Consider the following 144035-nt stretch of genomic DNA (forward strand, 5'->3'; position numbering starts at 1 on the left):
GAAAGGTTGTAAAATGGAGTTTCTATGCCACATCTCCCTCTACTGAAAAAATAAGCAGCTGCAGTCTCTCCTTTTCCTTTTGGAAGGGACAAAGAATCTACAAGCTTTCAGCAGATCACAGATGAAGAAGACAGTGGTGGAGAAGGAACAATAGAAGAACCAGACCAAAAAGCAGTGAGAAGAAAAGGTACACAGAAATGCCCCTAACTCATAATAGATGGAACAAAGAAGAAGCAAAGCAAAGAAGCAGCAGAGAGAAAAACAAGTCCTTGACATGATCATACATGTAGTTTAAAGGTAAAGGTTCCCCTTGTACATATGTGCTAGTTGTTCCCAACTCTAGGGGACGGTGCTCACCTCCATTTCAAAGCTGAAGAGCCAGCACTGTCTGATGACGTCTCTGTGGTCATGTGACCACAGAATATACCACGCCTTCGACTAAACGCCAAAGGCTCACAGAACGCTGTTATTTTCCCACCAAAGGTGGTTCCTATTTTTCTACTTGCATTTTTATGTGCTTTCGAACTGCTAGGCTTGCAGAAATTGGGACAAGTAATGGGAGCTCACTCCATTACATGGTGCTAGGGATTCTAACTGCCAAACTGCTGACCTTTCTGATCGACAAGCTCGGTGTCTTAGCCCCCGAGCTACCATGTTCCAACATTTAATATAGAGAGGTGGAAATTCAGTGGTGATAAATACAATGTTCGGTAGACAGAAGAGGAACATTGAAGATTTGGGCTATGAAGGAGAGCTATCGGGGCTATTTGTGAGTATATATGTGTCATAGTGTGCTGTTAAGCTCACAAAACACTTTTATAACCAAGGTATTGTTTTTTTGTTTTAAAATGTAGGGCATGAAGCATCATTTTGGAATCAACATGGCCTCCAAAACCAATTAAAAAAAACTGAAGTTGGGGAAATATGAGTTTTTAATTCCCTATTTTTACATCAAGTTGAGTAATCTAGTGCTATTGATTGTATGACATTGGTGAAAACAAATTAGAAAATGTATATTTAATAAGTCCTATGTTTAATCCTTAACTCTCAAATTCTAATTAGGGATAACATAGAAATATATTTGCTTCACAGATAAACATAAATGTATCCAAGTTTGCATTTTTAACTAATAATGTGCATCTGAACTTTGCCATGTATCTTGTCAAGATATATATTAAAGAAAATCTTTTTAGAAAATATGTATATTCATGAAAATAACCAATAATTGATGTATTTCATTAAATTCATGAAAACATGTTTGAAAATTTTTTATATTAGACAAAATTGTAGACCAAAATACCACATTTTTTCTTTTGTCTTGTAAGATGCCTAGAAATTTCTCTATGTGAAATCATAGTGTGTTTCCCTGAGTTGTCAGCCTCCTCATCTTCTTCCTTCTGGCTGGCCTTACCTCTTTCCAGAATGGAATCAGACTTAGGAAATCATGCTTCTTGTGGTAGGAGTGTGTTCTTGTCTGCTTACAGAGGCAATGTTGAGAACCTGTCATAATGTGGTGAGAGTGTTTTTAAACTAGAGATGTATTTTGCTTTTCAGGGGTGGCAATTGACACAGAAAAACAAGACAATGGAAGTCTTTATGCTTTGTCACTATTTAGAGTGAAACTGCTTATAACAGGTATTTACAACAGATATATACCACACAATCCTGTTATTCAACCAATGTCAGGTTTCCCCTAAGTCTTCCTCCCAGGAAATAACAACCACACTAACAAACATTTGGAACAAATTTTATATTTTATGGTTAACCACCTTGAATGTCGTACAGTTGGAAAGTTAGTTTGAAGTCTAATAATAAAGGATGAGAGAATGAGGAATAAATAAATGATAGCTCAGCTGTGGTTCCTTTTTGAAAGAGAAGTACAGAAGCTACATTTTCTTATGTAGAATAATGCCTTTCATTCCTAAAGGCATTTAAATAAAGAGTTATTAAATCGGCAGATTATTTTAAACTTAGCAGAAATCAAACACCAGCTATGCAAATTGCACAAAGAAAATATACTTGATTTGATCTGAATTATTTAAACATGTATACTTTGAAAATAAACCAAAGCTAACAAATTATGAATGCACCAAATATACCTTGCAGATCAGCTGGATCTTAAACTCAGTAGCATGGTTACCTAATACCTTTTATTTCTGCATAACCTACAAAATACACATGGGGAAGAAGAATGTCAAAATTGTGGTTATTCTTGGCTATGGGCATTATCTTTCCTTTGAAAAAGAAAATAGAACATTCTAAAAATGCTTTTAGCTCACTTTCAAGGTTCATTTGGCCTCACTGAATTGGAACAAATTGTTGAGGGTACATTCCTTTGTTGGTGAGCTATTACTTCACCTTCCATTATAATTAAAAACTAACTGAAGTGCCTTGCTCATGTATCATTATACTTTAGAGGGTTTTGTACTGATAACTGTTGCTTAGAAGTAGCTATAAAAACTTGAGAGCATGCTCTAAAGTATTTTATTTCGACTTTCAATTACCAGAGAAAAATATTTCATATGAGAGAAGACATAGACCTTCTGAACAGAATGGCATCTCTGGGAATATAGGACTGAATGTTTAAGTCCTCTATATTATGAAGTCACTTTGGGGACATAGAGTTCATATTGGCCCAGGCATGATGGCTGGTTGGTGGCATTATAATATAACATTTTTTTGGAGTATAAGATGCTCTGAAGTATAAGACACACCTAGCTTTTGGGGAGGAAAACAAGTGGAAAAAATCTGCCTCTTTTCCTCCTTGCAACAAACAGCAAATAATACAGCTAATATACACTGTTTGTGGTGTTACATTTCAGACTACACTTGTACATATGTTGTTAAATTGATGTGGCTTTCTGGAAGTATAGTTATTCTCTGCTATTTAAAAGAAGATACTGGGCCTCTTCAGATGAAGCATTTATTTTAAAAAGCTTCTTCATTTTGTTAAGTTGTCTAGAACATTAAAGTAGTCTTTAAAAACTAAGTCTAATAATTTGAACATTATATAAGCATTTAGAGGTTTTGACTTACCTCCTTGCAGCAAACAGCCTGATTAGCACAAGGAAAAAAAATCTCCCTCTGCCTCCCAGCAATTTGCCTCATGCAGCAAACAGCAAGTTTCACTTTCAATTTCAGCAGGGGCCTCCCGATCATCAGCTGTTTCAGGCTGCAGGGATTGCCAAAGCCTATTTGTTGGCTCTGCAAGCCCATTTTCTCAGTTTGCTGCAAGGAGGTAAATTGCTGGGAGGTAGAGGCCAAAGGGTGGGGGCCAGCAGATGGGTGGGGCTACATTCAGTGTATAACACACACCCAAATTTTCACCCTCTTTTATAGGGGATAAAGGTGCATCTTATACTTAAAAAAATATGGTCACTGGGTTAATCTTTGTTCTAGAAGGAAGTTGGATAAGACTAAAGTTCTCATGCTTAATCAAAGCTTCACAAATCATTCCTGCACTTTCCCTCCTTTTCCACAGCCAATCCCAGTTTAGAAGAACACTGAAGCAATGCCTATGGTAGTGGTACATTCCTTTATTAGCAATTATATTTTCTGTCTTTTAGCCAGAGAGACAGTTTCTATGCCAGATGGGCCAAAGCTAGGTGGTTTGATCCCAAAGTCTATGGCGTCATCCAGGTCACAGCTGTCCCAAAGGTGCCTTTTCAAGAGGCAACTGGACTTTCTGTTTTTTCTTTGAAGACATTTTGCTTCTCATTCAACAAGTGATTATGTTAGAATTGGCCCAACTAACAACTAATTTTTCCATTTTTTTCTTCACAGAATCAAATCCCTTTGGTATAAGTGTTGTAAGTGCTAATGTCCTGATCTAGAGAAACTGTTGTATAAACCTCACAGAAAAAGAGAGCGGACAAGAGTGACATTATCCAAACAGATTTGTTTATTTATATGTTTATTTAGATTTAGGGGCTGTCTGATTTCAAAATAATTCTGTATAATTTTCAGGGCTTAGTGCACATCCTGCAAAACTGGAAGCTAAACTTTAAACAGATTTTTTAAAATGTCACTGGAGATTAAACTAGAGAAAACATCAGTCCTGCTGCAGAAATTTTTACCACTAACGCATTTTTGTCACTTTTCATTTCTGTCATCATATTTACTCTGTGAATTTCAGTGTAATTATTCAGCAATCTGAAATATGCATATTTCTTTATCAACAAAATATTTGGACTAATTAATCTCTCACTTTCTTTCTGTCTTTCCATGTGTGCATGTGTATATGTGTGTGTATCTTAGCCACAAGATTTTACAGCTAATGTTACATGGAGCTGACAAGACAAATACCATTAAAAATTGTGCAGAAGAAAGCTATGCTAATGAGCAGAGAACAGCAACTCATTTATGGCAGCTCTGTCAGACAATGAATTGAATAAGCTGAGCCTAACTTTTAAAAAAATAACATAATATAATATGTAACATAATATGGAGAAAATAATAATTCACTGGAAAACTTGAATGAACAGCATAGGCTGACAAATACAAAAGGAAAAAACTTGCAAAAAAAGACCATTCTTTGTATTAAAACCTATTATGAATAGATGACACATTTAAATCACAAAAACAAAACAGCATGAACAGAAGCCATTAATTGCAAAGTACTGTAATGGAGAATGGCTAGAGAAATGCTAGATGGTTCAGGTACATTCCTACCAACCTGTGACAACTTATATCTGTGATAATTAAGTTTGAGGCCAAAGTGATGTTCTATCAGCAACTGCAACTTGTCAAGCGATATGTAAGCCATATGATGGAAATTTCAAGCCATTGTGTAAAGAATAATTGTATAAAGTGGGAAGAAGCAGAGTGTGAATTTTTGAAAAGATGGAAAAATCCCTCAACTTTAATTCTACCTTTCACATGACCTTAGCAGGGGGGAAAAACAAAGCACCACATAAAATATATTGTAAATAGTTCTACAATTGTACATGGTATCTGAAAATGGAAGGAACCTCTGCTCTTAAGGAATTGTATTTCACTTATAGTCCCTGTTTCATTCTCTCTTTTTTTGGTAAGGAAAACATCTGGCTTCTAAAAGTCTGAAATTCTATCATTATAAAAACTGTTTATCAAGCTATCTCAGGGAGGCCAATTAGTCATTTTTAAGTCATCCATTTTTGGGGATTATTTTTCGAATTACTAGGAAATAAAAGAACCCATTTCCATTCCATTAACTATAAAATGGAGCTGATAAATGAGGCTTATTGCAAAACATTGATGTTGGGAAATATATTGTTAATACACTTTTGACCAGGTATTTAGAAGGGCTCTAGGGAAATACAGGAAACCAGAACAATTTGTCACATTGAAATGACTCATTATCAGGGAAGATATTTTGCATGTACAAGACCAAATTAAGCAAATAGATTCAGGTTCCATATGTTTTGGATTATATTTAAGAATAATTGATATGTGCTATATAATTTATGAGCCTGCAAGATGTTGCTGAACATTGCTTCCAGCCATCAGAAAAAAAATTACAGAAGAGTTTGTCCTTAAAGATGAAGGATAATTGGATCCAGGTCTTTGTACATGCAACCTTATAGTCCAAACATAGAACAAATTCAGACAGTAATTTTCCAAGACTACATGAACTGTTTTGTAAAACAATCAGACATATTAATTTTTCACCGAAGAGTAACATTTGCATTCTTCTTTAACTAAATGCATCAGAAAATGTCATATTAGCTAGAATTTATGTTAAAGTAGATAACCAGGAACTATTACATTTGTCAGGTAGGACAGTGATTTCAGAAATAAATTTTATTCTCTGCACACATTAGCCTGTATGTAATATGTTATACACCATAGCATTTGACAATTCTTTTCCTAATGGAAAAGAAATGATGGTGCCTACTCTTTTTTAGAAACTCATAAAATTGATGGCATATTTTTATTTCAGTACTTGTGACACAGAAGTATCCTCCATCATTGAGTGAAAGACACAACTCTTTCTACCTCTATCTCTAAATAACACTACATGTATGTCTGGATGATGTTAAAGTACAGTCCCATTATAGGTACCAATAGCCATACTGATTAATACCTATCAATATTAATACCTACTGTATCAGAGATGGGATTCAGTAACAGGTAGATTGTCTCTCCCTAACTTGGCCAATTATAACTGTTTTAAATGTGCCATCAGACTTCTGGACATTAACAAAGTAACCAGATGTCCAAATAATTTTACATTTACTATTAAATCATGCCAGAAAAAATTAATTAATAAGTCTTCTAGATTATTTATTTTATGCTATAAAATCTGTGCCCTACTGTATGGGTAAATGTCATCTCACCACAAATTATAATAATTTTTAAAATAATTGCAAATGTAATTAAAAATAAAATAGATAACAATAAAATAATAATAGACATAGACTACTTTAAAGTTTGCTAATTAGATAAAAAGCAAGATGAATCCTCCATACTCTGGGAAATTGAAAGATCCGAATTTTATTTAAGGTTTCAGAACATTGAAGAGGAGAAAGGAGAGAATTTAGCAGAGAAGATTGCAGAAATCCTCCCAAGGGTCACAGAAAGGAATAAGGAACATGCTTTAGGTGGAATGGATGAGACATTTAGAATACATACAAGATGTGCAACAAGAAATAACTTGCCCAGAGAGGTACACGTAAGATTTATTTTAAAAACTCTAAAAAATGAAATACTGCAAGCAACAAGAAGTACTAGAATCAAATGCAAGTCTAGAGAGATAGTGGTAAATTCCAAGGAAGGTTAGAGAAATAAGAAAAGAATACCACTTCCTGACCAAGAGTCTGATTAAGAAAGGGGTGAGTTTTAGATGGCTGGTTCCAGAAGGAATTTTGGTAAACTGGCAAGAACAAAGGGACAGATTAGATACACTAGAGAAAGCAGAATTATTTTATGAGCAACATGTAGTAGCACAGGAAGGAATGTTGGTAAGAGAAGAGGGAGGACGGAGAAAGAACAGGAAGAGAAAGCGCTAAGAGAAGGAGCAAGGGCCAAAGAGACAAAGGAACAGAGGGAATTGAGAGCAATTAGATCAACTAAACCTATAAACCAATGATATGGAGGAAGAAATAAAAGTAATCTCAATTAATATAAATGGACTAAACTCAGCAATAAAATGAAGAACATTCAATAAACTAGAGAAACTGAAATTAGACATTATATGCTTACAGGAAGTACATATTAGAAAGAAACACAGAAAACTTTTGGAACAGGTAAAACTAGGTAATTTATACACAACTCTGGCTGACCAAAGTAAAAAGGGAATAAAATTATACATTAGAAAGACAATCCAATCAAATATAATTTTTGAAGATGGGGAGGAGAGAATATTGATGGTGGAGATAATGATGAATCTGAGAAAGTTATTATTAGTGGCAATATACGCCCCAAATGATAAACAAGATGATTTTTTGGGGAAATTACATAAAAAGATAATAGAATATGAATATGAAGATATATGTATACTAGGAGACTTTGATGCAATTGTAAATAGTGGAATAGACTATATATCCCCAAAGATGAACAAGAAGCCATAGACATAGGCATAAGCACATGGGTTAATCATAATCCAATAATAATGACTTGGAAGGGACAGAGGAAAAAGGGGAGATGGACTTTAAACTTAAGAATATTAAATGAAAAAAGTTTCTAGCAATATATGGACTTATTTCTTCCAGGAAAATAGAAAGGAAGACACTTCATTACAGTATGCATGGTACACCTATAAAGCATATATCAGAGGTCTCACAATGACATACTTAGGGAAAAAGAATAGGCAGAATAGATAAACTCAAAAGAAGTTGGACTTAGAAAAGAAAAGTTTGGAGATGGAGCTTCAGAGAAATCCACAAAATAAAAAAGTTAAAAATATGTTGGAACTGCAAAGGCGTAAAGTGAACCTGATAGAAAATGAAGATTTGGCAAACAAAATAAAATCAGCAAAACAAAACTTTTTTGAAAATTCAAATAAACCAGGACATTGGCTGGCCTACAAGTTGAAAAAGGAAAGAGAAAAAAACTGATAAACCAACTGGTGGATAAAGAAGGGAATTTACAACATTCAAATGGAGAAAAGAAAAACATAATTAAGAACTACTATAACAAGCTGTATCAACATGAGAGGATACCAGAAGGGAAAATAAGACAATTTTTAAAACCAGAAAACCAGAATAACTAAGTTACTAGAAAAATTTAAGAAGGCACTAGAAGAAAGATTTACAATGATGGGGGTAATAGGAAGCATTAAAAGGCAAAAGAAAGAGAAAACACCAGAACCAGATGGATTACTGGCAGATCCAATAGAGTCAGGGCCAAAACTAATTAAAGTAGTAGAAGAATATGGAGAAGTAGCGGGCTTGAAGATCAATAAAGATAAAACAAAAATTTTGGTGAAAAATGTGACAGAAAAACAGAAAAGAGAGTTGATGGGGAAACTGGAAATATTTGGGTATTTCAATTGGCATCAAGGTGTGTAACACTAAAGGAGGATAACTATTATAAGGTGAGAAAACAAATAGAAATAGATTTGGAAAGATGGAAAAACCTACAATTATCATTGATGGGAAGTATAGCAGTAGTAAAGATGAATATATTACCCAGATTGCTATACCTATTTCAAATAATACCGATAAAATTGGAGAAAAAAAATCTTTGAAAGTAGGAACAAAATAGTGGGGAAATATATATGGCAGTGGAAAAAAGTAAGAATTAACATTAAAATGTTGCAAGATGCAAGAATTTTAGATGGATTTGGATTACCAAATTGGGAATTGTATTATCAAGCAGCGGGATTAGCTTGGATGAAAGAATGGATTCTACTGAGTAATACAAATTATTGACATTGGAAGGTCACAATTTGCAAATAGGTTGGCACGCCTTTTTGTGCTATGGTAAAAGTAAGGTGCATGGCTATTTTCAAAGACATTATGTAAGGAATGGATTGTTAACAATATGGGAAAGAGTGACACTTTTATTTAGAAATATCAATGTGATTTTCAACAATAGAAGCAGTAACATATCCAAATATTAGTAGTATGAAAATATCATTAGATATAAAGATATTTTAACAGAAAGAAGGAATTAAAACAAAAACAGGAATTAGAAAAACAATAGATTGATATAGGATGTTTTTCACAATTGCAAATACAAGCAAGATATGAAAAAGATAAAAGAGAATCCGGTTTTAACTTAGGAACTTCGGAGCTGAATAAAATATGGGAACGGAAGAAAAAATAACTAAGAAACTAGATATAAATAATTAGCTTAGAAGAAGAAGTAGTTAAAGATACAATGTTAACTTGGGCAAAGAATTGAGATAGAAAAGTGGCAACAACTTTGGAAAAGGAACTATAAATTAACCATGTCAACGGCCTATAAAGAAAATTTATACAAAATGTTTTATAGATGGCACACGACACCTGGAAAATTAGCAAAGATGTCTAAAGACAAATCAGCGAATTGTTGGAAGTGTCAACAAGCAATAGGCTCCTACTATCATATGTGGTGTACATGTGCTGAAGCAAGGGAATATTGGACTAAGATAAGAGTATGGTTAAAGAAAATGTTATAACAAGAAATAGAATTTAGAACAGAGATATTCTTATTAGGTATTATCACAGAGAAATTCAAGAAAGAGGATACCTATTTGATTATACACGTAACTACAGCAGCAAGAATTGTATTTGCCCAAAATTGGAAATCAAATAAACTACCAACAGATGAAGAGATAATAAAAAGATATTAGATTGTGCAGAGATGAATAGGTTGACAATGAAAATAAAGGATAAGAGGAATCAGGGTACTTCAAGACATGGGGAAGATTCTATGATTGGCTAGAGAAAGGAAACTAGAAAAGAAAATAGGGAGAATATATAAAACACAGACGGGGTACTATTAAATGGAAAGGGGGGGGGACAGAAAAGAAAATATTAAATATATAACTATACAGCCAAAAGCAAGATATAAAGGGGAGGAAAATATAGCTAGGATAGATTAGCAAAGGCAAGGGAATAAGAAATAATATCAAATTATATTTGGGTCTGCAGAAATACCATCCCAAGGAAATATAAACTGAGACCAGAAAGAAACACCTACAATAATAGAAAAGAAAGAGGAGAAAGGAGGAGAACATGGAGGGTAGGAAGATGGAGGAAAGAAGAAAGAGGCAAGGAGAGGAGGATGGAAGGGAGAGGAAGAGAAGGAGAGAGGGTAGGAAGGGGAAGAGGAAGAGGAGGAGCGGGAGAAAGGCAAGGGAAGAAGAAAGGGGAAGGAGAGGAAAAGGAAGAAAGTAGAGAAGGGAGGGAGGGAGAAAAGAAAGAAAAATGCGGTGGTGTTACAACAAGAAGAAGGGATGGTAAATAAAGCAACGCCAATTGTATATTATAACCTATTAAATGAAATAATAAATGTATAAGAATGATAAATGTATAGAAGAATAACAACAATGTGAATGTATACTTAAAATGTTATGTAAGAGAATAAAAAATAAAAAAAATTCTGGAAAAAAAGTTTGCTACTTAGAGATGATTAATCTAATTAGATAATTAAATAAAAAGCAAGAGGACAGAGATCACTCGAAGGAAGGATGCATCATCATTTGGGTTTTGCAATTGAAATCACTCTTTCATCCAATACTACTGTAGTTGAGCTAGTTTCAGGGGAATTCTAAGGTGGACAACAAAAAGTAAGCAAAGTTCATAGTCTCATATGAAAACAATGCTTCAGAGAAGCCGATCCCAGGATAAAGCATATAGCTTACAAAGTTGAAATCCAGCAGTTTGAACTGAGTCTACAAATAAACTCATAATCCATCAACTTGACATAAAATTGGCAGAAGATCATCATCCTGCTAGCCATCAATGGCATTCTGACCTATTGATGACTTCAGACTATTTTCAGCCTTCCACTTTATTTACATAATCTACCTAGCAGCTTCCTAAAATGTGAATAGCTACGGTCTAAGCTGATTTATCCATGAAAGAAACTTGAAACTTGGTGAAATGGAGAATGTTTAATATTAACTAATCTGAACCAAAAATAGATCCAGAAGAACAGACTTATAAGATCAAATCCTAATGACAATGCAATTTCTTGATATCCAATCTAATGTGCTCTATGCCAATCTAATGCATACATCTGGTTTTCTTGCACAAAGGTATTCCTAGATAGTTCATAGTTGTTTGGCTTGCATCATGAGTTGTTCTATTGAATAGTTTACCCCTGGCTGCTATAGTGTGATGGAGGCATTCAAGAAATTCTCCTTCTCCAGCCCCAGTTAACAGAGCAATAGTCCATCTTGTGTTGTAACTAAAAAGGGTTGCAGGGATATTTATAACAGGAAAAAATACTCTTCTATGCTCCAGATTGTGTAGTGCAATACTTTTCAATATGTTAAGAACTGATATAGCTGTTGGATATACTAAGATGATTTAATTCATAGTTCCTTAGATACACACAAGTTAACCCTGCATTCCCCAGCTTTCCATTAACTTATGCATCACGTTTCATAAATAAACAGATTTCCTGCAAATAAGGCTTTAAACTAGTTACTGAACAATTCAGTCTTCTACATTTATTGTAATTTTTTGAATATTTGAAAAGGATATTAATATATATATTAAAATACTGCAAATTTGAAGATCCCAAACTCTTGCCTAATAGCTATGTAAAGTTTATGATCAATGGTAAAGAAATTAAAGCAAAATGTAGACAGAATGTATTCAGATACTCTTGATCTACTGCAGCTGCATTTTTTTTCCACCTCTTGAAAAAAGAAACAAAGCTTTGTAGCTGTCAACTTTACAGGCCAATTTTTCTCACTGATGGAATATAAAGTAGTATATTTATTTATGAAGCTAAGAGGAATGGTTTTAATTAAAATAAAACATTTCATCTATCTTAGATCCAAATAGACTTTCTGATGACAACATCACTTTGAATTTGATTTGGATTGCTGGAGCAAAACCATAAGAATGAATTACTGTTATGTTCCTGGCTAGCATACCCAAATAATGATTTAAGATGCCTAACTTTCTTTCTTTGAGTAGTTTTTGCCCGATTTAAAAAAAATGATATTCCATGTGAAAGACAAACAAAGTAGTTTTCAAAGCATGACACCTGTCTGCCATTTTTACAATTTATCATCTGACATTATTCATGTTTCCTCATATGTACTGTAGATTTCACAATATTAAAAAAAACTTAATTCCAAATGAAAGTGCACAGGATTGCACTATAGCAATAGCAATAGCAATAGCAATAGCAGTTAGACTTATATACCGCTTCATAGGGCTTTCAGCCCTCTCTAAGCGGTTTACAGAGTCAGCATATTGCCCTCAACAATCCGGGTCCTCATTTTACCCACCTCGGAAGGATGGAAGGCTGAGTCAACCCTGAGCCGGTGAGATTTGAACAGCCGAACTGCAGAACTGCAATCAGCTGAAGTAGCCTGCAGTGCTGCATTTAACTACTGCGCCACCTCGGCTCACTAAAACTGAGCAAGCTTGAGAATTTTCCCAAACTCTTCATTAGGCTAGACATTATGCAGAAAGTTGGCTGGGTGACCAAATCTGTTTGGTCTTAGTTTTTAACATTGAGTGTAAAGGAAATGGCAAATTTAATTAATGAGGCCATAGCACATAAGGTTCAGATTTCACATTCCACCTAAGACCCCAGGACAAAGAAATTCAGAATGAGCAAATCAGGAGTAGTGGTGGGCTTTCAAAATTGAGCTCATAAATGGTTTTCCCAGTTCTAGACACATCTCTAGCTGAGCTTTTCACATTCCATTTTAAGACTGTGCTTTGGCTGCATTATCAAGGTGTCATCCCAAGCCCACTTTAACAACTTCCATCTGGATTTCAGACTTTAGAGCTGAGAAAATATCCCGTAGACCAAACGACATATGTTTACATTTACTGTCACATTACTCCAAATAAACATTTCAAAACCAGTCACAACTGAAACTGTAATGCATGAGTGGAGAGTACTTTTATAGTTCCAATAAAAGTTGCCAGCTCTGATTTTCTCACAAATGCACTGTTTCATCAGCATCAACTGAAGCATCTTTCCTAGGGCAAATGGCAATCGGCAATTTTCATGAAAACTGGAGCAGGAAAATAATGATCATGTCTGCAATTGCTGCCACAATTCCTATTACTTTTGCGCTTGTAATTAGAAAATGATGGACAAAATAGATACTGATCACAGTACTACTTTTTTCCTAAGTTTCCTCATATTCTATATCTACCTATAATAATTGGATTTTGGATTCAGCCTAAGTTCAATAGTTACAGTTTATGTCATAGTTCCTATCTTGCATACAGCCACATGGACCTTTTCTAGGCAGTTTTAGAGCAAGAAATATCAACAAGCTGTCTTGTGTTGTTGACACTACTCTACATCCAAAAATGCAAAGGATCTGCAAATTCTAGTAATGAAAGCCAAGAATCATTTTCATTAAGGAAAAGGGGGCTTCAGTTTTAATACAAACTGGGAACAACACATGCAATTAACCTTAGAACTGAAAATGAAGATATTGGAAGCCTTGGAGGATGGGGCTTCGAACAGATTGTCATGAAGGAAAGAGTTGACACCAAATTGATGACATATAATCAGTCAAAGGCAACATTGTGGAATATTAAACTATTACTGGCTTAATGGCTGTTTACCTACTGTTTACCTACTATACTTAAGGCTACCTTAAATATCAGTTGCTAGAGTACAAAAGTGGAAGAAAGATACTCCCACATGTTTAGACATGTCTACTGAACTATACTTAACTAGCTAATGGATAAAACAAATGTTGGATTAGAAACCTTGGTTTGATCCAGAAAAAAAATTCTTATGTTCTTACTGAAGTTTCAGTGAGTTAATAGATAAAATAGATTGTTTCATATATTGGTGCAAAAATATGTATTACTGTTAAATCAATAGTTCTTATTTTTTGTTGATGATTTGTTTACAAAGAAGAAAATCATGTAGCCCATACATATTCATTCTCCCTCCCTTCCTTCCCCCCTCTTTCTCTGCAGTATTGTATTGTTTCCTGGTAACTGCCTGGATTAGTCCATGCAATTTTCTTGGCAAGGATTTTGAAGTGGTTTGCCATTGTCTTTTTCACAGGGTAAGAGAGAGGACTGGTACAAAGTCATCCAGATGGCCTTGGATCTAAGGCAGGACTACAACCCACATCTCTAAATTACTAATCTGATAGGTTAGCTATACGCCAAGATGACTGTCACCATCTTCTAATATACTATGGACATAGAGAGAGAGATCGTTCTAGATATATGAAAATAGATATGGATGTAGATGTGGGTGTGGGTATACATACGGATATTGGTATAGATGTGGAGAGAGAGTCAGTAAACTGTATTATTTCTGTTCCTAGTGCATTCAATATGACAACTCTGTAACTATTTCCTCAGCTCATCTAAAAGAATAATTCCCCTGTTCAGGGAGGGGGGGAACAAAATATTTCACGTAAGATTACATTTCTCTTTCCATGTCAGCAGCGATAAGCAAAGCCAAATACGCTGAACAGAGAAATGATCCTTCAAAGTGGAAAGAAAAGATTCTTGACATTTTAACAATAACAAGTTGTTAATACAATTCACTCTGCTTGAGCACAGTTACAGTGCACTCAATGGAAGTGCAGCATATATTTTGTGTTTTGCTTTGCATTAAATATATATCTGTCATATCAAATCCAAGGCTAGTGATAGCACACTCTGTGAATCTATGTTTCTTGCAAAGAAGAATTAATTCAAAACATCCCTTTCACAAATGACAAGCTTCAGATGAAATAAATGAATGTTACATGCAGGAACATTAAAGTATGAATCTAACCATTTGGGAATAAGTTATAAAACTACTAGAACCAACCACTGCATTCAGGATGGTCATAAAAGTAAGTGCGACCCAGTGGTGGGTTTCTGCTGGTTCGCACCGGCTCAGGAGAACTGGATGGTGAAATTTACTGATCCGGTGATAGGAGGTTTGACCGGTGGATCCAGGAGTAACTTCCGGAATGCCTGCTCCAGCCCTGTCACTCGCTCGCTCACCCCCACCTGTCCAGAAGCCATTCCATCGCTCACTCCCCCCACCCATCCACACTATCCTATCTATTTCGGTGTCAAGTCCCATACCTGGGAATGGAGGTGGTGAATGGAGAAGCATGGAGAGGTCCAGCGGCACAATCCACCAGACAGCAGTGGCAAGCTCAGGAGTTTTCCCCTGGATTCCTCTCTGTCCTGCGTCCTCTGATCTCCCAAAGTTCTTTTCCCAGCATGTGATCGCTTTCTACTGGATTCCTCCCTGTCCTGCCTTCTCTGATCTCCCTAATTTCGGCCCTTAATCCTCCAGTTGTCTATTTTTGGGAGGTTTTCCCCTCTCTTCCCCCCCTTCACTTTTTTTGCCACATGGCTTGGGGGGGGGGTTGTCATGTGACTGAGTGTGCATGAGTGATGTCAAGTTGGCCATACCCGCCCACATGACTGCCAAGCCATGCCCACAAAATAGGTGACACCCACAGAATAGGTTCTAAAAAAAATTGAAACCCACCACTGATGTGACCTGAAAAGGGCAGGACTTCTTAGATCCTTCCCCTGCAAACATCCCTGGCAACATCCCAGGGCTTAAAACCATTATTTTCATTGCTCAAAAGAGTATTTTCACTAGTGTTTTAAATATGAAATTTTACTAGGTTTCTTATAAAGCATAGCAACTTCACAAGAATCTCTCTTGATGCAAAGGGTATCTTATTTTACCAGGGAAGGGAGTATTTACAAGGAAATTCATGAATTAGCCATATGGCTGGCAATTGTAAGGTATTGCTTTTTGATACTAAAATTAGCAAATCTTTGTGCTTTTAATGGGGTGGGATATTTCATTTTCCTAAACTTTATTAGCAACAGGTATTTGTCTATCATACATGAAGTCTTATCAAATTGCCCTATTGCTAAGAGCTAAGCATTGCTTCCTACAGAAGAAACAGACTTCAGGAACACAACAAGAACAAAATTATGACACAGAGAAGCTGCTTCAGTGAGTGTACCTCATTATAACTTTAAAGGTACTTGCTTTTACTATGTTAAAGCAATCATCCAACACAAAATAAAACTTCTAGTTGAGCAAATCTCTCAAATTTTAAATTCTGTGTCAAACAATGGCCCATGTGGAAATGTTTCTCGCATTGATTGGGAGGAGATGGGATTGTACCTTCATTAGAGACTCTATGCATGCCCTTTTTTTTTCTTCCTACAAAGACAGAATTTAACAAAATAGATTTTGGCAAATACAAACTCTTTGTGCCATTAAAAATAATTCAAAGTTTGAAGATCCATTGGTAACTTGAATGAAAGGTCCATAAGTTACTGGGAATGAAGGTAAATATACGTGTCCCAGACAGAGGTGGTTGCTCCCGGTTCAGCCTTGATCAGGTGAACCAGTAGTGGCGGCGGTCGGAGGCTACATGCATGCATGAGCACGAGCAAACCCGTAGCCCCAGGATTTGCTACCCACCTCTTGTCCCAGGATAATATTGCAGGATCCAATCTGAGTTGGTCATTGGACCAGAAGTTTTGTCTTATGATTTTTCAGACTCATGATGGAGCCCAATTTCAGGAAACTTCTCTCTAGCCTTCAGAGAAATTCCCTGAAGATGGGCTCCAGCACAAGTTGTGTGGACATCAACTTTCAGAATGCCCCAGCCAGCATGGTTGGGGTATTCTGGGAGTTGAAGTCCACAGGTCTTAACATTGCTAAGATTGGACACCCATGCTATTGACAATAGACATATGCTACACTGGACTTGACTGGTGTGAACAAATTGCGAATATCTCAGTTACTCAGCTTTCCATAATTTCTTCACTCCAGGGCTAGATGTACCCCATGGCACATCTATAAAGTTGTTTCTTCACAGAGAAGTTCAGATTCTACACATAATGTTTGGTGCCCAAAAAATCTAGTTGGCTGACTTATAAAATCTGAAGAAAAAACACAGCTTCAGTAATACAACTTAGGTACTAATTTTTATCACCTAAAGGAAATTAATTTTTCGTATACCATTTTGAAACAACAAAGGGCAGCTTTGTGTTATGCCCTTCATTGCTTCATTAATTTCTTACTTTATTATTAATGCAAAAGGCAGCTTTCTGGCAAAATATTCTTTGCTTATCAACAAGTCAAGCTGCGTGTTTGGCTGTCAAAACCAAGAGAAAATGTGTCTCAGTGTACTGAAGAAAGTGGGTTTTTTTAAAAAAAAAATATCAATCCTTTAGAAGGCTTTTCCTCTGAGATATTTCCCTCCTCCTTGACTTTTAGGGGAAACATTTTCTCCATTCTTCTTGCTGAAGTAATAGAAAGGCTACTCTTAAAAGCTGCAGTGCAAAGAAATATTAAGACAAGAAGTCTCTATTTTTCTCCTGTAGCAATATTGCTTGGAATTGGAAAATGTACTGGAGAAGCTCTTGACATCATGGGATTTGCAGAAAATGCATATAGCAGGGGTGAAATGGTAACGATTTGGACCGGTTCACCCAAACCAATAGTAAAAAATGCTACCGGTTCTGGTGAACTGTATTTCCGACAATCATCTGTGACACTGGATTTATATTCGCTAAAATCATCAGATTTCCTGCTTTCTAGACAATCTAAATCCCGTGGCACAGTGGATTCTGCACCCCTCGCTGTACTATTTAGCTTTGCAGACTCGGAAGGCTTCAAAATGTTCATTTTTTAGTGCTGCGTGGCTGCGCCTCAGGTGCTCATGCGCATACACTCACCAAACTCGTAGCAGACAACAGAGGATTTCACTACTGGTATATAGGTAGTCCTTGAGTTATAACAGTTCATTCAGTGACCATTCAAAGTTACAACAGAACTGGGGAAAATGACTTATTACCATTTTTTCACACTTACCATTGCAGCACCCCCATGGTCATGTGATCAGATGCTTGGCAACTGACTCATATTTATGATGGTTGCAGTGACTTTCTTTTGTGACCTTCTGACAAGCAAAGTCAATGGGGAAGCCAGTTTCACTTAACAACCAGGTTACTAACTTAACTACAGTGATTCACTTAACAACTCTGGCAAAAAAGGTCATAAAATGGGGCAAATTCCACTTAATAAAGGTCTCACACAGCAACAAATATTTTGGGCTAAATTGTGGTGGTAAGTCAAGGATTACCTGTACTATTTCTCTCTCTCTCTCTCTCTCTCTCTCTCTCTCTCTCTCTCTCTCTCTCTCTCTCTCTCTCTTTTTTTTTAGTTAATTACATAAGCCAAACATCCTATTGGTATTGTTTAATTGTGCACGTGTGAGTGTTTGTAATCTCAAGGAGAGATAATACATTTTAAACCTCTGTATCCAATCTGTCTGTCTAGAAAAGCATTCTTTCAGAAGGAAGTAATCCATTTGCAATTATTTTGAAAATATAATTAAAAATAACAGATGCCAAGTGTGAGTAAAGTAATCCTTAATTAAATTATTTTCCAAGAGACTTTGCTGCGAGCATGCCCTGTCTGGAATATTTAGGGGGTGCCATTTGTCACTCCACCTCAGGCAGCAAAATGTGTCGATTCAACACGGTTTCAACAGTATTTGTAATTAGAATCCTCTGGTGCCTTTGTTCACTTGAATTAGTGCAATGTTACTGTAAATGGGCTAAGCCTTTGTCTTCCATTGGAAAAGATCCCATGCTATAATTCTCTGAAATCCAAGTTCTGTAAACAGGCTGCAAGCAGGGCACTATATATGTACATATGAGGACATCTGTGTTACATTTATTGCCAGGAAATCCCTTTTTCTTCCCTCTTAGAATAGCATCGAGTGACCCAGGGAATGGAAGAGAATGTGCTACGAGACAGATGCATTTTGCAGCCTTCCAATCTGCAAGAATATATATACGGCTTTAATACAGCCGACATTTGTAAGGTCTTAAAAAGTCATAGCCTGCCCTTACTCAGAAAACATCTGTAAAGCCAGCTGTGTGTGGACAATGCCAAAGAGAAAAACAAGATCGTAAATCCTGTTTTTAAAACCAGGATGACAGGCACAAAAGCTGCTGAGTGGTCCTTTTCTGCCTGTGAGATAAACACAAAGCCTCTCTTGGATGAATGGATAATAGACTTTTAATGAAAATATTGCTGGAAACAGCGGAAGGTACATATTTCATCCTACTGCTGCCTACAAATGAAGAGGTAACCTTGTCTCAAGATGAGCAAGTTTGTGCTAAGGCAGGCAGATTATTGCTATCCCTTTTCTAAGAATTCTCAAAAGCTTTGATGAAAACTGATAGCACACATTGTCTTGTAAATGTATACAATAAATGTTTTGGAGGCTTTTTTAATTCAACTTTTCTCCTGACAGTCGTCTTTTTTAAAAAAAAAAAAACATGTCTATTCAGAAAGAACCTATCAGTTCTTGAACAAAAAATGCACTTTTGTGAAGTGCCTCAGTCTGCGATGTACATGAAATGTTAACTCTTGCTATGTATTAGAAACAAAATAAAGAACATTTAAACATCTCCACAACTGTTCTTAACTAAGAATCTGAGTACACAACTACACAGAATGTTAACAGGAACTGAGGGTTGCAGACTTGAGGAAGAAACGTTAATTCCTCTCCTTTGCTCTACAGCAGGGTGTCACACTCGATTTCATTGAGGACCACATCAGGATTGTGTTTGACCTTGGGGGGACTAGGGGTGCAGGGGGCATGGCCAGCTTCAGATCACTGGTGTCGGGGGCACCTATGGTTGCCTGAGTGCTCTGCCAGTGAAAAAGGCTCCCAATCTCCGTTTTCAGCTGGGTGACCTCCTGCAACCCTCTGCCAACAAAAACCTGACCTCTGCCAGCGATTAGGAGGGTTGCAACCATGACCCTCCCAACCTCCGTTTTCACTGGCAGTGGGTTGCAGGAGGCTGCCCCAGCCAAAAACAGAAATCAGGAGCCCGTTTTTGCTGGCAGAGGATTGCAGGGGCCAGTCCTTTACTGTTTCTAGAGCAGCCCTGCAGGCCAGATCTAAGTACCCTGTGGTACTTAGGCCGCGGGTCTTCAGTTTGACACCCCTTCTCTACAGTATGAGCTTGATCTTTGAAACAGGTGCATTGTTATGCATTGAGGTTAAAAGCCAATACAGGCAGTCCTCACCTAGGAACAGTTCATTTAGTGGCCATTCAAAATTACCACATCAATGAAAAAGGTGTGGAGCTGACCCGCTTTGAAAATCAGTTTTGAAACATTTTTGAAACACCCAATGCATTTCTGTGCAATCCTAGTAAACACCACTAGTAACCAAAGGCTAGAGCCCAAACTAACAATGAATAAACATGTCATCTTTCTAATATTATTAGGGAATTAAGCCTTGGCAGCTTACGCAAAAACTGTTAGCAGGAAATTCCTAGCTGAAAACACATCCAATCACACCATAATGTGGTATTGTGCATTGATTTTAAAGAACTGAAAATGCATTAAGAGGAAATGATACGGAATAATATTTACAACACATAGAATAAATCCATAAAATTACTGCCTTGCTAAGGCTGATCTCTGGCTGCAACTTTGCCTGCTAATGGAAAAATGTCAGTTAACTGCAGTAATGGAAATGTTTGTACAGTAGTCAAGCTTTTCAGTGTGAGTTCTTAGTGCTAATAGCTTCAACTGTGCTCTTTTACATGACCTTGAAATAAGATGTGTTTGAATAGTGATAGCAGCCTATATGCAGAATCTGACTGCTGTTTGTGAGTCTCTGAAACGAATGTTGAAAGAGAGAGATGTTATCAGTTCCTTCACAAACAGGGCAACATGCAACCCCTCTACACTGCCTTTAGTTCTCTAAATATACAAGAATTGTTTCCCTTTCATTCTTCTTGATTTTGAGTTTGATTAAATAAAGAGTTTAATTAAAAACAAATCAACTGAAAAATATAATTTTTTAAAAAAAACATTGCCCCTTTTTATGACCTAATGTTCAAAAATACATAGTCTTTGAGTCTTTTGTTAGGGGTTTTGTTGTTCAGTTACTAAGTCATATTTTCATGATCCCATGGACCATAGTACACTAGGCCACTCCGTACTCACTGTCTCCAAGAGTTTGCCCAAATTCATGTTCATTGTGTCTGTTGTGGCCCACCAGTGCCAGTGGAGCTGGTGGCAGACTCAGACAGTGAGGAGGTTGAGGAGGAACAAAAAACAGTCCTGGAGTCTGAGGAAGGCTCTGATGAGTGTTTTGCATCAGAGGCAGAGATGGGGCCAGGGCCGTCTGACAGTTATCAGCTGCCTACAGAGTCAGACATCAGTGGGGCAGAAGAATAACTGGAGACTGTTCCTGATGTGCGCATGTGCAGAGCTGCCAGAAGAAGAGAACAGCCAAGGAACAAGAGTCAACTCAGGAGTAAAGCCACAGGTGGATGGTGAATGGCCGCTCCCATAGGGAATAAATAGGAGCAAAAGGGGAATGGAGTCTGCAGGAGACAATTAGTTCAATTCATTAGAGTGAAGATCTGTTCTTGACTTCTTGCCAATATTGTTTGCTACAGAGTGGTGTTTGGAAGATATCGGCCTGGCAGCTCTCTAAGCTTGATAAAGGCCTGTTGTTCTGAAATCTCTTGAAAGACTGTTGGCCGAAACTTTGCTGGAGAGGAATTCACTTTAAACTAAATAAAAGGGGTTTTATTAGAATAAGGAGTCTTTTAGTGCTTTTGGGAAGCTTTTGGAAAGCCTAGGTCAGAACAGGTGCATAATATGGTACCCAAAACTAGATTTTATAGATGATGCTTCACCTAGCAGAATATAAAGCAATGCTGACTTGTCTTCCAAAAATATCTCTGTTAATACAACCTAGGATTTCATTGATAGTGGAGAAGGTTTTGCACACACAATGTGAACACTATATGTACCTTAAAAAAGAATGCTTCCTTTGAGTTTGCAGGGAAGAAACCACATTAGTGCTAATATGAAGCCCTTACTAATGGAGCAAGGGAGAAAAAAAAATCTGTAGCATCCATTTGGTTAAAGCTGCCAGCCTCCACTTCTACTAAACACCCTCCCTCATGCTTTAGCATTTTATTGAGAAATATGCACAGAGTAGCAGGGAATGTGTAGTGTCCATGATCAAGCTAGACTCAAGGGACTCTTTATGTTTAATAGGACATAGAACTAAATGTAATCTCTTTCCTTTTTGTTATTGATTGATAGCAGTTATATATTGTAATTTCACTGAAACCTGATCTCCACGAACCTGTCTCTAAATGGAATCCACACAAAAGGCAGCAATATGAAAAACAGAAAGATAATTCAAATCTTCATTGAGCTATGATGCTCTATAGATGAGGTGTGGGGTTGTTTTTACAAAGTTGTTAGCATTATGTCTCACAAGGTTGCACTGATAATAAAATAGCACAGGAGAAAAACTACTGCAATATCATTGTTAAAAATATTTTTTTAAAGCTGACCGGCATCAAATGGTTATCTCCCCAGCCTGTAAAATATGAGCTCAGTTAAATCGGACCAAGGCTTAGCTAGTAAACATGTTCAAAGCTTCAAAGGGATCATTCAGTTGGAACAAGTTACAGTAGAATTTTTTGTGTGTGTGAATTTAATCTTCAGAAACATTTGAGGCATTAAACTGAATCAGGGGCCTTCAGGTTACTTTGGAAAGAGTCGAAGGCAATTTAGATATGTGACCAATTTATGGACTTGCAGAGTCTTAAATGCTATTACATGAGTAAATGAGAAAATCTGAGAATGGTGAGCTGAGGGTTGTGATGTAGTCTCTGATCATCGCATGAATATCTGGATGATACGCTTTACCATTTCCACAAACTATCCTATTAGAACAGCTGATAAATATTAGTCTGAATAAAAAAAATCCATTTGCACAGGTTTACCCTAAAGGAGGGAAGAGGGACAGACAGACAGACAGACAGACAGACAGACAGACAGACAGACAGACAGACAGACAGACAGATTATAGTACTCTTTTTAAATCTAATTCCTCCATTTTTTCCTATCCATATTTTACATCATCCTTTCTTCATAAAGTAATGTGACCTACTCAATAGTCTTATTAGTCTCTGTACTCTGTTTTCTGGCAGATCTCCAGTTTTCCAGCAAGAGTGGCTGGGTGAATGTTGGAAATGGTTGTGGGGTTGGAAAGCACTAGGGCTGGAAGCTGGTCTGGGTTATGTTTAGTATGCTTGTATAATGCTTGTTTGTTCTGTTTATGGCTAACCTTTAGTTGTTTTATCTGTTCAATGTGCTACAGCTTTGTTTTTCATTTGTATGCTAGCCAGAGTCACTGCTGGTTGGGTGGTCTTCTAAATTGTAAATAAATACATTATACATTATTATAACTTGTTCAGGATAATGTCTTCTAAAAGTCCTATTTTTATTTTTATCCTATTGTGCTAACAAACAAAAAATGGAAACAGCTATTTCTGTTTTAATGTACTTTGTAACCCATGATTCAAACTTTTGGGGGGAATAAAATTGTAGATTCAGACAAATTTGTTTCCTTCAAACCTCATATCTGCAACTGAAATCCAATCATGCCGCTTTCAAGTCTCAAACCAGATCTGGATTTTGATTGATTTGCAGACCACTATTAACTTGGCAGAACATGAGTTAAATAGTATTTCCCAGTTGTCTTCCTGGAAACTGCTGTTACAAAATCCACACCAGTCAGATGCATTTGCACAAATCTTCAATGTTATTCAGGTTAGGTACTCTATTTTAAACACAACACTTTTTGTTCATTTTGTCATTAGAAGAAAAGAGTGAGGTGATGGAACAATAATACACTGGTGATAACAGTAAAGTTTTTCTTCAGTGGAAACTTTTTTGTAAGACTGAGAGTTCCAGAGAGGCCTTTATGAAGCAATGGAAGAGGAGATATCTAGGTGATCGTTGAATGTAGTTTTCCTCACTGTGTAGGATGGATGGAGCAATGTATGAGTGGTAAAAAATATATTGTTCTGGGGAGGCGCCAACGTCGTGATGATACGGACATGCGGTCTCGATGCTCCAAGATCGCAGCTGATACTTTTGCTTCTGAGGGGTCCAATTGGACCTAAACTATCCCGCAGAGATGATGAACAGGAAGAATACGTCTTGCTGATCTCAGGGACATCACAAAGTCCCTGATCGATGCAAGAGAAGTTCTTCAAGCTGGCGACAAAAAATCCAGCCAAGGATGATGAAGTCAGGTCAGCTCCAAAATGGAAGGATACGGAAAGAGTAAGTGTTTCCAGCTGGTGAAGTTTTAAAACTTTACCGTTTTAAAAAGAGACTGCCTATAAAAACTTAAAATTAATTTAAATTGGAGAACAGAAGAAATAAGCAGCGGAATTAAATTTGAAATGGTTTTGGACAATGGGTTATCTTACTTTTTAAATGCTATCTTCATGGATGGAATTTATGCAAGCCTTTTAAAACGAATGGATTAAATTTTCTTCTATTTTTTTTTCTTTTATTATTCTCTATAACCTATGGATTAAAATTCTCCTCTTTCATTACTGTGGATGTTTTCCTAACCCATTCAAGAACTGGATTTTTTAAAAAATTGAAATACAAAAAAGATACAAAAAGAAACAAGGAAAATTGCAACAATAACACTGCTAGAGGCTGGAAGGTTTGTGTATTGGAAACGAAACACTCTTATTTCTCTCGCTGATTATTCTGGCTTGGCACTCCAAGGTCTCACTGTTTGTTTATAGAGAGTGATAAGAAGGAAAGCATACAGATGTCCCTTTGAAGTATATCTTTAACCAGAGAAAAGTGAAAATAAAACATTATTGTGGATCTATGCTTAATTTTATTAACCTTCCAAGCTAGAGCAGCTGTTTTTGTTAGCTGGAGATAATGGCACAATTTCAACGGCAGAAAGAAACCTTAAGTCTGCAAAAGGTATTTTCAGAAATACAGAAATTATCAAATACATATGAGAGGATAGAGAAGAAGCTGGAAGACTTAGAGAATCCAACAGCAAAATATGATGAAGAAGTTGAGGATATTTATCAAGTGGAAAACGTGGTGGTTAAAACCCAAAAAATTGAAGTGGAAAATGAATATAAAGAAACTAAATTTACTGATATTTATGGTGATTGGTTTGTCTCTGAAAATGGAAAGAGTGAAATACTGAAAGAGGAACTAAATGGAGGGGAAATCTACCCCAGATGGCAAGATACAGAAGAAGAAAAAACAAAAGAATTTATGGATTTAAAGAGAGAAATTTTATTAGCAATATCATTGATAACACTACTGACAATCAAAGATAAGCTGATTAAGGAAACAGAAGAAGGGCATTGAAATTACATGAGAGATTTTATAATCAAGGAGTTGCTAAGAGGAGTCCATACAAAGTTGATCAAGGAGATGATTAGAGGACTGACACCACAATGGCAGAAGATATGAGACTGTTTTGCTACTGGAAAGATACAGGTTGATAGATGGAAGAGTATAATTTAAAACTAGTTAAAATTAGTGAAATTTAGTGACAATAGATATAGTTAAATAAATAATTGATAATGTTACAAATGTATACAATGTATAGTGTATACGAGCCAAGGATAAGAGCCAAGGTGGCGCAGTGGTTAAATGCAGCACTGCAGGCTACTGCTAGATCAGCAGGTCAGCGGTTCAAATCTCACCGGCTCAGGGTTGACTCAGCCTTCCATCCTTCCGAGGTGGGTAAAATGAGGACCCAGATTGTTGGGGGCAATATGCTGACTCTCTGTAAACCGCTTAGAGAGGCCTGAAAGGCCTATGAAGCGGTATATAAGTCTACTGCTATTGCTATTGCTATAGTGCCATGATGAGTAATAATTGGATATGAATATTGAATGGTACCCATCAAAGGAAGATTAGAAATCCCTTTGGATTATATATAAAGGTTAATAAAAAAGAACTAAGTTAGATATAGTTAAAAGTCTTGATTATTAGGGGGAAAATGTTATGACACAGCAGGGATGTGCAGGCAGGGGAGGCAGGGGAGGCAGGGCCTCACCACTGTCATCATGAAAAGAAAAAAATGTAAAAGGAAAAAGGCTGAGGTAGTTCCTGCCAGAATCACAGTGGATGACTCTGCTTAGTGCTTAACTGTTTGAAAAAGCCTCTAAAAAAGTGCCCTCTACAGGAGGAGGCGGGAGAACCATGTGCCTCATTTAGTCTATCTTTATGATCACTCGAGCAGAGTTGAGCAAGGGTTAAAAGCCAAAAAAATCCTTATGTACATGAGGCACATGGTTCTCTCACCTCCTCCTGTAGAGGGCACTTTTTTAAAAGGCTTTTTTAAACAGTTAAGCAGAGTCATCCATTGGAGACTCTGGCAGCAGCTAGCCCAGCCTGACCTCAGCAGCTCTTGCCTTTTTCCTTTCACATTTTTACATTTTCATCATGGCAGACAAGAGCAGAGTTGAAATCCTCTGTGAAACAGCTGGAAAAGGTATGTGGGTTGGAGGAATTCAAAATTAATGTAATTTGTAAGTAATTGTATTATTTTAAGTAGTGTGTGTGTGTGTGTGTGTTAGTTACCTGCCTCTGCTGGTGTGTGGGCTGGCACTTTTTTTTATTTTTTGGCAACCCAAAACTGTTAAAGTGAGAAGGCTGATCATTTAGCAGGCATGTTTATAATCATTTTCCGTTTTCTGTCTAAGGGGAACCACTTTAAGTGTGGGGTGTCTTCATTAATGTAATCTGCCCCTTTCTCCTTCTGATACTGTTTTGTAGGAGAGGGGAGAAAGATGGGTTCTCCCTTGGTGTGGTAGAGCCCTTCTGAAAGCCCCAGAGCTGTGTCCGACATAGAGGCGTCCCACACAGACACAGCAGCGGGGCTTTGGCAGGGCTTTGGCAAGGCTTTTGGTGGAGGGCGAGGTGGCGGAGCACGGTGACGGCAAGAAGCAGTCAGAAAGTGAAGGTCCAAAAGCCCCAGCGCTGTGTCCGCCATAGATAGGGGAGGCCTCTATAGCAATAGCAATAGCAGTTAGACTTATATACCGCTTCATAGGGCTTTCAGCCCTCTCTAAGCGGTTTACAGAGTCAGCATATTGCCCCCACAGTCTGGGTCCTCATTTTACCCACCTCGGAAGGATGGAAGGCTGAGTCAACCTTGAGCCAGTGAGATTTGAACCGCCGAACGGCAGCTAACAGTCAGCTGAAGTGGCTACAGTACTGCACTCTAACCACTGTGCCACCTCGGCTCTATGTCGGACACAGCGGCGGGGCATCCGAATGCCCTGCCACTGTGTCAGACATAGGGGCACTTTTGCCTGCTTGCCTCACCAGCCATAAACCTCACCGCACATCACTGTGACACAGGATATAGTTAAATAAAGGAGGTATAAGGATAACAACGCATATATAGATATGGGTATAACATAAGGAAACTGGATGTAAATTTTAAACAGTGATTTGGAAAGAAGGATTAGAAAATTTTGTTATTAAATATTATGGATGATTAGCTAGAATAGGACATAAGGATTCAGTGTTAATAGAGCATTTTAGAAATAGTAAATGAAAGGCCAGTATGTGATTATGTATTAAATCTTGGTATATTTTATGATGAAGGACATTTAAACAATTATAGTCAAATAAAAATGGAGATATGATGATGGTAACATGTATAAATATCTGAGTTAAAATACTTGAGTTAATATGAATTATGTTTGTTGACTGTGGAAGAGATGCATGAAAGTCTTTTTGTAACCAACTGATACACTTTCTACAGCATGTAAAGAAGGATATGTTGTGTTTGCTTTGAAAATTTAAAATAAAAAAATTATTAAAAAAAATATATTGTTCTGTTTTTAGGATGTGAAAATCCTGATCCAGATAATTGCTAAAGCATTTGTAGCAGGGGTGAAATAAATAGGTAAAGGTAAAGGTCCCCCTCACACATATGTGCTAGTCTTTCCTGACTCCATTTCAAAGCCAAAGATCCAGTGCTGTCCAAAGACATTTCCGTCAACATGTGGCCGACATGATTAACGCCAAAAGCACATGAAACGCTGTTACCTTTCCACAAAGGTGGTTCCTATTTTTTCTACTTTCGTTTTAATATGCTTTTGAACTGCTAGGTGGGCAGAAGCTGGGACCAGTAATGGGAGTCACTCCTTTATGCAGTGGTAGGGTATATGAACCACCGAACTGCCAACCTTTCTGATCGATAAGGTCAGAGTCTTAGCCACTGAGATACCGTGTCCCTGTATGTTTCCTTTAAAAATAGCATTATTTTTATTATATTTATAGTAACAGTGGATTCCTACCCCCTCACTGTTCTCTTACCTTTGCAGACGCGCTCTGCGCTTGCACGGATGGTCCTGCACATGCATGGAGGTGGCATGTACAAGCAAAGCAATCAAATGCGTGAATATGCATGCACGCCCCACACTCACATTGCTACCGAACCAATAGCAAAGGTAAGTGGATTTCAACCCTGATTTGTAGTATTCTAAAAGTGGATTTCACAATCCTTCCTATATCTTTTATTTGTGCAAGACTCTCAAAAGTCAACCAATGCGTGTATTATAAGCTTGGCCAAAATCAAGTATTTACACTCTCAGCAGATGATATCATTTTTTTTGTCCTTCATATGGCTCATAGATCAATCAATTTGCATGGCAGCCTTGCATATAATTATTCAACCTTCTGCCTGATCCTTTTTTAAGTAATGTATAATGTTTTAAATAAGTAGAAGAAACATTTATAGTTCAATAGAATTGCATTTTACATATCTTCCCACAAGTATACATGCATTCCAAGCAGTATTTTGAAGTGATTCATTCCATTCCAAAAATTTGTTCTCCTTTTTAGCAGGCTAAATCCTCCTGTAAACTGAGTAAAGAGATCTTCTTCTATTACTACTTCCCTGAACACTAAACATAATCTGTGCTTCACAGATGTGATAGATAAGGTGGACATTGAGCAACCCCGTTGCACCGCATGCATAAGGTGACCAGATTTTCAGATTGGTAAAGAGGGACACCTTTGACCGGGGGAGGGGGGGGCTTGATTAAAAATTTTATATGGAGCAACAAAAATTTTCATACAACGCAAAAATAGTATTGTAATATTTTTTTTATTTCAGCATAACTACAATTTACAAATATAAATTGTAACTGTTGCCAAACATCAAAATTTTGATCACGTGACCATGAGGATGCTGCAATGGTCACTAAGTGTGAAAATGGTCACTAAGTGTGAAAAATGGTCATCAGTCACTTTTTTCAATGCCATTGTAACTTTGGTCACTATACCATATATTTGTCTAAGACAATTTTAAAAAAGGATTCTATCCAAAATAAATTGAAGTGAAACCATTTTTAAAAATTCTATGCACAATACTTTGACATATATTGTGCATAGAATTTTTTAAAATAGTTTTACTTCAATTTATTCTGTGTGGATTCTTTTTTTAAATTGTCTTAGACTATTTTAAAAAAGATTCTATCCAAAATACAAAATACCAGCTGCAGTTATTCACTTAAGAACTGTGGCAAGAAAGGTGATATAATGGGCTTAGTGACCAAAGTTACAATGGCATTTTAAAAAGTGACTGATGACCATTTTTAACACTTAGCGACCATTTTCACACTTAGCGACCGTTGCAGCATCCTCATGGTCACACGATCAAAATTTTGATGTTTGGCAACAGATTCATATTTATGATGGTTTCAGTGTCCTGGGATAATATAATCACCTTTTGACAAAGTCAAATGGGGAAACCAGATTCACTTATGTTACTAACGTATCAGCTGCAGTTATTCACTTAAGAACTGTGGCAAGAAAGGTGGTATAATGGGCTTAGTGACCAAAGTTACAATGGCATTTAAAAAAGTGACTGATGACCATTTTTAACACTTAGCGACCATTTTCACACTTAGTGACCATTGCAGCATCCTCATGGTCACACGATCAAAATTTTGATGTTTGGCAACAGATTCGTATTTATGATGGTTTCAGTGTCCTGGGGTAATATAATCACCTTTTGACAAAGTCAAATGGGGAAACCAGATTCACTTATGTTACTAACTTATCAGCTGCAGTTATTCACTTAAGAACTGTGGCAAGAAAGGTGGTATAATGGGCTTAGTGACCAAAGTTACAATAGCATTTAAAAAAGTGACTGATGACCATTTTTAACACTTAGTGACCATTTTCACACTTAGCGACCGTTGCAGAATCCTCATGGTCACACAATCAAAATTTTAATGTTTGGCAACAGATTCGTATTTATGATGGTTTCAGTGTCCTGGGGTCATATAATCACCTATTGACAAAGTCAAATGGGGAAACCAGATTTACTTATGTTACTAATGTATCAGCTGCAGTTATTCACTTAAGAACTGTGGCAAGAAAGGTAGTATAATGGGCTTAGTGACCAAAATTACAATGGTATTGAAAAAAGTGACTGATGACCATTTTTCACACTTAGTGACCATTTTCACACTTAGCGACCGTTGCAGCATCCTCATGGTCACGTGATCAAAATTTTGATGTTTGGCAACAGTTACAATTTATATTTGTAAATTGTAGTTATGTTGAAATAAAAAAAATATTACAATACTATTTTTGCATTGTATGAAAATTTTTGTTGCTCCGTATAAAATTTTTAATCAAGTCCCCACCCCCAGTCAAAGGTGTCCCTCTTTACTGAAAATCTGGTCACCTTGCTTTTTAGGATGCTGTCTAGATTTGCCATAGCCTTCCTCCCCAGGAGCAAGCATCTTTTAATTTCTTGGAATTGGGTATGTCTAGTTTAATGAAAAGAAGGACCGAGGTATTGTATTGTGGTTGCTGCAATTAATATACTTAATAACTCCATTTTTATTCTTTATTTTTTAATAATAATTTTTATAATAGTTGCTCCTGTTTTTGTAATTACTGTTTTATATTACTATTTTAGTGGATTGTTGTCACCCCTGAGAGTCATTTCTATTGAGATGTACACATTTGAACAATAAATGTATTTATTTTCATATTTAAGGAAAGGCATCATCTATAAACTAAGCAAAGGTGTAGCTTCCAAGATGTGGCCTTGAGATCTTGACGTTGGTGGGAATCTACTCAGAGATTAATTGAGGAAAGCTTAATAACAGGGAGTTCTTAACTTAAATCCACACAGAATAAAACTATTTTAATAAATCCTATGCACAATAAATAAAATATTATTTTAAAATACATTAAAAAAGAAAAGAAAAAACCCCACTTACCAGTAGGCAGACACTCCAAGTCAATCCATAATGATGTAGATGTTTATACGAAGAACTGAGCAAATTAAAATGGTTAAATAGTCCCAGGGAAATATTTTTCAAAGAAAAAAGAAGAGCACCATTTTCCCACATGAGCAGACCTCCAAACTCTGTGCCCCTCCCCTCCGGAAAATTCAGGAAGTAACAGTCTTTCCCTCTCTAGCCAGGTGTTTCCTGCAGCTCTATGGTAATGGGTCATTTTTTCTTATAAAAGTGAGTAAAAAGGGCCATGGGGGGGGGTCCGTTTTCTTGCTTTAAAGTTTTAATATCTTCAATGAAAGTACTGAGACAAAGAGAGAAGTTAGTTAGACAGGGTGTCTTTTGTCTTGCCCCGGTTAGGATTTCTTGCCCCGGTTAAGATTTCTTAATCAAATCCACTGGGCTTTCAACATGATGCCAGAAAAAAATCGGGACTTTTTTAAAATGTGGAGGGACAAGGGACAAATTGTTATAAAGCGTGATTGTCACACTGAAATCGGGGCGTCTGATCACCTTACCCATGCATAACCAGTCTAGAGAATAATAGGGTGGGGCCTGATATGAACTGAATCCCAGACAGTGGTGGGATTCAAATTTTTTTACTACTGGTTCTGTGGGCATGGCTTGGTGGGTGTGGCAGGGGAAGGATACTATAAAATCTGCAGTCCCACCCCACTCTATGGGAAGGCTACTTGAAAATCCCCATTCCCTCCCAATCAGCTGGGACTCAGGAGGCAGAGACTAGGGTAGGGGCAGTCAGAGGTAGTATTTATACAGGTTCTCCGAACTACTCAAAATTTCCGCTACCGGTTCTCCAGAACTGGTCAAAACTTGCTGAATACCACCTCTGATCCCAAAGTGGCTTGACTTGCTGTTCTGCTCAGGGACACAGGTGTAACAAGGGACAAGAGTTGTCAGGGAGAGTGGGCTGGAAATAACAGCAGATATTTCCAAAACTGCTAGCTACCAAATCACAGAAAGAACAGTACTGTACAGTCTAGGATTTGGCTGGTGATTGCAGACACTTTAGGTAAGAAATTTCAGGGACTTTTCTCTAGAACACGGTATTTTCTTTTCAAAATCGCCTTAAGTGCTGAAGGCAATGGATGTTCTTATTCAGAACAAAGATTTATTTTCAAAAACTGCTTAAACACCAAAGGCAAGGTCTTTTCTCACACGGAACAAAGTATTATTTTCAAGCCCTGCTTAAGTGCTGAGAGCAAGAATTGTTCTAAGAACAGTTTTATTTTCAAAATCTGCTTATTGATCCAGTCCAGGATTTCCTTAGAGTTGTGCTTCCAAAATCTGTGACACATAAAAAGGCAGTTTGAAGCAGGGATCCTCGTTTCATCCTAATGTTTTTGACCTCAGTTCCCATCACCTTCAGTGAGCAAGGCCAGTGATAAGGAGATGGAGGAACTGAAGCCTAAAACAGTTGGAACGAATCATGTTGTTTAGCCGTATTTTAGATACTGAGCCTTTAATACTATTACATCATGACTTGAATAGGCATTCCAATAGAAAATAATATGAGTTTTAGTTCAATTTTTAACACTGGCTACTTATTCTTGCAGTTTTTCTGAAGCACAAAATCCTATAAGTCTATTCTTTGAGATAGAAAAATCATGTTTTATATTAATCCAAAAATGAATTACAAAATGAATCCTTGGCATTATCAGCAGAAATGTCTTTTTTATCTGCTCACAGGACTTGCCTGTTATCCTATTTATTTTAAGACAGTTGTTATAGTTAAATCTTGTCACTTTTAGTGACTGCTGTGCCAAAAAAATCTTTTGTTTTTTAACCTTTTTGTTTGAAACGTAGTAAGGAAAATCACTTATTTGTATTGCTTAACATCCCCAATGGTCATTAGTTCTTATTATGCTCTTCCTAAGTCCTTCTTCATCCTTTATAAAATGACATTCTTGAGCTCAAAAATGTTATAAGCCCCAGATGATTTGTTTTTAGCTTGAGCCTGGGAGAAAAAGATAAGGGGACAAAACTATAATCTGAAACAACTGGTTTTATTGACTTGCCACTTTTCCTTCTCTACCTCAGTGTGTGGGTGGGTGTGCGCCCACGCACATGCACACATATATGGGTTAATCAATCAACTAACCATCACAATGGTAAAAAACGATTACATATATTGGTGCTTAAAATATGTACACGTTTCTCAAATAAAAGCAAATGAATAAACAGTAAACAAGTGTTGTACCTATCTCATGCCATATTCTAATGACAAAAAATCTATACATTCTAGAACTAATCATGTTATTGAAAAAAATAGAATCTTTCTTCATGTACATTACTAGTTTATTCTAGAACAAAGAACCTATGCCCATGGGTTTTATATGTTCTTGTTTAAAAGAACTAGAAGTTTTAATTCCATTCAAAGTGTTTGCATAAGACCTTAAAATTTCAGTAAGAAGATAAAACTAGCTATACAAAATAGGAAGATGAAATTAAATAAGACAAGGTCATGTCAGAACTTGAAAATAAAATAAAATTTGACTTCTTTACGGGTAATAAGAATAATAAATCATAACCTATTTAGAATAGCTAAAGCTTTAATAAAATGTCTCCCAGTGTTCTTAGCTGTCTAGATAATAGATGACAGTAGCCACACATTAACAAATATTTTAATTCTGAAGCAGTAATGACAAAAGAAAAACATTTTTGTTCTAAAAAGGCAGCACTATACAACATAAACATGCAGCCAATTCTCCCTGAGTCATAAACCTATATATATTTGTTTGCTTGTTTATTTGTATCCCACCCTTATATAGACAATATTTGAGGCATATATATACTATTTTGATATAGTGAGAGGAAACAATCACAATTATGTTCAATTTTACAATATTAATGAGAGTAGTGAGGTCTACGAATGTGGGGAATGTCCCATATTTGTTCTGGGATAAGCCTGAGGACATCCCACAACAGTAGTAGCCATCAAGAAGCAATACTCAATACAACTGCAATCTGATCATTGTAGAGAGTACCAAGATAAATGTGAACAGCTCTTAGCTAAGAGCCTGTATTTCTTTGTTCTCACAGGAGTTTGCTGGATATATTTGGGGAAGCCATGATCATTTTTTGATTTTCAGACACGACCCTCAATCTGAGGTGACCTCCCCATCACAAGACCCTCACTTGATATGACCTTCACCTGGTCCATCAGAAGACCCTTCACAAGATCCTCACCTGACACAACCCTCAATCTGAGGTGACCTCCCCATCACAAGACCCTCACTTGATATGACCCTCACCTGGTCTATCAGAAGACCCTTCACAAGATCCTCACCTGACACAACCCTCAATCTGAGGTGACCTCCCCATCACAAGACCCTCACTTGATATGACCCTCACCTGGTCTATCAGAAGACCCATCACAAGATCATCACCTGACATGACCCTCAATCTGAGGTGACCTCCCCATCACAAGACCCTCACTTGATATGACCCTCACCTGGTCCATCAGAAGACCCATCACAAGATCATCACCTGACATGACCCTCAATCTGAGTTGACCTCCCCATCACAAGACCCTCACTTGATATGGCCCTCACCGCGTCCATCACAAGACCCATCACAAGATCCTCACTTGACATAACCAGTTCCACCACAAAACCACGTTCGATTAAAGCGCGCTTGACGAAACCGCATAGCTGACATCATCAACAGGGCGACAACAGCGCGGAGACAGAAGCACGCTGTAAAAGCTAAACCTAAAATTAACCCCTAAACCTAAACCTAACCCCCCTAAACCTAATCCTAAACCTAACCCCAAACCTAACCCTTAACCTAACCCTAAACCTAACCCTAAACCTAACCCTTAACCTAACCCTAAACCTAATCCTAACCCTTAACCTAACCCTAACCCTAACCCTTAACCTAACCCTAAACCTAACCCTAACCCTAAACCTAACCCTAAACCTAACCCTAAACCTAACCCTAAACCTAACCCTTACCTTAAGTTGAATCGGCTTGCTTTCAAAGCGCTATTTAAAGGACCCTTCTTTCTCCGCGCTTGCTGTTGTCGCCTGTTGATGACATCAGCGACGCAGTTTAATCGGGTGCGACTTAGTCGAGCGTGGTTTTGTCATGCCACGGACATAACCCACATCTGATGTGACCTCTCCATCACAAGACCTACTGACCACACCATGCCCTTACAAGCAGAAGATCACCAGCACTGGCATCCCTTAAACTCTGCTAAAGATGTTACCTTGCCTGTTAACAAAACATTTGCAAACCAAAGCAGAAGCTCAGAGAATCAACTTCCACCCTCTTCCTCCACCTGAGCTACAGGGATTCGCTCCATCGCAAAGGATTGAGAGACTCTGAGGAATCCAAGACAACAGGAGGCCCATCTCCTTGAAGTTCTTCTTACTCATCACAGCCAACGGAGGATTCCAGCAATATGTCCACAACTCGGTTGACCCTCTTGGAGGCCAAGTGACATACGGCCTTGAGGGTGAGGTCTTTCGTTGCTGGGTGGGTAATATTCGGGAGACGGTGGTAGATCTCCTTCAAGATCATGGGTATCTATGGCAAAAGAGAGATTGGAGGATGAGATTCAGTGTTGGTCTCCATTGGAGATGCAGTAGGGACGATAACTCCCACTCATTGGGGGAAATAAATTGGCCCCCACAATGTCAACGTTTGCCCTACATATTTTAAAAACTCAATTTTTTTAAAAAAAACCTCCTGATTTGTCCAGCTGCCTGTGATATTTTATTTATTGGTTTATTTTAGGAGATTTATATTGCCGCCTATTCACACATGACGACTCAAGGTGGCTGACAAAGCCATAAAAACACCTGGAGCCTTCACCACTGCCACATTGGCTCACCAAATGTTATTTTTCATGAAAGAAATATGTCTCCTTTGTTTTGCCCTTACCTTCTTCTGGGAGGTTTGGATAACTTTCTCAACAGCCCTAAGATCACTCAGTGGCCTCCCATCCAGCCTTAGCCGCCTTAAAACCAGCAGAAGTGTCATCACTGAGCCAACAAGGTCTCAGCCATTCTCATCTTTGTTTTCTACAAAATCTCCTACATCCCTTTTGCTCCAAACCCTGCAATGTCCTTACTTCCTCCATATCCATGCCACACTCCACTAGGATGGCATTGAGGAGCAGCCCCACAGACTGAGACATGTTCTTGTCCATGTGTGTCAAAGCCTCCAGGGTTTCCAAGATCAGCTGCATTAGCTGCAATGGGCTGAGATGCTCCCCAAAGGCCTATCGGAGAGAAGGAAAGGAGACCATGCACAGATGCATTAGAGCTTTGACGCCCTTCTCTTGAGACTTTGACCCAGATTGGGGGACAGCACACCATGTAGAGATGCAGCCTTATTCCATGTCCTCCATCAGGTGGGATTCGGATGGGGGTCAAAGAAGCCAACATGGCATCTGCCCTTTCTTCCTCCTAGGCATTGGGGGGAGGGGTACCCAAAGCCCAACCTTGGGGGATGCCATCCCCACTGTGAGATTGACTCCTTTGAGGCTCTCCAGGTCAGGAGGAGGAGCAAAAGGAAGCCAGGCCAAAGGCTGATCCAAAACATACCTTCGCCATTTTGGAGATGTTGTTGTGGAAGATCCCAGAGCCCGAAACAAAGAAATCCTCCCTCTGCCAATGTACAATGTTGCCCTTTTTGTGCTTCTGTTTCTTGTCCATTTCTTTTGCTTGGGAGAGAGGGGAAAAAACCACAAGGTCAGATTTTTGCCTTCGGAACCTGGGAACTTCCTTTGTCTGACGTCCAGTTTAGTCATTGCAAGAGAAGAGAAGATCTGGAGTTCAGGGTTGACCTGAGGGGTCCCTGGTGCTCTCTGACATAGGGGGTTTCCTTGCAGGTGTTTCATTGCCCAACTAGGGAACGTCATCAGGGGGGATGACCATCAATACTTATGGAAGCACAGAGAAATGATCACTCCTTCAGGTACTGATGATGTTACCTAGTTGGGTCAGGAAAGTCAAGAAGAAAACCACCAAGCTCAGAGAGCACCAAGGGCCCCACAGTCGTTCTCCTCCTCTTCCTCCTGCTCCCTTTTCCCTCTCGCTTTCCTACTTTCTCGTTACCTCCTCCTCCTTTCCCTCTCGTCTTCCTCCCCCAGTCTCTCCTCCTCCTCCCCCTCATCATCTTCCTCTCCCTCGCTTCCTCTCTCTTCACTCCCTTCTCATCTCCTCCTCCACTTGCTGCTTCTCTTCATCCTCCTTCTCCTCCCTGTCTTCCTTTCTCCCTCTCCTTGCTCCCTGCCCCTCTCTTCATCGTTCCTTCTCTCTCTCTCTCTCTTCTTCTTCCTCCTCCTCCTCCTCCTCCTCCTCCTCCTCCTCCTTTCTAACTGACTCACTCAACGTGAAAATAGCCTTCTTAAAAGGACCCCTGGCCCTGAATAATGCCAATATCAACTGCCAATTCCAGGCATCTCTGCTAAGCCCAACGACCCAATGTTTCTTGGCTAAGCCACAGACTGTGCCACCCAATTCTCTCCTGGGCAGGGAGCATCCCTGGTCTTCTTGCAGCAAATCAACCCTTGGAGTCCAAAGTTCTCACCCATTTTGCTCATGAGGAGGTGGTACAGGTGGTAGGCAGCCTCTGTGGACGTCTGGCCAACTTCTGGGCTGGTGTCGCCAAAGTGCAGGGCCAGCAAAGCCAACAGCTGTCCCAGCAAAGAAAAGTCAGCTGTGGTCTAAAGAAAGGAAGGGAAAAGGAGGGGAAAGAGGAGAAGGGGAGGGGGCTCATGCAGCTTTCAGCTGGCTGAAATCAGGGAATAAGAACCATGGAACCACAGAATCTTAGATACACAGAATGTTAGAATCATAGAATTATCAAATATTTGAATCTTAGAATCTTTGAATCATTGAGTCATAGAATGTTTGAGTCTTAAAATTTTAAATTGATAGAATCTCAGAATTGTAATAATCTTAAAATTATAATTATATAATCTTTGAATAATAGAATATTTGAATCATCAAATCTTTGATTCTTCAAATCATATAATCATACCATCACAGAATCTTAAAATCATAATCTTTGAATCCTCAAATCTTAGAATCTTTGAATCACAGAACCTGAGAATTACAGGATCTTTGAATCGCAGAATCTTTGAATCACAGAATCTGAGAATTACAGAATCTCAGAATCTTTGAATCACAGAACCTGAGAATCTCAGAATCTTTGAATCAGAGAACCTGAGAATTACAGAATCTCAGAATCTTTGAATCACGGAACCTGAGAATTACAGAACCTCAGAATCTTTGAATCACAGAACCTGAGAATTTCAGAATCTCAGAATTTTTGAATCACAGAACCGGAGAATTACAGAATCTCAGAATCTTTGAATCACAGAACCTGAGAATTACAGACTCTCAGTATCACAGCATGACAGAATCACAGTTGCTGGAAGGGACTGTGGAGGTCTTCTCCTCCAACCCTATGCTCAAGCAGGACTCCTTGTATCCTCCTGGTCACATCCCAATGGTGCTTTTCCCAAAAGGCAGCTGGACTTTCTTGGGGGTTTTCCTTTCTTTGAAAACATTTTGCTTCTCATCCCAAAGGGAGACTTACGTCAAAATTGATGTTGTCCAAAACGAACTTAAGGACATGCTTGGCGCTCTTGAGGGCTCTCTCTCTCTTTTGTGGCTCTTGGGACAGTCGATCCAGGGGTTTGTGTGCTACCAGGGGAAATGAAGGAGAAGGAGAAAAGGAGGAATGGGTCATTCCCAGTTGGAAGAGCCACAGACTCCACATGGAAACAGAAGGGCCAAATCCAGCCTGAACATCTGGCTGACCAGGCGACCCACCCCAAGAAAGGATCTCTCTTTACCGTCAGGATCTCCTGCAGGGCACCCAAATTGGGAGCCTCAGACAGCAATCCAGTCAGCATGTTGTTGCAGGCGCTGGCTCTCTGCTGATAGAAATCCTTTAAAAAGGAGAAAATGTCAGAAGGAAGGAGGGGCGTCAAGGAAGGAACGGCTCCTGAAAGAATCACTTTGGTTGTTAAGTTGGTCACATGGTTGTTAAGTGAATCTAGCTTCCCTTTTACTAGTCAGAAGGTCACAGAAAGGGGGGTCATGTGACCCTAGAATACTCCGACCGTCATAAATCTGATTCAGTTGCTAAGCATGTGAATTCTGAGGATTATCTGAGACTACCTAGGAATCATAGCTAGTCCCTGCAGACCAGTGACATGCGGTGAGGTTTATGGCTGGTGAGGCAAGCGGGCAAAAGCCGCCCTATGTCTGCCGCCCTATGTCTTCCAGCAGTGGGGCTTCAGCAGGGCTTTCGGTGCTGTGACCGCCACAGCTGCGGGGATTTGGCAGGATGCGTCCCACTCTATGGCAGACACAGCGGCAGGGCTTTAAAGCCACGGCGCTGTCTCCGCCATAGAGGAAAAACTTCCTTAGACCAATGGAAGACTTTAAAAGCAGAGAAGACCTATAGAAAGCTTCAAAGAATCAATGCTGGATGGAACCAAAGCCACCCTGCCACCCCGGCACTAGAGGCAAAAGCCACTCAGCCGCTATGTCCAAAAGCCCTGCCAGCCGCTATGTCCCACATAAAAAATAAAGTGCCAGCCTGGGCGCCAGCAGAGGCGGGTACAACACACACACACACACACTACTTACAATAATACAATTACTTACAAATACATTAATTTTGAATTCTTTCCCTTTCCTCTGACCCACATCCTTTTCCAGCTATTTCACAATCACAGAGGATTTCAACTCTGCTCTTGCCTGCCATGATGAAGATTTAAAAATGTAAAAAGAAAAAGGCAAGAACTGCTGAGGTCAGGCTGGGTTAGTTGCTGCCAGAGCCTCCAATGGATGAGTCTGCTTAACTCTTTAAAAAAAGCCTCTAAAAAAGTGCCCTCTACAGGAGGAGGCGAGAGAACCACGTGCCTCATCTACATAAGGAATTTTTCAGCTTTTAACCCTTGCTTAACTCTGCTCGAGTGATCATAAAGATAGACTAAATGAGGCATGTGGTTCTCTCACCTCCTCCTGTAGAGGGCACTTTTTAAGAGGCTTTTTTAAACAGTTAAGCACTAAGCAGAGTCATCCACTGTGACTCTGGCAGCAACTACCTCAGCCTTTTTCCTTTTTTTTTCTTTTCATGATGACAGTGGTGAGGTCCTGCCTCCTCTGACTGCATGTCACCTTTGCAGACCATGGTTTCTCTGCCCCACCATGTCCCTTCTTTTGTTGGAGGGCAAAGAGAGGAGATGGGAATTGGTCTTGAGAAGATCCTTCAACCAGAAGAAAAAAGAGAAGTAGAGGAAGAGGGAAAAGATGGGGAGGAAAAACGCCTGGAGATGTTTAGGGCTTCAAAATAGGGACTCCTGGGATCCAGAAACGTACAACGAGAAGGGGAAGCAGACTTTCAAGACCAAAGAGGAAGGGACAACCCAAGGGGATCTTTGGCTCGAGGGATGGATCCAGGGCTGTTAAGGAGATCAGGAATCCTGTTCACTGCATCCTTGTTTCCAGGTGGATCCCCTACTGCTTTGCTCCATCTGGACTGCTCACCTGAGAGTGAGATGATGGGGGTTGGCTATCTGTTTTCATTGTGGACACTTTGATAGCTGGCAACGAAAACACCTTCTGGATGCTTTGGTTGACCACTTCAGACCTCACCTTGGAGTTCAAGGAGGGCTTCATATGGCTGATGAAAGACAAGAAAAGAGGGAGGTGTGAGGAGATCCTAGACTCAGGGGGCTAAAAGGGATCTTGGAGGTTTTCTACTCCAACCCTTGCTTGATGGTCCTTAAACCATTTCAGTCATATGGTTGTCCTCTCTTTTCATGAAAACCTTGAGTAATGGGGAGCCCACAACTTTTGGAGGAAAACCCTTCCACTTATTGATTGTTCTCAGTGGAAGGGTATGTCTTCTGGATATCTCCCTCCCTCCCTCTCTCTCCCTCTCTCTCTCTCACTCACTCACTCACTCTTTCTCTCACTCTCTTACTCCATCCATCTATTCATCCATCCATCTATCCACCCACCCACCACAGCCCTGATGTGTCCCTCAATGAAATGGAGTTTGACACACACACACACACACACACACACACACACACACACACACACACACAGATGTTCTAGAGCACTGGGACTTGGCATGGAAATCCCATCACTTGGTCCAACTCCAAGTTCCTCCCCAGCTGGTGGGAAGATGAGTGTGGTGCAGGTACTTACCTCATGCAGGTGATGGTGGTGATGGCTTGATGGAGAATTATGATGGACAGGGGTCTCGCGGGCTCATCTTCAATGACTTCCTGAAAGGTGAATGAAAAACATGTAAGGAAGCTCCTGAGATGTGGCCACCATCCGGATGGCACTATTCCCATCTCTAGGCCTTTTCTGGTTGACACAGGAAGTCCTCAACTTACAACTGCTCACTTAGCCACCATAAAGTTATGATGGATCTCTCCAGGATCCCTCTTAGAACCAAGGAGAAATTTCCCGACAGAACAATTAATCAGTGGAACAACTTTCCTCCAGAAGTTGTAAATGCTCCAACACTGGAAGTTTTAAGGAAGAGATTGGATAGCCATTTGTCTGAAGTGGTGTAGGGTTTCCTGGCTGGACTAGAGGACCTCCAAGGTCTCTTCCAACTTTGTTCTTCTAATTCTAACACTTATGACCCAGATTTGAAGTCCTGAGAGACTCTTCTTCCTCAGGGATCAGAGGATCATATTTTGGTCGCTTGGCAACCGGCCTGCATTGATGGCAGTTTGCAGTGTCTCCTGACCATGGTTTAAGTCAGGGATGGGTAACTAGGGCCTCACTACGACCTGTGAACTTCAACTCCCAGAATCCCTGAGGGCCGGAGAATTCTGGGAGTTGAATCCACCGCTCTTAAAGTTATACAATTCCGCCCTCTGCCATTCTGGACATTGGCTCTGTAGTTTCTTCTAGAAAGTCTCAATGCCTTTTTTCTTCTTTCTTCCCCTAATTTCCCATTTCTATTTGTCATTCTACTTTATATATTAAATATCTGTCTATCTATCTGTCTCTCCTTCTCTCTCTCTCACTATCCATCCATCCATCCATCCATCCATCCATCCATATCTATCTATCTATCTATCTATCTATCTATCTATCTATCTATCTATCTATCTATCTATCTATCTATCTATCTATCTACCCACCCATCTATCTATCTATCATCATAGGCAGGGGGTTGGACTAAAAGACCTCCAAGGTCCCTTCCAACTCTACTATTGTATTGTATTGTATTGTATCTATTTTTTTGTCTGTCTGTCTCTCTCGGGATATAAAAATAAACACCAATAAAAAAACAATGGGGAAGCCTGTTTCATGAAACAACTGTGTGACTAATTTAACGGCAGTGATTCAGCTAACAACGGTGGAAAGAGAAGTCATACAATGGGGCAGAATTCACTTAACAGCCATCCCACTTTGCAACAGAATCATTTGGGGCCCAATTGATTGGAATTCAATACAGTTCAAATTCTCTTTCAAACCTAAATGCGCTCAGAAGCACCTGCCCCGCCTCTCCCCACTTACAATGACCTTGATGACCAATTCCTGTTTCTCAGGTAGATGGAGGTCTTGCCTCCTGTTGAAGGCAGCCACTTTGGTGATCATGATGATGGACCTCATGAAGGCTTTCTTCAGGCCTGCGTCCTGGGAAACCCAAGTGGGAAGAGGGTGAGGTGAGAATACACCAGGAGGAAGAGAGTGCATCTATTTATTTCAATCTTTATGTAGCTGACCGTCTTTCCTTGAACTCTGGGGGTCTCCCAATCAAAATACCCCTTGGACATTCTAGGTTCTAGTCCCACCTTAGGCATGAGAGGCAGCTGAGAGACTTTGGGCCAATCACCAAGAGATGGAGAGTTCTAGTCCTGCCTTAGGCATGAGAGGCAGCTGAAAGACTTTGAGCCAAATCACCAAGAGATGGAGAGTTCTAGTCCTGCCTTAGGCATGAGAGGCAGCTGAGAGACTTTGGGTGAATCACCAAGAGATGGAGAGTTCTAGTCCCGCCTTAGGCATGAGAAGCAGCTGAGAGACTTTGGGCCAATCACCAAGAGATGGAGAGTTCTAGTCCCACCTTAGGCATGAGAGGCAGCTGAGAGACTTTGGGCCAATCACCAAGACATGGAGAGTTCTAGTCCCGCCTTAGGCATGAGAGGCAGCTGAGAGACTTTGGGCCAATCACCAAGACATGGAGAGTTCTAGTCCTGCCTTAGGCATGAGAGGCAGCTGAGAGACTTTGGGCCAATCACCAAGACATGGAGAGTTCTAGTCCTGCCTTAGGCATGAGAGGCAGCTGAGAGACTTTGGGCCAATCACCAAGACATGGAGAGTTCTAGTCCCGCCTTAGGCATGAGAGGCAGCTGAGAGACTTTGGGCCAATCACCAAGAGATGGAGAGTTCTAGTCCCGCCTTAGGCATGAGAGGCAGCTGAGAGACTTTGGGCCAATCACCAAGAGATGGAGAGTTCTAGTCCCGCCTTAGGCATGAGAGGCAGCTGAGAGACTTTGGGCCAATCACCAAGACATGGAGAGTTCTAGTCCCACCTTAGGCATGAGAGGCAGCTGAGAGACTTTGGGCCAATCACCAAGACATGGAGAGTTCTAGTCCTGCCTTAGGCATGAGAGGCAGCTGAGAGACTTTGGACCAATCACCAAGAGATGGAGAGTTCTAGTCCTGCCTTAGGCAGGAGAGGCAGCTGAAAGACTTTGAGCCAAATCACCAAGAGATGGAGAGTTCTAGTCCTGCCTTAGGCATGAGAGGCAGCTGAGAGACTTTGGGTGAATCACCAAGAGATGGAGAGTTCTAGTCCCGCCTTAGGCATGAGAAGCAGCTGAGAGACTTTGGGCCAATCACCAAGAGATGGAGAGTTCTAGTCCCGCCTTAGGCATGAGAAGCAGCTGAGAGACTTTGGGCCAATCACCAGGAGACTGTGAGTTCTAGTCCCGCCTTCAGCATGAGAGCCAGCTGGGTGAGTCCACATCTGGCCCAGTTCTTCTCTCTCAATCCAACACACATCACAGGGTTGTTGTGGTTATGTGAAAAGGAAGAAAGAGGATAATGCGCTGCCTTGAGTGTAATGAATGTGATATGACCATAGATAAAGAAACCCCTAGCATTTCATCATCTCCAGGGCAATTGGAACAAGAAGCAGATCTGAATGGGAGGCATAACTAGGGGCTGGAGGTCACATGTTGAACCCAGATTCTCCGCAGCAACCTCTAAGACCTGCAGTCAGGTTGTCCTTGTTCACCAAAAGGGGATATTTGTAGCTCAGGGTTGAACTGTGGAGCCCTTGGTGCTCCCTGAGCTTGGTTGGTTTTTACAGACATTTCTTATATTTTTCCACCAGCAACTGAAATCCAGATAAGCCGAGATTAACCCCAGACAAACAAGGCAGCAGTAAACAACACATCAAGGAACTAGCAAAAGGAAAGCAACAGTCCTGCCAGCACTGACACGAGGGTAGAAACCAGCCTACCTTGTTTATGGTGGAGTACTGGATGAGAATTTCAGACACGATGGACTGGATGAAAACACCCAGGTCTTCAGGGGAGGCTCCCTGGGCTGCTTGTCCATAGCAGAGGATTGATGTTGTCCTAATCCTTCTGTCAGACAGATATTGTGAGTCCTGCCAGGACAAAAACGAGGGGGTCAAACTCTTTTCCCAAGCACCAGAAGACAAGACAAGAAGTCATGGATGGAAACAGATGGAGATTCTTAGTCATCCAGGTCATGGTCCCTTCTAGAATTGATGAAATGACCTAGTTGGGTCACGAAAGGTCTACATTTCTTGCAACCAAGCTCAGAGAACACCAAGGACCCCACAGTCTTCTTCTTCCTCCTCCTCCTCCTCCCCCCAAAAAAACTCCACAGTTCTCCTTCCCCCCTCCCTCCTCCTCCTCCCACTCCTCCCTCTCCTCCTCCTCTCCTATTCCCTTCTCCTCCCTTCCCCTCCCCTCTTCAAAACCTGTTCCCTTCTAAAACTGATGAAATGATCTAGTTGGGTCGCGAAAAGTGTACATTTCTTGTAACCAAGCTCAGAGAGCACCAAGGACCCCACAAAGTTGGAGGTCTCAGCCCCCACAGGCAGCCCACTCCCACTCACCTCTCTTTCTGTCTCGTCTGCAATTGAGATTGCCAGAAGCTTCTTGAGGTGATCTTTCACAAGGTCCTTCTGCTTGGTATTCCTCAATTTTAAGCCATAATATTTGTACAGATTTATCTGAAGGTTGGAAAAAGAGTTTGTGATTCTAAGGGAGCTCCACCCATTATCCAGGACAAGGAAGCACAGGACAAAGGATGATCAGAAAAGGAACAAGTGTGGTCAAGCACAGAGCCATTTCCAACTAAGCATGGCTTACTCGCCATGGCCCACTCAACAGAGAACAAGAGTTATACTAATAGCAGTGTTCCAATATCTCAGGGGTGGCCCCAAAGAAAAGGGAGTCAACCTATTCTCCAAGGGATCAGAAGTCAGGACAAGAAGCAATGGATGGAAACCTATCAAAGAGAGAACCAATCTAGAACTAAGTAGAAACTTCTTAGTGGAAGATCTTAGTAGAAGATCTCCGATGTCCCTTCCAACTCTCTTTATTATGTTATTCTGTGACTAATCAAGGAGAACTAAGGAGGAACTTCCTAACAATGAGGACAATTAACCACTGGAACAGTTTGCCTCCAGAAGTTGTGGGTGCTTCTTCACTAGAGATTTTTAAGAAGAGATTGGACAACCATTTGCCTGAAATGGAAAAGGGTTTTCTGCTTGAGCAAGGGGTTGGACTAGAAGATCTCTGAGGCCTCCTTCCAAGTCTGTAAATCTAATATTCATTTGTCTGTCTAATATCGAAGAAATGTGGAAATAAGCATCAAATAAAGGATGCCAAAGGAGAGAGAAAATGAAACGACAAACATTAAAATGATTTTTAACATTGGCTGAAGGAGCCGATTCCGTGACGAGACGACGCGCGATCTCAAAGCTCTGAGATTTCACTCGACACTTTTATTGCTGGGGGGGGGGGTCCAACTGACCTAAATCATCCTGAAGAGATGGTGAACAGGAAGATTACATCTTGCTGATCTCAGGGAAATAGCAAATCTCCGAGAAAAGCAAGGGGAAAGTCTTCGGTTGGCAATAAAAATTCCAGTCTATCAAGGCTGACAAAGTCAGGGCAATATGGAGGAGAAGTGTTAAGCTGGTAAGAAACTTTTATTGTTTTTTAAAAAACGGACTGCCTATAAAATTTTAAAACTAACTTAAATCAAAGAATAGAAGAACTTAGTGGTGATTTTGATTTTTGAATTGGTTCTGGACAGTGGTTATCTTACTTTCTAAATGTTATTTACATGGATTGATTCTAAGTAAACCTTTTCAAATGGATGGATTACTCTAACATTTCTTCTGACTGTCAGCTACAAATTGGCTGTTTACATCTCGACACTTTTATTGCTTGGCTGTTCTGGCTTAAGATCTGATAAGAGTGTACAGCTGTCCCTTTGTAGTTTGTTTTTACTTGTGAGTGTTTCAATCTTGCTGAGCTTCCAAGAAAAAATACAACTGCGTATAAACGATACTTCAAGCGATACTTTTAGCTTTGAAGAGGGTGTTTAATACAGAGGAAAGGATTGAGAGAAAATTGGACTATTTGGTGCATTTGGCAACAAAATGTGATGAAAAAACTGAGGATGTTCATCAAATACAAAATAAGAAGATGGAAATTCAAAAAATTGAAATGCAAGAGTTTGAACCTGTTGATATTCGTGGCAATTGGTTTATTTCTGAGGGAGGAAAGAATGGAATATTCGAAGAGAAATTAAATGGAGAGAAAACTTATTTCAAAGGACAGGACATAGAAGGAGAAGAAAGCTTTAAAGAACTTATGGACTATGAAATACTATTTGCAAAATATTTGATAACACTGCTGAGAATTAAAGATAAGCTGACAAAGGAAACAGAAGGAGGGCGTCAACATTATATGAGAGATACTACAAACAAGAACGTCAAAGAGGACTTCGTACAGACTTGTTTAAAAAAAGTTTGGAGAATTGGATCCACAAATGGCAGTAGATATAAGATTGTTTTGTTATTGGAGAGATACAGGTTGATAGAAGGAAGAGTATAATTCAAAATTTGCTAAACTTAGTTAAATCCAGTGATAATAGGTACAGTTAAATAAAAATTGATAATGATAGTAATGTATACAATGTTGAGCTATGATAAGTAATAATTGGATATGAGAAGGGAAGGTTAGAAATATTTTTGGACTATATATAAAGATTATTAATAACAATAATAAAAAACAAAATTAGACACAGTCAAGTTTTAACTAATAGGGGGAAAATGTTATGATATAGGATATAGTTAAATAAAGAAAGGATAATGATAATAAATTATATACATGGAGGATTAGAAAATTTTGGTATTAAATATTATGGATGTTTAGCTAAAACAGGATATGAGAATTTAATGTTAATGGAGGATTTTACAAATAAGTAAATGAAATGCCAGCATGTGTTTATGTATTAAATCTTGGTATATTTTAGGATGAAGGACGTTTAAATAACTATAGTCAAATAAAAGTGGAGGCATGATGATGGTAACATAATAAATATTTGAGTTAAGATATTTGAATTAATATGAATTATATTTGATGATGGTGGAAGAGATGCACAAAAGCCTTTTGTAACCAGCTGATACACTTTCTACAGTATGTAAAGAAGGAGGAGTTGTAAGTTTGTTTTGAAAATAAAATTAAAAAAATTTCAAAAAAATGATTTTTAACATTATTGGAAAGAATGAAATTGTTAAATTAACCCGTGGCTAGTCGGCCATGACTTGTAGGCAGTGGGGAGTTGGCCACAGCAAGTTGTCCTCTTCTGACCTTTGTCTAAGACAACTGCTATCCTTAAAGGGGAAAAGCTCAGCATATTTTACCTTGTCTTTAGACAAGAAGTGGGAAGGGCTTTGTTGTATTGAAGGTTTCTTGCTGATGGGCTGCAATCCACTCATTTCCCCCCACGGGGACTTTGTGGTCTGTAGGAATCTGCTGGGACAACAACAACAACAACAACAACAACAACAACAAAGAAGTTGTGAGGAAGTGAAGGAGCAGAGGAAGGAAGAGGTTTTTCTGTGTTTCCAAGGGGAGGGTTGGTCTCCCTTCTGCCTCAGGGTGCATTGGATCATTGATTCAACTTTTCTAGCTGGGACAGACACAAAGCACCTAAGAAGGACCATCCGGATTGCATCAGCTGGAGCCGAGAGAGCTTTTGAGAGGAACAGAAGGAAAAGCTCTGCCACAAATGGTGAGATGAAGAGCCTGGATTTTCTTCCTCTGTCTGGAATGGCCAGGACAAAAACCTGTCTCCAGAGGCTGGTAGTCCTTGATTTATTGTTGGGATCTGTCTGCCACAGTAGCCGAATCAGAGGGGGGGGAGGAGGCAGTGTGGGAGTCAGTGTCAGCATTGAAGCAACCTAGGAGCTCCAAGGGGGAAGAAGGAATGGAGCTGGCAGAGAGAGAGAGTGACAGGTGTGGAGCCTGGGCTCCAGCCCCCAGATGGAGACTCAACCGCCTCCAGGTCTGGAGGTGGCTGATGAGGAAGAGGAGGAATAGCTGGGCCCAGTGCCTGATGCATGGAAGCCCAGAAGGCAGAGGAGAGGAGAGCAGTGGAAATTTATGGGATGGAAGAGGCACCGCTGCTAGCAAAGCCCCACCCTAGCTCTGGGGGATAAGGGGGGGCGCGGAGATGAATAGGTGTGGCAGACATGTATGCATTTAAGTCAAAATAAAGCAAATTCAAGCAGCAACATCAAGGTCATCTCCAGGAGGACCTACAGTGTCCAGAGGGAGGGACTTCTACAAACTGCAAAATTGCTTAGTTGGGGAATGTGACTGATGACCCACCTTGAGGGAGGGGAAAACAGGATCAGAGCTAATGCGCAAAAAGTGAGGTCAGATTTGGTTTCACTTGGATGGGGCAGATATGAATCTCCTAATAAACAACTGGATTTCATTCAAAGGTTTGGTTGAGGCCCAGGATTTACTTAGGGCAGTGGTTCTCAACCTGTGGGTCAGGACCCTTTGACCCTTTCACAGGGGTCGCCTAAGACCATCGGAAAACACATATTTTCAATGGTCTTAGGAACCGAGACACCAATTTTATGGTTGGGGGTCACCACAACATGAGGAACTGTGTTAAAGGGTCGTGGCATTGGGAAGGTAGAGAACCACTGAATTAGGACATCAGTTGGAACCCTGACATAGGGAACATTGTCAGTACTACAAGGGAGTACAAGGTTTTCAGAGTGGAGGAGAAGAAGGGGAGGAAGGGGAGGAAGGGGAGGAAGGGGAGGAGGAAGGAGTGAGGGGGAGGAAAGAAGAGGGAGGGGGATGATGATGAGGTCTATGGGGTCCTTGATGGTCTCTGAGCTTGGTTGTTTTCTTGCAGACATTTCATGGCCCAACTATAGAACATCATCAGTGCTAGAATGGAGTGAAGTTTGCTCTCTGTTTATACACAATAGCTTGCCCTGAAAAATCAGGGAGCAAACATCACACTCACCAGCACTGATGATGTAGTTGGGTCATGAAATGTGTGCAACTAAAGAACCAAGTCCAGGGAGAACCAACGGCCCCATCTTCTTCTTCCTATCATATTCCCACAGGTGCAGGGTCCAGTTTTTGGATCATCGAGGGCCACTTTGCTCCGTCACCTGCATCGCCTGGGAGAAGGCCTGCAACTTCCATATCTTTGTTGATGACCTCTTGCCATCCCTGTTTTGGATGCCCATAAGGTCACCAGTCATTGACTTCCAGTTGGTAGGCAGTCTTGGCCACGGTGGAAGGTGCTGCTCTCAGGATGTGTCCTTATCAGCGGAGTCGGACTTCTCTCATCTTCTCTGTAATTGGTGCCACACCAAAATGTGGTTAAATGGTGTCATGTGTGATGTGGTCGCGAGGAGGTAATTGGCAGGAGGCGGTCTCTCAAGTATCTAGATCCACTACCATGAAGGGCTTTATGGGTGGTAAGTAGCACCTTGAAGCGCACCCAGAGATCGACAGGTAGCCAGCGCAGCTCGTGGAGGATAGGTGTTATGTGGGTGTACCGAGGTGCACCCACGATCGCTTGCGCGGCTGCATTCTGGACTTGCTGAAGTCGCCGGATGCTCCTCAAGGGCAGCCCCATGTAGAGCACGTTGCAGTATTCCAGCCTAGAGGTCACAAGGGCACGAGTGACTGTTGTGAGAGCCTCCCGGTTCAGGTAGGGTCGCAACTGGTGCACCAGGCGAATCTGTGCAAATGCCCCCCTGGTCACAGCTGATAAGTGGTGGTCGAAGGTCAGCTGTGGGTCCAGGAGGACTCTCAGATTGCGAACCCTGTCTCAGGGGTATAATGTCTGACCCCCCAGCCTGAGAGATGGGACACTAGCCAAGTTAGTGGGAGGGAAACACAACAGCCACTCGGTCTTATCCGGGTTGAGCACAAGCTTGTTAGCCCTCATCCAGTCCCTAACAGCTTCAAGGCCCCGGTTCATCACATCCACCGCTTCATTGAGTTGGCACGGGGCGGACAGATACAGCTGGGTATCATCCGCATATTGATGGTATGTTATCCCGTGCCACCAAATGATCTCGCCCAGCGGTTTCATGTAAATGTTGAAAAGTAGGGGGGATAAGACCGAACCCTGCGGCACTCCATATGTTAGGGGCCTAGGGGTCGATCTCTGCTCTCCAACTAACACCGACTGCAACCTGTCCGAGAGGTAAGAGGAGAACCACTGCAAAACAGTGCCTCCCACCCCCACCTCCCGCAGTCGTCGCAGAAGGATACCATGGTCGATGGTATCGAAAGCCGCTGAGAGGTCAAGGAGAACCAGGATGGAGGCGTGGCCTCCATCTCTGGCTCTCCAGAGATCATCGGTCAATGCGACCAAAGCGGTTTCTGTGCTGTAACCAGGCCTGAAGCCGGATTGGAAGGGGTCGAGATAGTCCATAAGTCGCCTGGGGCGGAACCACCTGGTCTCCGAAAGTCAAGCCTCAGTAGGCAGTGGTCTGACCATGACAGGGGTATGATCTCATTACCCCTCAGACCAAGATCACAAGTCCACTGCTCCGAGAGGAATATGAGGTCGAGCGTGTGACCCGCTGAGTGAGTTGGGCCCCGAATTACTTGGGTTAAGCCCATGGCTGTCATGGAAGCCATGAACTCCTGTGCCCCATCAGAGTGTTCACCGAGCGAAGGCAAATTGAAATCCCCCAGGACCATAAGCCTGGGGAACTCAATTGCTAGCTCGGCTACCGACTCGAGGAGCGAGGGGAGGGCTGCTGCAATGCTGTTGGGAGGCAGGTACGTTAACAGCAAGCCCACTTGACCCTTGAGGTCCAACTTCACCAGTAGGGACTCACACCCGACAAGCTCCGGAGCAGGGATCCTACGAGGTGCTAGAGACTCTCGGATAACAATAGCCACACCCCCACCCCTTCCCTGAGCTCTCGGCTGATGAAGCACCTGAAATCCTTCTGGGCACATCTCCACGAGGGGGACTCCTCCCTCCGGGCCCAGCCAGGTTTCAGTAATACATGCCAGGTCTGCCCTCTCGTCTAAAATTAAGTCCCGGACGAGGGGAGCCTTGTGAACTACAGACCTGGCATTTAGCGACAACAGCCTGAGGCCAGGGTCCTGATTACTCGCACCATCTGGCCTCGGAGTGGGACTCGTAGGGCCGGAAGGAGGGATCTCTGTGACGTAGCGAGCCCTCCTTCCCCGGTAATGGCCAGCCCTAAAGTCCCCGCCATATCTGCCCCTCCCCGTTACGACCATGATGCTCCGGCCCACTCCTGTGTCCGTGGTCCCCCCAACCACCCCAGTGACCCCCGCATTCCCCGGCAGGTCCTCTGAATCAAGCACACTATCAAGCATACTCATTCACTCACCCAGGCAGTGCCTACGTCGTAGTTAAAAACACAGAATACAACAATAATGGTAATAAAAAGTGGGATCATTCACTCAATTGCATACATATCACAAACATATCCCATACAAAGCAAGAGAAAAGAAGGAGAGAAAGAAAGAAAGAAAGATAGGTTGCGCAGCTGTTAGGATGCGAGTTCAGGCAAAGCCAAATGGCTCTCAGTGTTCAAGATGGTTAGAATAATTAGCGTCCAGTTATGGTCCAAAGAAGGTATACAGGGGAGTAACCCGTGTCCCCCTCTTCTACAGATCTGAAAGGGTCCAAAGAGTTTGGAGCAATTGAGGGAGCCAGGGGGCCTTCTTCCACAGGTGCTATCCCAGATAGAGCCCCAAGGGTAATGGCGGGTGATGATGGTGATAATGTTCAAAGCCAGGTGGGGGTGTGTGCCAGCGGGTCTAAAAATCCAGAGGCCGCGGCTAGAGGAGGCAAGATGTTGAAATGCCACAGTAGGGAAGCGCTAAATGGCAGGTGGAAAACACAAGGGGAGACCCCACCGCAACGAGGACGCCTGGGAGCCATTTCCGATCTCGCACATGCGCCAAATAGTCTTGACAAATGGCCTACAGAAAGGTTCAATTTTCAGCAACTCACACGGAAAAGCCTCGGCACTCCTGCCAGCCACGGCATTCTCAGGTGGCTATGATAGTTGTCAGTTGGCTATGATAGTTGTAGCAATCAAGTGAGGGGACCCCCCTCCTGGCAGCTGGGCTATAGTGGTCTTTCAGGCGCTGTTCACAGCAATCACGACGCTCCCAGCTGGTCTAGAGTCCCAGCGAACAAATAACATCTCAGGCAAAGTCTCCCAGTCAGCTGAGCCACATTAGTTCTCACAATGCCGGCTACAGCGTCTTCAGCATCTTTAGCACCTTTAAGCAAAGTTCAAAGAATAATACCACCTCACACCCGCCCCAATCTGTCACATAACACATCAGTGAGGTCTCACCAACACATCCAGGCTGCACTCATCCTTGCTCGCACCGTGTCATTTATGTCCCCTTTTGTTGTGGGGCACCAGTGGAACTGGCAGCAGAGTCGGACAGTGAGGAGATTGTGGAAAAACATGGGCCAGTCCTGGGGACTGAAGGAAGTTCACTGAAGCATTGGAGGTAGAGAAGGAGCTAGACAGCAGTGTGGCAGAGGAACAGCTGGAACCTTTTCCCAGTGTGTGCATGCACAGAGATGCCAGAAGACAAGAACTACTAAAAAAAACAGGGTGAACTTGGGAGTAAAGCCACATCTTGGAGGTGATTGGCAAATATTTTCATGTGTAATTTTCTATAAAATTCATCTTGGTTGTCATTAGGAGCATAAATTGCTACTAAAAGTATTTTCTTATTATTGCCCATAATTTCCACCATCAAAATTCTTCCATCATCATCTGTGTAGATTTGTTCTGCTGGGATTGTATCTTTGCTATACAAAACCACTCCTCTTTTCTTACATCTTGGCAACACAGTAAATATTTTCCCTAATTTTGGCTGCATCAGTATTTGTTCATGTTGCTTTTTAATATGTACTTCTTGTAGGCAGATTTTGTCCAATTTTAATTTCTGTAATTTATGAAATGTTTTCCTTCTTTTAATAGCCAAATTAAGTCCATTTATATTAATTGTAATCAATTTTTTCTTTTCCATATTTATATGGAAAAGTCTCCGTCTGATGAGCCAAGGTGGCGCAGTGGTTAAATGCAGCACTGCAGGCTACTGCTAGATCAGCAGTTCAGCGGTTCAAATCTCACCGGCTCAGGGTTGACTCAGCCTTCCATCCTTCCGAGGTGGGTAAAATGAGGATTGTTGGGGGCAATATGCTGACTCTCTGTAAACCGCTTAGAGAGGGCTGAAAGCCCTATGAAGCGGTATATAAGTCTACTGCTATTGCTATTGCTATACTTTATAAGAAGGATTTACTGCTCTAGTAGATCTCGGTTCTTGTTGTTCTCTAAGGTCAATGCTGCCTACCGCACCTTCTTCTTTCTGTACTCCTCTTGGAGTACAATTAGTGGTTTTTCTTTTCCTGTCTCCTCATCTTTCCCTCTCAAATGTTCTGCATAGAATAGTTCTGCTCTCACAGTTGAATCTATTCTGTATCTTTGTCCTTGCCATACAAACATGAGACCTTCTGATATCAGCCATCTATAATTAACAACTTTTTAAAGTAAAATTTTAGTCACAAATTGGTATTCTCTTCTTTTCTTTCACTCTTCTTGGTACTTGTTTCAAAACCGCAATCTCCTTATTTTTAATTCCAGTCTTTTGTCTCTTGCCTTCTCTAATATTTGTGTATTAATTGCTTTTTTAGTAAATCTTATATGAACTTCTCTTGGGAGATTGTTTCTCACTGCATATCTTATATAGACTCAAAACATCTTGTCTATACCATCCATCATCTTCTCTTTGGTTATCTCCAAGATGTCTGCCAGAATTTCTATCATTATTTCTGCCAGATTTTCTCCCTTTTCTTCTAAATCTGAAATAAAATCTGAAATCAGAGATAAAATTCTGATCCATTGATCTCCCATCCCAGTATTCCACTGTTATCTTTTCCAACCACACTGAATCTGGTATCAATATCTCTAATTTTCTTATCTCTTTGCTCATCTTTTTCTTCAGTTTTTTGAAGTCTGTTCTCATATTTCATCATCATTTGGTGAATATTCTCAATTTTTCCATCTCCTTTCCCTGCTTTTTGTTTGATGTTTTCTCTTCTTTGTTCTATATTTTCTATTCTCTTTTCAATGTTATCTGTTCTCTTTTCTATATTCTCTGGTCTTACTTGTATTTTTTGTATTCCTTGCATAATCATCTACAGTATCACTTCCTTGTCTTTTTCCTGTTGCAACATTGTGTATATTGATCTTTGTCCTCCAGATGATGAAGAGGAGGAAGTTGGTATTGCAGAGCCAGCGGCCGTTATCTTTTTACTCATTTCAAAACGGTTGATATACTATATGGTAGTTGAGAAATACAAAGTCTTCAGGTTCTTCTATACCTTAATCCACTTATATAAAGGACAGTTATAATCCCAAGTGGCCCTAATAAGAAGAGAGAGAAAAAAGGAAATGGAAAAAAGGAAAAAAGGGGGGAAAGGAAAAAAGGAAAAAATCTTCAGGCTCTTGTTTGTCCTAATCCAATTGGTTCCAGTTGTTTAAAAGTAAAAAAGTAAAAAACATATCATTCACAAAATAAATAAATAAAAGGAACAATAATAAAAGTCTTCATGTTCTTCTTTATCTTAATTAAGTTCAGTGAAATAAAATAACAAAATCCAGCAGGAAAAGGGGAAAATATATGTCTATATATGCATCCCCCAAAATAGACAAGAAAAACAGAAAAAAAGCACACACCTTCTTTAAGAAAAAAAGGGGGAAGCCAAACTTCTTCTGCAGAAGGCCTCAGACCAGCTGGCAGTGGTTAAATGAGAAGGAGAGTAGGGGAGTAAAAAGACAGAGAGAAAAAGGGAGAGAGAAATATTGCCACTGTAAAATCCAAGGCTCTTATATTAAGTTCCAAACAAAATTAGCAATTGTCTTTTCAAGTTCACTACACTCTTCTTTCTTTGAATTCCAAATTTTCTTTCATGCCCAAACTCCATACACTGATAGTATCCTAGAAGAGTACCTGTATAAACAATCTCCCATGCTCATCCCACTATCATTTCATAAACAGGCTTAAAGTTCTTGAAATATAACATCAGGTCTTAACTTTTTTTTTACTTTTCTCTAAACACTCATACAAGAAAAACAAAACAATGTTTCCAGGCCTCTGGATGGCAGTGTTATTTATTCTCTTCCACTTCCCTTATTTTCCTTATACTCAAAAAAGAAAAATAGATTCAAAAAGGAAATACATTTAGAGCCTTGGAAAGAGAAAAAAAGTAGGGAGGAAAAAGTCTTAGACAGCAAAAATTATTATGCAAATATTTAAGAAAGAAAAAAAAGAAAACCCAGTTTAAAAAGTAAAAGGCCTTTGTAAAAATCCAGCCAAATTCCAACAATAAAAAGGAAGAAAAAAACCACTCAACTTGACTCTGACTTAATCTCGCCGCTTAGCCTCTTCAGTCTTCAATTTTAAATTAACTTTTAGTCTTTTAGAGTGTTCTCTCGAATAATAATGATGAAAAGTCCTCTCACCAGATCAACAAACTTTCTCTTTTTTCTATACTGGAGCTGTCCCCGATTTCAGCACCTTTGATGGCTGCCTCACAGCTGCTGGAAAAAAGGCTCCTCCTGGATCAACCAGGGACTTTGAAATGTCCCTGGGATCAGTAGGATATGGCTTTCCCTGTCACCGTCTCTACGGGATGGTTTAGGTCAGAGATATCTCTGGAGCTGCAAGATCACCCGTCGTACCACCGCGACATTATCCCCCTCTCCCATTCTATTTCCATTTCCATTTCCATTTTTATTCTTATTCTATTCTATTATTTCTATTTCTATCTCTATTATTTCTATTTCTATTTCTATCTCTATTATTTCTATTTCTATCTCTATTATTTCTATTTCTATTTTTATTCTATTTCTGTTTCTGTTCTGTTCTATTCTATATTATTCTATTCTATTGTATTCTATTTTCTTCTATTCTATTCTATTTTTCTATTCTATGTCTATGCTATGCTATTCTAATTCTATTCTATTCTATTCTATTCCTTTTCTGTTTCTATTCTTATTCTTATTCTATTTCCGTTCATTCTGTTCCATTCCATTATATTCTTTGTTTCTTGTCCTGCCTTCAGATGCTTTGAAGAATAGCTTGACTTCCTCTTCTTTGTGGCAACCCCTGAGATATTGGACCACTATTATCATGTCTCCCCTAGTTGTTCTTTTCATTAGACTAGAAATACCCAGTTCTTGCAACCGTTCTTCATATGTTTTAGCCTCCAGTCCCCTAATCCTCTTGGTTGCTCTTCCCTGCACTCTTTCTAGCATCTCCACATCTTTTCTACATTGTGGCAACCAAAACTAGAACTGTGGTGGGTTTTTTGGCTGCTGCATCACATGCTACCTCATATTTAAGTGGCTGTCCAATAATGTCCCTAGATACTTTGAATGTCCTAATTGAACATAATTAACAGAATATCTGCTGTTACCACCATCCACATCTTAATTTGAAATTGAGCATCTCAAAAGCCACATTCCGTGTTAAGGTTGTGGTTAAATATAAAAACCAATCAACATTTCCCAAACTCATTGGTAGCCTCACATTGCAATGAAGAACATGCATTCAATTTTGCAGCTACTAAGATTGTTGGCCGAGCATGTACAAAAACAGCCAGGGAAATGTTTGAAGCCCAGAAAACAGGCTCCTCGTCAGTCAACAGCCAATCAGGTACCTATGAGTTACTAATCTCTCTTCCAGGTCCTGTTTCCATGATGTTCCTTTGTGGTCTTTCACAACATAAGAATTATCTTCACGCTTCCTCCCTTTTCCCAAAGACCAGATGAAAGGGAGATGCCCAGAGGGTCCTTGGTTGCCTCCTCCCCTCTTTGGAAGAGCTTTATAGCTCCTGCTGCCTTAAGAAAGTTCCAAACATCCTTAAAAATCCATCTCCTCCTGGGCACCCATTTTTTTGGAACTATTACCATCTGGCAGACGGTACAGGACAATAAAAATAAGGGCAAGTAGACTGAAAAAGAGCTTCCATCCCAAAGCAGTAACTATCTTGAATTCTACTGTAGAGCGCAACACAAATGCAATATTAGGAGTTTCCAATTTCATTGTATAGAATGTACAGTTGAATACAATTGTATACTTTCATTTTTCATATATAATATACACTGAAGAAGGCACAACTTTGTGATATGGGGTGCCAAGACAATAAAGTAAAGGATTAAACTATTTAACTATGACAGTTTGGTCGCGGGTAGGTTCCGGATGGCTTTAGAGAGAAAATGGCTAAGAATGAGATCAGGCTTGATCCGATGGCCACACTGCCGGCAGAGTACTTTCATGGACTCAGCTGCAGCCTGAGCCACGGAGGCTTCACAATCCTCATGCAGATCCCGGAGACCTGGAAGGAATCCAGAAAAGAAATGATTTCCAGGATCCACCTTGAGAACCAACTCTGATCAGCGACAGAGCTTCTGGAGAGAAAGTCTCCGCTTCAAGCGAGGGAACTTTGAAACTCACCCAGGAAAACTTCTTCGATTTGTTTGGAAGTCACCACATTCCGTTTCATGTATTCTGCACAGCAGCCTAAACACATGCAAAGAAAGGATTGGTGGAGTTGGCATATATGGCTAAATCAACTGATTCAAGAAAGAAAATGCAGAAATTCTTTTGTTTATATTTGGAAGAGTCGCTTTGGGATTTTATGGGATGGTCCCAGGAATTGGGTCTGTCTAGAGATCGGATGGAAAGAATTTCATATGACTCATATTTATGATGGTTGCAGAGTCTTGAGGGGGGGGGGTCACCTGATCACTTTTTGCAACCTTCGGGTGAGCAAACTCCGGAAGTAAGCCCGATTCACTTAACAACCACGTGACTCACTTAACCACAGTGATACCCTTAAGAAACGGGGCCGTGTGTGAGAGAGAGAGAGAGAGAGAGAGAGATAATGGTCAGCATGCCCTGGTTTTTCCTCCCCTCCTTCCAGAGTTTGCATTTGGGTTTACCAATTAAGAGGGCAGCTGCCCTTCGGGATGAAGAATTCTGGCTCTTCAGGAATTTCAGCATCTGCTTCAACATTTCCGGCAGTTTTTCCTTGCATCGATTGATCTGAGGAACACATGGCCACAAACAAGGCAATGAACTCTGTAGCTTCCTCTTTTTTCTTTCTAAGGTTTCTAGTCCTCATGTTCTCAACAACAATGTCTTCCACAACATATTAAATTTTATTATACTGCATCGTATCGTATTGTATTTTAAACTATAAGATTGTTATACTATACTATATTTTATTATACTAAACAATATTATTATACTATATTGGATTTTGTTAGGCATATAATCTAACGGTTGGGTTGTTAATATATAAATCATGTAACAATGCTGTACCTGTTTCTTTAAATAATAGTGTAAATGTGATTGGTTGCTGTTTCCTCAAGCGGCCATAAGATGGAGCCAGAATCACTGTTAGATGCTGATCTGATCTGAATGTTTGGAAGCTGGCTGTTAGAAGTGTCGTATAGTGATCAGCGTGAGCTATTGTAAGTTTTGCAACTGGGGAGCTTACCTAACAGACTTGACTGGACTGGACTAGACTGGACTACTATACAATGCAATACAATATAATATTACATTATATAGTATAGTATATTGTAAGTATTAGTATAATACAGTTTTATATTGTATTGTATTATAAATACACACACACATACACACAAACACATTTATGTTATTAAAGACAGTTTTATCCAAGTTAAAACCATAAAGGAAAATAAAGAAAAATAGTATAGTGAAAAAAGAATAAAAAAAAGAAAAGGGAAATAAAGATGATAAGGAAATGGCTTCTGATCTCATAAATGCATTTATGTTTTGCCCTCTTTACATCGTAATTTCCCTTTTCCACAAACTACCATTTTTGATCCTCAAATCCACAAATCAGTAAGGTTTATAGTCCTCATGGTGGCATGGAACCTCTGGTATTCCCAAGGGAGCAACAACCCAAGAAGAATCCCTCTAGCCAGTTTAGTCTAGTGGTTGAGGCATCAGGCAAACAAACCAGGAGCCTGTGAGTTCTAGTCCCACCTTTCTCATGAAAGCCTCCTGAGTGACTTGGGTCCTGCCCTTAGGCATGAAAGCTGGCTGGGTGACTTTGGTCCAGTCTCTCTCCCTCAGGGGAGCCCACCTCACAGGGTTGTTGGGAAGGAAATTAGAGGAGGGGGAGGGGGAGGAGAAGCATTAGGGACGTCCACCATCTTGAATGATTTATCAAAAGAAGAAAGGCAGGAGAAAAAGAAAATATATTAGACTCTAATCCAGAAGAAAGGGAACCAGCTAGGCTCCTACTTACCACCTTCGAGCAGATGCTGGAATACATGCTCCGGAGACTGGTGTAAATCTTGTAGTCAAACAAAGTCTCTGGAACCTCCTCCCACTTCATAAAGGAGACGCAGGAGATCAGGGTGTTCCTGGCGATCTGGGCCAAGGGAGGAAAGGAGGCGTCAGAGGAGCCGGTTCTGAGGTTGTCCATCTTCTGCAGAGAAAACCCAGCCTTCTCCTTGCTCAGGGGTGGGAAAGGGGATGAGCCACCCCAGGAGGAAGCTATGGCAGGGCAAGGGGGGCCCTGAAGGCCAGAGTTCCCCACAATTCAACCCTGATTCTATTATATTGGTACCAAGCAAACCATCAAGAAGAAAACAAACCCCTAATCCAAGAATGACCCAACAGAAAACCTACACCCATATCAAAATGATCCAGCATTAAGCAGAGATCAAATCCTCCCCTCCAACCTACTGATGCTGTCACCTAGTTGGGTCCAGAATGGCCTGCAAGAAAACAACCAGGTTCAGAGGACCTCACAAATTCAGGATTGCAGAATTTCTTTGCCTTTTCCAGAGGGTCCACATGATGCAACCACATTGCTCTGAGTGAAGATGGGGGTACAGCGTGGTCTCATGGAGAAGGGAGCATGAAGAGACTTAGTTGACCCCACCCTTCAACTCACCTCTCGGGTCCACCTATTAGCCAACTGGATTATGAGAGGAATCAGGTTGCGCAGGATGGATTTGGTAAGATTCCCCTCTGACTCCTTGACCCATTTTAAGAGCAGGCCAAAAAGGGTGATGGAGGTGTTGCGCAACTCGTTGTCCTCCTACAAGGAAGAGAAATGTGTCAGTCCCTCCAATAGCATTTAGGAAGTGGGAGGTGTTGTGAGAACCTAGAAGAACAAACTGCAACATACACAACAGTCAGCTGAGCAAAATCTGAGATCAGAAATTTCAGGTGAGAAAACGTCTCACATTTGATTCTCCTTTGTTTCCTTAAAGAGAAAGGCAGGGAGGGATCCACTAAACCTACAATAAAAACCTTCATAACTCCCATCCTCTTCATCTGATCTGCTTCAGTTTCCCACTCACAAGACAAAGCAAGGGGAGTCTGGCAACTGTTTCTCTAGACAAGGCCATGCCAATGGTTGGCCATGGGTGTAAAAGGCTTGCAGACCAACCTCTATAGTGTGATCAAGGAGTTATTTTCCCATATTTGCAGCCTTCAGATATGAGGACTCCAACTCCAGTATGCTGGCTGGAGAATTCTGGGAGTTGAAGTCCTCACCTCTTCAAGTTGCCAAGAGGGAGAAATACTGATAGAGACCAGAGTTTCCCAATCTGAGCAGCTTTCAGATGTGGGGACTTCAACCTTCTCAGGCCAGCAGAGTTGAAATCCACACCTTAAAGTGTCTGAGATCAAGCAACACCAATCTGGATTTTTAATAAATATGGAGGGTGATTGATGGTGGTTTGGTGAAGCTGAAGAGAGTGGCAACCTTCATTCTCTTCCACCTCATCTGGCACTTCTCCAGCTCTCTGGAAGGGCTCAATGATCATCTGCAAGCTCACACACTCTTTTAGATGAGAACAACACAGTTGTTGCTGAACTATTTCTAAGACTTTTTGATAAAATTAGAATTCGTCAGATGGTACCCAGGTGATCTTTGTGGGAGAAAAAGAGAGAAGGGAGGGAGGGTGGGAGAAGAAGAGAGAGTGGGGGGATTAGTTTGTTGTGATTTGGTTGACGTACATCAGCAAAATACTTCCCCAGGACCGGAATAAGATTGACAGCTTTCCATCCATAGGTTTGAGCATTCAGATGCCGGAAAAGGAACCAAAGAGTCCGGAGTGATTCCTTTGCTACAGACTTCTCTGGGTGACAAGCACAGTTGACCACAGGGACTAGCACCGGCTCTAACATCATATTCTGGAGGAAGGAGGGAAAGGAGGGAACGATTAAACATGGTCACTGGAGTTCTCTGAGTCTAGGAATGACAAACACGGGGAAGCCCACAGAACATAGAATAACAGGGTTGAAAAGGAACTTGGAGGTCATCTAGTCCAACCCCCTGCTCAAGCAGGAGACCCTAAACTATTCTGGACAAATGGTTGTCCAGTCTCTTCTTGAAAGCCTCCAGTATTGGAGCACCCACAACGTCTGGAGGCAAGTCATTCCACTGGTTAATTGTCCTTATTGTCAGGGAATTTCTCCTTAGTTCTAGGTTGCTTCTTTCCTTCATTGGTTTCCATCCATTGCTTCTTGTTCAGCTTTGGATGTCCTCCAAGAGGATCTGTCTCCAAATTGATCCTTCAGATCTTCCAGGGATGCCTCCATCTTTGTAGAAGAGAGGCCACTGTAGCTGAGGGCATCCTCTTTCTGGTGGTTGTCTTCTTCTCCTCCTTCTACCCTTCCTAACTTTGTAGAATTCCTAGAGAGTAAGATCGCACCTGCTGCTCCCTTGAAAGTCCCTCACTTCCTGCCCCCCATCTCTTACCTCAAAGGGGTGCTGGAGAAAATACCCCAGACCACGAACAGCAAATATTTGGATGAGGGGATATGGCTCAGCCATCCCTTTTTGGAGGACACTGAGGATGTCCTTCATGATGAAGAAGTGTCCAAGCTCCGGGTGATAGAGAAGCTGAGAAAGAAGAATGGAGTGATGGATTATTAACCAAGCAAAGGAAGGGAACTTTCCTCAGAGCCTCTGTGAAGAGATGCCACATTCAGAAAGAGAGGAAAAGAAAAGACAGTCCTCATATAGTGACGGCGGAAAGTCACCATGGCACTGATAAAAGGGACAACTCCATTTTTCAGACTCATGACCATTGATCGCAGTCACCTGATCAAAAATTGGGTACTTGATGGTCCGTATTTATGATGGTCACAGTGTTTCTTTTTTTCTTTTTTTTCTTTTTAAACAAAGAAAATAAACATATAACATAAAAACCATCCTCCAGTTACATACAGTATGTCAATTGGTCACAAAACTCCTGTGCCTCCTCACCATATTCTTCACTTACAATTTATATAGAATCTCATATTATCAATCTAATATATATGTATACAATTATTATAATTATTTAACATTTATTTGACTATAATTATTATTACTTCCTTTTATATGAGATATTCTAAATTTAGAATAGATTTATATTATGACATTTCATTACATCATCCTAAAACCATCTAGTAATATTACATCTTTACATTGTATTCTATATAAAATTATTTATCTTTGGTTACAAAACTTTCATGCATCCTTTCCATAGTCCTCACTTACAATTTATATAGAATTTCATTATTAATCATTTATTTGACTATAACTATTATTCATTTTATGCGTAATATTCTAACTAAATTTAGTTTTTATTATAGCACTTCATTACATCATCCTGTATCCTTCCAATAGTTGTGAAATCTTATATCTCTTGCCATTTGTAGTATTTGTGTTCTAATTGCTTTCTTGGTAGATCTTATATGGACTTCTCTTGGCAACTTGTTTTTCATTGCATATCTTGCAAAGACTTGAAACCCCTCGTCTGTTCCTTGCATCAACTTCACTTTGGTTATTACCGATGCTTCTGCCAAAATTTCTAACATTAGAGCTGCCCAATTTTTTTCCTTTTTTTCTTCTATATTCTGGAATTCTGATCTATCAGTCTCCCATAACAATATTCCACTCTTGTCTTTTCCAACCTCAATCTCCTGTCAATATCACCAATTTTCTTATCTCTTTGTTCATCTTTTTCTTCAATTCTTCTGTTCTTTGTTCAATATTCTGCATTTTCTTTTCTTTTTCGTGTTGCAACATTCCTCCAGATAGTATACATTGCCATTATATAGAATCCAAGGCTTTTTTATTAAGTTCCAAACAAGTTCACTGCAATTCTTCTCTCTTTCAAGGCGTTCTTTTTACTCCAGTCCAGCTACTGATAGTACCCCGGAGGAGCACCTGTATAAACAATCCATGCTCATCTGGCTATCATTTTCAATAAACAAGCTCAGAGACCTTGAAATGTAAATCAAATGTGCAAAGAAAAAAAAAGAAAAACAATGTTTCTAAGCCTCCAAGCCTCTAAGTGGCAGTGTAACTTCTTTTCTTCTACTTTTACTCCCCTCTTTATATTCCAAACTTCAGGAGAAAAAGAATTTTTTTAAAAAATAATATGCACTAGAGAATTGAAAAAAGAGAAAGAAAGAAAGTAGAAGAAGAAAAAAAATCTGCTCCAGTTTAAAAAGTAAGAAGCATTTGAAAAAATTCCATCAATAAAAAGATTAAAGAACAGAGGGGGTGGGGCTAGCTGCCAGGACGAATGGCTGCTTGAATGGAGAGGTCCATGAAGAGCAGCTGGATCTGGCATCCGGAGGGGTTTCTGGAAAGACTTTTGTAAACCGAAGATTTCCTGTAGGGAAGACTGAAGAGAAGGTTGGTTTGGCACGACCATAGCAGTGGTGGGTTTCAAAAATTGTTCAAACCTACTCTGTGGGTGTGGCCTCCTTTGTGGGAGTGGCTTGCTGCCCATGTGACCAGATGGGAGTGGCTTTCTGCCCATGCGATTGGATATGAAGATGCCGACGACACTTTTCAGAACCACCTTAAATTACCTCATACACAGAACTGGCATGCATAAGAATGTGATGTAAACCTGTTTTTTAAAAGGCATCTTTGGTTTGCGTTAAAACAACTTCAACACATGCAATGTTCTGATTGCACCACAAACGCAGTAGTCATCCTTACCTTTCACAGAGGCACTGGGTTTTATAAACAGGAGCATGATAGTGTAGAATAATCATATCCACGGACCATTGGTGGTTTCAAAAAAAATTGGAACCTCTTCTGTAGGTGTGGCCTGCTTTCCGGGTCTACTGGTGGAACCTCTTCTAACCAGTTCAGTAGATTTGACGAACCCATTCTACTGAATAGGTGCGAACTGATAGGAACCCATCTCTGGACCAAAAGATGGCAGTTCATGGTCTGCGGTTGAAATTTCATTCATAACTCTGGGCGTGGAAGAGGGCAATCTATAAAGGCCGTCCCAGAGTACTGACAGTAGTTCAAAGTAAGGGAGAAGCTGCAGGAGTCGCGGGTGGCTTAACAGATTCCTGAACTTGGAGGAAGGTATTTTTATTCCAAAACAGCTCACGAGATTACGATTAAGGAGTGGGGTGGTTGTTTTTTTCTATCCCGCCCCCCATTTATAGCGGCGAGTGAGTGAAGGCTTTTTTCTTTTCTTCTCTGAACTGTCTGAGGAGCGGAATCTAAACTTAATTAGTTGACACAACAAAGGCCAGCTGTAAATAACTCTGATTACATGGATGCCTTCAGGGGGAAATGAGTTAACTATTGAAGGTTTGAAGAAGGTTTGAAGAAGAAAAAAAGCTGACTCATAGCAGTGCATTTTGTCAAGTCTGTTTCTTGTTAGCCTGTATCTGGTTAGCTTGTGGAAGAGTGACATCTACTGGTGAAATATGGAATCCCCACCCCACCCCATAGTACACCTTAAGAGAAAACAGAACTTTTGGTGACTATACCCCTTGGATAACAAGAAACCTGACTATTGGAGAACACTGATGTTAATCTTTGGACATTACTAAAAGAAATAATTGGAGAGAAAGAAAAAAGATTTACTGGACCAAAGGACTCAGAATATTTATATAATTACTTAATCCAGGAGGGTCATATGTAAGGTTGAACTTAAAGAATAGGAATTAATGTTATAATACTACTATCAAAGGAATATATTGTTATTGTCATTGGTATTGTTAATGCTATAAGATTATTATTTTTGATATTATTGGCATTATTATTGATTAACTAAGGAGATGGTTTGATTCAGTGACATGCGGTGAAGTTTATGACTGATGAGGCAAAAAGAAAGAAAGCGGCTTTTGGCCGCCCTGCCGCTATGTCCGACATATAGGTAAATTAATAAGTCTCACTCATTCTTTCTATCCTATGATATTTGTTTTCTTATAATATATGAATCTGTTGATATATAGACTATATCACACCTTAATACTCCTTAAAATTGATTATTGAGTAGAGGAAGAGGGAAAAGGAGGGGGAAAGTGAGGAGAGGGAGAGGAAGGAAGGAAGGAAGGAAGGAGGGAGGGAGGGAGGAAGGAAGGAAGGAAGGAAGGAAGGAAGGAAGGAAGGAAGGAAGGAAGGAAGGAAGGAAGGAAGGAAGGACGGACTGGAGAAAGTTACGGAGGAGAGAAGAAAGTGGAAGTTCTGGAAAATAACTAAATTACGGATCCAATTCTTCCAAAAAATGACAAGCACTACAAATCTAACAAGAATTGGCACGGGGAGGAAGCCAGCACCCCAGCTGTCTCTAGCGGCTGCCAGCCCTTGAAACCAAAGATCATTGGAGGATATGCTCCAGAGAGAAAGATCCATTTTAACTAAGGAGCTTCAGATGATATTACAGACTATGCAAGAGGCAATGGCTAAAAATCACGAAGAACTAAAAAGGATATTAGAGAAATAAGAAATGATACTGGAGAACTAAAGGAGAGAATGCAGAAGATGGATGATAAATTTGAGAAGTTCCAGGAACAGATCAATAAACATGAACAAAATGTAATAGAAGGAAAGTTCAAGAACGAGGGGGGGGGGAAATGGAGGAGCTGAGTTCTAGGCTGATCCAGGCAAACAAAGAACTTGAGTTAATGGTCCTCATATTAGAATCAGAGAAAGCAGCCCAATTTCTACGATTTCAGAATGGAAAGGAAGAAAAAGTCGAGGATTTATCAGAAATGATGGCAGACCTTATGGCAAAGGCTTTGGGAATAGGAAAGGATGAGATGGCAATTGAGATCGATAAGACATATAGAATTCAGACAAACTCGCAAAAAAGAACAATCTCCTGATGGAAGTCCATATAAAGTTTGTTAAAACTTCAATACGCAATGAGATGCTGAATAGAAGAAGAGACGATCTGATAATACACAATCAATGACAACTAACAGTCTTAAAACAGTTACCAAGGAGAATCAGAGAACTAAGAAGGCCCTATCAATTTTTAACATCTGTGCTGAATAAATACGAAATTAACTTCAGATGGCTGATGCCGGAGGGCATACTGGTAACTTGGAGAGATTGAAGATTCAGAATTACAGATACAATCAAGGTTTGCACAGTTTAGGAAGAAGGAAGGTATTGCCAAAGATTACACAATATTAGATAAACTTTTGATACAGACAGAAAACAGGCTGATCAAAGTGTAGATAGATTTTTGTTGGAATATAAGATAGAGGAGGAACATGTCAAAGAAACTATAGTCGTCTGAGCGAAAAATTTTGGTTATAATGTGGAATTGGCTAAGTGGGAAAAACTTTGGATACAATCAGAAACTAACAATGGCTACAGCTTATAAAGAAAATCTTTATAAGGTGTTCTACAGATGGCATCTCCCCCTCAGCATGGCTCTCCAAAATGTTTAAAAATCTGGTCCCAAATTGTTGGAAGTGTAAAAAAAACCACCAGGCATTTTTTATCAAATGTTGTGGACGTGCAATGAGGCAAAAAAATATTGGAAAATGATTCAATCATGGTTAGAACAAATGGTGGGAGACCAAATCTTGTGTAAACCAGAAATCTTTCCCCTAGGTATAATACGGGAGGGGTTTAAGAAAGATACACTTTATCTAATTTATATGTACTAACTGCGGCATGCATAATTTATGCATAATATTGGAAAAAAGAAAATACATCATCAGAGCTAGATATAATCAGAAAAGTGTTGGCCTGTGTGGGAGCAGATAGGCTCACTCTTGAACTTAAAAATAAAGGGGAATAAAATATTTTGAAGTCTGGAACAGATTTTATAATTGATATAAGACAAGGTGACAAGACTGGAACAAACTGTATATTTTGTGATTGGACAGAAGGATACACAATGTATTAAGTAGGCTAAATGTTAATGGTTGAGACTAGCTGTATATAATGTGAATGTATGGTCGCTTCGACTTTGCGGTACTGCATTGTTTTAAATGTAAAAATAATAAAAATATATTTTAAAAGATTAAGGAACACACTAAGTTTGACTCAGGCTTAATCTCGCAGCTTAACCTCTTCTGTCTTCAATTTTAACTTTACTTTTGATCTTTTTGGGTGTTCTCTTCTCTAATAATAAAATTTATCTCACTAATTCGACTCACTCTCTCTCCCGCTTTCCTTCTGTTCTGGAGCTGTCCCAACTTTCAGCAGCTTCAATGGCTGCTTCTCTGTGGTCAGAAAAAAGGCCTTCTCCTGGATCTGCCAGGAACTTTGCGATGTCCCTGGGATCACCAGGATGTGCCCTTCTCTATCACTGTCTCTATGGGACGGGTAAGGTACAAAAGAACCGTCCAGCGGCAGACATATCGATGGTGGGATTGCACATAGTATCGTCGTGATGTCAGCTTCACATGCTAACGGTCGCAGTATTTCGATGTTACGTGATCCGTTTTGTGACCACCTGATAAGCCAAGTCAATGGGGAAACCAGATTCACTTAACTGTGTGACTAACTTAACAACTGCAGCAATTCACTTAACAACTGTGGCAAAGGAAGTGGTAAAATGGGACAAAACTTGCTTAGGGACTGAGCAACAGAAATTTGTGGCTCAGTTGTGGTCATAAGTCGAGGACAACCTGTAAAAGGAAATCACTGAAATATCTGTTTTATCCTAAGTGTATGACCACAGCATTGGCTTAAGGGCTTCTGCGATCACTTAGTGACCACTGGAGGTTCTATGATGGTCTTATGTCAGGGACTACAGAATGGCAATACAAAACTGTCTATAATGCAAAGAGGAAACAGAATTTGGGATCATTGAATCTTCCTCCCTCCCTCCCTCCCTCTAATTCCACCGATTAACAGAGTAAGAGGAGACCTTGGAGGTCTTCTAGTCCAACCCCTTGACCAAGTAGGAGACCATTACTATGTCAGACAAACAGCTGTCCAGTCTCTTCTTCAAGGCCTCCAGTGATGGAGCCCCCACAACTTCAACTTCCTAATCATAAAGTCCCCCTGAACCCTGCACAACTTTTCTGCACCTCCACAATGTTGTGGTGCATCCTTACCTCCGAGAAGAACACCATGCCAATTATCTTCTCCCTTAAGTCGGGACGGTGCAGGTAGGTGTTGGCATGTCTGAACATCAGCTTCAGGTCCACTTTAGAATAGGCGAAAAGTTTCCTAAAGATCAAATAGGGAGAAATCAGATAAGATCTGCTGATGAGTGAGGAGAAAATCACCAAGCTAGAGAAATGATTATCTGAATTATGGATAAATGAATTACTCAATGAATTAGTCCATTTCCGTCTCCCGCTCTTTTGCTCTCTCCCTTCCCTTCCTCTCCTCTATCTCCCCTTCCTTCTCTCTCTCTCTTTCCTCCCTCTCAACCCCCCTTTCTTTCTCTTTCCCTCTGTGCCTCTTCTTCTTCCTCTCCTTCTGCACTCCCTTCCTCTCTCTTTCACTCTCTTTCTCCCTTACTCTCTCCTTTTCCTCTATCTAACCCTCCCTCTTCCTCTTTTTCTCTCTCCCTCCCCCTTCCCTCCCTCTTCCCCCTCTCCCTCACTTTCTCTCTCTCTGCCTCTTCTTCCTCTTCTCCCTCAGCCCTCCCCTCCCTCTCTCACCCACTGCCACTCAAAGCCAAGTTCTTTGGACTCTGAAGTTCTTACCGGACCAGGTGGAAAATGGCCTCATACAGACTATCTGGGCTCAAGAACATCTCCCAGCATCCCAGCATCCCCAAATCTTTGTATTCCTCTTTGTATCCGGCAGACAGGATGAGGTTTTTGATCACCTGCACTGCCGTGCTAAATCAAAGGAAGGGAGAAGAGTCGGTGCCAATGCTTCAGCTGATGCCTCCTTCAAAGGCCATGTTTGTTCCCCTGATCCCAACCGGCCTCCCGCTGCCCTTCAGGAGAGCTCCAGCTTTCACTTAGCGGCTTGTGCAACAACCACAAAAAAAACAACAGCAAATCACCCTCCCTTTATTTCTTCCCCTTTCAGTGATATCCAGTTGGATCTAGATTGGTCCCAGGAGATTCCTTACCTCAAGAGGTTGATCTGTTCTGAAGGGTCCATGCTGGATCCACTGTTGCTGGCTCCCAGGAGGAAGTACAGCTGCGTGACCAGGGCAAGGAGCAGGTGGGAGAATTTGTTGGTGAGGAGCTCAGCAGCGTTCGGGAGGGACAGGAGGAAAGAGAGGGCATTGGTGGCCTAGAAATGGGATGAAGGGAGAGTCACCTTGGGCTCCCCAGTTTACTTAGATTCATCATCTTCTTCCTCTTCCCCAGAATCCGTTGCAGGGTGGAGTCTGGCCAACTGAACGGAGCTGAGGGCTTACTGGCCAGATGCCCATCCTGTTGCCAATGAGGAGTTTTGTTCGACAGATACATTCTCATTGAGCCCAGGAAGGGAAACATCTGCCTCCACCTAAAAAGGAGGAGGGGCTTATGCCAAATGATGCTCCAATTTTAGCCCCAGCAGTTTTCCCACTGCCTCCCTCTCCCCTTCCCTTAGGTGTTCCCCACCTCTAGATCCAAGGAAAAGAGAGCCACCAGTGGAGGGCTTACAGCAATGGGCATGAGGGACTTGCTGCTCCGCCTTGAAAGGGCATCGGTGCTGGGGTCTTGGTCTTCCAGCCGTTTTATGAGGGGCTTCATGATCTTGAGGTTTACACAAGGGTCTTCAGCCAGCGCCTCCCAAATCTCCCTGGCATTTCTGCGGAGGGGGAGAAACTGATTGGGAGGGAATCAGATCCTTTCCCCATTTCGGAAGAGACGGCCAGCCAGAGAGATGACACCCCCCCCCCCCAAACAGAAGGAAGGATTGGAAAACCAAAGGCCAAATGAATGGCTCTCATGCCAGAAAAATATATATACACAGGTAGTTCTCGACTTACAACCGTTTCTCCAGGAGCCATTCAAAGAAACAACGTCATTGAAAAAAGTGACTTATTCCCAATTTTCACACTTTCCAGCATCCTTAGGATCATCTGACCAAAATTCAGACTCCTGGACAACTGGTTCAGATTTATGACCATCCCAAAGTCAAGTGATCACATTTTGTGACCTTCTAACAAGCACATTCAATAGTCAGATTCACTTAACGACCATGTTTCCCTCTTAACAACTGCAGTGATTCACTTAATAAATGTGACAAGAAAAGTCATAAAATATCTTTCAAAGTTCATTCCCATCTCTACCCTCATCTGATGTGACCTCCCACTAGAAGACTTCATCTGTGACACACCCATGGCCCATCAAAACATCCATCAAGACCCTTACCTGACACTACCTTTACTGACCTACACAAGACCCATTACAAGATCCCCGCCTGACACGACCCTCAATCTGACGTGACCTCCCCATCACAAGACCCTCACTTGATATGATCCACACCTGACATGACCTCTCCATCACAAGACCTTCACTTGATATGACTCTCACCTGGTCCATCAGAAGACCCATCACAAGATCCTCACCTGACATGACCCTCAATCTGAGGTGATCTCCCCATCATAAGGCCCTCACTTGATATGACTCTCACTTGACATTACTTCCACATCACAAGACCCATTACAAGATCCTCACCTGACATGACCCTCAATATGAAGTGATCTCCCCATCACAAGACCTTCACTTGATATGACCCTCACCTGAGACAACCCACACCTGATGTGACCTTTCCATCACAAGAGCTACTAACCACACCAAGCCCTTACAGGCAGAAGATCACCAGCACTAGTGTTCCTTAAACTCCATTGAAGATGTTACCTTGCCTGGTAACAAAACATTTGGAAACCAACACAGAAGCTTAGAGAACCAACCTCCACCCTCTTCCTCCACCTGTGCTCATTTCATTTCATTTCATTTATTAAATTTCTATGCCACCCAATCCCGGAGGACTCCAGGTGGCTTACAGAAATGAAAAAAATTAAAAAGAATTTTTAAAAACAATTGGACACAACAAGGTTAAAAAGGGAAACACAACAAACACCCAATCAGGAGGGGCGTGGACCTCAATCATGGGTTCAACAGCCCCAAGCCTGCCAGAAAAGCCAAGTTTTAATGGCTTTGCGAAAGGCCATGAGAGTGGGCAGGGCCCAGATCTCAGGGGGCAGCTCATTCCACAGGGCCGGAGCGGCAACAGAAAAGGCCCTACTCCTAGGCGCCACCAGCTGGCATTGTCCCGCTGACAGCACTCAGAGAAGGCCCATCCTGTGTGATCTTATTGGTCTGAGGGGGGAAGTATGTGGCAGAAGACGGTCTCGCAGATACCCGGGTCCTAGGCCATATAGGGCTTTAAAGGCTACAAGGATTCAATCCATTGCAAAGGATTGAGGGACTCTGAGGAATCCAAGACAACAGGATGCCCATCTCCTTGAAGTTCTTCTTACCCATCACAGCCAACAGAGGATTCCAGCAATATGTCCACAACTTGGTTGACCCTCTTGGAAGCCAAGTGACATACGGCCTTGAGGGTGAGGGTTTTTGTTGCTGGGTGGGTAATATTCGGGAGACGCTGGTAGATCTCCTTCAAGAACATGGGTAGCTATGGCAAAAGAGAGATTGGAGGATGACATTCAGTGTTGGTCTCCATTAAAGATGCAGTAGAGACAATAACTCCCACCCATTGGGGGAAATAAATTGGCCCTCACAATATCAACGTTTGCCCTACATATTTTAAAAACTCCTGATTTGTCCAGCTACCTGTGATATTTTATTTATTGGTTTATTTTAGGAGATTTATATTGCCACCTATTCGCACATGACGATTCAAGGCGGCTGACAAAGCCATAAAAACATCTGGAGCCTTCACCACTGCCACAATGGCTCACCAAATGTTATTTTTCATGAAAAAAATGGCTCCTTTGTTTTGCCCTTACCTTCTTCTGGGAGGTTTGGACAATTTTCTCAACAGCCCTAGGATCGCTCAGTGGCCTCCTATCCAGCCTTAGCCTTCTTTTTTTTTTTTTTTTTTACTAACTTATCTTTCAATACATTTTATTTATTTCATTTTCATTTTCATTTTATACAATCACTTATATACTGTGCATAACAAAAAAACAAAGAGAAAAAAAAAGAAAAAGAAAAACCCCCAACATAACACTTCAATCCCCCATACACCCTCTCTTCTCCCCCTCCAACTTTCATTTCACCCCTCCAGCATTCCCCTCTTCTACTTCCCTTCCCCCTCAGACATCTCCCCCTCCCTCCATCTCACCCTCCTTACATTCCCTCTCACTCCCTCTTTACTTCTCCCTCCTCTTTCCCTCTTCTCCTCGCTTTGGTGTATCCATCAGTTTGTTTTTTTAAAAAATAAAATAAAAGAGAAAAAGAAAAAAAAAAGGAAAACGAGCCACAGTATACAAGTGAATTCTTATTGTTCTAAGAATTGAAACTGTAATTCCACCCTCCCCCCTCCCCCCTATAATCCCCCCTCCCTAACCCCCTTACGGCTTCGCAGGTCCCATACCCGGCATAATTCTTTAACAAGCATTTGAGTATAATAAGGCCAGCTAACTTTAAAATTAAAAAAAGAAAAGAAAAGAAAAGCCAAAAAAAAAAGAGAATAATAAAAAATAAAGAAGAAAAAAAAAAGCACACACACACCCAAAAAGAAAGGAGAAACAGAGAAGGGTCAATAAACCCACTACGTTAACACAGCTTCCCATTATCTGTAAATCTTAAACAATGTAGCTCATTCCAAATTTCGATTATTTTACTACTTTCAGGGTTTCAAACTGTATTAGAGCCAGGTAAGTTGATCAATTAGGATTCCCCAACTAAAAGTCTCATTGCTTTGTCTATCTATTCAAACCTTTAATTTATCTCTTTTTTATCCGAATATCCAAACCTTTCTATAAAACCATTAAACTCAAGTACTTCTTTCATTTTTCATTTCCAACACCTCCCTTTCTATCCTTACCCACCTCCACATATAAATTTTTTACCTTCCACCCTGCCTTTATCCATGTCCATATATATATTTTATCCGCGTCCATTGCTCCTCCCATATTTACTCCACTTTCCTGAAGACTCTCCGACCAATCTTTCTTGACCTTATATTGAAATAGCAACTCAAACAAACATCAGCTTGCATTCTAGCCCCAAGTAGTCTAATTAAGCTTTCGCTACCCTTCCCTCTCCCACGCGCCTCCCAACTCCGTTCGTCCCAAACCACAACTCAAAAAGATCGCAATCACCGCTCTCCTCGCCTAGGAAAATAATTCAGCCTTAGCCTTCTTAAAACCAGAAGTGTCGTCACTGAGCCAAAAAAGTCTCAGCTATTCTCATCTTTGTTTTCTACAAAATCTCCTACATCCCTTTTGCTCCAAACCCTGCAATGTCCTTACTTTCTCCATATCCTTGCCAAACTCCACTAGCATGGTGTTCAGGAGCAGCCCCGCAGAGTGTGAGATGTATTTTTCTTGGTGTGTCAAAGCATCCACGGTTGCCATGATCAGCTTTGTTAGCTGCAATGGGCTCAGATTCTCCCCAAAAGCCTGTCGGAGAGAAGGAAAGGAAACCATGCAGAGATGCCTTAGAGCTTTGATGCCCTTCTCTTGAGACTTTGACCCAGATTGGGGGACAGCACACCATGTAGAGATGCAGCCTTATTCCATGCCCTCCATCAGGTGAGATTCGGATGGGGGTCAAAGAAGCCAACATGGCAGCTGCCCTTTCTTCCTCCTAGGCATTGGAGGAAGGGGTACCCAAAGCCCAACCTTGGGGGATGCCATCCCCACTGTGAGATTGACTCCTTTGAGGCTCTCCGGGTCAGGAGGAGGAGGAAAAGGAAGCCAGGCCAAAGGCTGATCCAAAACATACCTTCGCCATTTTGGAGATGTTGTTATGGAAAGAGTCCAAAACAAATAAATCCTCCCTCGGCCAATCTACAAAGTTGTCCAGTTTGTTCTTCTGTTTCTTGTCCATTTCTTTTGCTTGGGAGGGAGGGGAAGAAACCGCAAGGTCAGATTTTGGCCTTCGGAACCTGGGAACTTCCTTCATCTGATGGCCATTTTAATCATAGCAAGAAAAGAGAAGATCTGGAGCTCAGGGTCAACCTGAGGGGTCCCTGGTGCTCTCTGACCTGGGGGGTTTCCTTGCAGGTGTTTCATTGCCCAACTAGGGAACATCATCAGGGGGGATGACCATCAATTCTTATGGAAGCACAGAAAAAAGATCCCTCCCTTCAAGTACTGATGACGTTACCTAGTTGGGTCATTAAATGTCAAGAAGAAAACCACCAAGCTCAGAGAGCACCAAGGACCCCACTGTCCTCTTCCTCCTCCTCTAACTCTTTCCCTCTCTCTTCGCTACTTTCTCATTGCCTCCTCTTCCTTTCCCCCTTGATTTCCTCTCCCACTCCCTCCTCCTCCTCCCTCTCCTCATCTTCCTCTCCCTCTCGTCCTCTCTCTTCCCTCCCTTCTCAACTCCTCCTCCACTTGCTGCTTCTCTTCCTCCTCCTTCTCCTCCCTGTCTTCCTTTCTCGCTCCCGCCCCCTCCTTGCTCCCTGCCCCTCTCTTCATCGTTCCTTCTCTCTCCCCCCTCCTCCTTCCTCCTCCCTAGCTGACTCACAACATGAGAATCGCCTTCTTAAAAGGACCCCTGGCCCTGAATAATGCCAATATCAACTGCCAATTCCAGGCATCTCTGCTAAGCCCAACGACCCAATGTTTCTTGGCTAAGCCACAGACTGTGCCACCCAATGCTCTCCTGGGCAGGGAGCATCCCTGGTCTTCTTGCAGCAAGTCAACCCTTGGAGTCCAAAGTTCTCACCCATTTTGCTCATGAGGAGGTAGTGCAGGTGGTAGGCAGCCTCTGCGGATGTCTGGCTAACTTCTGGACTGGTGTCGCCAATGTGTAGGGCCAGCAAAGCAACCAGCTGCCCCAGCAAAAAAAAGTCAGCTGTGGTCTAAAGAAAGGAAGGGGAAAGGAGGGGAAAGAGGAGAGAGAAGGGGAGGGGGCTCATGAAGCTATCAGCTGGCTGAAATCAGGGAATAAGAACCACAGAACCACAGAATCTTAGATACACAGAATGATAGAATCATAGAATTATCAAATATTTGATTAGAATCTTTGAATCACAGAACCTGAGAATTACAGGATCTCAGAATCTTTGAATCACAGAACCTGAGAATTACAGGATCTCAGAATCTTTGAATCACAGAACCTGAGAATTTCAGAATCTCAGAATCTTTGAATCACAGAACCTGAGAATTACCGAATCTCAGAATCTTTGAATCACAGAACCTGAGAATTACAGGATCTCAGAATCTTTGAATCACAGAACCTGAGAATTTCAGAATCTCAGAATCTTTGAATCACAGAACCTGAGAATTACCGAATCTCAGAATCTTTGAATCAAAGAACCTGAGAATTATAGAATCTCAGTATCACAGCATGACAGAACCGCAGTGGCTGGAAGGAACCGTGGAGGTCTTCTCCTCCAATCCTCTGCTCAAGCAGGACTCCTTGTATCCTCCTGGTCACATCCCAAAGGTGCTTTTCCCAAAAGGCAGCTGGACTTTCTTGGGGGGTTTCCTTTCTTTGAAAACATTTTCCTTCTCATCCCAAAGGGAGACTTACGTCAAAATTGACATTTTCTGAAACGAAATTGAAGAGGTGCTTGATGGTCTTGAGGGCCCTCCATCTCTCGTGGCTCTTGGGAGAATCGATCCAGGGATTTGTGTGCTGCCAGGGGAAACGAAGGAGAAGGAGGAAAGGAGGAATGGGTCATTCCCAGTTGGAAGAACCACAGACTCCACAGGGGGACAGAAGGGCCAAATCCAGCCTGAACATCTGGCTGACCGGGCGACCCACCCCAAGAAAGGATCTCTCTTTACCATCAGGATCTCCTGCAGGGCATCCAAATTGGGAGCTTCAGACAGCAATCCGGTCAGCATGTTGTTGCAGGCAGTGGCTATCTGCTGATAGAAATCCTAAAAAAAGGAGAAAATGTCAGAAGGAAGGAGGGGGGGTCAAGGAAGGAACGGCTCCTGAAAGAGGCAGAAATCCAGGGGTGGGGAACTGATGGCCCTTTTATGACTGGGGTACTGCAGCTCCCAACCTTTCTGAGCCACCCATGGAATTCTGGGAGTTGAAGTCCAAAGGTCTGCAGTAAATGGAGTAGCTGACCTTGCAGGGCCATTTTTTCTTCCTTAACAATTCTGGGAGATTCAAATACAGGCAGTCCTCATCTTACAACCACAATAGAGACCAAAATTTCCAATGCTAAGTGAGACATTAGTGAATGTTGCCCCCATTTTACAAACTTTCTTGCCACAGTGGTTAAGTGTATCACTTTGGCTGTTAAGTTGGTCACACAATTCTTAAGTGAATCCAGCTTCCTTATTTACTAGTCAGAAGGTCACAGTAGGGGGGGTCATGTGACCCTATAATACTCCGACCATCATAAATCTGATTCGGTTGCTAAGCATGTGAATTCTGAGGGTTATCTGAGACTACCTAGGAATCAGTGGTGGGTTTCAAAAAAATTTCGAACCTACTCTGTGGGTGTGGCCTCCTTTGTGGGAGTGGCTTGCCGGCCATGTGACCTGGTGGGAGTAGCTTGCTGGCCATGTGTTTTCTCTCTCTCTCTCTCTCTCTCTCTCTCTCTCTTTCTCTCTCTCTCTCTTCTTCCTTTTGTCTCTCTGTCCCCTTTTCCTTTTTTTCTTTCATCTCTCTCACTTTTTCTTTCTTTTTTTCTTTTTTTCTTTATTTATTTCTTCCTTTCTTTCTCTTTCTCTGTGTGTGCGTGTGTGCGCGTGTGTTTGTGTGTGTGTATGTGTGTGTGTCAGTGTTGGGTTTCAAAAAATTTTGGAACCTCTTCTGTAGGTGTGGCCTGCTTTCCGGGTCCACTGGTGGAACCTCTTCTAAACGGTTTGGTGGATTTGACGAACCAGTTCTACCGAACGGGTGCAAACTGGTAGGAACCCACCTCTGCTAGGAATCATAGCTAGTGCCTGCAGACCATGGTTGCTCTGCCACACCATGGCCCTTCTTTTGTTGGGGGCAAAGGGAGGAGATGGGAATTGGTCTTGAGAAGATCCTTCAACCAGAAGATAAAAGAGAAGTGGAGGAAGAGAAAATAGATGGGGAGGAAACCCCCCTGGAAATGTTTAGGGCTTCAAAATAGGGACTCCTGGGATCCAGAAACGTAGAACAAGAAGGGGAAGCAAACTTTCAAGACCAAAGAGGAAGGGACAAGCCAAGGGGACCTTTGGCTCGAGGGATGGATCCAGGGCTGTTGAGGAGATCAGGAATCCTGTTCACTGCATCCTTGTTTCAGGTGGCTCCCCTATTGCTTTGCTCCATTTGGACTGCTCACCTGAGAGTGAGATGATGGGGGTTGGCTATCAGTCTTCATTGTGGGCACTTTGATAGTTGGCAATGAAAACACCTTCTGGATGCTTTGGTTGACCACTTTAGACCTCACCTCGGAGTTCAAGGGGGGCTTCATACGGCTGATGAAAGACAAGAAAAGAGGAGGGAGGTGTGAGGAGATCCTAGACTCAGGGGGCTAAAAGGGACCTTGGATGTCTTCTACTCCAACTCTTGCTTGATGGTCCTTAAACCATCCCAGTCAGATGGTTGTCCTCTCTTTTCCCGAAAACCTCGAGTGATGGAGAGCACACAACATCTGGAGGCAAACCCTTCCACTGATTGATTGTTCTCAGTGTAAATAATTTTCTCATGGATCTATCTATCTATCTATCTATCTGTCTATCTATCTATCTATCTCTCCCTCCCTCCCTCCCTCCCTCTCCATCCATCCATCCATCCACCCACCCACCCATCCATTCAGCCATCCATCCTTCCACCCACCCACCACAGCCCTGATATTTCCTCCTATGGAAAGTTATCACCCCGCCCTCTCCCAGAAAAATGAAATATCCTAGGAAATATTGAAAAGGCAGAATATTTCCCTGGATGTGAAAAGGAAGAGAGTATAGCTCCCTGCAGCTTCCTGCCCCCACCCCCTTTGTCAAAGAGGTCATTAAGATGATCAAGCTAGTCCCTTTACATAATAAAGAATCCTCCCCTGCAGCTCCAGGTGATGGGATTAAGCCATGATGATACTGGCCCTTTACCCAATTCACCCAATGGCATCTGAGAACTCAACCAAACCTGGATTCAAAACGCAGCCTAGAGAGTTGCCCCTGCATGGCCCAATGGGAGTCTGACAACCAATCAGAATACATTTGTTACACAGGAACAGGAAACAGAGGTGGGACTGAACAGGTTATAAAAAGCCTAGCAAGCCCCTCCCTCAGCCCTTCTCTTCTTCTCCACCAACATTGAAGAATGTGATCACCTTTTCCGTTCAGGACTCAAGCCATGTGGTCCTGTCCACCATTAAAACCAAGCAGCCAAGCAGCCACCATGTCTCCAGTGTCTTTTTCCCCACTTGAAGCTGAACCCAGAAGGACATTTCTTCCAACAATTGGCACCCTAGATGGGACTCTAAGGAGCCTAACCAATGGATATAGCCTAGGTAAGCCTCCCATGCTGGCACAGACCCCAATGAGTCTGTGGGTGGACTTTATCTTGGCCTTAGCCATTTGGATCTAGGTTTTAAAGGGGTTTTGACTTTGAGCTCAAAGGCTGCCTGGAAAGAGGGCGACTACTTTTAAATTTTAATTCTCTAAAATTTAATTTTAAAGCATGGCAAACCATGGAAATATGTGTATGCCTGCATGTGTGTGAATGATCATGAAATTTTTCTCCCAATCACAGCTGGATCTTGGTTCCTGTGTGTTTTATCAAGAGAGCCTGGAAAGTATTAGGGTCAGGCCAGAGCACAGGACCTTCTGTTAGGGAAAGGAAAGTGTGTGTGAAAATGGATGGAAAAGTGAATGAAATTTTGTTGTTGTTGTTGCTTTTGTCCTCTGAAAGCAAAAAAGCAAAGGCCCATTGTGTGTAAAGAGAGGAGGTGCTGGTATTCACTGCAGAGGGGCAGAGGCCCACCCCAGATTTGGATCATTTTGGATCTGGAAAATTGTTAATCCCATGGGTGAGGGTCAATTCCCCTCAGGCAATTCTCCCACTTGAAGAGTAACAAAAAGGATCTTCAAAACCCAAGCCTGACTGACTCAAAAATGATGCTGCCCCATTGCCCAGTAAAGCAAGATATGTTGGACTGGTGATCTCATGAGTAGGAGTTCCCGGGCTCATTGTGTGTAATTTTAAAAATACGAAATAGCCTGGATTGCATACTAGCTAAACTCAATTTGGCCTCACTAAAATAAGAGCTAAGGCAGGTTCAAGTCCCTCCCTGGGCAGCTGTAACTTAAAGGAAAAGCATGGCTGTGAAGAATTTTGGGACCTCTGCTTGCTTGTTCAGGATAACCCGCTCCCTCCTGAAGGGGAGGGATATGGGTAAACTTCTGCGAGGTAGAGCTGAGGAATTTGTCCGTTTTTTCACAGATAAAGTTGCTCAGCTTCGGACAGACCTGGACTCCAATTGTGCAGAGCCAGCCGAGGTACCAGAGGTGGGTCTTGAGCAACATCTTTGGATTGATTTTCAACTTGTTACTCCTGAGGAAGTGGACAAGGCCATGGGAGTTGTGAGTGCCTCCACATGTGCGCTGGACCCGTGTCCCTCCTGGCTGGTCGCAAACAGCAAGGAGGTGACACAGGGCTGGATCCAGACAGTTACAGCCTCCCTTTGGGAGGGGTTCTTCCCCCCCATTAAAGGAGGCGGTGGTAAGACCCCCTCCTGAAGAAGCCATCTTTGGATCCAGCCATTTTAAATAACTATCGTACAGTCTCCAACCTCCCCTTTGTTGGGAAGGTTGTTGAGAAAGTGGTGGCCTTTCAGCTCCAGTGGTCCTTGGATGAAACCGATTATCTAGACTCCTTTCAGTCTGGATTCAGGCCTGGCTACAGCATGGAAACTGCTTTGGTCGCACTGACCGATTATCTCTGGAGAGCCAGGGACGGAGATCATGCCTCCGTCCTAGTGCTCCTTGACATCTCAGTGGCCTTTGATACCATCGACCATGGTATCCTTCTGCGACGGTTGCAAGAGGTGGGGGTAGGAGGCACCATTCTTCGGTGGTTCTCCTCCTACCTCTCGGACAGGTCGCAGTCAGTGTTGGTTGGAGGGCAGAGGTCGACCCCTAGGCCCCTTAAATATGGGGTGCCGCAGGGTTCGGTCCTGTCCCCCCTCCTGTTTAACATCTACATGAAGCCGCTGGGTGAGATCATTCGGCGGCACGGGATAAAATATCACCAGTACGTGGACGATACACGGTTGTATCTGTCTGCCCCGTGCCAACTCAGTGAAGCAGTTTACGTGAAGTGTCAGTGCCGGCAGGCTGTTAGGGTCTGGATGGGGGTAAACAAGCTTGTACTCAATCCTGACAAGACCAAGTGGCTTGTGTTTTTTCCTCCCAACAATTGGTCATGTATTCCATCTCTCAGGCTGGGGGTGAAATTTTACGCCCCTCAGACACGGTTTGCAATTTGGGAGTCCTCCTGGATCCACAGCTGACTTTAGAACATCATTTGTCGGCTGTGACCAGGGGGGCATTTGCCCAGGTTCGCCTGGTCCACCAATTGCGTCCCTACCTGAACCGGGAGGGTCTTGCAACAGTCACTCATGCCCTTGTGACCTCAAGACTGGACTACTGCAATGCGCCCTACATGGGGCAACCCCTGAAGAGCATTCGGAGACTTCAGCTTGTTCAGAATGCAGCCACGCGAGCGATCGTGGGTGCGCCCTAGTACACCCACGTTACACCTATCCTCCTGAGCTGTACTGGCTGCCTATTGGTCTCTGGATACGCTTCATTGTGCTAGTTGCAACTTATAAAGCCCTTCATGGTATTGGACCTGGGTACTTGAGAGACCGCCTGCTGCCAATTACCTCCCAAAGACCTATTAGATCCCACAGACTAGGCCTCCTCCGAATTCCATCCGCCGGCCAATGTCGATTGGCGACCACTCGGAGGGAGCCCTTCTCTGTGGCTGCTCCGGCCCTCTGGAACGAACTCTCCGTGGAGATCCGGACCCTCACCACCAGGCTTTCCGCAAAGCCATTAAAACCTGGCTGTTCCAGCAGGCCTGGGGCTGATGAGTTCCCTGCTCAAATTGTGTGGCTGTTGATTGTTTTTAAATTGTCTTTGTATTTGCTTGTCCTTTGTTTTTGTTTTGTACTATCCCCCCCCCCCCCCGGTTTGTTAGCTGCCCTGAGTCCCTCCGGGAATAAGGCGGCATACAAGTGAAATAAACCTTTGAAACCTTTGAAACTTGTCTGGAAGCTCACAAAAAGTGATATCTGATATTAATTGGCAAGGAAAATTGGATACTGTAAATTTCTTTCCAGAAATTGTGCCCTGGCTGCTAGACTTTCATGGTTAAAAGCTCTCCGGGAGGCACTGAAGAGATCCTTCTGCTGTCACTCAATGACTTTCCATCAGGAAAAACAATTAAGTCTCCCTAACCAGACCAATTTTAATCTTTTGCCAAGAAGGTGTGTGTCCCACTCATATGTTTAAAAAAAAGTAGGGATTGTGGAAAGTTATCACTCAACCCTTTCCCAGAAAAATGAAATATCCTAGGAAATATTGAAAAGGCCGAATATTTCCCTGGATGTGAAGAGGAAGAGAGAATAGCTCCCTGCAGCTTCCTGCTCCCACCCCCTTTGCCAATTGGCCATTAAGATGGCCAAGCCAGTCCCTTTGCATAATGAAGAGTTCTTTCCTTCAGCTCCAGGGGGATGGGATTAAGGCATGATAATATTGACCCAATTCACCACATGGCATCTGAGAACTCAACCAAACCTGTATTCAAAATGCAGCCTAGAGAGTTGCCCCTGCATGGGCCCATGGGAGTCTGACAACCAATCAGAATGCAAGCTCAAGATCAAAGGCCAGAGAGGGCATAAAACCAGAGACTCAGCTTCTCTTCTCCACCAACATTGAAGCATGTAATCACCTTTTCTGTTCAGGGCTCAAGTCATGTGGTCCTGCTCACCATTAAAACCATCTTTCCAAGCAGCCTCCATCTCTCCAGTGTCTTTTTCCTCACTTGGAGCCGAAACCAGAAGGACATTTCTTTCAACACATCAATGAAATGGAATTTGAACTCCTGCTCTCCTGGATCTATCTATCTATCTATCTATCTATCTATCTATCTATCTATCTATCTATCTATCTATCACTCCCTCCCCCCTCCCTCCCTCTCTCTCTCCATCCATCGAACCATCCATCCACCCACCCATCACAGCCATGATGTGTTCCTCAATGAAATGGCATTTGACACCCCTCCCCCTGCTCTAGAGCATGGGCACTTTCCATGGAAATCCCATCACTTGGTGCAACTCCAAGTTCCTCCCCAACTGGTGGGGAGGGTGATGCAGGTACGTACCTCATGCAGGTGATGGTGAGGATGGCTTGATGGAGAATTACGACAGACAAGGGTCTCATAGGCTCATCTTCAATGACTTCCTGAAAGGAGAAGGAAAGACATGTAAGGAAGCTCCTGAGATGTGGCCACCATCCAGCTGGCACTATTCCCATCTCTACGCCTTTCCTGGTTGACATGGAAAGTCCTTAACTTGCAACTGGTCGCTTAGCCACCATTTAAAGTTATGACGGATCTCTCCAGGATCCCTCTTAGAACTAAGGGGAAATTTCCATTTCCAAATAGCCATTTGTCTGAAGTGGTATAGGGTTTTCTGGCTGGACTAGAGGACCTCCAAGGTCCCTTCCAACTTTGTTCTTCTTATTCTAACACCCAAGGACTACTTATGACCCAGATTTGAAGTTCTGAGATGCTCTTCTTCCTCAGGGATCAGAGGATAATATTTTGGTCGCTTGGCAATCAGCCTGCATTGAAGGAGTTTGCAGTGTCTCCTGACCATGGTTTAAGTCAGGGATGGGTAACTAGGGCCTCACTACGACCTGTGAACTTCAACTCCCAGAATCCCTGAAGGTCGGAGGATTCTGGGAGTTGAATCCACCGTTCTTAACGTTATACAATTCCGCCCTCTGCCATTCTGGACATTGGCTGTGTAGTTTCTTCAAGAAAGTTTCAATGCCTTTTTTTTTCTTCTTTCTTCCCTTAATTTCCCATTTCTATTTTTCATTCTAGTTTATATATTAAATATTTGTCTGTCCGTCTGTCTCTCTCTCTCTCTCTCTCTCTTTCTCTTTCTCTCTCTCTCTCACTATCCATCCATACATCCATACATCCATACATCCATACATCCATACATCCATACATCCATACATCCATACATCCATACATCCATACATCCATACATCCATACATCCATACATCCATACATCCATACATCCATATCTATCTATCTATCTATCTATCTATCTATCTATCTATCTATCTATCTATCTATCTATCTATCTATCTATCTATCTATCTATCTGTTGTGGCCCAGCAGGAGCCGTTGGAGCTGCCACCAGACTCTGACTGTGAGGGACCAGATGAGTTGGCTCTGGAGGATATGGAGGACCCTGGACAGTGTTCCAACTCCAAGCAGGGCGCAGAGAAGCTGGTTGGCCACCAGGAGGCACCTGAGCCTTGGACCAGTGGGGAGGAAACAAGGGAGAGTGACCCTGAAGTCAGCAGTGAGTTGTTCCTGGATGCTTGGCACTGAAGAACTACTAGACGTCAGGAACAGTTGCGCAGTTACAGAAGGTAATTGCACACAGCTGGTGGTCATTAGGCTCCTCTACAGACTATAAAAAGGACTGCTTGTGCACACGACCCTCTTGCAGAAGTTAACGCATTGACTAAAAGTTGGAGAACTTTTGTAACTAGATTGGCAGGCTGGATTGCTGCCGAGGCTTGTCTGAGTTGCTGCCAAGGTCCTTATCTGTTGTTGTGCTTGGCTTTCAGCCACCGAGGTTTTGGTGTCTTGCTAATAAAGTACATTCCAGTTAAGTTTGTCTCGGCATTCATTGCTGGACGGAGGAGGGGTCAGAACACTATCTATCTATCTATCTATCTATCTATCTATCTATCTATCATCATCATCATCTATTTTTCTGTCTGTCTGTCTGTCTTTGGATATAAAAATAAATACTAATAATAAAAACAAAGGAGATGCCAAATTCACTTAACAACCGTGTGACTAATTTAACAGTGATTCAGCTAACAACGGAGGAAAGAGAAGTCATACAATGGGACAGAATTCACTTAACAGCTCTCCCACTTAGCAACAGAATCGTTTGGGGCCCAATTGATTGGAACTAAATTCAGTTCAAATTCTCTTTCAAACTTAAATGCACCCAGGAGCACCTGCCCCCCCTCCCCACTTACGCTGATCTTCATGGCCAATTCCTGTTTGTGGGGTAGATGGAGGTCTTGCCTCCTGCTGAAGGCAGCCGCTTTGGTGACCATGATGATGGACCTCATGAAGGCTTTCTTCAGGCCTTCGTCCTGGGAAACCCAAGTGGGAAGAGGGTGAGGTGAGAAGACACCAGGAGGAAGAGAGTGCATCTATTTATTTCAATCTTTATGTAGCCGACCATCTTTTCTTGAACTCCGGGGGGCTCCCAATCAAAATACCCTCTGGACATTCTGGGTTCTAGTCCCGCCTTAGGCATGAGAGGCAGTTGAGAGACTTTGGGTCAATCACCAAGAGATGGAGAGCTCTAGTCCCGCCTTAGGCAGGAGAGGCAGCTGAGAGACTTTTGGCCAATCACCAAGAGATGGAGAGTTCTAGTCCCACTTGAGCCATGAAAGTCAACTGTCTGAGCCAATCACCAGCAGTCTGTGAGTTCTAGTCCCACCTTCAGCATGAGAGCCAGCTGGGTGAGTCCACATCTGGCCCAGTTCTTCTCTCTCAATCCAACACACATCACAGGATTGTTGTGGTTGTGTGAAAAGGCAGAAAGAGGATAATGCGCTGCCTTGAGTGTAATGAATGTGATATGACCATAGATAAAGAACCCACTAGCATTTCATCATCTCCAGGGCAATTGGAACAGGAAGCAGATCTGAATGGGAGGCATAATTGGGGGCTGGAGGTCACTTGTTTTAAACTAGATTCTCCCAGCAACCTCTAAGAACTGCAGTCGGGTTGTCCTTGTTCACCAAAAGGGGATATTTGTAGCTCAGGGTTCAACTGTGGAGCCCTTGGTGCTCCCTGAGCTTGGTTGGTTTTCACAGACATTTCTTATATTTTTTTCACCATCAATTGAAATCCAAAGAAGCAGGGATTAACCCCAGACAAACAAGGCAGCAGTAAACAACAGATCAAGGAACTAACAAGAGGAAAGCAACAGTTCTGCTAGCATTGACACGAGGGTGGAAACCAGCCTACCTTGTTCATGGTGGAGTACTGGATGAGAATATTGGACATGATGGGTTGGATGAAAACACCCAGGTCTTCAGGGGAGGCTCCCTGGGCTGCTTGTCCATAGCAGAGGATTAATGTTGTCCTAATCCTTCTGTCAGACACAAACTTTGGGTCCTGCCAGGACAAAAATGAGGGGGTCAAACTCTTTCCCAAAGCACCAGAAGACAAGACAAGAAGTCATGGATGGAAGCAGATGGAGATTCTTAGTCATCCAGGTCATTGTTGTCCCAAAGGGGTTTTTTCCAAAGGCAACCGGACTTCTTTTTTTCCTTGAAGAGGTTTCGCTTCTCATCCAAGAGGTTTCTTCAGTTCTGACTTCGGTCAAAACAGAAGAAGCTTCCTGCATGAGAAGTGAAATGTCTTCAAGGACAAACCAAGCCCTTTGAAAAAGCACCTTTGAGTCTACTTGAGATGTTTGTTGGGCAATTAATTATCTTCTCTAGACTTATAAAATGGTCCTCCAGGAGATGGAGGTGGAGAATTTCCAGCCCCACCTACAATCTCAGCGCTGGTCTCAAGTCTTTGAGATCTATGACTAGTCTGAAGAGACCAGATGGCCTGGAGCATCCATCCTTCTAAACATCTAGGACTTTCCTTCCCAGAATCCCCCAGCCTTCTTCTCTACTGAGTTTTGGACCTTGGAACCCCATCCCTTGTCTTACCTCATGGGAGTCTTCCAAGAGAGATGGTCTCTTGGGCTGTGCGATGTTACCGACCTCCCTGAGGACCAAGAGAATTTCGGGAAGATGATGGTGTGCAGCGAGGTGGATGCTCTCCGAGATTCCCTAGGCAAAGTGATGCTTGTGAATTAGGACATTTGCATTTTCTTTTTTTAATCATCCTCTTCTTCTTCCTCCTCCTCCTCCTCTTTGCAAGCCCCAGGCCCTTCTACCACTGATGAAATTACCTAACTGGGTAATAAAATGTCTGCAAGAAAGCAACCAAGCCAGAGAGCACCAAGGACCCCACAGTCTTCTTCCTCCTCCTCCAAAAACCCCATAGTTCTCCTCCTCCTCCCCTCCTTTCTCTTCTTCCTCTCGTCCCCTCCTTCCTCCTCCTCCTCTCTATTCCCTTCTCCTCCCTTCACCTCCCCTCTTCAAAACTTGTTCCCTTCTAGAACTGATGAAATGACCTAGTTGGGTCACAAAAGGTCTACATTTCTTGCAACCAAGCTCAGAGAGCACCAAGGACCCCACAAAGTTGGAGGTCTCAGCCCCCACAGGCAGCCCACTCCCACTCACCTCTCTGTCTGTCTCATCTTCAAATGAGATTGCCAGAAGCTTCTTGAGGTGATCTTTCACAATGTCCTTCTCCTTGGTATTTCTCAATTTTAAGCCGTAATATTTGTAAAGCTTTATCTGAAGGTTGGAAAAAGAATTTGTGAGTCTGAGGGAGCTCCATCCATCATCCAGGAAAAGGAAGCATAGGACAAAGGATGATCAGAAAAGGAGCAAGTGTGTTCAAGCACAGAGCCATTTCCAACTAAGCATGGCTTACTTGCTATGGTCAAATCTGCAGGGAACAAGAGTTGCACCAATAGCAGTGTTCCAATATCTCAGAGGTAGCCCCAAAGAAGAGGGAGTCAACCTATTCTCCAAGGGACCAGAAGTCAAGACGAGAAGCAATGGATGAAAACTTATCAAGGAGAGAACCAACCTAGAACTAAGTAGAAACTTCTTAGTGGAAAATCTTAGTAGAAGACCTCCGATGTCCCTTCCAACTCTCTTATTATGTTATTCTGTGACTAATAAAGGCGTGAGCCAACCAGAACTAAGTAGAGACTTCCTAACAATTAACCAGTAGAACAGTTTGCCTCCAGAAGTTGTGAGTGCTGCATCACTTAACGGTTTTGAGATTGGACAACTATTTGCTAAAATGGAAAAGGGTTTTCTGCTTGAGCAAGGGGTTGGACTAGAAGATTTCCAAGGCCCCCTTCCAAGTCTGTAATTCTAATATTCATTTGTTGTCTAATATCGAAGAAATGTGGAAGCATCAAAAAAAGGATGCCAAAGGAGAGACAAAATGAAATGACAAACGTTAAAATGACTTTTAACATTATAGGAAAGCATTTCAATTGTTGAATTAACCCACAGCCAGTTGGCCGTGACTAGTGGGCAGTGGAGAGTTGGCTACAGGAATTTGTCCTCTTTTTTTAAACAATTTTTATTTGTTTCTGAACAAGGACAAACACAAAAATAAAAATAAAAAGCCATCTTCCATTACAAATTGTAGAAAGTGTGTGAGTTGGTTACAGTACTTCCATGCATCTCTTCCTTAGTCATCACCTGCTTTTCATATCAAATCACATATTTTAAATTTACCCATATTCATGTATATTGCAATTATTATATCTCAACATTAATTTGACTATAATTGTTTTTACAATTTTATATATAATATTCAAAATCTAGAATAGGATTATACAATAACATTCCATTAAATCATCCTAAAATCATCCAATCAAAATGCATCTTTATAACATATTCTAGATAAAGCTTTTAAACCTCCTCATAATCTCCATATATTGTTTATATAAAATATCATATTATCAAACTAATATATCTATGTGTATTGCTATCATTATTAATCATTATTTAACTATAGCTATTGTCACTTCATTTTATACATATTACTAATAAACTAAATTTACCTTAATTTTTATTATACATTTTCATTGCATCAACCTGTATCGCTCCAGCAATAGTACAGTCTTATATCTCTTGCCATTTGTGGCATTAATGTTCTAGTTACTTTCTTAATAAATCTTGTATAAACCTCCCTCAGCAACATGCTGTTCCTTTCGTATCTCACAAAAGCTTGAAACCCAACACCTGCTCTTTCCATCAGCTTATCTTTGGTTATCACTAGTGCTTCTATCAAGATTTCTCTCCTTATCTCCGTCAATTTTCTCTCTTTTCTTCTTCTGGGCTTTGAAGTCTGGGGTAGAGTTCCAATCCATCCATCTCCCCTTTCCATATTCCGCTCTTGCCATTACCAACCACGCTCACTTTGTTGTCAGTATCCACAGTTTTCTTATCTCTTTGCTCATTTTTTTCTCCATCTTTCTTTTTCCTGCTGGGCCATTCTTTCAATTTTTCAGATACTGCCACTATGGGGTTCAAGACTATTTTAATAAACTTGAAAGGTTCATTTATTATCTTTCAAGTCAAAAATGTTGTCTTCTCTCCAATAGCTAGTGATAGAACTTCCAAAAAGCACCTGTATAAACAACTTGTGCTCTTTCAACTATCACTCTCAGTAAACAAGCTGAAAGAACCTTGAATCTCAAGTGATCAAAGAGAAAGAAGAAAAAACAATGTATCCAGCCTCCAGTCTCTAAGTGGCAGCGTAACTGCTTTCCTCCTGTTGTTACAACCCTCTTTATAATCCTTCTTATTATCTTCTTTATATTCCAAGCTTAAGAAGGAAAAAAAACCTGTAGCTGACATCGTGATGGCACGATGTGCAATCTTGGTGTTTCAAGTTCGCAGTCGAATTCCTGCCACTGGATGTTCCTTTTGGACCTAAACTGTCCCGCAGAGACGGTGATTGAAAAGGGCCCCTCCTGCTGATCTCAAGAACATCGCAAAGTCCCTGAAAGATCCAGGAATAGACTTTTTTTTCCAGTGACAGAAAAGCAGCTAAGGAAGCTGCTGAAGTTTGGACAGCCCCGGAAAGCAGAAAGAAAGCAGAAAGAGAAAGTGTGTCGAATAGGTGAGGAAAATTTATTATTAGAGGAAGAGAGTACCCAAGAAAAAAATTAAGTTAAGATTGAAGACAAAAGACTGTAGGCAGCGAGATTGATCTGCATTGAACTTAGTGCCTTATCCAGTTTCTAATTTCTCTTTTTTTCATGGATAGAACTTTTGCAGGGGCTCCCTATTTTTTAAACTGAATGGATTAATTTTTTCTTCTTTTGCTTTCACTTTTGCTTACACCTATGGATTAAAATTTTTCTTTTTTATATAATGCTTGATTTGATTGATTGGATTGTTTTTGATCTTCATTTAAGGGTTTGTTTTCTTTCTTAAGCTTGGAATATAAAGAATAAAATAAGGATTATAAAGAGGGTTGTAACAACAGGAGGAAAAGCAGTTACGCTGCCACTTAAAGGCTGGAGGCTGGATAAATTCTTTTTTCTTCTTTCTCTTTGGAGGGAAGACAACATTTTGATTTGAAAGAAAATAAATGAACCTGTTTGAAGTTTATTAAAATATCCTTGAAGCCTATAGTGGAAGTATCTGAAAAATTGAAAGAATGGCCTAGCAGGAAAAAGAAACTGTAATATTGCAAATGGTTATGTTTGAAATTCAAAATCTATTAGTTGTGACAGAGAGAAATGAAAAGAGATTGGAGAATACGGAATACAAACAGAAAAATCTGATGGAGAAACTGAGGATGTTTAGCAAATGAAGAAAGATGGAAGGAAAAAATGAGCAAAGAGATAAGAAAACTGTGGATACTGACAACAAAGTGAGTGGGGTTGGCAATGGCAAGAGTGGAATATGGAAAGGGGAGATGGATGGATTGGAACTCTACCCTAGATTTCAAAGCAAAGAAGAAGAAAAGAGAGAAAAATTGATGGAAATAAGCAAGTTGTCCTCTTCTGACCTTTGTCTAAGACAACTGGTGCCCTAAAAGGGGAAAAGCTCAGCATATTTACCTTCTCTTTAGACCAGAAGTAGGAAGCATTTTGTTGCCTTAAAAGCTTCTGGTTGATTGGCTGCCATCCATTCATTTTCCCCCTGGTGAATTTGTGGTCTGCAGGAATCTGCTTTGACAACAACAACAACAACAACAAGGACAACAAAAAAGAAGTTGTGAGGAAGTGAAGGAGCAGAGGAAGGAAGAGGTTTTTCTATGTTTCCAAGGGGAGGGTTGATCTCCCTTCTGCCTCAGGGTGCATCGGATCATTGATTCGACTTTTCTAGCTGGGACAGATACGAAGCCCCCTAAGAAGGACCATCCAGATTGCATCAGCTGGAGCCAAGGAAGCTTTTGAGAGGAACAGAAGGAAAAGCTCTGCCACAAACGGTGAGATGAAGAGTCTGGATTTTCTTCCTCTGTCTGTTATGGCCAGGAAACAACCTGTCTCCAGAGGTTGGTAGTCCTTGATTTAGCAACATCTACAACCTGTGAAATTGCTTAGTTGGGGAATGTGACTGATGACCCACCTTGGGGGAGGGGGAAACAGGGTCAGAGCTAACACGCAAAAAGTGAGGTCAGAGTTGGCTCCAATTGGATGGGGTGGATATGAAGCTCCTAATAAATAACTGGATTTCTTTTGAAGGTTGGGTTGAGGCTCATGATTAATTGGGGCATCCCTCACATAGGGAACATTGTCAGTAGTACAAGGGAGTACAAGGTTTTCAGAGTGGAGGAGAAGAAGGATTTTCTTGCAGACGTTTCATGGCCCAAGTAGGAAACATAATCAGAGCTAGAAGGGAGTGAAGTTTCCTCTCTGTTTATACACAGTAGCTTGCCCTAAATAAGCAGGGAGCAAACATCACACTCACCAGCACTGATGTGTAGTTGGGTCATGAAATGTGTGCAACTAAACAACCAAGTTCAGGGAGCACCAAGGGCCCCATCTTCTTCTTCCTAGCGTATTCCCATAGGTGCAGGGTCTGGTTTTTGGATCATCGAGGGCCACTTAGTTCCGTCACCTACATCGCCTGGGAGAAGGCCTGCTACTTCCATATCTTTGTTGATGACCTCTTGCCATCCCTGTTTTGGATGCCCATAAGGTCACCAGTCATTGACTTCCAGTTGGTAGGCAGTCTTGGCCACGGTGGAAGGTGCTGCTCTCAGGATGTGTCCTTATCAGCGGAGTCGGACTTCTCTCATCTTCTCTGTAATTGGTGCCACACCAAAATGTGGTCAAATGGTGTCATGTGTAATGTGGACAGGAAGGGAGGTGCCCGATATCCAAGTGGTCATTTGCATTTCCATGGCATGGAGAGAGATTTTGCTCCCTCCTGTTGCTGCCCAGCATTCAGGGCCATACAGTGCAACAGGAGGATGGTTCTCTCGTAGATCTTAGATTCAAGATGGGTTGGCATCTGTGTGTCCCATAACACATCAGTGAGTTCTCACCAACGCATCCAGGCTGCACTCATCCTTGCTTGCACCTTGCCATTAATGTTCCCTTTTATTGTGGCCCTCCAGTGGAGCTGGCAGCAGAGTCGGACAGTGAGGAGGTTGTGGAAAAACATGGGCCAGTCCTGGGGACTGAGGGAAGCTCAGACGAGGGCTCAGGCATTTGGTCGGTTGGCTGTTTCAAGAGTGGAAAGTTCTGTTTGTGACTATAAGAGACTCCGTGCCAAGTGTTGCCTTGCCCTGTGTTTGGAAACTGATTATCTGGCAGCTCTCCAAGCGAGATAAGGTTCGTGTAGATAAATATTCCTCTGAAAGACTGTTTGCCAAGCCTGGCTGACTCTCAATGAAAGGAATTCACAGTTGTGACCAAGACTCTACTTCTTGCTTTTTAAGGAAGCCTGGGTCAGAAGACCTTTGCCTTGGAGGTGGGATCCCAGATACGCAAAAATCTCCACCTTCTTTGGGTTTTCTCCGTGGATTGGAAGCGTTCCAGGGCTGGTGACAGACTCTAAGGACCACATTGTCCTGATGTTCAGGAGAAGTCTGAAATGGTTGAGGCGATCATTCCATGGTCCTTCCATGCTCCTCCCACCAAGGGCCCCATCGTCCAGCAACTTCTCCAGAACCATCTTTGTCTACTTTGGGGGTCAGTTATCTCTATCATGGCAGCAGTGGCTTCTGCAACCTCTCCACAAAGGACCTCCGGGACCCCAGTGACACAAACCCAGCTGCTTACCTGGGGAGGATGAAGATGTTCCAAGATGGTATCCAAAATTTGCTTCTCTTCCATCGAGTCCAATATTTCTTTCACCGATCTGCATTTGAACCACCGCTTTGTGTCCCACAAATAGCGGAAATGTTCATCCGAGAGTTCTGGGAAGGAGACACAGGATGAGATCAAGGGGCAATTGGGCAGGAAGAGCCTTCTTGAAGGGAAGAGGTTCAGGTTTAGGTTTATTAGATTTATATGCCGCCCTTCTCCCAAGGGCTCAGGGCGGTGTACAACATTAAAAGAAACACATAATACCAAAGTTTAAAAAAATTAACTAGAATATCCCAAACCCAATTAAAATTGACAATGACATTTTTTTTAAAAAAAATCAAATTAAAATTAACAGTGATCAATAATTTATATTGTTTTGTTCAGGCCAGGCTGGCTTGCTGGAAAAGCCAACTTTTTAGGGTGCGTCGGAAGGACCGGAGGTCGGGGATTATACGAAGCCCATTCCAGAGGGAAGGCGCCCCCACAGAGAAGACTTTCCCCCTAGGGGTCACTAGCTGACACTGTCTGGCCGACGGCACCCTGAGGAGGCCAACTCTGTGGGATCACACTGGACGGTGGGAGGCTACCGGTAGCAGTAGGTGGTCTCTCAGGTATCCTGGGCCTAAGCCATGGAGCGCTTTAAAGGTCATAATTAGTACCTTGAATTGCACCTGTAAGACAACTGGCAACCAGTGCAGGCTGCCTAAAAGGGGTGTAACATGGGAGCACCTAGGTGCCCCCATGATAATCCGCAGAGCCGCATTCTGGACCAGTTGAAGTCTCCGGGTGCTCTTCAAGGGCAACCCCATGTAGAGAGTGTTACAGTAGTCCAAGTGAGAAAGGACGAGGGCATGAGTGACTGTGCACAAAGCATCCCGATCCAGGAAGGGGCGCAACTGATGTACCAGGCGAACCTGATAAAAGGCCCCCCTGGTCACGGCCGTCAGGTGTTCTTCTAAACTAAGCCGCGTATCCAAGAGGATGCCCAGATTGTGGGCCCTTTCTGAGGGTGCTAAAATTTCTCCCCCTGTCATCAAAGTTGGAACAAGATGCACAAATTGGGATGACGGAAACCACAGCCACTCCGTCTTGGAGGGCTTGAGGGGAAAGGGGTGTGTATGGGAGGGCCAGGCTGAGCCTGAGAAAGGGGTAAAACCGTGTCACAAGCCTCGAGTCCCTGATCTTCATGTCCTTAGACAACCCTCTGGAGAAGGAACAGAGAAATCAAGATATAAAACAGCATATAAAATTAGTCAAGAAATATGAAGATTGATTTAGGGTGGCCATTTTTTAAAAAATGATAAGATTAAAACTTTGGGAAATTTCAAAGCAGTAAATAAAATCCCAAGAGCTGAGAGGGTCTCCGCCATTTCCTCCCTGCCTGATGAAGGACAGTGGCAGGATTTGGGTTTCGCTCATCTAGAGAAAAGAAAAGCAGTGTGTTTGTGTGTGTATGTGTGTGCGTGTGTGACATGAGAAGAGTCTTCCAGTATTTTAGGAGCTGGCACAAAGAGGAGGGGGTCCACATATTTTCCAAAGCACCTGAAGACAGAAGAAGGAGCAATGGATGGAAACTAATCAAGGGAGAGAAGAAACTTGGAATTAAGGAGAAACTTCCTAACAGTAAGGACAGCCAACCAGTGGAACAGCCTGCCACCAGAGGTTGTGGGTGCTTCATCACTGGAGGCTTTTGAGAAGAGATTGGACAGTCACTTGTCTGTTATGGTATAGGGACTCCCGCTTGAGCAGGAGGTTGGACTAGAAGACCTTCAAGGTCTCTTCTGGCTCTGTTCTGATAGATGGATTAATTGATTGATTGATTGATTGATTTATAGGGTGGGAGGCTACCAGTGGCAGTAGATGGTCTCTCAGGTATCCTGGGCCTAAGCCATGGAGCGCTTTAAAGGTCATAATTAATACCTTGAATCACACCTGTAAGACAACCAGCAACTAGTGCAGGCTGCCTAAAAGGGGTGTAACATGGGAGCACCTAGGTGCCCACATGATAATCCGCGGAGCCGCATTCTGGACCAGTTGAAGTCTCCGGGTGCTCTTCAAGGGCAGCCCCATGTAGAGAGCGTTACAGTAGTCCAAGCGAGAAAGGACGAGGGCATGAGTGACTGTGCACAAAGCATCCCGATCCAGGAAGGGGCGCAACTGATGTACCAGGCGAACCTGATAAAAGCCCCTCCTGGTCACAGCCGTCAGGTGTTGTTCTAAACTAAGCCACGTATCCAGGAGGACACCCAGATTGCGGGCCTTTTCTGAGGGGGCTAAAATTTCTCCCCCTGTCATCAAAGTTGGAACAAGATGCACAAATTGGGATGACGAAAACCACAGCCACTCCATCTTGGAGGGCTTGAGGGGAAAGGGGTGTGTATGGGAGGGCCAGGCTGAGCCTGAGAGAGGGGTCAAACCATGTCACAAGCCTCGAGTCCCTGATCTTCATGTCCTTAGACAACCCTCTGGAGAAGGAACAGAGAAATCAAGATATAAAACAGCATATAAAATTAGTCAAGAAATATGAAGATTGATTTAGGGTGGCCATTTTTTAAAAAATGATAAGATTAAAACTTTGGGAAATTTCAAAGCAGTAAATAAAATCCCAAGAGCTGAGAGGGTCTCCGCCATTTCCTCCCTGCCTGATGAAGGACAGTGGCAGGAGTTGGGTTTCGCTCATCTAGAGAAAAGAAGGGCGGTATGTGTTTGTGCGTGCGTGAGTGTGTTTGTGCGTGTGTGACATGAGAAGAGTCTTCCAGTATTTTAGGAGCTGGCACAAAGAGGAGGGGGCCCACATATTCTCCGAAGCACCTGAAGGCAGAAGAAGGAGCAATGGATGGAAACTAATCAAGGGAGAGAAGCAAGCTGGAATTAAGGAGAAACTTCCTAACAGTGAGGACAACCAACCAGTGGAACAGCTTGCCACCAGAAATCTGATATGGTATAGGGACTCCCGCTTGAGCAGGAGATTGGACTAGAAGACCTTCAAGGTCCCTTCTGGCTCTGTTCTGATAGACAGATTGATTGATATTGTGGGATGGGCTGTTGTGATAGGAGAATTAATTGTAATTGCAATTGTAATTTAATAAATTTATATGCCATCCAATCCCATAGGACTCCGGGCAGCTTACAAATACAAGAGTGAAATAAAAATAAAATAGGGAAAAAAGAAAACAGATTTAAAAGCAACACACCATACACTCAAACCTAGATGTGGCTGGACCTCATTCATGGGTTAACAGCCCCAGGCCTGCCGGAACAGCCAGGTTTTACTGGCTTTTCGGAAGGCTGAGAGAGCGGGAAGGGTCCGGATCTCTGCGGGTAGATCATTCCACAGGGCCGGAGCAGCTACAGAGAAGGCCCTCCCCCGAGGGGTCGTCAGCCAGCATTGTCCGGTCGACAGCACCCGGAGGAGGCCCAGCCTGTGAGATCTTATTGGCCGTCTCACAGATATCCAGGTCCTAGGCCATGTAGGGCTTTAAAGGTGATAACCAGAACCTTGAAGCACATCCGGAGACCGATAGGAAGCCAGTGCAGCTCACGGAGGATAGGTGTAACATGGGTGTATCTAGGTACACCCGATATCGCTCGCGCGGCTACATTCTGGACCAACTCTAGTCTTCGAACACTCTTCAGGGGCAGCCCCATGTAGAGCGCATTGCAGAGAAGGCTGCTTCCAGAGGTAGCCCAACCCTGTAGCATAGATACCTGGATATAAAGATAGGATGGCATCTTGGGAGCATTTTCTCCCCTGGTCAATGCTGCTTCTCTCAGCCTTTCCCCCCTCAGGCCCTCTTTGCAGGGAAGGAGGCTCCTTCTGGCCATGCTTGACCTCCATTTGAGGAGCCCTTGAAGGGGTCTTGACAGTTCCTTTCTGGGCCAAATCAGGCAGCCCCAGTACTGGAAGCTGACTTTTCTTCCTGCCTTCCTTTGGAGCTGGAGAAGATTTCATCAGCAGAGGCACGACCTGTGTGGCTCGCTGAGCAGCTGAAGAAGTGGATGGGTGGGAGCCCGAGAATTGGGCTTTATGGTTGTTCCACAGCTGTGGGTCATTATTAGTGATTTGTGGATGGGCCTCCTGGCTGTCCTTCTTCAGGAAGGGCAACTTGTTCAGCCTGTGAGACATCCTGCCGTGAAGAATGAACACTTGACCTGGAAGCAGATCCTATCAACAAAGGAGAAGGTTTGTAACTCCAGAGGGGTCATTGGTGGTTCTGTCTGTCTGTCTGTCTGTCCGTCCGTCTGTCCGTCCGTCCGTCCGTCCGTCCATCCATCCACCCATCCATCCATCCATCCATCCATCCATCTATCTATCTATCTATCATCTATCTACCTACCTACCTACCTACCTACCTACCTACCTATCATCTATCTATCTATCTATCTATCTATCTATCTATCTATCTATCTATCTATCTATCTATCATCTATCTATCATCTATCTATCTATCATCTATCTATCTACCTATCTATCTATTTATCTATCTATCATCTCTCTCTCTCTCTCTCTCTCTCTCTCTCTCTCTCTCTCTCTCTCTCTCTCTCTCTCTCTCTCTCTCTCTCTCTTTCTCTCTCCACCTATCTACCTATCCCATGTTCTTCCTGGGTCAACTCAGAAAGCTCAGACTGCCCAAGGAGCTGCTGATTCTACAGAGGAATGATTGTCCTTTGTACCTCTACAACTGTCTGGTTTGGCACCGCAAACAAACTAAAAGTCCTCCAGAGAGAGAAGACAGAGAGCGAGCAATAGGCAGCAGAGAAAAAGCAGAGCTGCTTAACTCAAGGCTCCAAAGCTCTCCTCTCCTCCCTTGGGCCTTTCCCAGTCTGCCCTCAGGGGCCATGACATCACAGCATCCTTTATGTCTCATGGGGGCAGCTGAGGCCATGACTCCAGGGGCCTCCCACTCCCCCAGGTGACAGGGGTGGGATATGAAGGGTCCCCTTGATCACATTGGCCATATCATGGGGAGCAAAGCCAGGAGTCTCCTATAGAATGACCCAATGGGAGGGAGGGAGGGAGGCTCTCCACCTGCTGGATCTCCAAAGACCCCAACCAAGATTATGGCTGATCCACCTTATTCTTACATGGTACATTATATATGATGCAGGATACAGGATTCATGATATATGATATATGACATTATGTGATGTGATGTTACATTATCTTATATGATATTTTGTAGTCCTTGGTTTATAACAGTTTGTTTCATGACAGTTCAAGTCTACAACGGCACTGAACAAAGTGACTTATGACTGTTTTTCACACTTATGACCGTTGCGGCATCTCCACGGTCACATGATCAAAATTCAGATGCTTGGCAACTGACTCATATTTATGACGGTCGCGCTGTTGCAGGAGGGACATGATCCCATTTTGTGACCTTCTCACCAGCAAAGTCGATGGGGAAGCTGGATTCATTTCACAACCACGTGACTAACTTACAGAACAGAATAAAGCTGGAAGGGACCTTGGAGGTCCTCTAGTCCAGCCCCTGCTCAAGCAGGAGAAGCTACACTATTTCCTGATAAGGGGCTCTCTAGTTTCTTCTTGAAAGCCTCCAGTGATGGAGCTCCCACGATTCCTGAAGGCAGCTATTCCAGGGGTTAATTTTCCTCACTGTCCGGAAGTTTCTCCTTAATTCCACTCTAGGGATTCACTTAACAAAGGTGGCAAGAAAGGTTGTAAATTGGGGCAACACTCACTTAACAACCATCTTGCTTAGCAACAAAAGTTTTGGACCCGACTGGAGTCGCAGGTCAAAGATTCCCTGTATTTTAGTTTCCTTGCAGACCTTCCAGAATCTCTTCTTTGTGAGATGGACAACTTAGATGAAGAAAGAAATAAAATTTGTTGTGAAGTTTTTTGTGATTCAATGCAGCTTCTGGTTCCAGAGCGGAGTTTGCTTCAGTGGCTTTAGACACCAGCAGCTTTTCCATTTCGGAGTTTCTTAACCTCTTCCGCTTTGAATGACTTTTGTGGCTTCAGATCTCCCTGGAATCAGTTTTGCACCTAACAATTCCTTCTTTCTTATGGGGTTACAGGGCATATCAAGGCATCTGCGGTTTCTCCAGACATTTGAGCTGCCCTTCACTTGCTGGACATTTCCTGGATTGGACAAAAACAGTTTCATTACTGGAAAAGACTTTATGCACGAAATAAAAGATAATATGTTAAACAACAATATGAGATGGTGTTACATTCAGAGTCCCAGTGTCTGTTAGAGAAATACCTTATTAAAAATGGATATCTTCAATGCTCTCGCTGAACACAGTTATCTGCTGTTATCATGCATCACAGCTATTGCCATAATTAGAATAAACTTTGAACTGAGTGGAATTCTCCAATTATTTCAGAATAACCAAGTTGGAAGGGACTTTGGAGGTCTTCTAGTCCAACCCCTAGCTTAGGCAGGTGACTCTATATCACTTCAGACAAATGGTTGTCCAACTTCTTATTTAAAATTTCCAGAGTTGGAGCAACCACAAGTTATGAAGACTGGTTGTCCCACTGCTTGATTGTTCTGACTCGCTGGGTGTTTCTCCTTAATTGCAGCTTGCTTCTCTCCTTCATTAGTTTCCATCCGTTTAAGAAGAGACTAGACAGTCACTTCTGTGAAATGGTACAGCTCCGTGGTGGTAAACCTATGGCCCATGTGCCAGAGCTGGCATGCAGAGTCCTCTCTGTGGGCACACAAGCTGTCTCCTCAGTTCAGCTCCACAGTGCTTGCCTCCCGCTGGCCAGCTGGGTTTCAGGTCCCTGCTGCACATGTGCAGAAGACAGGATGTGTGAGGGGGGGCATGTATGCAAGCACAGGAGGCGTGTCACTTGCCGTGGGATCGCATGCACATTGCATTTGGAAGGTTTGGGCGCACATGTACGCATTCACACCAATTCACACGCACTTTGGGCACTCAGTCCGGAAAAGGATACCCATCACTGGTATAGGTCCTCCTGCGTGACCAGGGGGCTGGACTAGAAGACCTCCAAGGTCCTATTCTCTTCTCTTCTATTTCCATCTCCATTTCCATTTCCATTCCCATTATTATTATTATTGTACAATTGTATCACAGCAGCCAGTTGTTTCGCCAGATTTGGCATTGGTTACTAGTCGGGCCCCACCCAGGGGCCTAGGACGTCGTAACGTATTTTCGTAATATGCGTGCAGATCCAAGCAGTGCGGCTTTTTGCATTTGACTGATGGTGATTTTGTCAATTTTTAACTGTTTTAAATGTAATTCCAGTGCTTTTGGAATAGCACCCAGTGTGCCAATTACCACTGGAATTACCACTGCTGGTTTGTGCCATAGTCGTTGAATTTCAATTTTTAAGTCCTGGTATTTTGCGATTTTTTCATGTTCCTTCTCGGCGACCCTGCCCTACCGCCAACTCAGTTCTCCATTGTTTCATCGCCTTTTCAGTAAAGGATGTAATATTTTTGCTAATGCCAGTTGTTTCTAAGCATTTTATAATCCAACTATGTGGCAGTGAGTCAAATGCCTTTTTGTAATCAATCCAGACCATATTCAAGTTCGTTTTTCTGTTCTTACAATTTTCTAATATCATTTTATCAATTAGAAGCTGATCTTTTGTGTCCCTGCTCCTTCTTTTGTTGCCTTTTTGCTCTACTGGCAAGATGTTGTTTGTTTCCAAATAGTCCATCATGTTATCTGCAATAATGCCTGTGAGTAATTTGAAGGTTGTTGGCAAGCATGTTATTGGTCTGTAGTTTTCAGGTGTTGTTCCTTTAGTTGCATCTTTCTGAATCAAGTATGTTTTTCCAGTTGTCAACCATTCATCAATTTGGCCCTTTTGTAAAATTTCATTCAGTTGCCTGGCCAATATTGCATGTAAACTGGTCGGATATTTGAGCCAGAAACCATGTAATTGGTCCTTTCCAGGTGACCATTGGGCATTTCAATTCCCTCACATGCAGTGATTTGTCTATGTCTGTAGTGATTAGGGTCCCAAAGCTGAAGATGAAAGAATGTAATCCACCCACGAATAGCTAACCCAACAAAAGTTTATTGAACAAAGCATTCCATAGATAGCAGAATCAACAGCAAAATTATTAATCATGAAGCATCATTCTTATAGTGTTTGCAGCTTCTTTAGTTCTACCTACCTTGTGTGTTATATCATTACTGGCTAACAAGTCTCCAAGTCACAATAATTGGTTAGTCCTTACATCATTGGTGTTCGTGAGAATGTGCATGTTGTTGCAGCTGAATGAATCAAGTGTTATCAAAATGTTGCAGGTTATACTTTGTTTCATCATCCAGTGTCCTTCATGCCTGGGAACACACTGCAAGCAAAGAATAGCTGACAAGCAAATATTTTCTGCAGATTGCTGCAGTTTGTGCTTACACATGTAACCTCAGTTCTAAGGCCCTTCCAGATGATTCACTGTAAAAATCCTACATATGTTTATTCCATTCCATTCCTATTCCTATTCCTATTCCTATTCCATGGTATGCTATGCTATGCTGTTCTTTGTTTCTTGTCCTGCCTTCAGACACTTTGGAGAATTGCTTGATTCCCTTCTCTTTGGGGCAGCCCCTGAGATATTGGAAGACTTCAATCATGTCACCACTGGTCCTTCTTTTCATTAAACTAGCATCTTAAAAACCATATTCTGTGTTAAGGTTGTGGGTAAATAGAAAGTCAATCAACATTACCCAAACCTATTGGTAGCCTAACATTGCAATGAAGAAGGATATGCATTCAATTTCGCAGCTATTAAGATTGTTGGCTGAGCAGGTACAAAAACAGTCAGGGAAATCATTAAACGGGGATGACGAGGGCTCCAGGAAATGGAGCTCTCGTCAGTCAATAGGTGTGCTGATTTACCACCAGACAATCAGGCGTGACCCGACAAAAGCGCAAACGTCATAAGCGCGCCGACAACACCGCGGCGCTAAAACCGCAATGTCAAAAGCGCGCTGATAACAGCGAGCCGACAACAGCGAGCCGACAACAGCGCGCCGACAGAAGCGCGATTTAATTTAAGATAAGGTTTACGGTTAGGTTTAGGGTTATGGTTATGGTTAGGTTTAGGGTTAGATTTAGGGTTAGGGTTAGGGTTAGGGTTAGGGTTAGGGTTAGGGTTAGGGTTAGGGTTAGGGTTAGGGTTAGGGTTAGGGTTAGGGTTAGGGTTAGGGTTAGGGTTAGGGTTAGGGTTAGGGTTAGGGTTCCATTACAGCGCGCTTCTGTCGGCACGCTTTTGTCGGTGCGCTTTAGGGCTAATTAGTCGCTCATTCGTCACACGGTTTTTTCACCGCGCTTTAGTCACTGCGGTTTAGTCAGGCGCGCTTTTGTTGTGCGCGCATTTGTGGTGGAACCCAATCAGGTACCTAGCAGCTGAGGCTTGGCAGCTCAAGGAAAGAACAGCCAATTGCCAGCCATCAACACACCACTCAACCAATGGGAAGGCACCACATAAGTATGAAGCATAGAATAATCTGAAGCATATATTCTGGTAGAGAAAAGTTTCCTGAAGATGGGCTTCAGCAGGCATCCTCAGAAGACTGGACTTTCTGGTTTTTCTTTGAAGACGTTTTGCTTCTCATTCAAGAAGCTTCTTCAGTTCTGGTGGCGTTATCTGCCTAAATATCTGGTAGATGCCTCATTCTTCAGGCAAAGAAGAGTGAGAGAGAGATCCAGCTGGTAAGAGCTTTTCTTTGAAGTTTGCAGCTTTTTTTGCTGCGAATGGAAGGGGGGGCCGACCAAAGGGTGAATCACATCTCCGTGCCAGAAACCCCGGCTGCATTTATTACGGCGCAAAGTAAGGATCCCCCCACTTAGGACAACTTTTGATATATTTATTTGAGATTAATACAAGCAGAGTCCGTACCTGAGAACCTTATCTGCCTTTTTTAAAAAAAAAATTCCTAGCTTCTTTTTACAAGAACTTCCTTCGTGCACGGGTTTTTTTCCTTAAAAAATAAGCTCCTAAAATTGTGATTGTGCCACATTCCTAATTATCCGGCAAAGAACAGTGATAAAAAAGATCAAAGGAACAGCCAGCCAGCAATCTCTCACTAATTAGTTTCATTTCTCTGAAGAGCTTACAAGACTTTTCTTATCAACTTTTAAAAGTTTTAAAAGACTCTTTGTTAATATAGAGACATTCCAAACAGAGATTAATATGCTGAACTGTTTCGTTACAATGCTAATCTTTTGAAACCTGCTTTGTTACAATGTTCTTTTCTGAAACCTTTTGAAAAACCTCTAAGAACAAATAAAGGGGGGACTTAATACTCTCTTTCCTCGTAAGCTACACAGCGGGCCAGTAGAGTTTGAATAATTGTTGAATAATTGTTTGAAGAAAAGATATAATGGCATCAAAATTAAATTCGGGGAGACCGCTTCCTAGGAGTACATCTCACACACTTGGCACAAAGTCGCAGCTTCCACCCTCTATGCCCCCTACTGGAGATTTGCTAACAAAAGAACTTTTTTTTGAAACTTTGGCACAAAGTCGCAGCTTCCACCCTCTATGCCCCCTACTGGAGATTTGCTAACAAAAGAACTTTTTTTTGAAACTTTGAGAGAATTCAGAGAGCAGAATTCAAAAGCTTTCAGAGAATTCAGAGAGGAGATAAAGAAACTTAAAGCAGACTTATATGAAAAGCTTGATACTAAGATTGCCAAAACAAATGATGATATGCTGGGACTTGTAACTGTATTGACAGAATATGTTTCTGGAATGGACGATAAGCTAGAGGTTCTGGAAGAAGTTAACACTAACTTGACTTCCAAAACTGAAGTGGTGCAACAAAGAGTTGAAAACGCTGAAAAACAAATTGTTATGATGCAGTAAACACAGATGGAGCTTGCATTAAGAGTCAGGCGGCTGCGCGAGGATAAACAGGAGAACTTGAAGCAGATTTTTTCAGAGGCTTTTGACCGTCTGGTGGAAAGACTAGGGTCCAACTTTGACTGGCAGATTGAAAAAATTTATCGTGCTAACTCTTGGGTGGCAAAACAGAAGCAACTTCCCCGAGATGTAATTATATACTTTGCTACAAGAGAGTTCAGAAACATGATACTACAAGAGTCTTATAATACCAGGCTTCAAATTGGCGGACAGGACTTGATTGTCTTGAAAGAAATACCACCCCAAATGCTAAGAGCCAGGAGAGATTATGCTTTTCTAGTGGAAGAACTCAGAAACTGTCAGATACAGTATAGATGGGATGTGCCATTTGGTATTATAATTACATTTGATAAGCAAAAATATTGTCTCAACTCTGTATGAGAAGCCCGAGATTTCTATTACAAGATCCTGAAGGTGGGACACCCTGAATCATCTGGATCTGGAGAAAGACCACGAGAAAGACAAGATAAACAGCAAATCACACAACTACCAGACAAAAAGCACCATTTCCCCCTTCCGGAAGGGCAAGAGGTCAGGGAACAAAGATCTAGCCGTATGACTACCAGACGAATGGGAAAACAAGGTACATTGCAACAACCTCAATAACCACCGGCCATTGACCAAGGAGTTGTGGTCTGAACTCTTTACAGAAGAGAAAAAAAATATTTCACTATCTCAAACAGTTCAAGAACGATATAATTTGCTTGCAAGAAATTCATATCAAATCAACTGATTAAAAATATTTGTCCAACCCCGAACTTGGTCAATATTTTGTGACCTCTGCTACGGAAAAGAAAAATTGTATAGTTGTATACTTAAGTAAAGACATTAAGGCTGAACTAATTGAAACAGATCCCTTTGGAAGATATATCGCATTAGATCTAATTCTAGAAGGGAAAAAGACTTGATGGACGACTTCGAATTGAGAAATGTTTGGCAAGAAAGAAACACAGAGGCATATGACTTCACCCTTTTTTCTGATGGACAGCAATCTCTTTCAAGGATTGATTTTATACAAATCACTAATGATTTATTTTCTAGGGTGAAGAAGACAAAGATTGCGGCGAGGGTCCTTTCGGATCATAACCCAGTCTGGACAGAATTGGGAAGGGTAGTGCAGGCAAGAAGTTTTTGGAGGCCGAATGAGAGTTTATTTAGATATGAAAAGTATATTAATGATTGTAAAAAATTGCTATTTGAATACTTTGTTCTGAATACGAATAAGGGTACATTCATGGAATTTGTAGGGGATGCAAGTAAAGCGTATATGAGAGGAGTACTGATGAACACAAACAAAATACATAGACATAAACAAGGGCAAAAACGAAAAGAATTGGAAGAGGAAATTAAAAGAAAAATTTGAAATGTATCCAAATTGTGTTATAGAGGGAAGGAGGTATTTCAACAGGAGGAGATTTAAAAGGCATCCAGGAATATTTTTTTTACAGAATTGTACAACGGGGACAAAATTAAGTGTTTAGATATAGACAGATACTTAGATAAAGAGATAATACCCCTGGCTAGAGAAGAGTACAGGCAAAAGTTGAACCAACAAATAACCTCTGGGGAAATCCTGCAGGTAATCAAACAACTAAGATTAGGAATAATGTAAACTGCTTAAAGTTTGTGTAACGGCAAGAAGCTGAGTTCAACGTAGAGATTTTACTGACTTTTTTTTCTTTTTTTAAAATTTCCTTGGTTTTAATATATTTTAGACTGTGTTTGATAAAAAGCTATACCATGTACGGGCTCTGGGAAGTCCGGGGGGGAAGGGAGGTGGGGTTCTAGGGTGGAGGGGAGGAGGGGGGAAATATCGTATGCGCTAGATTTTAAAGTAACATGATTGCACTTGTATACTGTTGCGTTTTTAATTCTAGTGTAAAAGTAGGAAGATGAATATATTGATAGATAGTAGAAATACACCGAAGGGAGAAGCAGAAGGAAAGAAGAAAGAGGGGTAGAGAGGGTGGGAGAGAGGATCGGAGGGAGGGTGAGAGGGAAGGGAGGGAGTGAATTGGGAGAGAGGAGTGATAGAGGGGAAAGGGAAATAGGGTAGAGGGGAATGTTGTAGGGGAGAAAGGAAAGTTGGAGGGGGTGAAAGAAAGGGTGTATGGAGGGTTGAAGTGGTATATTGGGTTTGTGTTTTGGGGAGTATTGTTGACAAGGATGGCTGTGTTTATTGTTCAATGTTATATGGCCCCGGTTATGCACAGTATATATGTGACTGTATGAAATGAAAATGAAAATGAAAATAAAACATATTTATAAAAAAAAAGAAGCTTCTTCAGTTCTCTTGGAGATGAAGCAAAACATCTTCAAAGAAAAACCAAGAAAGTCCTGTTGCCTCTTGAAAAAGCACCTTTGGGACAACCAGGACCTGAATGAAGGAGAATCTCCATAGACATTATCCTTGGACTCATATATTTGCCTTCACTCAATCAATGTTAATATATACTATATATACATACATACATACATACATACATACATACATACATACATACATACACAAACATACACACACACACACACACACACACACACACATACATATGTTTAATGTTTAACTGTTTAATAAATTTATAGGCTGCCCAATCCCGAAGGATTCTGAGGGGCTTACAGAAATACATTCCCAAAGATAAAAATAAAAAAATTAAAATAGAAAGAGTAAAAACAGATTAAAAGATCACTTCATACATTCCATCTAGGCGGGGCTGGACCTCATAAATGAGGTCAACAGCCCCAGGCCTGCCGGAAGAGCCCAGTTTTAGTAGCTTTTTGGAAGGCTGTGAGAGTGGGAAGGGTCCAGATCTCCGGGGGTAGATCATTCCATAGGGTCGGAGCAGCTACAGAGAAGGCCCTCCCCCGGGGGTCACAAAATGACATTGACTGGCCGACGGTACCCGGAGAAGGCTCACCCTGTGTGATCTTATTGGCCCTTGGGAGGTATGCGGCAGAAGACGGTCTCACAGATATCCGGGTCCTAGGCCATGTAGGGCTTTAAAGGTAATAACCAGCACCTTGAAATGCATTTGGAGACCAATAGGGAGCCAGTGCAGCTCGCGGAGGATAGGTGTGACTTGGGTGTATTTTGGCACACCCAATATCGCTTGCTCGACTGCATTCTGGACCAATTGTAGTCTCCGAACACTCTTCAGGGGCAGCCCCATGTAGAGCACGTTACAGTAGTCCAGTCTTGAGGTGACGAGGCCGTGAGTGACCATCTGAAGTGCCTCCAATCCAGGTAGGGGTGCAGCTGGTGCACCAGGCGAACCTGGGAAAAGGCCCCCCTGGTCACAGCTGACACGTGATGTTCTAATGTCAGCTGCGGGTCCAGGAGGACACCCAGGTTGCAGACCCTCTCTGAGGGGTGTAAAGTTTCACCCCCCAGCCTGAGAGATGGAATATCTGGACTGTTCTTGGGGGGCAACATCCATAGCCACTCAGTCTTGTCAGAATTGAGTGCAAGTTTGTTCACTCCCATCCAGACCCTGACAGCTTCCAGGCACTGGCACATCACTTCCACCACTACACTGAGTTGGCACGGGGCAGAGAGATACAACTGAGTATCATCCGCATATTGATGGTATTTAATCCCGTGCCGGCAAATGATCTCACCCAGTGGCTTCATGTAGATGTTAAATAGGAGGGGGGACAGGACCGAGCCCTGAGGCACCCCATATTTAAGGGAATTGAATTGAATTTATTGCATTTATATGCCGCCCTTTTCCCCAAGGGGCCTAGGGGTCGACCTCTGTCCTCCGACCAACACCGACTGCGACCTGCCGGAGAGGTAGGACAACCACCGTAACACGGTGCCTCCCACTCCCACTTCTTCTAGTCGTTGCAGAAGGATACCATGGTTGATGGTATCGAAGACCGCTGAGAGGTCAAAGAGCACCAGGATAGAGGAATGTCCTCTATCCCTGGCCCGCCAGAGATCATCGGTCAGAGCGACCAACGCGGTTTTGGTACAGTATCCAGGCCTGAAACCAGACTGAAAGGATTCTAGATAATCAGTTTCATCCAAGGTCTGTCGGAGCTGAAGGGCCACCACCTTCTCAACAACCTTCCCTAAGAAAGGGAGGTTGTAGACTGGACGGTAGTTTTTGAGGATAGCTGGGTCCAGAGAGGGCTTCTTAAGGAGGGGTTTTACAACCGCTTCCTTCAAAGGTTGCAGGAAAGATCCTTCCTGCATACACACACACACACACACACACACACACACACATATATATAATTTTTAAAACAGACAAAACACAAAGAATCCTCCTTCTTTACGTACTGTAGAAAGTGTATCAGCTGTTTATAAAAGACTTTCGTGCATCTCTTCCACAGTCAGCAACCATCATTCATATTAACTCAAGTATTTTAACTCAGATATATTTATACATGTTACCATCATCATACCTCCATTTTCATTTGACTATAATTGTTTAAACATCCTTCATCATAAAATATACCAAGATTTAATACATAACCGCATACTGGCATTTCATTTGTTATTTCTAATATCCTCCAATAACACTGAATCCTTACGGCCTATTCTGGCTAAACATCCATAATATTTAATAACAAAATTTTCTAAACCTCCTTTCCAAATCACTGTTTACAATTTACAACCACTTTCCTTATGTTGTACCTATGCATATATGTATATACGTTGTTATCATTATCCCTCCTTTATTTGACTGTGTCCATTATCATAACATTTCCCCCCTAATAAACGAAACTTAACTAAATTTAACTTAGTTCTTTTTTATTAACCTTTATATATATACATATATGCATATATGCATATATGCATATATGCATATATACATATATACATATATACATATATACATATATACATATATACATATATACATATATACATATATACATATATACATATATACATATATACATATATACATATATACATATATACATATATACATATATACATATGTTATATTTATGCTGATAAATAAATAAAGGGAGACTAGTATAGATCTATTTCAAGCTATTTAGCTCTCATCAGCTAGCCATACCCAAGTGGGAATCGAACCTGTGCTCCATTGCCTCCCAGGCAGGGAGTTAACCATTTGAGCTACAGAGAACGACTCCTTTATCAGCCAGCCAGGGTGGGAGGTATATACTTAAAGTCACAACCCCTGGTATGCCCAAGTATGGGAGGAAGGTCACACTTCCACTCTCTGTCATTAGGCTCGTCACAAGAGACCATACAGACAGAAACCCAATATTTTTTACTGTTGCCTTTTTTGTTACATTTGTTATATTTATGCTGATAAATAAATAAAGGGAGACTAGTATAGATCTATTTCAAGCTATTTAGCTCTCATCAGCTAGCCATACCCAAATGGGAATCGAACCTGTGCTCCATTGCCTCCCAGGCAGGGAGTTAACCATTTGAGCTACAGAGCTCAAATTTATTTATCAGCATAAATATAACAAATGTAACAAAAAAGGCAACAGTAAAAAATATTGGGTTTCTGTCTGTATGGTCTCTTGTGACGAGCCTAATGACAGAGAGTGGAAGTGTGACCTTCCTCCCATACTTGGGCATACCAGGGGTTGTGACTTTAAGTATATATATACATATATACATATATACATATATACATATATACATATATACATATATACATATATACATATATACATATATACATATATACATATATACATATATACATATATACATATATACATATATACATATATACATATATACATATATACATATATACATATATACATATATACATATATACATATATACATATATACATATATACATACATACATACATACATACATACATATATATATATATATATATATATATATATATCCAAAAAAAATTTCTAATCTTCCTTTCATAGGTACCATTCAATATTCATATCCAATTATTACTTATAGCAATACATATGTGTTGCGGCCTAGCAGGAGCCGTTGAAGCTGCCACCAGACTCCGACAGCGAGGGGCTCTATGAGTTGGCTCTGGAGGATGTGGAGGACCCTGGACAGGGTTCCGACTCTGAGTACGGCGCAGAGAGGCTGGTTGGCCACCAGGAGGCACCTGAGCCTTGGACCAGTGGGGAGGAGACAAGGGAGAGTGACCCAGATGCCAGTAGTGAGTTGTTCCTGGATGCCCGGCACTGAAGAGCTAATAGGCATCAGGAACAGTTGTGCAAGTACAGGAGGTAATTGCACTCAGCTGGTGGTCATTAGGCTCCTCTCCAGACTATTAAAAGACTACTTGTGCACACACCCCTCTTTGCAGAAGTCAACCCATTGACTAAAAGTTGGATAAATTTTGTAACTACCTTGGCAGGCTGGATTGCTGGCAAGGTTTGTCTGAGCTGCTGCCAAGGTCCTTATCTGTTTGTTATGCTTGGCTTTCAGCCACTGAGATTTTAGTTTCTTGCTATTAAAGTACATTCCAGTTAAGCTTGTCTCGGCATTCATTACTGGATGGAAGAGGGGGTCAGAACATATACATTATCATTATCACTTATTTATTTAACTATATTGTCACTAAATTTTGCTAAATTGCTTTTTGCATCTTTTTTATTCCAAGTTTTTTTAAAATAGTCAGATTCTTGAATGAAATTGAGATGAAAAAGGGAAATACACACACAGTAATGAAGAAGGATAATTTTAGTCCATAGGTTGCAAAAAATAATAATGAAAAAGAAGAAGAAAACTTAATCCATTCATTTTAAAAGGCTTGAATAAATTCCATCCATGAAAATAACATATAAAAAGTAAGATAACCTACTGTCCAAAACCATTCAAGCTTAATTCTGCAGCTTATTTCTTCTGTTCTCAAATTTAAATTAACTTTAAATTTTTTTATAGGCAGTCTCTTTTAAAATGGTAAAAATTCCTACCCCAGCTGGAAACACTTTCTCTTTCTGTATCCTTCCATTTCGAAGCCACCTCGACTTCATCAGCCTGGTGGCTTTGACTTTTTGTCACCGACTTGAAGAACTTTTCTTGGATCGATAAGCGACTTTACGATGTCCCTGAGAACAGCAAGACATCTTCTTCCTGTTCACCATCTCTGCGGGACAGTTTAGGTCCGATTGAACCACCAGCAGCAAAAATATTGGCTGCGGTCTCGGAGCATCGAGACCATACGTCCGTATCATCGTGACATTGATCATCCTCTCCCAATCTTTCATTTCCTTCTCTTTCTCTTTCATTAGCAAGAAGGAATGAGGAGAAATTGAAGTCATGCTTTGTATTATGTCTCCCAAACTGCTCTGATATAGGATTTGCCCAATGTTCCTCTTCCGAAAAGGTTTTCCAAGTGGTCTCTTTTGCAGCAGATGGCAGCACCAATCAGCCTTTTTCCTAAAATCTTAGCATGGTCAGGAAGTCTTCAAGGGCTGAGAGACCAACAACCAGGAAATAGGCGAATAGGTAGGGTTTTTTTAAAAAAAAAAATACTGGAAAAAAGCAAAAAAAACCACTGATCATGCAGAGAAACTGACTGGGACATGTTCAGAAAGTACAAACAATGTATGCTGTTCCAGTCAGCTTAGGGAAATATTTTTTGGGGTTTGGGGAGTGAGTGAGGGGGCTTCCCACAAGTCTTTATACTTCAGGCAGGACTAGGTTTTCATTTTCAATTTTAATTTTTCTGCTTCTAGTCCAGCAGAGGAGGGAAATTATCTGGGGAACTGAAGTAACATAAATCTGTTTGTGAATAAAACCACATGAGCCGAGAGAGGCTCAACAATTCTTTCCTTTTACCTAATATCCAAAAATACCCTGATATGTTCCATAGTTAAATAGTGTTGAAGGATAAGGGCTTCTTCAGGGTATTTTTAGAGCATATCTAGCATTTAGTAAGGGGGTGGGTAAGGGGTGAGGGGTAACAACAGAAATACTGGAGAGAAAGGTGAGCCAGCTGGCAAACACACACACATACACACACAACAAAACAGGCACTCTTTGGCTCTAACTGTTGGCCAACCAAAAGCAAATTTGGCCTAGTGGCTAGAAACCAGGAGACATGGGAAGTTCTAGTGCCACTTTAGCAGGTAACCCAATTGGGTGACTTTTGCCAATCACCAGAAGACCCTGAGTTCTAATCCAGCCTTAGGAATTAAAGTGGGATTTGGGACTGATCATCATGGGATTGGGAGTTCTAGTCCCGCCTATGTAAGAAAGTTTGCTGGGTGATTTTAGGCCAATCACCAGGATACCGCAAATTCTAGTCCCACCTTAAGTATGAAAGATAACTGGGCAACTTTGGCTAAACACTGGGAGACAATGAGTTCTAGTCTCGCCTTATGAATTAAAGTGGGTTTTGCAATTTTTGAGCTGATCTCCAAGACTTTGTGGGTTCTAGTCCTGCCTTATGTAAGAAAGTCTGCTAGGTGACTTTGGGCCAATCACCAGGAGCTGGTGAGTTCTAGTCCCACCTTTGGCATGAAAATCAGCTGGATGATATGGGACCAATCACCAGGAGATGGAGAGTTCTAGTCCCGCTTTAGGCATGAAAATCAGCTGGGTGATTTGGGGCCAATCATCAGGAGACAGAGAATTCTAGTCCCGCCTTAGGCATGGAAGCCGGCTGGGTGATTTTGGGCCAATCACCAGGAGACAGAGAGTTCTAGTCCCGCCTTAGCATGAAAGCAGCTGGGTGACTGGCCAGTCTATCCCTCTCAGTCCAACCCACCTCACAGGGTTGTTGTTGAAGAGAAAACAGGAGAAAGAAGAGTTAGGCATGTTTGCCACCTTGAATGTGTAATATAGATACTCCTTGACTTATGATCACCACTGAGCCCAAGATTTCCATCCTTAAGTGAGTCATTCGTTAAGGGAGTTTTGTCCAACTTTACAATAATTCTGGCCACAGTTGTTACGTGAATCCCTCAAGTTGTTAAGTGAATCTGGCTTCCCCATTGTACTCTGCTCATCGCAAAAGGGGATCCCCATGACTCGGCGACCATTGTAAAGTGGAGTCCATTGCCCAGCATCCGAATTTTGATCACGTGACCACGGGGATGCCACAAAGGTCATAAACTGTGGGATGCGTTCCTAAACTACACAGTGCCGTTGTAACTTAAATGAACTGTCATAAGTTGAGGACTGCTTGCAAAGGCGGGATAACTAATTGAATAAATGAAGAATGTTCCATGGACCATTTCTAGATCTGATGCCAAAAATCTAGCTCAGTGTTTTTTTTTCAGCTAGCTGGCTGGGGAATTCTGGGAGTTGAAGTCCACCCTTCTTAAAGGGGCCGAGGTTGAAAAAACACTGGTTTATATTAGCAGCCAGGTTAAAATGATGCACGATTCCACCCAGGGAGAAGCCTAAACTCCTTCGTATCTCTTTGCCTGGTTGTAAAAGTTAATGTTTTATGGGCAGAGAAGGAGCGGAGCTGTGTGTGACCCTTGCAGTGTGATGACAAAATCGACCTTTGCGATGCTGATTGCCGAAGCAAGGATAAAATGCACACCGGGACTAAAACACGAGACTATTATCGGGCAATGTTTTCAGGTAAGCTTGGAGTTCCTAAATGGAAAGACAAAACACAGGGTCATTCTCAACTTATGACCCTCATGGAGGCTATGGTTGCAAGTTGTGAAGGCCCTAGAGAAGCTTTGCTTTTTGTGGCGGTCAGTAAGTGAACACGGTCGGTAAGTGAAGTGATGGTTTACAACAGGCCTGTTTTGCAGGAAAATGAAAATAAATGATGGTTTTGGGTATGTGCGTCAGAAATATAGGGTCAGGTGACCACAGAAGGTTGCAGATGGTCGTAAACTGAAATATGTGGTAAATACTTTTGAGGGGGTCTGTCATAACTTTGAACAGTCACTAAGCGAGGACAAGTGGTAGGAAGGGAGTTTGCGTATGAGACAGAATAGCTGGATGAAGAGAGTGACTGTGGGATGAATATTTCGTACAGAGGCTTTGTTCTTTCCTCTGAAATCCAGAACCTGTTGAGAACATCCAGGGGAATTTCTGACTGCAATGGTTCTCAAACTCGGTCGCTTGACCCAGCTTGCCTCCAGAAGTTGTGGGTGCTCCATCACTGGAGGTTTTTAAGAGGACAGCCATTTAAATAACAGAGCAACAGAGTTTGAAGGCACGTTGGTGTTGCAGAAAATGACAGGCTTTAGACTTCTCAGGATACAGGAAAAGTTTCTTTGGCAGCCAGGTTCAGAAAGCTAGCCCATGGCTTAGCATTGCAAGTTCTGAACAACCTTCATTATCGAAGCGTGCATTCTTATACATTCTCAAAGGCAATGTAACACGGAAACACTTAACTCATTTCTTAGTGGTTACCTTGAGGAGAAAGCCTTATAAGGAGATGAGAGTCTTACTTCTCCTTTTGTTAACAGGTATGGACGATGTGTCATTGAAGAACTGTATCTGAACCTTGTGGTTTGGACTTTTAACATAGGGACGTTGGCTGGAACATCTTGTAGTTAGGCACTTGCTTCCTGTTCTTTTGCAAGCTGCAACTCTGCCTATCTGGCTTTTTAATATAGAAGCAAAGAGGCCCCGAGAGGCTGTCCAGCCTGACCCAGTAGGTTTCACACTTAATGTCCAAATCTCACTTTATGTCCTACTTTATTGGCAGCTTCTGCCAACCTAGCAGTTTGAAAGCATGTAAAAAATGCAAGTAGAAAAATAGAGACAACTTTTGGTCGGGAAGGTAACAGCGCTCCGTGCGCCTTCGGCATTTAGTCATGCCAGCCACATGACCACGGAAACATCTTCGGACAGCGCTGGCTCTTCGGCTTTGAAACAGGGATGAGCACCGCCCCCTAGAGTCAGGAACGACTAGCACATATGTGCAAGGGGAACCTTTACCTTTACCTAATCTAATTTAGTCTAAAATACCACTATGGGGGAAAGATTGGACTAACTTTCCCACCCTACTTGCATTGATTGACGTTCTCAGCTTGCTAAGTCTGTTCATCAATAACATTTTGCTTCTATTGTGACATAATCATTCTCTTCCCTGTTTGGCTGGGAATAGAGTCCTTCACTGGAAGACTCAAAAATATGGAGTGCATATGGATACATTTATAGAGTATTTTTCCTACTCTCTCTAAAATGACATAACTTTCTTCTTTCCCTTAAGCTATACCTTCCAATCTTCAAACCCACTAATCAACATTTCATTTCCTTTTCTCTCACCAAAAAATCCCATAAGCCAGGGAAAGGCATGCTTGCAACGTTTCCTTTCCACCCCCAACCCCTCTTCTAACTTAGTTGGTTTCTCAAACTCACCCAACTGGAAGATGGGTTGAGTACTTGCCTTGCTGGCTGGGGAATTCTGGGAATTGAAGTCCATCCACTTCCTTCTCCCCCACAGACCCTGGGTTTTTTTCTCACCATCATGAGGAAGGTCCCCAGAGCTTCTGCCAGACCCTGACGGATCGTTTCATTCCGGATGGTCACCAGGCTGACTAAATTTTCCAACATCTTGCTCACCGGCCTCCAGATACGACTTCTGTTGGGAAGGAAGACGTCATTCTACAGACCTTGGCATTTTCAGAGGCTTCAAACACGCTTGTGTCCTTTCATCTCCTCCAGATAGTGCCTACCATCAGGTTAAAGTCTAACTGGTCAGTTGAGCATCTGCTGTCCTTACCTTTCCATCAACCCGCCTCTTGCTCTTGTCACCATCTCCTGGGCCACCACAACGCAAAGGAGTCACCAGCCTTTGCAGCATTATGACCTCAAATCCATTGTGAGAAAAAGGCGGCCGGCCTCCAGGAATTCTTGCAGCATCCAGAACGAAACCTGAGATTTGCAGAGAGCTGTGAAGGATGGAAATTAAATTCAATAAAGTTCCTGTGTGTTCCCCTCCCCACCCACAAACATACTGCTTGTCTCAGAGCGACAAATGGAAATATCAGCTTGGCATCTATTGACAGGGCTAACTATAGACGTGATAACATCAAGAGATCGTATCATGCTCTAATTGTAGTTCAGAGAATTTTATTATCTTGGTTCCCGGAAAATGATGTCAAAACCCATGGCAGAAGGGGGCAATCAATGACATAATTATATATGTATTTCACGAGGAAATTGTACTCATGAAACTATAACAAAGGGACATCAGAGAGGAATAACTGGGAGAGTTACTCAAAGCTGGGACATGACCTTCATCCTTTCATCTTGAAAACAGTAGAACACACTGTAATTTTAGGGTGAGTTAGACCGGTATAATAATGTAACAATTTGCAAAATTATCCCACTTATAAGGCAAGGCCAGAAATGAGAACAAAACACCATTGGAGTGGAACCTATAAACAATTCTGGGAGTTGAAGTCCACCCTTCTTAAAGGGGCCGAGGTTGAAAAAACACTGATTTATATTAGCTGGGACAAGTAATGGGAACCCACTCCATTACACGGCACTAGGGATTCGAACCACTGAACTGCCGACTTTTCTGATTGACAACCTCAGTGCCTTAGTCACTGAGCCACCACACCCCTTAGATTAAATTAGATGATTGGTCAATTTATTTCTCTCTCTTCAAATGGTCGCAGCCTTCTTGGTTCCAAGTGGAAATCAGAGAATTTAGGATTTTCGGCCTGCAAAACACATCCTCAATCTGATTTTTTTTTAATAAATGTTTTTTTAATTTTAGTTTAAAACAGGTACACATCTTTCTTTACATCTGTAAAAAATATATCAATCAATTACAGATAAGTTTTGGTACATCTCCTCCACAGTCAACCAACATAACTCATATTTACTAAGGCATTATTATATATCCATTTTCATTTAACTGTAATTATTATTTAGCAATATTGATGAAAGTAATAATCTTGAACAATCCCTGCCCACACCGGTGGGAGAGGAAAAAATCAAAAAAAAAGAAAAAAAAAGGACAGATAAAAAATAAAAATTAAAATAAAAAATAAAAAATAAAAATAATACAAAAAAAGACAAAAACGACAAGAGACAAGGCAGGAAAATGAAACAAAACACAGGTGTCTATCATGAGAAAAAAAAGAAGTATATCAACTGGTTACAACATGCTTTGGTGCTTCTCTTCCATTAACTCATATTAATTCAAATATCTTAACTCAAATATTTACCATATCAACATCATTATACCTCCAGTTTTAATTACCTATGGTTATTTAAACATCCTTCATCCTTAGCTATGCATTACATAATTAATCCATAACACATGCTGACAATTCATTTACTTATTTATAAAATCCTCTATTATCATCAAATCCTCATATCCTATTTTAGCTGGACATCCATAATATTTAATTATATCATATATCATAACATTTTCCCAGTATTGATTAACATTTGATTGTATGTATTTTATTTAGTTTTTAATAGTGATAATTATTGTAGTTAATACTCTTTATGTATAATCTTCCAATTGTTAGTTATCATATCAACTCCACATTATATACATTACTATCAATATCAATTATTATTCAACTATATCTGTTACAAGAAAAAGCAATTAGGTTTAACTAGTTTTCAATTGTGTTCTTCAATCTATCAGCCAGTTCCAAATTATATATATTACTATCCATATCAGTCATTATTCAGCTATATCTATTACACATTAAGGTAATCAGATTTAGCTAAATTTTAAATTACGTTCTTCCATCTATCAGCCAGTGTCTCTCCAATAGCAAGATCCTCTCCAGCCAATTGCCATGCGTTGGATAAATTTACCAAATGTTTTCATAATCAAATCCAGACAAAGATATTTTGGCACCTTTGGACTCTGAATGTCAGTGATGAAATAATAATAATGTTGTCCTGGGCTTGTAAAATTTTCCAAATTAACTTTAATTCTCAAGGGTGGATTTTCCATTCTTCCTGCACTCTGTCTTTTTAAATGAGTCTTCTTTATAGCTTCCCCCCTCCTTTCTTCCTCCTAGATAGACCAGACACCATTTCTCACATTTTCCGTTTGTATTTCAGGAGCATTTAAACATTCAACAATCTCAGTTTTTGCTTCATATTTTAAAATCAGATGATCCAATTTTCTTTCCAGTCTTTGATAAGAATCAAAGAGTCCTCTACATGCGGAAAAAAGTCTCTGAAATGAAATCTTAGAGGTATTTTGGGACGCCATGATGTATGTCGCAGTTAAAAATTGCAAACTCTTTTTTTTTCCCACAGACTTCTTAGTCTCTCACAGGCTGCAATTGTAAACAAAGCCGAGTAGTAAAGTAATAAAAGTGTCGAATCGTGACGGGCTAATTAGTAGAAAATAAATTTTACGATCCACTTAAGAAGATTCAGAGGGGGGAGGGTGTCGAGAAGTTTCTTGAAGCATTTAAGAAGTAAAGTAACCACCAGCCATAAATCCATTAGAAAAAGCCAATTCGCCGCTAAATTTCCCTATTCTTTGGTTTCAGTTAGCTTAAGTTTTTAACGCGAACAGTCTCTCTTGGATAATAAAATCAGCTTACCAGATGACATCACTTCTACCATTCTTAGGGGCAACCTGCAGTTTCAGTTAGCACGCAGCTAATCCAGAAAGGAATTGGCACGAGGAGTTAATACCCCCCCCCCAGAGACTTGCGGGTGTCTCTGAGGTCCTGGGTCTCTCCTCACCTTCACTGTCGTCTCCGAGACAGCTAGAGTTCAAAGAACCCGTCCAAAAATCCTTCGGTATAGAGGAATTTCAGGAGTAGCCTGAAACTCCATCTTCTCACTGCTAAGCCCCGCCTTCTTCCCCCTCAATCTGATTTTTGAACTCTCTCCAGGACATTTTCCAGGGAATAACAGAAAAAAGGTGCATTGCTTTCCTTCCCTCTTTGTAAATCTCTGTTATCCTGTTTTCCCAGCTTTTCTTTCTTCCTAGCCTAGTTTCTGTACAGGCTAAAAATGGCCCCCTTTCTCAGGAATCTCCAAACTTGGCCATTTTAAGACTTGTGATCTTCAACTCCCAGAATTCATGGGCAGACAGCATGGGCATTGGAGTCCACAGGTCTTCAAGTTGCCAGCTTTGGAGACGATCTAGTTAGCCATTTATCTGAAATGGTATAGGGTTTCCTGCCTAGACAGGGGGTTGGACTAGAAGTACCTCCAAGGTCCCTTCCAACTCTGCTATTGTATTGTATTATAGATAGCCCTATCCAAAATAATTGCAGACTTTCTGGAAGACATTTCTCTTTTCTTCTGACAGACCTTTGGCCTTGGCTCCATGGCACAAGTTGTGTTGGGGAAGCACAAGTTTGGAGAGTACTTGAGCATCAATCTTGGTTTCAGGTTTGGTGTTATGTTGGGAGTCCATGCTGCTGGTGGCATCTCAGGTGAGTCTAGCAGGGGGGGAGAGAGGAGCTGGGTTACTACACTGGGTAACCTAGAGCGAAGTGCGCGATCACCAAAGCGGTTGTTAAACCCATAGGATCATACCACTGTCTCAGGTTTCCAAAAGATGCTCTAATTGATTGATGATTCATTATTATGATTAACAGGATAGGAAAAAAATACAGGTGAAACTCCAAAAATTAGAATATCGTGCAAAAGTTCATTTATTTCAATAATGCAACTTAAAAGGTGAAACTAATATAGGAGATAAGACTCATTACATGCAAAGCAAGATAGTTCAAGCCGTGATTTGTCATAATTGTGATGATTATGGCTTATAGCTCATGAAAACCCCTAATCCACCATCTCAGAAAATTGGAATATTACATGCAATCAATAAAACAAGGATTGTACATAAAACAATATCAGACCTCTGAAAAGTATAAGCATGTATATGTACTCAGTACTTGGTTTGGGCCGCTTTTGCAGCAATTACTGCCTCAATGTGGCATGGCATGGAAGCTATCAGCCTGTGGCACTGCTGAGGTGTTATGGAAGACAAAGATGCTTCAATAGCGGCCTTCACCTCTTCTGCATTGTTTGGTCTCATGTCTCTCATCTTTCTCTTGGCAATGCCCCATAGATTCTCTATGGGGTTCAGGTCAGGCAAGTTTGCTGGCCAATCAAACACAATAATCCAACAGTCATTGAACCAGGTTTTGGTGCTTTTGGCAGTGTGGCCAGCTGGAAAATGAAGTCAGCATCCCCATAAAGCTCGTCTGCAGAAGGAAGCATGAAGTGCTCGAAAATCTTCTGGTAGACGGCGGCGTTGACCCTGGTCTTAATGAAGCACAGTGGTCCAAAGTCCTCTTTTCTGATGAGAGCAACTTTTTGGAGCCAAAAGCACCAAAAACTGGTTCAATGACCATGGGATTACTGTGCTTGATTGGCCTCTCCATTCTTCCTCCATACTCTGGGTCCTTGGTTTCCAAATGAGATGCAAAAGTTGCATGATATTCTAATTTTTCGAGTTTCACCTGTATATTGGAAATTATAGCCTATAAGGCAATGATGAAATTGAAAAAGGGTTACTACCAGGAGTAGCTTGGTGGGTGTGGCAGGGGAAGGTTACTACAAAATCCCCATTCTCCCCATTGCAGGGGAAGGGTATTGCAAAATCTCCATTCCCACCCCACTCCAGGAGAAAGATACTGCAAAATCTCCATTCCCTCCCCACTCCAGGGGAAGGATAGTACAAAATCCCAATTCCCACCCTACTTCAGGGGAAGGATACTGCAAAATCCCCATTCCCTCCCCACTCCAGGGGAAGGATACTGCAAAATCCCCATTCCCTCCCCACTCCAGGGGAAGGATACTGCAAAATCCCCATTCCCTCCACACTCTAGGAGAAGGATACTGCAAACTCCCCATTCCCTCCCCACTCCAGGGGAAGGATACTGCAAAATCCCCATTCTCTCCCCATTCCAGGGGAAGGGTATTGCAAAATCTCCATTCCCACCCCACTCCAGGAGAAAGATATTGCAAAATCCCCATTCCCTCCCCACTCCAGGGGAAGGATACTGCAAAATCCCCATTCCCTCCACACTCCAGGGGAAGGATACTGCAAAATCCCCATTCCCTCCCCACTCCAGGGGAAGGTTATTGCAAAATCTCCATTCCCTCCACACTCTAGGGCCAGACAAAGGTGGTATTTGCTGGTTCTCCGAACTGCTCAAAATTTCCGCTACCGGTTCTCCAGAATCTGTCAGAACCTGCTGAATTTCACCCCGGTTATAAGGACTATAAATCCAGGGGACTTAGGGATATAAACTTGGGACTGATTAGATCTTACTGATAATTGGTTTTAATCAGGGATGGTATTATCTTCCCTACCGGTTTGCAAATGTGAACCCGCGCGTCCGCGCATGCATTCAACCTTCCATGCATGCGTTTGGCTAAAAAAAAGTGCCTAAATGGGAGAGCATAGGGTAGGGCTACACGAGATTCCCACTACTGGTTCGGGTAAAATGGTCCGAACCGGTAGAATGCCATCTCCGGTTTTAATGGTGTTTATAGAAATTTGAGATATTGAAAATGTGGCCGAACACTGAGTGACCTTTATAATATCCAAACGTTAGGAGTTAATGAGTACATAAAAGAATACATTACAATTATAGATGAGCACATTGGGGTTAGAAGTTAGAAGATAAAAAATGGGGTGTATAGAATTGTATTATTACTGGGAACACGTGGAGACAGAAGGAATTATGGAGTAAAGACAAACCTGAGCAGCTACCAAATGCAAGGAACAAGAATTAAAGATGCAACAAGCCCAGACAACAACTCAAGAAACTATAAACATTAACACAGAAGCCGTGGGAGGAGCCAGGCTGAAAATCAAACTACAGGATTTCCAGGTGGCTTTTAAAAAGCTTCAGGGAGCTGAAGTTGACAATTAAACTTTTAACCTGTAATGTCAATGGCTTAAACTCACCACAAAAAAGGGGGGAAAATATCACTATTTGAAACAATTTAAAAATGATGTAATTTTTCTGCAAGAAACACATATTAGAACAAATGATCAGAAATACTTGATGAATACAAAATTGGGAAAACATTTTGTAGCTTCTGCCCCAGAGAAGAAAAATGATATAGTTATATACGTAAGAAGGGATTTAAAGGCTGAATTAATTGAAGCAGATTCTCAAGGAAGATATATTGCAATTGAACTACTATTAGAAGGAAAAAAGATACTCTTGACGGGAGTATACGCCCCCAATCAACAATAAGAAAAATTTTATAAGTTGCTCCATACTAAGTTAATACAATGGGATTATAGATCGTATATATTACTGTGTGACTGGAATGGAGTATTGGATACCAAGAAAGACAAGAAGGGTCCATTGCAAAATATTCAAACATGTGCAAGATTACCTAAGTCCTTCTTTGATATGATGGACGATATTGAGCTAAGAGACATCTGATGGGAAAGGAATGCTAAAGAACAGGACTTTACATTTTTCTCTGATAGGCATCAATCCTTTTCTAGGATTGATTTTATATTAACCACAAAAGATGCAATTTGGAGAGCATTTCACACAATCTATCAAGGCAATATACCAGGAACAAACAGCACAAATTATAATTAATGGCAGTTTAACAAAATCTTTTAAAATTGAAAAAGGAACAAGACACGGGTGTCCCCTATCCCCATTATTGTTTATCTTAACCCTGGAGTTATTGTTGAATAAAATACAGGGATCAAATGATTTACAGGGAATTAAGATTAGGCATTATGAATACAGACTACGAGCATTTGCGGATGACTTGGCTGTAACTTTAACCCAACCGGGGAAATCAACTATGGCTTTAATGAACATAATTAATCAATATGGTCAAGTATCTGGGCTTAAAATAAATCTAGGGAAAACAAAGATGATAGTTAAAAATATGAACATAAATCAAAGAGAAGAATTAGAAAGAATAATAGGATGCGAGATAGTAAAAAAGGTCAAATATCTAGGAGTTTATATTACAACCTCAAATGGGAAATTATATAAGTATAACTACAATCCATTGTGGCATAGAATACAGGTAGAGATGAAAAAATGGGGAAAACTACAACTCTTCTGGGAAGAATAGCAACAGTAAAAATGAATGTTTTGCCTAAGTTTTTATTTCTTTTTCAAATGATACCAATACTCAAAAAAGATGCAAATTTGGAAGAATAGCAGAAGGGTGTTAATAAATTTGTTTGGGCAGGGAAGAAACCAAGAATAAAACTTAAAATAATGCAAGATGTACGTGAGAGACGAGGTTTGAAAATGCCAAATTTAAAACTATATTATGAAGCAGTAGCTTTATCAATAATTAGTGATTGAATGAACTCAACAGAGGATAGAATACTGAACATTGAGGGATATGATTTGGTATATGGTTGGCATGCTTATTTAATATATGATAAGAAGGTTGGTAAGATTTTTAAAAGTCATATTTTAAGGAATGCTCTATTGCATGTCTGGAAAAAATATCAACATATATTAAATGATAAGATACCTCTGTGGGCAATACCCAGACATGCAATAGAGAATATAAGCATAGAACAAAAACAGGCTGTAACCACACACGGACAGCTTTTTACCATAGAAGGAGGTGTATTACAATTAAAACCTCTGAATGTAGTAAAAGAGGAAAAGGTAATCCAAACCTGGTTTCAGTATGGACAGCTACAGGCCAGATGGAAAAAAAGACCAGAAAATTGGTATCATGCAAAATGAGGAGGTCCTACTAAAACAAATTAGGGACCAAAGTCAAATGCATATAAAAAGTTATATAATATATTGATAGAAATAAACTCTGAAACAGAGCTAGTTAAAGACTGTATGATAAAGTGGGCACAAAATTTTGAAGAACCAATAATGATAGAAACATGGAAAAAGATATAGGTAAGAAACGTAAAATTTACGCAAGCCCAAAACCTGAGAGAATTTTTACAAGATGTTTTATAGATGGCATTTAGATCCTAAAAAAATAGCTTGTATGTATCCGAACTTACAACCTAAATGTTGGAGATGTGATTGTGCTGATGCTATGTATTATCATATATGGTGGACTTGTAAAAAGGTCAAAGCATTTTGGATAAAAATATGGTGGATTATGCAAAATATTCTTTAAAAGAGGATAAAGTTTACTCCTCAGTTATTCTTGTTAGGTATAATCATAGAATGTACAGTTATAGAGACTAATTTGATTCTGAATTTAACAAAGGCAGCAAGACTGTTGGTGGCGCAGTACTGGAAGAAGGAAGAATTGCCTACTATTCAAGAATGGATGTTAAAAGTAACAAACTTAGCAGAGATGGCTAAAATATCAGCATACCTCAAGGGCTATTCAGATTAGTTGTAATACGCCTCTTTCTAAGGCAAGAAGCTGTCTGTATTGTAATTGCATCTTGTTTTTGTACTATATTTATGTTTTCTATTGCGTGTCTAGGAATTGCCCACATAGGTATCTTATCATTTAGTTTATATTGATATTTTTTCCAGACCCACAGTAGAGCATTCCTTTCTGATTTTTTCTCAATCTTTTAAAGAATTTTCCAAGGTACCTTAAAATAATGTTCCATTTATAATAAAAAATAATTGCCCGTGAGTTTTTTTTAACTCATCTGGAATATGTATCAAGTCATTTCTCTTTTTTTCTTCCCCAAGAAAAGGTAAAGTTAGCTAAAAGGTAAGGTTATTACACCTTTAGCAGAAACTCTTCAAAAGCTCCACATTTGCTAGAAACTTCAATTATGTCATTTGCATTACTCACTCAACTATTTCATGTCAGAATAAGAGCAAAGTAGGGATTTAAAACACCTGCTTATGAATTACAACTCATAGATGTTGCATATTACAATTCAGAGAGAAAAAAACTGCGAAAGGATTCTGGAAAGCACTAATAAATGAAGGAATTATTTCCTGAGCCTAAAGGGGAAATAGCAAGACAGAAATGAGTCAGGTTTTTTGTTTTTTTTAACAATCCTGTGGGCTGTGAAGTGTTCATCTACTTTTTTTTTAATTCTAGGTATTCTTCAGATTTATCAAAGACTGCTCTGTAAGACGTCCAAAACCATTACAAAATTATTTTGCAATAATGAAGTTTGGCTTTAGTTCTGCATTTATTAAGACTTTGATTCATAATATCCAAGTAATCAATCAAACTACAAAGTATAACTAAAGGCAATTAGCGCTTTGTTAGCAATGATGCTCATGTAGTACAATTCTAGATAAAGTGTTGTTTTATTATTTCGATGTTTATTAAAATGATCTGTAGCCTATCTAATAATGCAGACATTTTTATTTTTATTTATTTATTAATTTATAGACTACTTCAGTTAAACAATTCTAAGTGTGTGCTGTATAACAGCCAGAGTGAAATACAATAATAGACCATATACTGTACATTAAAATAACACAATATATAATTACAGTTATAATTCAGTTAACCTTAACTGTAATCATTGCATTCCAATTGTCAAGTATTCCACAGTTCTTAAATCCCAAAGGCCTTCTGAAATAGCCAGGTTTTAAGAATTTCTAGACCCCTTAAAAGTGGCAAGACCTTCCAGATGAAGAGAGCCTCCCAGGAGAATGCCAAATTTTACACATCCCTGATAACAAACACTTCAAAACAAGAGAACCTTCATCAGGTATACCGTCTGTTCTGGATTAGAGAAGCTGGATCTATGCAAGATAGATGATCTCAAGGGTACCCTGACCTTTAGCCATATAGACTACCTCAGTAATAACTGGAATGCTGAATTGTATTTAGGAAGATATTGGCAATCACTGCCAATCCTGCAGCAATGATAATAACAGAGTAAAAGAGTTAGAAAGGAACGTGAAGGTCTTCTCGTCCAACCCCCTGCTCAAGCAGAAAACTCTACACATTTCAGACAAATTGTTGCCAATCCCTTCTTTAAAATCTCCAGTGTTGGAACACTCACAACTTTAGGAGGCAGGACATTCCACTGATTAATTTTTCTCACTGTCAAGTCAGTCCCTTTAGTTCTAGGTTGGAGGCCCCCTGGATATGTTTCCCTCCATTGCTTCTTGTCCTGCCTTCAGGTGCTTTTGGGAATAGGTTTACCCCGTCTTCTTTGTGTAGTCCCACAAATTGTGGAACACTGCTATTACGTCACCCCAGTCCTTTTTTCATTAAATAAAATTTCACTCTTTTCATGATGTAACATGGCAGTAGAAAGTGAGTGTATGGCCTCTGAATTTTACATTGTAAGATTTTCAGGTGTCCTTCAAAAGCACCCACAGCACATACAGACATTAAATGTGAAATAGAATAATTGATTCACTCAATGTTCAATATGACCTGGGCTATCAAGGTTGAAGCTGGCATACCATATGTCCAGGAAGGTCATGGCTGAGCAATGGCCTTCCTGGACATGGCTTTTACCTATTATTTCAGCAGAGTAGGGAGTTCAAGAGGAGCCCAAGTTGTGTTTCTCCCCTCCCACTTCAAAGAGCACCATCCCCCAAACCAAAGATGGTATGATGCTAGAATTGCATCTGAACCTATTCCTTTCCATCCCGAATCTGGCAACCTCCAAACCACATAATATATTTTTCGGAGTATAAGATCTTTTTCCCCCAAAAAAGATGAAAATCTGGGTGTGTCTTATACACTGAATACAGCATTTTTGGCATCCCGAAATCCTGCCCCTTTTGCAAAAATGGACATGCAGAGGGTTTGGGAGGCTTGCAACGTGCTCCTGGGGGCTGGGGAGGGCAAAATCGAGCAAAAAATGGGCCATTTTTACTCAATCCCCCCCCCAGCCCCTAGGCGCAGTCTCCCAAAGGTCTGCATGTCCCTCCCCTTTTTTTGTAAAAAATGAGCCATGCAGAGGGTTTGGGAGGCCTTCAGAGTGCAAAAACTTTTTTAAAAAATTTACCTCTTCAAAAGCTTGGTGCGTCTTATACTCCGGTGCATCTTATGCTCTGAAAAATACACTATATAAGCATTCTTCTCCAATACTACATATATTATAAATTGGATCTTCAGTTTTAATTTGAATTGTCGTACTCTATTTATCTTAGGTGCTGTCTGGTGACATTATTCTACTGCCCAAAGACTTTAAAAATATTTCTGAGATAAAAACTGCTCAGCCAGTTGCTAATATTTTCTTCTCACCTAATCTGATGCCTGGGTCTTTAACAGGCAGATTGATTTTCTTCTGCTTCTTCAATACAGTGTGTGAATAATAGGAATAGACAACCTGTGTCCTCCAGATGGTGTTCAACTCATAACCAACAGTGAAAGATCAGAGTTACAATTCAAATAAACTTAAAGAACCTATAGCTGTAATATAACACTGCATGCAATGTATAAAAACCAAAAATACTAAAACTGTTTTATAACCATCTTTTCAAAGCTACGTTGAAAAGCCAAAGCAGAATATGACACAAAATGCTTTGAAAGTATAAAATGGTCCTCCATGTAGTTAATACAAAAATGCTTCTAGTTCACATGTATCCATAGAGAATTCCACAACCAAAAAAGACAGTTTTCCGCATCCTAATTTTAAAGCCAGAACAGCCTTAGTAGAGAACTCTTGCCCTCTTTTACTCAAAAAGAATGTAATATACCCTTAAGCCAACATCAAACACCTGTAGAAAACCTTCCTCAGAAACTTCACAGCAAATCCAGAACATTCCATATAAAAAAGAACTTTTGTTTTGAAGGTCTGCAAAGTAATTTGCAATGTTTTTCTTCCAATTTCTCCCCCTTTTTACTGAATCACCCTATCCAAATAACTTAGAAATATGAATAAAATATTGTAAATTAAGCATCTTTTCCCCTTAAAATAAAAACATGCTTTCAAGAAAAATACATGTTTTTCTATAAGTAAAACACACTTTTGAAGCATATTTAGTATGAGATAATTTTGTTACATTGTGGTATTTTCAGAGATCGACTTTTTTTGTGAACCAATGGGCATATTTGTCACAAATATGCTAGTTAAGGATTGGTCGATTGGTTGACTGAACACATCACGGCACAACATGTCAGCTTATAAAAATAAAATGGGCCCAGATGTACCAAAAATAGGACAAAACATAAGGGCACCACCCTTACATCTTATCCCAAGATGTTCTATAAAATAAGCTTTCCGTTCAGAAGTCTGGGCATTTCTGCTGGCTTTATATGTATAAGTAGAACAGTCTATTATTGAGGCTCCAATAATGTAAGTAATGGTTTTCGGTATCACATCCTTACTGGAGCATATACCTATAATCAAATAAAATGTGTCAAATTGTTCTGTGCTTGAAAAAGCACATATAATATTGCACTTGGTAGAATCATAGCATTACCCATGTTTTACCATGGAAACCAACCACTCAAATCATGCTCTAGCAAACAATCCGTCAAACCATTACCAATTTATTTCTCAGTCAACCATTTTAAAGATCTAGTGCTTGCAAGTGATTTTGTATCAGTTTGGGCAGTAATGTCCAATACACTCTTTTCTAAAGATTTCTTTGACCTGATGCCCAGTTGAGAGTAGATTTTAAGTTGGTTGCGCTTTAGTAAATTGGTTTATTCATGTAATCGTTAAAGCATATCTAACTTTCTTCTTGTCATAGGGGTGTCAAACTCTTGGCCTGCGGGCAAGATGCCTCACATGCTGGCCCCACCCGTGCCCAGTTTAGTGAAGGGGGGGAAGAACCAATATGTCACATGACACTGTTGTGATGATGCAAGTTTGACACCCCTGTTCTAGACACATTTAAAGTAGGCTATCAAGGGCCATTAGCAGTGGTCCACCAAGAGTTGAGGATTTTAATTGTTGGAAGATTTCATATTGGATTTCTGTTTTGGTTGTAATGGGATCGGGAATATTCTTATCAGTTCCCAAGGTACATTTTAATAACAGACTTAGTTGTGTTCAAGTAAAGGGACCCTTAATAGGTTCCACTGTTGTGTGCCATAAGTCAACACTGGATCAGAAGGCAAACTGAAAAGAAGATTCACTTCCATTCCTCTAATACACTAGGTTTGTATTTTTTACAAGTATATGGACAAATAAAATGTTGGACTGGAGTCACCCAGCATTTTTATTTTTTAAGCATCCTTATAAAGCTTACAATGGACCTCAAAGCATTCTTGTAAATAAAGATTTTTTTTTACAAGCTGTTGTAGAAGCTGTTTTGTTCTATGTTTTGCAACATTCCACTTACCTTTTAATTGAAGACAGATTGGGAAGTCTAGTAGACCTCAAAAAAGATTTCACAGATACCATGTTGCCTGTCCATGATTTTGATATCTTTCCCAATCAGGTGCCCTATAAATATAAGGATTAATTTTTTGCATCATTCCAATCTTCTCCAATAAGTAGAAAATATTGCATAGTGGCATATCTTCTGGTCTGAATCAAATAACTGCAATTTTCCTAGAAGAAAATTGATTTAGCATTTGATTAAGTATTCTGTGGAGCAGGTGATGACAGTAATATCTGGAAAATAAACAAGGCATTATTTTTCAACATAAAACCTGCAACAACTGTATTAGTGATTATTATGAGTTATGAACTTTAAATACTCTTTTTTGCTTTAGTGAGGATTCTGTAGTGAATTATCTGGGTTCACTCCACAACTCCTGGAGCTAATTAGTGTATCTTACACTATAAATGACCACCTGACCACCTAAAAGTAGCTGTTAGGTATAAATAGCATGCTTTTCTAGATCAATCTTGCTTCCATTTCTGCAATAATTTGCAGTAGTTTTACCAAGATTTTAAATTAGAAATCATCTCTACGCCATCTAGAATTAAGAGCTACCACAAAATGCTAAAAAGAGCTACCACTGAATTGAAATGGACTTTTACCAAAGGTTATACTGTGCTACAAGAAGGTGATTAATTCTGTGTTCCACCACATCAAAATAATTTTTCATTTTCATGTTTTCCATTGACTGGGTTAAACAATTAGAATTATGTTAGAAGTCAAGGAACAGCTTTCTCATCAAAGCCTTGTTATATTTTTCATCCAATCACACATCTATTTGTACATCTGTACTAATTATATATTTAATAACTTAATCCATGCTAAATATTTTTAATGTATAGGAAAACAAAATTATAGTAAAAAAAATTAGGGTGTAAGATGGTATGTGAGAGGAAGCTGTTCATCATTAGTGATTATGTGGCTTAGGCGTGCAGTTACATTGTTACTTTGAATGTGTGTGCTAATTGTTACAACAAAGTATTGACAGTTTCCTTTACAAGAATAAACCTTCCAAGCACACTTATAAGCCTTATTTACAAATACCTGTTACAAATACAGGTAATCCTTGACTTACAACAGCTTGTTTAGTGACTGTTCAAAGTTACAACTGTTTCAGAGGTGGGTTGATCCCTGTTCGGCCCAGATTGGGCGAACCAGTAGGAGCAGCAGCGGGAGGCTGTGCACACCTGCCTGGACACTTCTGCGCATGCACAGAAGCTTCTGCACATGCGCAAAAGCATTACACATACACATGAACACACGTGAGAGTGCACCCAAACCAGTAGTAAAAGAAATTGACAACCCATCACTAAACTGTGCTGAAAAAAGTCATGACCATTTGTCACACAACCCATGCAGCCTCCCCATGCTCATGGGATCAAAATTCAGAGGCTTGGCAACTGAGTCATATGTATGATGGTTGTGGTGTCCCAGTGTCATGTGATCACCTTTTGTGACCTTCTGACAAGCAAAGTCAGATGGAAAGTCAAATTCACTTAACAACCATGGTACTAACTTAACAACTGCAGTGATTCACTTAACAGCTATGGCAAGAAAGGTTGTAAAATGGGGCCACATTCACTTAACTGTTTCACTTAGCTACAGAAATTTTAGGATCAATTGTGGTTGTACGTTGAGAACTGAGAGGTCCTTGGTGCTCTCTGAGTTTGCTTATTTCATTACCCAAATTAGGTAACATCATCATGTTATCTGATGATGTTACCTAATTTGGATAATGGAACATCTGCAAGAAAACAAATATGTTCAGAGGACACCAAGAACCCCTCATGTCAACCCTGAGTTACAAATATTCTTCCTCTATTAGTAAATTGAAGACTACCTGTATATGAGTAGAATACTTGTAATAGGAAGTAGGCTTTCCTCTCTTATATGATCCCTAAATAAGAAAACTTTCAGCCTGAAGTCCTCTGATTTGCTCTTTCATTTTTTTCTTTCTCAGTTGCTAGTTACTACTCTTTCTCTTACAAATTTCTTTTACAAATTTCTCTTACAAATTAAGCTTGATGTAATCCAGGCCCAATTCTATTTAGAGTCAATTATGAAATCGTTGAGGCCTGAGCAACATTCATAAAAGTACTGCTGTAAATGGGAAGGTCTGAGATCAATAGAAAAGCTTGAAAATTGCTTTAACAATCTTGCCAAGCTCATGTTTTGTTAAAATAATTTCAGATGAATAGAATGTAGCACTTTGAAAGTGAGAGCCATCTAAATGATGTAAATTTCTTTTCCAGCATAATCAAACATTACTTCAACTCTAAATGGCACAATTTATATAAGTCTTATGAAAAAATAGAGAAGGAAGGAAGGACGGACTTTGAGGAAATAAAATATCTACTGCTTATAGTGATGCTTAGAGTGATTTTTTAATAAGATAGAAAAGGATTGGATAGTACCATCCCTTCTGATTGTAAGAGTAGTATTTGGTAACATTTTGCCTACCATGTCACAGATGGAACTGAAGGATCTCTATCCCATGACTATCTTATATATTGTTACTTGCATTACTATTTTCTGCAATCTACCACCTCTCAGACATATGTGTTGCACACAAAAAGCATCCTAGTAAGTGATGTATAGACACAATGAATGAATTTCAAAGACTGAAAGCTGTGGGGTGTTCTAGTCTTTCTGTACATTTGTTGAAGCTATGTTTTCTTCCTTAGGCATTTAATTTTAGCAGCATTGTACCTCTTTACAGCAAATTCATAATGTAAGAGGGCAACATGCTTCTAAAGAGTGAAGGTGAACAAATGCATCACATTGGTTCACTGTCTGGCAGGGGCTCTTTACTGATTAATGGGCAATAGTCTTGTGAGGGCACATGGGCCTTGCCTCTTCTTTGTGGAAGGTCCTCTTCATGCCATGATGTCTCCTGATTGAGCAGGGGTTGAACTAAAACACCTCCAAGTCCCTTCAATTTTTGTTGATCTGTTATTGGTCTGTTATTCTGTTATTATCATTCTTGTAGGACCATGATGACGAACCTATGGCACATGTACCAGAAGTGGCACACAGAGCCATCTGTCCAGGCAGGTGATCCTTAGTCCATTGCTGTTTCTGGTTCTGGTGCACCAGCCAGCTGGTCTTCATGTACATGGGAGTGCCAGAAACTGGAAGAACAGCTGCCCAGCGCATATGTGCACACCAGGAAGATGATCTTTCGGTTTCTAGCACGCACATTCACATGGGCCAACTGGTCTTTGCACAAGCATGCACGCCAGAAACTGGAAGACCAGGTGGCCAGTACACATGCTAGAAACTGGAAGATCATCTTCCTGGTGCGCACATACGCACCAGGTAGCTGCTCTTCCAGTTTCCGGCATGTGCACCACACACATGCTCCCGTTTCGGTTCTTGGTGCCGAAAAGTTCACCAACACTGCTGTAGGATCTGTAATATGGTCTGTTATTCTGTTATCATTGCTGTAGGGTCTGTAATAAAGTGTTTCACTAAGGCATATACCAAGTGATCTATGTAGTTCTAGTTCCATGCTATGCTATGCTAAGGCATAATGAGCATGTTTATGGCTGAATATAGTGTATGAACCCATTCATGATGTTAAATCATTGTTTATATTATAAGAACAAGGCTAGCTTTCTTTTTATCTACTGATCCCTACAGCTTTTTGCTCCATGGAGGCTGTTAAAGGTCTAGTAGTTTCCAAACTGATTTTGACTTCCTGCAGTTTATCATATAATCTGAACCCAGAGTAATTCTAATTCAGTTTACCTACCATCAGTGAGGGTCAGATCAATTTCAATCAACCATTTATGCAGCTGCTATTTTTCAGCTATTTCCATTACAATGTAAAACACGAGTGTTGTGTTAAAGTAAGGCTTCATTTAAAATGCAAAATATCCAGGAAAGGCAGGAAGGAAAAAGGGAGATCCAAGCCAGGAACTGTGTTAATTCTAATTATTTCAGCCATTGAATTAAGAAGTCTGTGTAGCCATTTTGAGTATGTTCCCCCTCCAAAAAACAAGCCTTTTGTTATATAAATATTTTTCTGTTAAGTTTTTGTAAGTAATGCCATATCACAGGGGTGTCAAACTTGAGGCCATAGGCTAGATACATCACGCGTTGGCCACACCCCTGCCCAGTTTAGCAAAGGGGGGAAAAGTCACAATACATCAAGTGATAACACCATGACAACACGAGTTTGACACCCCTGCTATATCACAAAAGATCCAATCATTTGATGCCTTAAAATTAAAAATGCCTTCTCTCTTCTAGAATTTGCTTTTTAGAATTTAAGACTATAATTTAAGGTTTTGCCAATCACAGAAAGAGCAAATGTTCTTGTGAAAATGCTGTATGGGAACTGCAATTAAGATAACATTGAAAATATATGTGGGAGTCAATTTTTCTGCAGAACTTTCTTTCAAGTCCAGGGCCATTTACTTTTTTTTATATTTTAAAAAAGCACCTAAACTTTATCTTTTGTGCTGAATATTTTAGGGATTCTTTTCTAGTCATCTTTTCTACTTGCAGAAGAAAAAGTTCTTTATCTTGACTTATATTGCCACAGCTCAAAGTAGCAAAACAGGTTTTTAAGCGGCTTCTGCATGGCAGGAAAGAAGCCAATGTTATTGACATAGCACCCTTTGTTACATCTAATTGTCATGAAGGCCCAATTAGACAAATTTTATCCTATTGAATTGGAAGGAAACTGTTGAGCCCCAGTTTGGGTTTTTTTTTTCCTTTCCCTCTGCTGAAAACAATGAAGAGTCTTAATTTCAACTAATTGTGCCCAACATGAGTATCTATTACAAAGTAATCATTCAATCTAGAGATCTGATCATTTAGCTTCTGACTGCTGCTAATAAGAATGGCAGGAAAAGGGGGATTCATTTAAATGACAAGTGATACAAACTTATTTCATGTTAATTATTCTTTGAAATCCATACTTCCCTGAATTCTGCAATGCAGTTCGCTAATCAATATTATTTAAAAAGTTTCAAAAAACGGGTACATTAAAAAAAATCTTCAAGGGCCCTCCTCCTCCAACCACTGACTTCCATTTGTTATTGGTTTAAGTTCTCTGCTGTAAGCACCTTGTACTAAGATTAAAGATACCCTGTTTCCCTGAAAATGAGACCTCCCCAGTAATAAGCCCAATTGGGCTTTTGAGCACATACACTAAAATAAGCCCTCCCTGAAAATATTGCAACACAGCAGTAGCCATGAGATGACCATGTTTGCTACCTCCTGCACCTCAAATATAATAAGACCTGGCAAGGCCAAACACTTACTTCAAGGGTCAAAAGAAAATAAGACTCTGCCTTATTTTTGGGGAAACACGGTGTGTGTGCATGTGTGTGTGTGTGTGTGTGTGTGTGTGTGTGTGTGTGTGTGTGTAACAGAAAGGCAACAGTAAAAAAATATTGGGTTCTGTCTGGATGGTCTCTTGTGATGAGCCGAAGGACAGAGAATGGAAGTAGTGATCTTCCTCCCATATTTGGGCATACCGGGGGTTGTAAAATACATACATACATACATACATACATACATACATACATACATACATACACATACACATTCTTCACCCAAGTGCCTATAAAAGAAGCCTTGAAAGCTATCCAGAACAAACACAACCCCCCTAAACACATCCTGGACCTTACCAACCACTGCCTAACCAACACATACTTCATCCATAATGGGCAAAGATACAAACAGATAGAAGGAGCACCCATGGGATGACCCCTCGCACCATCATCGCAAACTTATACATGGAACATTTTGAAACTAACGCCTTAGATAAATCTGAACACAAACCCAAACTCTGGCTTAGATATGTGGATGACACTTTTGTGATTCGGCCACATGGGAAAGAAAAACTGAACAGCTTCCTCACATATCTCAACAGCCTACACCCCAAAATACAATTCACTATGGAAATAGAAGCAAACAACCAACTTCCCTTTCTGGACATTCTAATCTACAAAAAACCCAATGGCTCCCTAGGATACACCATCTGGTGGAAAAGAAATGTATGTATGTATGTATGTATATGTATATGTATATGTATATGTATATGTATATGTATATGTATATGTATATGTATATGTATATGTATATGTATATGTATATGTATATGTATATGTATATGTATATGTATATGTATATGTATATGTATATGTATATGTATATGTATATGTATATGTATATGTATATGTATATGTATATGTATATGAATATGTATCCTCAGAAACCCAGACGCAATTATTTGTTGTAGAGGCCCCTACATATGGATCCTTTTGTTGAGCTAAATAGGTGGAAATGAAGAAACTTATTCACGCCACATATTTACTGAACCTTCATTGTGTCTAAAAGCACTGAGCTCTTCGGCCTATCTCAGAATTATAGCACAATAGAGGTTTATAGCCTGCATTGTAGCTGTTTTTGAAACAGGGTAAAGATAGCAAAGTAGGAAGGAGACAAAAAGCCACACAAAGAGCTGAAATTGCCTGCCGACAATGGTAAAATCAAAGCTATTCACACTGAAATAACAATATTTGCTTGGTGAATGGGTCAAAGTTTCAAAGACGTGCGTCTTACACAGGCAGATGGAACAGTAATGTTGAAAGGAATTCAACCTGAAAGAAAACCTATTAACAGGTTAAGGAAAACCACTAGTGTGTTTCTGAGAAGGCAAATGTTGACTCTGTAATGGGATTGGAGACTCTGTTTTGACTATACTTTCCTGTAGTGAACCCGATATGGCAATGACTTTATTGTTGATTAAAAACAATGAAGTCACTGAAGATGTGCCCTATAAGGTACTGGTTTCAACAACTACTGGGGTGGGAGGCGGTTCAAGCATTTGGCTGAGATCCTCAGTAGTATATGCCTTCTGAACTCTGCATCTTCTACAAAACCCATCTTGGGTTGATCTATACATATTGCTTGAGCAATTCGTAATGAAATTATAATTGTCCTTGTCCTATATTCTGTATACCCTTATATTATGTTATTGAGAAATGTCATTTAGTAGGCTACAGCCAAACACAACATAACACCTGAGGAGAACATGTTCCTCTACAACACGGTCCAACTTCAGAAAAGATGCTAGTTAATTGGCTAGCTGAAGAAATAATTCTCTGGAAGGTGATGCCTTTAAGAAAAGAAAAAAAGAAAACAAACAAAATAAAGATCCACTAATGTCCACAAGGAAGGCTTCCTTCCTACACTGCCTCCCTTCCCTGCTTGTGTTTATCCTCTAGTTCGCCCCAAACCAGCTTCTGTGTTTTTATAAATGTGACATTTATGCGTTCAGAGTTGAACAAAACCCTTTTGCTTTTGAATGATGGATTTAGTCCCAGTTGTGGTTGCCTTTTAAAATGTAAATACCCTGACAAAGGTGACTACTAAGATATTCTTATGATAAAATGATTAGCATTATCTGTCTTCCAGAAGATGAAATAAATGCTCTTCCCCTGCAGTCTGTGACAGAGGCAATGCGTATTCCTCTGAGGAAGCAGCTAGTTAAAGGAAGGTGATATGGAATGACTCCTGGCAGATGACACTCTCTGCCTGCTTTCTCTCTTCTCCCCTCATTTGAAATTCATGAAGATGAAGAGTGACTTTTGTTTCCCATCTCCCAGACGAGCCCCACTACTCTTGCCAAAAGCAAGCTAACACAAAGTAATTGTTTTCATCTAAATTGCATGTCCAACCTGCTTAGTCTTCAAAGAACATTGATGATACAGCTTTGATACCCAATAGCAGATTGCAGTGTAGAGGGCACACACGTAGATGGTCATGATCAGCATTTTTAATAATCCCTTTATCTTTCTGGATATCTGTAAAACAATGGAAGAATGAGCAGGAAACCAAGCAGAAGAGTGGTTGGAGGAGGGGACTAGGAAAGGAAGTGGAAAGAAAGAATACTTCATGTTCTTACGGAGAAAGCTTTAAAAATAAATAAGAAAATTGGCAGGTTGCAATGGCAGTTCCTAGAGATATTTTTTTTAATCTGTTATATTCCAGCAGAATAAAAAAGTATTTCAAATGAATAAAAATGTAAGCAGAAAATAGAAAGCAATGCTACTCCCCCCCACTTTGTAGAATCATTGTTTCTTTGAGTGAAAACAACAATTTTAGGATAGTTTTGCATAATAATGCATTTCCATATTATATGGTGTGATTCCCAAACCTAAAATCAGCTGTTCAGATGACCCCAGTGGCCTTTCCCATTAGTGAACTGTCCAAAGGATAAATGAGTTTTAAAATTTACAATTTGAACCGACATTTGTATCTACATAAAAATTGTTTTATTCCTCTACTAGGAGCCTCCATATGTCTATTAGTAGAAGCAATCCAATTTCATATCATGTACACAGCATGTCACCTAAGCCCTAAAGAAGGCTGCATGAAGTGAATAAAATAAGTAAAAGCTTGTTATCTGAATTCAGTCTCAGAAGGGGAAAAACACCTCAGGAAAAACATGTGGCTTTCATTATTGATCAATGTACTGCATCGTGTAATCTGGAGCTAAAACAAAAAACAGGTTCCAGTTTACTATTTTTGTTCCAGTTAATTTAATTCTTTTTACCCAGTTTAAGCTATTGTTTTCTGATCCCATTCAAAAAGCTACAGTATGTATGTAAAGGAGGGAAGGAAAAGATGAGAGTGGCCTGGATGTTTTTGCCTGGCAGAGACATCAAATACAAAGTTGGAATCCTTGTGTCATCCCTGCTGTTTACTGTAATCGCTTAACAGCATTAGTGAAGCACTACAGGATCTAATTCAATACAGAGCAGATATACTTCAGCCTTTCCATAAAATGCATCAAGAAAACAGGCTAGCTGTGGATCTTGGTCCTTTCTAAAAATAAAGCAGTTATGTGCTATTCTATGACATAATTCTATTATGTGACATAATATGCTGGACACAAATATGCACCCATGCTTGGACAGAGAGAGAGGGAGGGAGGGAAGGAGGGAGAGAATGAGAGAGAGAGAGAGAGAGAGAGAGAAAGAGAGAGAGAGAGAGAGAGACTTATCTAAGATGGTATAGGTTCCCTGGGACTAGAAGACCTCCAAGGTCCCTCCCTTCCAGCTTATACTAGTCTAGTCTGGTCTGGTCTGGTCTGGTCTGGTCCATTCCATTCCGTTCTGTTCTGTTCCATTCTTTCTTTATGGTAAGTTCCTCTTCCATACCCATGAGTACAAATGCAGATATTCCATCATAGAAGAAAAAGTGTCACATTTCTCCAGTGGTGAAATTCAATTTTTTTTACTACTGGTTCTGTGGGCATGGCTTGGTGGGCATGGCAGAAGACTACTGCAAAATCCCCACTCCAGGGGAAGGATATTGCAAAATCCCCATTCCCACTCCACTCTGGGGCCAGCCAGAGGTGGTATTTGCCGGTTCTCCAAACTACTCAAAATTTCCGCTACCAGTTCTCCAGAACTTGTCAGAACCTGCAGGATTTCACCCCTGCATTTCTCCCAGATTTCGCTCAGGGGAGGCAGGGAGAAATTGTAAGCATTATATGCATATTTTGAGCAATACTCAGAATGACTTTATTGAATGAGAACTCTTGAATTTATAAACTGCAAGACTGCAAAACAAGGATAAGCAACTGTTTTTGTTTCTCAAATAGTAAACGTCATAGAGTTACCCTTTTTAATATAATCTGGAGACAGTCTGCTTTGTGCAAAGAAAACCATGTAACATCTCATCTAGGGAAAGAGGACTGTACCAACTCCTAGTTAATGTGCCTTTCATTTCCATTCCATCCATTCATCTTGTTTTCATGGTGGCTGGCCAATAGAAAAGGGGAAAGCAGGATGGAGACTTATGTGAATCTTATCCATTATATGAGCAACAAGAAACCTTTCCCTCCAGGATGTGACATGATTTCAAAGTAAGCCTCCCTCTGGACAGAATAGATGTTTATAGGTAGGTCTTTTTACATCAGTTTGGCTTGTGCCCACCAGTCCCGATCTTTGTGTATATATATTTCCTAGGGCACTGTTGTAATTTTAATAAAAAACATTTTAAGAGCCAAGGTGGCGCAGTGGTTAGATGCAGCACTGCAAGCTACTGCTAGATCAGCAGGTCAGCGGTTCAAATCTCACCGGCTCAGGGTTGACTCAGCCTTCCATCCTTCCGAGGTGGGTAAAATGAGGACCCAGATTGTTGGGGGCAATATGCTGACTCTCTGTAAACCGCTTAGAGAGGCCTGAAAGGCCTATGAAGCGGTATATAAGTCCACTGCTATTGCTATTGCTATTGTGTACATGAGCTTCAGTGAAATTTTCTCGCAGTTCTGTTCACTTGAACAAGAAAGTCTGAATATCAGAATATTGTATGTGCTTTCTGCTTTTTGTTATCACCAAGAACTGGCACATCTATTTCTTTGGAAAGACTAGAATTATGGTTAACTGAACAGAGTTCTGAATATAAGAGCACAGACCAGCATGCTCTACAGTGCCTCAGGGATATTTTAAATTTTCAAGAAAATGCAGCAATACTCAACATCTGTCAGACGCTATGCTAACTACTAGATTAGTATTGCTATGTTTCAAAAATTTAAACTATCCCATGGCACTCCTGTGAGTTCACTGTTTCTGTTTTGTGGTTCCCAAACTGTACTCCATAGAGTGCTGCAAAACATTACTGAGACACTAAGGCTGCTGGGAACCTAGAAAGGTTGGGAACCTCTGACACAAAGTATTACTCATGGTTCGTTTCAAGCACTATAGAAATAAACCCCAAAAGTGTGCATCACACTCTGAGAACTAGATCTATCAGAAGTCTCAAACATGTCTCATCTAGTATGCATGGTGCTTTGATGATTGCACATGATTATACTACACAATTCTTGTGTATTACAACTCTTCTACTCTGTTCTGAAAGTAGAAATTCCTAAGCTTCAACAGAAAGAGCAGGACAGCTTCAAATAAAATACGGTCTGAGCACATTTTGAAATTTTAAAAAAAGCATTGCACCTAAAAAAAATCCTCTGTCCACACAGTCATGAAGTTATAAATTACTTGCCATTGCTTGATAAATTTTGATTCAACTTTACTGACTTAAATTTAAATATGCATGTTGCCCAATTATATCACCCAAACCTTACAAAATCTGGATGGCTGAAATTTCATCTTCTCTTAAGAGAGATTTCTTCTTTGCTCTAACCATAAACATCATTGAGAGCCAAGATCATTTTCTGATCACAAACATGATGAATATTTGCAGTGCGAATAATCCATAAGAAGGTTATAAACATGTTTGTTGTTCTCTTTGTAAGGCTCTATTCAAAGGACCAGTTGATCTTGAAGGTGGGGGAGAAATCTAGCCTAATTTATTGTTTTCCAAAGTGCCTCTGGGTTCAGTTTGCTCTCCACTCCTATTTACATGGGACCATTGGGTGACATCATCCACTGAGTTGGGTTTAGAGGTTTATAGTATGCTGATGCACAGTTGTATATCTAATCCTCTTCCCTTCAAGTTGTGCCTTCAAAGTTCTGTCTCTGTGTCTGTAGATACCTGGATGAAAGAGAAGAGATTCAGCCTATATTATACTCTCATAAGATCAAGTGGTTGTGGATGTGGGCTCCATCTGGATCCAGAGACTTTCCATCTTTAGTTCTAGATAGGAGTGCCCAAACAGACCCAGTGTGTAATTTGAGGATCCTCCTAGACTTATAGTTCATGAGGAAAGAACAGGGGGCAGCTATAGCTCCAAGGCCATTTGTACAGCTATAGCTTGTGCATTATTTGAGATTGCTTTGGTATCAAGATTCACTGACATTCATGCCATCGGCAGCTAACAATTAGATTGCTGCAATGTAGTCTACATTGGGCTGCTCTTAATATCTACTCAAAAGTTGCAGTTGGTACAAAAAACAGTGCCATGGATGCTATAAATAAATATAAATATAGGCATGTATTTTAATGACCATAGAATATGCCCACTCCATGAGCAATATTGTTTACCACTAAACTTCTGGTTGCAATTCAAGATGCTGACTCTGATCTATAAAGTTCTCCATAGTGCAGAGTCAAATTACTTGCAAGATGATTTCTCTATGATTGTTTCTTCTAGTTGGTAAAATCTGAAGAGATTGATATGCTCCGCTGGTCCCATCACTTAGGCAATGTTATAAGGTGGACACCAGGAAGTGCACCTTCCCAAGGCCTGGTTCTTTCCCCAATATCAAATCTCTTCGATCTGTTTTTTCCAGAAATTTTGTGTATTTGTGTTTTATTAATGGTCTTCTATATTGTTTTGTATGGATTTCTTATTATTTATTGATAACGGACGCCACCCTGAGTCATATGTCAGCTGTATAAAATGAATAAATAAACAAATTAAAATCTAGGCAGGACGCAGAGAGATTTATTGTGGAACATTTATACATAAATTGTGGAGCACATTTGATTCAGGTGTTTAAATTCACTCAGTGATCATGTCTTCATAGAGTTTGGACCTTGTTACTTAATGCACAAAAATGTACAAAAATATCCACTGCTCAGCATATTTTCTGTAAGTCCCAACACTAATATTCCTGAAAACTTTTTCTTGAGGTCTGCCAGATGCCCTGATTGCAATTAACCTTGGTATTTTTGTTTTTATTTTGTCATTTTAAAGCATGTTTCTGGAACGTACAATGATTTTTGAGATGAAATATATACTTTATCTCAAATATATACTTGTAATATATGTATATAGTATTTTTATTCTTTAGAAATACTAAAGGAAACACCTATCCATTCTGATTGCATGCCTGGTAAGCAAAGGTTTATTTCTTTGAGAAAGGAACTGATCAATCGAAACAAGTCAAAAAGGTACAAGGTCAAAATAAAGTGACCTTGAGAACCAGCACATCAAAGATGGAAATGTAGAATTAGAAAAGCTGAGATTCTCCCATAAAGTCTCTTTCGAATCTCCAATTTTCCCCTTATAGACATTTTGTATAAGAAAGAAAACGATTTTGATTTACAGTTTTGATGTTTAGAAAGAAAACATATAAAAAGAAGAGAATTGTGTTGAAATCATAGAGAGAGAAGTTTGATTAGAATTATAACCGCTGAGAGGCAGATCATAAGCCATAAATGCTCACTTACTCACTCACACTCTCACAAACACACTCATATATATTTATGTTTCTATTCTTTTTTAAAAACTTATTTTCTTTTTTTTTCACGTTTTTCTTTTTTTGAATATATTTGTTGTGTAGGTAAAATATTTAATTAAAATTATTTAGTTAAAAAAAGGAAATATCCCAAATATTCTTTAGTCCTTCTGACCAGAGAATAATGTTCTCTTTTTATCTCTTTACAGTGAATAAATATGGGTCTGTGCTTGTAGAATATGTTCTGCTAAAGTAACTAGAAATTGATCATGTTCTTGACTTGTTTTGTGGAAGCTTTGCTGTCTGTGTTCTGAAACTGCATATAAGACCCCATACATTTGTAAAAATATTGGAAGGTTGCAGCCCAGAACTTCATTCAGATGTCTACCCACCATAGGTGAAGTTGGTGGGGAGGAAAGGATAAAGTATGGAAGACCATGGAAGTGACATAGACTAGCATTACTATATTGATTTCTGGTACATAGGTGTTTCATGCTCTTGGTGATAGTTGGCAAATACCTTGTGCAGTAGATTTTGCAAAAATCTACTGCATAATAGTACATGGGAATTGTTAGATATTCACCCTATTCCACCAAGGTCCTCTGTTCCAGTGGGAACAGAGGTTTAATCCTATTAGTCGAAGGGTCTGACAGCTCCCTATAAAAGGGCTGCTGTCAGACTCAACCTTCGCTGGATTGTTCTCACTTGTTGTATTCAATAAAGAGCTGTTGTTACTGTTAAGCCTGTGTGTGCCTATCCATTACCCAATCTAACAGGAATGATCATGGGCAATCGAGAAAGAGCTGAAGTCAGGGCAACCAGTGTGTAAAAGATATTTCAGGTGGGAAGGTATGTGAAATGTTTCAGAAGGGATCCTTCATACTTTTCCAGATCATAAATGGAAAGGTGGGGAGAAATAATTTCAGACTTGTGGGATTCTATTAATGAAACCTTACAATAAACCCAGAGTAAGTGCTCCTGGTTGTGGTTCTTGTTGGACTACTTTGTAGCGCTAACCAACAGCCATTACCTGCTGTCAACATTCTGCTTCCAAAGCCATTCTTAAGGACATAAATTGTTGTTCTGTGCAACTTATATAAGGAAAGAGGCATTAGACCTACATAAAGACCTAATTGCAGTCAATGTTACACAAGCGACTTATCCTGTCTTTACTCTAAGAAATCAAAGCAGCACTTAGCTAATTTTATCTCAACAGTAGCAGCCTGCGGGATATTGTAAGTGCAGCTGAACTACAATGGCTTGCCTAAAGTCACACAGTGAGTCCAATGGTACACTTAAGATTTGAACCTGTATCTCGCCAGATCAAGTTCAGAACCATCAGACTAAAGTACCCTGGCTCCCAGCTTGTTCTGTACAACAACTGTTATGAGAGCCGATAAAAAATAAACCACTGAGAATATTCTATAGCTAACCATGCTAAAATAGGTTGATTTTGTACTTACACTGACAGGCAAGAAAAAATCAAACCTATTTAGGCTTTTAATGGTTCAGAAAGTCAACTATGGATAAATTGCACCAGAATCAACACATTTGCTTGAGCGCATTACACCAGGATGATTGAGTTGTTTGACAGTATGTATTTTTAGAAATCACATGGTTGAA

General features: G+C 41.0%; 1 protein-coding gene across 1 annotated transcript; it reads right to left on the reverse strand.

Moving 5' to 3' along the window:
* Positions 1 to 35636: 35636 nt before the first annotated feature.
* On the reverse strand, positions 35637 to 111393 carry LOC148045389 (maestro heat-like repeat family member 5). Its single transcript, XM_087716198.1, has 35 exons — positions 111225 to 111393; positions 93327 to 93463; positions 87733 to 87849; positions 87154 to 87276; positions 86456 to 86605; positions 85450 to 85569; positions 83536 to 83615; positions 78491 to 78626; positions 77007 to 77102; positions 76750 to 76854; positions 75940 to 76075; positions 74989 to 75101; positions 74514 to 74663; positions 72555 to 72709; positions 70729 to 70876; positions 70206 to 70372; positions 69829 to 69966; positions 69229 to 69343; positions 62654 to 62797; positions 61909 to 62085; positions 60836 to 60982; positions 60182 to 60307; positions 58842 to 58944; positions 58354 to 58419; positions 58170 to 58234; positions 45366 to 45482; positions 44739 to 44888; positions 42788 to 42907; positions 41453 to 41532; positions 40784 to 40919; positions 39079 to 39174; positions 37806 to 37941; positions 36818 to 36936; positions 36343 to 36492; positions 35637 to 35795 (listed from the first exon to the last, which is right to left on the reverse strand). Exons 1-35 carry the CDS (start codon positions 111391 to 111393, stop codon positions 35637 to 35639), a joined length of 4446 nt encoding a protein of 1481 aa, XP_087572324.1.
* Between the last annotated feature and the right edge of the window lie 32642 nt (positions 111394 to 144035).

The sequence above is a fragment of the Thamnophis sirtalis genome, unplaced genomic scaffold (assembly GCF_051295495.1).
Source record: "Thamnophis sirtalis isolate CommonGarterSnake01/CBP01778 unplaced genomic scaffold, rThaSir2_p1.2 scaffold_5, whole genome shotgun sequence".
In the NCBI taxonomy this organism is placed as follows: Eukaryota; Metazoa; Chordata; class Lepidosauria; order Squamata; family Natricidae; genus Thamnophis; species Thamnophis sirtalis.

What these genes read in the sequence shown, in the direction of transcription:
- LOC148045389 (XM_087716198.1), bottom strand. Translation starts at nt 111,393, where the DNA reads ATGATACGGACGTATGGTCTCGATGCTCCGAGACCGCAGCCAATATTT. An exon ending in AACATCTTCATCCTCCCCAG is followed by an intron (nt 87,850 to 93,326) that starts GTAAGCAGCTGG and finishes TCCAACCTTCAG; the next exon opens with ATAAAGCTTTACAAATATTA. An exon ending in TCTTGGAAGACTCCCATGAG is followed by an intron (nt 86,606 to 87,153) that starts GTAAGACAAGGG and finishes TTGTCCTGGCAG; the next exon opens with GACCCAAAGTTTGTGTCTGA.